Below are 144179 nucleotides of genomic sequence, written 5' to 3' on the forward strand. Positions count from 1 at the left end.
AGATTGACATCAGTGGACCTGAGGTGGTGAGAGACAGTGGATAGGTGGAAGAGCTCAGATATTATAAGAGCAGGAATTTTACAATTTGCCAAAAGCAGTCATGGAAGAAACGGAAAGGAGGACGGCAGCGCTGATGGAAAACTCCTGGGTGATGATGACGAGGGAGTTTGAGGCAATAATTAAGATTGGAGATTTATTGCAAACGAGGGAACTCTCCTTCTGATTTCCTGATTGAAGTTGCTATTCAAAGTCTTCCAGCCAATCTCTGTTTTTTTGGTTTATGTTGTTATGTTAAAGGGACAACGAAGAGTTTTGGAAAGCAAAGTGTTCTCATACTACATTCACCATTTGTTCATTTAGTAGTAGGAAACGCTGGTCGGCTCGCCCAGCATTTCTGCCACTAATAATAATAACGAAATAAGGATAGAGACAAAACAATATATTTATCGAAAATGGACCCATTAACTCACCACGTGTGGGTAGCGTAGATTCATCCACATTAATATGAGACTTTTTTATTGTCATGGAATTTTTTGTTCTGCTGCTGGAGAAACTCCTTGTTGTCCCTTTAACATTCATCAGGCATTCAGAGGAGAAAATGAAACACACAGTAGCATATTGTACTGTACCTTCTGACACTGAACTGGGGCTGTAGTTAATGATCATGACACAAAGTCTTACATTCCAGTTTGTAGATTATTTGAGTCTTGGTGTTATTTCTGTCCAAAGACATTTAGCTTCATTTCCTGGTAAGCAAACGTACTAATATCTACAGTATGAATCACATATAAAGATACTATGATGTGACACCATGTCTGAAACCTCTGATTTGTGGTTCACTATCATTGAGGAATAAAAATATAAGTGTTATTACAATTCATATACTGTTTTGTTTTGTTTTTCTATGAGTGCAAGTCAAGTTGGGTAGCTGTCTGCATGAATTCTGGGAAATGGAGTTAACAGCAGCTGTGGTTGAATTATGAGTGGCATAAAAGGAGAGAGACACAAACTCAATATCCAGATGAAATAACAACATTAACTCCTGGAATGTTTTACCGCCACGTGCTGATGACACCCCACAGTGCAGTGGGGCTCTGCTCAAGGCCATCCATAGAAGCTCTGGCCTTAAACACGTGAAATCATTATGTATCCCAGCCATGTAAACAGCTCAACCTCTGCAGTAATCCACAACAAGTTGCCACCTGCTGTGAAGTGCAAACACACAAAATGTAACCCCTCCAGAGGCTAATGTAAATGAAGGCAGCATAAATAAACGGAATTCTTTGACTCTTTTCAAGCTTGATCAAAGGAAGAGATGAACATTATCTGATGTTAATCCTCCCCGCAGAATTGCACAGTGTCCTGTTATCTTATTTATCTGTGATGTTTCCTTTTTTCCCACAGTTTAGACTGTGGCACGGCCCCCACGGCCCCCACTCACATAAACACACGTCACTTATCATCTGAGGAGGCCACTGATTGAAGCTCAGAGCAGTTTTTTTTCCATCATCCATCTATCTTTCGCATCTGAATATTCAGTTATCTGTTTGTGCGGAAAAAAGACAAAAAAAACAGTGCTCTCAAACCACAGGATATTAAAAACACTATAAAATGAATTTGTGAAGTAATCGCCTACTAATGAAATAAACTGATTTACATAAGAATAACAATATACGTCTATACAGTATAATGACAACAGATAAGAAAGACAATGGGGGGATTAATACAACAGAGGAAATTATCTTCATATCCAGACATACATCTATTAGCCATGATACCACTACACTTACTATATATTATCTGTATTCACAGTATCCTATAAAAGTAAGCTTAAGGATTTAAAGGGATAGTTCAACATTTGGCCCATTGCCATAATCCCTACAGTTTTAGGAGTAGGAAGCTATTTTTAGAACGGCGGAGCAGAGCCGTGAGCTGCTCAGAGCTACGCTGGAGGCTCATCATGGGATTTCTTGGTTTCCCTCATCAAACTCATCAAATACACAATCCAACAACTCCAAAACGCTCTGGTGGACAAGTTGTGACCTGCACATTCACCACGCTATGAGATAATAACAGAACGTTACCAGACAGAGTTGTTTTAGAGGGAAATTCATGCAAAACCACTGATGCACGTTTCTGTTGGGGGCAGTTTTCCGGCAAGCGGTCTTTGCATTTACCTTGGAGACAACTCTGTCTGGTAACGTTCTGTTATTATCTCATAGCGTGGTGAATCTGCAGGTCACAACTTGTCCACCAGAGCGTTTTGGAGTTGTTGGATTGTGTATTTGATGAGTTTGATGAGGGAAACCAAGAAATTCCATGAGCCTCCGTAGCGTAGCTCTGAGCAGCTTGCAGCTCTGCTCCGCCGTTCTAAAAATAGCTTGCACCAACAATTAAAGGTAAAAAACCTACTGCTAAAACTATAGGGATTATGACAATGGGCCAATTTGCCAAAATGTTGAACTATCCCTTTAAATATAATCTATGTTCCAGGACAAACCATTGAAATGTTATCATGTCCAGTTATGATTCTGTTTTACATCTGTGCACAACCATCACAGACAAACCTTTTAAAAAACGTATCATGAATCACACCAGATGGAAAAACCCACAGAGGACGTGTCAGTTTTCTCTGGAATAGTCCTCACTGTCCCCAGAGAGACTGACAGTGATAGCTGACTTTATTCAGAGAGCAGGGAAGCACTTAGAGTCTCCTCACTGCTGCTGCTGCTGTTCCCCAAGGCGTTGTGAGAAGTGACACTGGACATCTCAGTGAAATCAGTTCAAGGTGCTGGTCCTGGACCTGCGGTAAGGTCTGGGAGGCAGAGAGAGGGAGGGTGTCAAAGGTCGCACTTTGATGCAGCCAGAGGTTCGATCGGGTCAGTCCAGGTGTGAGGAGGAGAGGTGATGATGGGGCCAGCTAGGGTTACCTCTGTATCTGTGAGTGCATCAAGAAGTGGGAGCTACAAGCTGGTATGTTTTTGATCTTCTGATCTCACAGGCAGCAGAGGGAGAGGGACAAGCCGGAAGCTTTTAGCCACACGGTGAAAGCAGGAGCAGAGAGCAACCTGACACTGGTTATTATGAACATAGCAGGTCCAAGACACAATAACAGCATTTATCTTTTCATAAGAAAAGAAAAAAACAACAACAGTAAGACAGCTCGTAACACAAGAAAAGAACATGATTGGGGTTCATTTGAAGGACAAAATCGCCTTTCAGACCCGAGTATGTGATTCTAGCACGGCTAAGAGCAGATATAGTGTAGAGGAAAAAAAGGGAGTGATTGGGAGTGAGACTCTGCAAATCATGGCAATAAAGACTCTAGGCTCCAATGTTACCCAACTGAGTGACCAATGGACAGATCACAGCAGCTGAGTGGAGGAGGATTAGGATAAAAAAATAAAAAAAACCGATTGGAAAAGGGAGGAGAGAGCAGGAGAGGTGAGTGGAATGACTCCGCGCTCCTACCTTCTCCTGACCTCCGTTCTGCACCGTCAATGAGCAGGAATCCATGGAGGGTGAACGACGCGAGGAGTGGCTGCGCAAAGAGAAACATAAAACATAAAGAAGGGTGAGGCCGTGACAGGAGTGATGAGATATGTTTTGCATGGTTGCAACAAAAAAATGTTTATAGGGGTATTTGTGATCTGATAAATTCTGATTCATCGTGCTGCAGTAGGAGGAGGATGCTGCCTACACACTTCCTGTTTAATCAGAAAAATTCCCCTAAAGTAAGAATGGATCATCAGTGATGACTATAGGACAGAGACATCGCACCATAGAGGTCCAACACGGTCAGGGAAGTCAAGGACTGATTGGTGAAAGAGAGAATGTGGCAGATTGTGATTGGATGAAACAGATGTTGAGAGGTGGGGTGTAGTAGCAGTGGAACTGACTGGTGACTCTGTGGGCTTGCCCAGAGAGAGTGTTCCTCACTCAACTTCCCCTCAAGGCAGGATCAGACTACACGATTTCAGGCAGATTTTCATGCAATTTTGTCAATGGCGACATTTCCAGCTTCAGGCCCGGTTATGAATGTCGGGGGCGATGAACGGACGTGTAGTGTAACAAAACTGACAAACAGGGTTTTTGCGTCTAGGACGCTCTACAACGCCCCAACGTTAAATTGAATTCAATTGCTTCACCTATTCTGACATCTCCTACAACGTGAACCTTGATGTTGACCAATAGAATGACAGAGCGCTCTGACGCATTGTTTACACACAGTGAACATGTGTGCAATGTGTTTGTAAAGTTATCTGAGAGCTTAAAGGTACATTGTGTAGGAATTCCTCCCATCTAGCGTTGTGGTTGTATATCACAAGCAACTCAATCGTATTTTTCATGCTGCATTCACGTGAAATTGGGCAGACGGCAGACGGACGACAGCCGCTGCACGTAACGGCATAAACAAGCCTCTATGTAAACAAGTGGTCCGTCAGCACGAGGCAAAACAATACACGTGACAATATGTTGTCACGGCGATGTGGTATTGTTTACCTGACCCACGTTTTACCGTCTTTCTCTGGACTTCTGTGACTAAAATGACATCTGGTTTGTTACCGACGGCCGTCTGCCCGACTGCAGGTGAATGCAGCATCAGTGTAACGCTCCATTCCTCCTCACTGCGTTACCGCGGTGACTTTTCACAGACGCCACCTCGACCTGAGCCGACAGCTCCGGTGTCTCCGCTGAGATTCCGTGGTTTCCTACCGTCACGCTGCCACTGAACGTAAAAACATGGCGACACATGGCAGCCAGCACCGAGCTTACCCGCTCCATGTAGATATGAATGATATGAACGGCTAATTCAGAGCTGAAAGGAACACTTCACTTTGTTGAAGGGGGGGATTACTGATTAATGAAAAACAGACTTTTTAACCAAATAATTGATTTTCGTGAATAGATAACAGGGGAAGTTACACAATGTCCCTTTAATGCTGTGTTCCCACCAAACGCGATGAATGCGATGTAATCACGCGTCAAATTAAATTGCGTCGCGCTACACGCTCCAGTTTTGACGCTGGTCCAATATGCAAAAAACGCCTCGTCGCGGCATCGCGTCGCGCAACAAGCTCGCCCAAACAACAACATTTCTTCCACCATTTCATTCTCTCGTCGACCATGGCTGAGATAACCACCATCGCTGCACTGTTCCTGTCTGCACTTCCTGTCTGCACTGTTCCCATGAGGATCTGAATAATAAACTAAACTAAACGTTTTTTTTGTTTTTTTTAAACTAAACTAACCTGCCAAGGGAACACCAGTACGTCCATACGTTGGTGACGATCTCAACGCTGATAGGCTGTCGCTGTGCCACTGTGATTGTATAATCAGACATGGTGACAAAAAAACTGTGTAATCTGAACCTGGCCTAAGCTTGTAGGTAAATACCAGGTGGAAACAGGAAATTTAATTCAGTTATCTGATCCAACTTAACATCTTCTGTTTTTTTTTCCTTTATTTTACCTGGCAGATTGCTTGAGATAAAGAAAAAAAATCTTCCATATTTAATGTTCCTTTCCAGACATGTTTCAATTTAAAATCATCTGTGTGATAAACATGTTTTTTTATACATAAAAGGTGAAAAAAGAGAGAAAATCAGAAACGGGCCTATAGTGGCACATCTAGCCCCGCCCACCACCTGGCTGCTGCAGCTGAGAGAGCAGAGAGCATCAAGATGGTTAGAGGAGGAAACATCAGCCACATGTCTGAGCCTCGTTTAGACTCAGAGGAGGAGTCTGTTGAGACCAGAACCAGATCAGAACAGTTAGCATCTTTTATGTGTTCATGTTGTGTGTTATCTGGCAGCAGCTGACACAGTGTCAGCGGTTGTGCAAATACTAACTCTCACTCTGTAGTGACAAAGCTTCAGGTTTGTTTATCACCGCCCCACTGTTCCCACAAGTGAACAGGATCGGTTCCTTATGTTTGCAGCACATAAAACCCTGACTGTTTACATCTGTGTTTATGAGACCGGTTCACTGCAGTTCAAGGTGGTGATTTTTACGTGTCATTAGCTATGTATTTTTTTTCCAATGTGTTTTTTTTTTTTGCTCATAGCTTTGAGCAGGTGTCTGTTTAAACATCAGAGTGCCAGAATGTCCTGTTCTCTAGTCCAAATTGAATCCCCCTCTGGCTTTATACACTGTTATCTACTGACCATTACCAATCATATTACATGGCATTTAAAATGACAAAGCTACACCTACCTAAAAGGGATAAGGATTACACCGAGAAGAGGAGGAAATATTAAAAAGAAAATGTTAAGCCTTCATGTGTGAAAGGCTTTATGACTCCAACTCCAACATTCAGATGAATAGGACACATATGACACCAGTTTCTCACACTGCTCAGGACTCTCCATCATTACTGCTGATCACAGTCAGAACAAATGCCTTCATGTGGCTCACGCTAACTGATCTCACTTCCACCACAGTCAATTCCTAAATTCTATATTGTCCTATAGAACGAATCACCTTGTTGTTTACTTCCGGGTAGAAAACCAGAATGAGAACAATAGTGACTGATCTTATTTTTCATGTCACTATATCACCGTTTAGACTAATCTGGTCTTTGTAAAGTTTATAAAACCAATGATTGGACAAACATTACTATTTATGTGTGCACATTTTTGTAATTAGTCATGGTTATCAGAGATTAGCTGGGCTAACGGTTACTGTTTAACTTTAATAAGTGACTCAATAAACGGTCCATGAAAAAATATTTTCTCCAGCAGATATCTTAGTTACAACATGACTGAGCTAACTGGAGTATTTCATGTCGTGTCCGACAACGGGAGGGTTTTAACAGCTGGCGTCCTGATGTTAGCTTAGCTACCGCCGTGTCCCTGTCAGCTGAGCTACTGATGCTTTCTAGACACTGGGTACATTTACATGGACAGTTTTTCTAAAGCGATCTGTCTGTCATGTATACACTTGAAACAGGTTGATCCCTGGCTGTGTTCGTTCTGCACATGCTCAGGACTTGACATAGGCCTACGTACGCACGCACGCTTGAGCACGTACGAGCCGTGCCTGCCTGGCTGTCACTCAAATGAAAATGTCAGTGTATTGGGAAAATGTCGAGCAAGAAATTTCATAACAGACTGGCGGGTCATGCAGAAGTTCTGTTTCCACTCGGTGTCCGAGAATTCATGCAGAGAGAGGAGGAGGAGGAGGAAGCGGTATGCCGCCGGTGTTGTGCCGAAAAGAGACTGCCACCGGCAACATATTACGCACTCCCAACTCCAAACGCTCTCTCTTCTTTTCCTGCTAAAATTAGGAATATGCCACGCTGCTGTTTAATAGAGAAATATTATAACAGCAAAGACTGCGCTCAACAAACTATATCAATACTGTTGTAACCATAGTAACGCAATCACTCACGGCTGCGGGCACATTCAAAGCGTTTGTTTCGTCGGCGCATGTACACACCCAAGCTGAAATCTTCAAACAGATTGATTTAAACCAAACCTTTCTGAAACCGATTGAAACTGTCCATGTAAACGTACCCACTGTTTCCTCCAAACTGAATAAATATAACACAAAACATACACACACAGAAATAGTAATGTTTCTTCAATCATGTCAGATATGTCTAAACGGTGATAGGGCGTGAAAAATATGATAGGCATATATAGCTATGCTCATTCAAATTACATGCTGGTTTTCTACCCGGAAGTAGTTGTAAACAACACGGCGATTTGGTCTATAAGGAGGGAAACATCTTCTTTCATCTCACATGCAGCTGAATGATGAACACGCCACGCTTTATTTATTCTGTTCTCTCTCTCTCTTTCCTTTAATGCCTTACTGTAGCTCCCGGCTCTCCAGTGCACCTTCACCATGGGTTTTTCCACCAGTTGTGGCAGCAGCAGCAGCAGCAGCGATAATGGTGGTGGTGGTGGTGGTGGTGGTGGTGGATGGGTTTTTGTAAATAAATGGTGACGTCCAGTTGGCTTTATCAGCCCAACAAGTGTTGGCAGGCTGGACGCTCTCCACTTCCACATCACTGAGCTCCTGTAGCAGAAAGACAGATTAGCTATGGCTGAGTCTCTCTCTCTTTCATTCTCATTTGCTCTTTATGTCTCTGCAGTCGCCTCTGCTGCTCTGAAGGAATTTCCCTCAGGGCAACTTGCACAACTATTCCTTCATGAGTGTATATTTGTTACTTTGAATGCCTCCAAACACGTGTATCTGTTTGCATGCCTTGTAGTTCCCTTCAGTTTGCATATTTCATATACGTATTATTGGAGGTCATGCAAGTTTCTGTGTGTGTGTGTGTGTGTGTGTGGGTAGATATTTGCTCACTGGACCAAGGGGTCATCAACATGCATACAACAACTCACTCTCATTGTTTACATGGTAAACAGCAGCATTGACTTTCCTTATCCTTACGTTAGCTAATAATATGGATTTGCATGCTTTAGATTCGCCCTCCGAGTCCATGTTTTCATATGCACTCATTGCGTGGATGGTTGTGTAATTTGTGTGTTACTCCATGTTTATTCTCCTCATATTAACTAACTGTGGCTTTGCTGCAGAAACTTGGATGGGGGTGTTCCGTTGGATGAGCCTCCAGCGCAGGCCTGTTTATGTGAGATGCTCTGTGTGAAAGTGAACGGCATCTGCTCCAACACACTGACACTTTCTGGCGGTGCAGTGGAAAAAAAAAATTGAATAACAACTTAGCCACTCTTTGGAGAGGAGGACACTGTACAGATACACCTCACTGTGCAGATGCTGCTGCTGCTGCTGGAAATCCACCCCAGTCCCTGATACAACGTTCTATTTAATTCAATTCAATTCAAATCATTTTTATCTGCTTAGCAGCAAATCATATAGGCTACTACATTACCGCCTCATGCTTTACACAGGCAAGGTCAAGACCTTACAATATTATAGACAAATACACAACGGTTTCCACAATCAGTGAGCACTCAGTTATAGTGTGGAGGGGAAAAAAAATATATTTTACACATGTTTTCCAGAGAGTGGAGTTCCAGGCTGTTTGACTCTCTTTAAAAGTTTGACTTTTTTTAACCTATTTTGGGAAGATGTAAGTCTTTAATAAAAATCATTGGTCTGTAGAATTGAGTACCACTGACAGGGTAGGAAAGTGAAAAAGCCATCTTAAGAAAAAAAAAAAAGCTATAATGTTGTAAATTAATCCAAATGATGCCAAATGCACTGAAAAATTGGAGATATATAGAGGGTGCTTGGTCGTGTTACCCAAGATAACCTTGTATATCTGTCCCCAAATATTTTAGACCAGTTATCCTAATGACAAACATCAAGAAGCCACTGGAAAGACTGGTCTTCAAAACCAGTTTCCAGACCTTAAAGGGGAACTATGCAAGTCTGGTCGCTTTTTCACTGTTTTGGTCAGAGGCGCTGGTCTTGCAGGGTTTGTTTTCAGCCAAGAAACGCTAGGAGGAAGGCAGAGAGCCTCCATTCTCCCTGGAACAAGTCGTTGTACCATCATGATTACTCTGAAGCTGTTTAACTCAGGTAAAAATCTGGCATAGTTGCTCTTTAAGCACATAGTCTGAAAAATAAAAATAAAAAATAAATAAAAAGAAGAAGAAAAAGAAGAAATAAATCTTTGGAATGACACAAGTCATAAGATGCTGCTAGAGTGTTTCTAAATGATATCAGGAGGAACTGAGTGCTGGGGAGGCAGTGTGGGTGAGATGCTGTATACTGGCCTAATTCCCTCCATTACTGCGTGCAGTAAAACTACCTATGCCGTGATAAAAGTGGGTAAATGCTTCAGTACTCAGTGTATAAATGCAGTATACGGGGCTGGCTGGTATTTCCCAGCGGGCAGATTGGTCAACTTGACCTCTGTTAAAGCTTCCGTTTCTGTCACCAGGAGGCTGACTGAAATAAATTGGCTTTGGTCTCCATGGGGGAGTTTGCTGTTGCTGCAGACCTGAGGCCTTATTGGTAGAGCAGCAGTCTCACTATGGACGCTCTTTGTGTGTACGTATGTGTGTGTGTGTGTGTGTAACCCTGACCCTGGAAAAAAAGGTGTATGTATGAATTGCTGTGACCTGAGAGACTACTGCAGTGTGTAGAAGTGAGTGTGTGAGTCGGTGTTTGTGTAGAACCGTAACCTCGGTGAAAGGAGAGCTCGAGAACTCGAAAATGACCATGACCTGTACAGCAGCGTGTGTGTGTGTGTGTGTGTGCGTGTGTGTGAAGGTACTTGACCTTTAGATATGCAGCGTGGGAGTGTGGAGGATGGTGTTCATCTGGAAGAATAAAAGGATTGATAGAAAAAAGAAGCAAAAAATAAATAAATGAATAAATAATAATTATAGTAGTGTTTGGCGAGCTCATACTGACCTTTGACCTGTAAAATCTAATCATTTCTTGACGCCTCCGAGCAATGATTGAACTGATTGAACCTGCTGAGGTTGATGGATGGAATGTGTTCCACCATATATCTACTGTATGGACAGTCTGTGATCATAAAGACACCATGATAATAACTCAGAGGGATAACCGTCAGTACCCTATAGGATCCATCCTTCGTCTGCAGAAAATACACCTGTACTAGGGATGTGGAGATTCACCGATTCATATCGGTGGTCCGATATAAACGTATGCGATGCGACTGCACCGGTAGATTCAGGGTACATCGGACATAATTTATGGTTGAATTTGCGATGCATCTCTTCTAGCCTTCTACATCGGTAAATTCCATGGTTAAATCGATCATTTCATTTTCCGAGGCAACCTGAATGCACCACCGTGGAAGCCGCCCGTGCGCAGCCTCCTGCCCCTGACAAGTAGCAGCAGCAGCAGCTGTAGTCAGAGCCGCCAAGAAAAGTAAACAGTCCGAGTGAAGCAGCGGGTCAATACTTGGCCGTCAGGGGCTGTAACTAGGAGCAGGGCCGTGGTAGTGGCTCTGGCTATGGGCTCTGGTTGTAGCAGAAGGACTTTGGTTGTAGTGAGCTGGGAAGCGGTGGTAGCCGCGGATGCTAACCGCTAGTTAGCGGTAGCGGTTAGCACCCGGACAGCTAGCAGGGCTAGTACAGTCAAAGATATTCAAACAGCTCTCCTACTCTGCTGCACGGAGCTACACCTGAGCTCTGTGAGCACTGGCTGGAGACTAGAAAACACAGACTCTCCACCCAGAAATGTCCAGTGCACAACAAAACATCTGTGACTTGTCTCTTTTAAGTTGTTTTGTGAGCACTTTGAAAACTTGTGTTTTTAAAGGTGCTATATAAATAAAGTTATTATTATTATTATTATTATATAGCAAAAGACCAAACTGCAGAGGTGCCACCACACAAGACTAGCCCATATGATTAACTGGATTTCATTTCAACCATTTATTTAGTCTAGACTGTACCTTTCAAATATGATTTATTGGTTTGCCCTGTAAAAATTAACCAAATATAGGCTACATCCCTCAAATTGATACAGAGAGTAAAGCAGAATGGTATTGAGGTAATAAACTTGATGTGGGAAGAAACTCTCATATCACAACTGTATCAAACATCATATCGAACCAAATCTCTTTGTAATTAAGTCATATCGTTATCAAATCGCATTTGAATCGCATCGCATCGTGAACAGGAGTGAATCGTATCGCATCGTATCGACGACAGCTTCAGTGTATCGTTAATGTATTGTATCGGTGGCAGCGTATCGAGATGTGTATCGAATCGGCCTCAGTGGTGGAGATATACAACCCTAACCTGTACCCATGAGATGTTGGTCCTACAGCATTGTGATGAGGCAGAGGAGGCTGCACAAGAGTATGCCTGGTTTTTAAAGGGACATTGTGTAACTTCTCCTGTTATCTATTCACGAAAATCGATTATTTGGTCCAGAAGTATGTTTTTTATTAATCAGTAATCACCCCCCCATCAACAAACTGAAGTGTTCCTTTCAGCTCTGAATTAGCCGTTCATATCATTCACATCTACATGGAGCGGGTAAGCTCGGTGCTGGCTGCCATGTGGTGTCTCCATGTTTTTACGTTCAGTGGCAGCGTGACGGTAGGAAACCACGGAAACTCAGCGGAGACACCGGAGCTGTCGGCTCAGGTCGAGGTGGCGTCTGTGAAAAGTCACCGTGGTAACGCAGTGAGGAGGAATGGAGCATTACACTGATGCTGCATTCACCTGCAGTCAGGCAGACGGCCGTCGGTAACAAACCAGATGTCATTTTAGTCACAGAAGTCCAGAGAAAGACGGTAAAACGTGGGTCAGGTAAACAATACCACATCGCCATGACAACATATTGTCACGTGTATTATTTTGCCTCGTGCTGACGGACCACTTGTTTACATAGAGGCTTGTTTATGCCGTTACGTGCAGCGGCTGTCGTCCGTCTGCCGTCTGCCCAATTTCACGTGAATGCAGCATGAAAAACACGATTGAGTTGCTTGTGATATACAACCGCGACGCAATATGGGAGTAATTCCTACAGAATGTACCTTTAAAGGAAATGTAAGATGAAACGGTATTATTGGATGTTACACCCAAAATACTCCAATGAATAAACTAAGTAAACCTCCTTTTTGGTCTGTTTTTTTTCTATTTTTCCTGCTTTGGGCTGTTGAAATATGGCCTAGTACTGTCTGTACCAACTTTTACATCACTCAATTGGCCCTTTTTCATTAGCACTACCCAGCTCAACTCTACTCCACTCAGTCTTTTTTGATTTTCCACTAGGGGTAATACTTGGTACCTGGTACGATTTTTTTGGCAACACCTCTGGGGTTTCAGGTAAGCTGAGCCAAAACTAAATGTGATGTCAACCAACTGAGGGCTACTGACTGGCCAGGGAGTGTCGCCAATGGAAGAGTCATGAGCGAGACGTCCAACACAATAATCAGATCAACTAGTCTTAAAACTCTAATCTCTTTCATGTTTCACATAGTCCAATGGCAGCTGTGTGGAAAACCACACAGTGGTCCATCAGGGAGGTGCAGATGAGTGTGTTTAGAGTTAATTTGAAATTTGTTTATTTGGATAAACCCCTTGAGATGCACCATCTCGTTTTCGAGGGGGTCCAAATTGGAGTTGATGAGAGGATCCAAAAGGGAGAGCTAGACAAAGCCACCGTAACAGTGCTGTGACGGCCCTGCCCACGTTGAGGAGGTATTATGAAGAACTCAGTTGTAATGGAAAATGACCAAAACCGAGTTGAGTGGAGTGGTAGCCTAACTGTGTAGTGGAACAGGACCATATGAAATAGATGTGGAGATATTTTAGTTGATAAGTGGAAACCTTGATACACTTGCGGTGCTAAATTTAAAACTTAAAGGGATACGCCAACATTTTTATTCATGTCTTGCCTCACTCCCGAGTCCATGACCAGCAGATAGACACCATCTTTTCGACTGTGCGTGCAGGAACAAGGGAGATAGAGCCCGTATCGCCCATAATTAGCTTAGCTCAAACACTGGAAGTGCATAGGTAGTGTTAGCCTGCCTGCTACCTGAGCCGAAATCAGCTTTCAGAAGCTGATTTCATTTTAGCTCTAAACTCTATAAATATATCACTTTATCAACATTTCAAACACTTTTAGGCGAGAAAGTGGCCGTTTAGATCAGCAGTGTGTCGTTAATTTGTCTAAATACCAGCTGTTTACAATTTTGTTCGGACAAATTTGGCGCTACTCAAGCTAGCCGTTGTGACCAATGCACTTCTGGTTAGGCTACTTTAACAAAATAAAACACCTGTTGTCCCTTACATACAGAAAACCATGACGATAGAATTTGTGCTTTTGCTTTGAAATAGGAAGCTAACCTACCCTCGATGTAGCTAGCTTGAACCAAAATATAATTAGCTTGAACCCTCTGTTTTGACCAATCTCGTCCCGTTACCGGCATTTGACCGCTCAAGATGCCTTACCAGAGAGTTTTGTCAGCTCTGAGACGAAGATCGGCCCGCCGGTTTCCATTTAGAGTTGCTGAAGAATGTCTCGGATGACTTTAGGTGGAGGCAGGCTAACACTACCGATACACTTCCAGCGTTTGAGCTAAGCTAATTACGGGCGATACGCACTCTCCCTTGTTACTGCACGCACAGTCGAAAGGATGGTGTCTATCTGCTTGTCATGGACTCACAGGACTTGCCATGGAGTGAGGCAAGACACAGAAAAAAATGTTGGCGTATCCCTTTACGTAGTTGCATCATCACTGGGATCCACCACCTAGGCTGCCAATACAACCTAGTCAATATTTGTTGAGACCAAATGGATCCAAGTGGAGGAATAGTCTCTGTACCGACCATCAAAAACAGCTCACAGCTGCAGAAGACATTCATGCTGTGGTTTATGTTTTTTTCTCTATTTCTTTCTCACCAAGACACAGCCATAGACGCTTGGCTCCTTCCTCCAGGAAATACCACCTGCAACAGACAGTAACTGTCCTAACTGGGCCGAGAAACCAAAGAAAACAAAAGCGAGAGAAGAACAAAGAGTGAATGAACCATTGAATCTCTCCATCTTTACTATGGCTCAGTTTCTGACCACATTAAAAAAAAAGAGAGAGCGAGGGAAAAAAAAGGCTAAATCCAAACTAATTAGAGAGATTTACTTGGGAAAAGTTTAACATTAAGTCATACTGCATTATGCATGGAGAAAATGAAAGAGAGCCGTGAAATCCTTAGAGAGCTCTACAAAACTGTACATGCTGAGAGGTTGCTGATCATCCCTGTCATTATTCAGCACTTTAAAGTCAGGATGCCGGGGTACCTTTCAACAGAGACGAGAGAGGCTGGGAGGCTGAGACATGCCGAATGCCAACTGTAGACTTCAGCCATGTGACTGGAATGTAAATGAGGCAAATGTGATTCACCTCATCCTTACCCCATCTGGCATTAGGCTGAGTATGAGAGACAAAGGCTAGAGAAGGAAAAGCAGAATGTGAGTCAGGGTAACGGTTCATGAGAGTGACAGGGAGGGTTTGAGTAATGATTTGTTAGATGCGAGCAGCGGTTTGATCATATCTTTTGTCATGCCTCATTACAATTACCTGTGCTTACGGTACATCTGTATTCGAGGTTTCCATGGTAATCATACTTTGCGTGTGCATATTTATCAGTCCTGCATGGGGCAGATGGCGAAGCTCTGCGGTGCATCTGTCTTGTCATCACATGCTAGACTGTGATGATCAGAGTGTGTATGGAGGAACAGTGTGGGGTCAGCCTCTGCTATCAGTCATAATAAACCAACAAGCAATCCCATTTGTATGTTCACATGGAGGATGTAATGTGACAGACCCCTCTTCTGTCTCCTCTCTCTCTCTGTCATCACCTTCACTGTGTCTAATGGAGCTGAATTCATCATGTACTTGTTGTCATTCATACATGTTTCAGCCTCTATGGGATAAAACCCTCATAAATACTGTGGCGACCAGCAGTCGTCACTAAAGTACTGGGTTGCATAATATTGTTTTTCATTTTGTATTAATGCAAATATGACATGGAAAATATCAACGGAACACATTGAAATAAATATATATATATATATATATATATATATATATATATATATATATATATATATATATATATATATATATATATATATATATATATATATATATATACGTATATTTAGAAACGTGGCTGCTGAAGAACAGATGCTCCACTTCTGACAGGTTCGCTCGGACGGACGCAGAGCTGGGACATGATGCAGTCAGATGCTCTTCACATTTGCAGATGGGAGACATATTTCATCTATCAGTGTAAAAAAACAAAACATTACACACTCAAACCACTACCTCGCTTCTATATGTTGAATGAGAATTATTTAAATGTCACTATCTACTGATTGGATTGGGGGAAATTAAAAGAATAAAGAAAAACAAAATTCCTGAGCTACATTTCTAACGATCAACCTCGTGCTTTCGTGAAGTTGAAGTGAATCCTTAAAGCTTCTAAAGCTTTAAAAGATTTATGCGTTTTCTTTTGTCTCTGGACAGACATGTCTGCAGGACATCGAAAGATATACAATATGTGGGAGCCAGATGTGAGGCCTCGTCTCCACCTGTGACCTCTGCCGAGCAGACATGAGAGGGTTATCAGGTTTGTGCTTGCTGAGCTCATTGTATGGCTTTTAGCTATGTCAGTGGCGTCTCTATGGATGGCAGCATAGGTACAGTATTCCTGTTGGTCAGCTGCCTGCTTGATATGTTGTACATATTTCTATTTCAATTCCTTTTATTTGATGAAGAGGGGCAATGTACATTGATAAACATTTTAAAATAAAATGTAAATGTACTCAATTCTAGCTAACAAGGTAATTTCCATTGACAGTCCCCCTATACTGAAATAGAAACAAGCAGTTTAAAGAAAACACAAGTATAAGTACAGTATTTAAAAACATGGGGCAGGTAACCCCCCTTTTTTCAGAAAGAAAAAAATAAAGAAAGTAATACAATCATAATACATAGGTAAGACAAAAACTTTACAACACAATACAATTGTGGTTCACAGTAGGCACAGGTGTGGTGGGGGTTAAAGTGCTAGAGTTGGGCAATAAAGTGCTGGAGTCAGAAATTTAAAGTGCTAGAGTTAATAATTTAAGTGCTAGAGCTGATGATTAAAGTGCTAGATTTGGATGGCAAAGGAGTAATAAATAAGGAGGAGAGAAAGAAAAAAATATATATACTGTATATTACTGTATACTATATGCTGTATTTATGTATTTGTGTTTTGGTGAAGTCATTTCTGGTGTTTTATTTCCGAAAACTGTAAAAAAAGAAAAAATACCGGTATATATTCCAGTTTGAGTCACTGAACTTTAAAGGGATAGTTCAACATTTTTGAAAATTGGCCCATCGCCATGATCCCCCTAGTAATAGCAGTAGGTTCGTTACCTTTAATTGTTGGTCCAAGCTGCTTTTAGATCGGGGGAGAAGAATACCGAGCGGCGCAGCTACACTACGGAGGCTAATGGAATTTCTTGGTTTTGCTCATCAAACTCAGCAAATACACAACCAAAAAACTCAAAAACGCTGTGGTGGACAAGTTGTGACCTGCACATTTACCACGCTATGAGATAATAGCGGAAAGTTAAGAGAAGTGAAGCAAATACTCGGAACTACTTTCTTCAGTGAACCACTGGTCGGAGGGACACAGTGTGCGCACCTCAGCCAGTGCCGTAGTATACGGACGTATCTGCAGTAAACAGGCGCTTTTGAAATCACTCCGCCGAGCAGCCGTCTAGAGTGTAAAGTCCGACTTTGCCTCTAAAACAACTTCATCTCACAACTTTCCGCTATTATCTCATAGCGTGGTGAATGTGCAGGTCACAACTTGTCCACCACAGCGTTTTTGAGTTTTTTGGTTGTGTATTTGCTGAGTTTGATGAGCAAAACCAAGAAATTCCATTAGCCTCCGTAGTGTAGCTGCGCCGCTCGGTATTCTTCTCCCCCGATCTAAAAGCAGCTTGGACCAACAATTAAAGGTAACGAACCTACTGCTATTACTAGGGGGATCATGGCGATGGGCCAATTTTCAAAAATGTTGAACTATCCCTTTAACATCACAGACTGTAATTGAGAATGTTTTTGAGGTTTTAAAAGTTAACAAATTTTAAATCAGTGATTCGATGTTATGGTATTGTGGTTATTTTTTGCTATAAAATGTGCAGTTTTTACAGTTTGGAACAGAGTGGGATTGAGAATTCAAAAGAGTAGCCATCTGTTGCACCTGAACGAGCCAGAAATACAACACATCAATAGGAATAAGACACAAACTATAACTAGAAATACCATGTTTTCCCCAGTGACTGTTACACCTCAGCTACACATTCCCCACATTATTTTTAACCAGAGAACCTATGGGTGAGAGATTCACCCCTACTGCTTTTATTAGAAATGGGCAGGAAAACAAGGGAGTTGTGTATATGAACCTGGCAGGAGGCATGGAGGGTGGTGTGTGAGCCAAACACACGAGCGTCTTGCTGCTGGTTTGGTTTGATTTGGTTTAGTTTTGGTGAGACTGCTTAATTATCTGCAAGAAAACATGCAGCACATCATCTGTAAGTTGGCTTTTGGGGGGTCAGTTCCATCCCCGTGACAAAGATACTGGACCCGAGATGTTCCTGGGTGTGTATACTTTACTGTATGTGGTCTTAGGATCGGAGTGACTCCACATCACAATAACATGATATATGGGCAGTGGTACAGCCATCTTTATATTTGATTGAAAACCCATTAAAACGGAAATCAAGCAGGGTAATTACCTGTCACACAGAAATGCAGTGAGCTCAGCATCTGTTCAGAGGCCCAGGTCTCTCTGGTTTTATCTCGGCTCGGTTTCACTCTTTCTTTTCACATCTTTGCTGTGTTGTGTTTGTATTGTTGGCACAGGAGGGATGGGCAGCTCTTTCACTGCTAGCTGCTGTTTCACACTCTCAATCGTTGCGTTTCCACTGCAGGAACTTCGGGGTAATTTTACGGTGCTTCGGCCATTGGTGCGTGTCTCCACTGCAGGAACCGCCCCTGAAGGACCATCTCTTGGAACTTTTACGAGAGCCAAACGAGCCCCTGCCTTGGGGTAGGTACTCAGATCAGCCCCGATCTGGGGTTTGAGGTTCACTCTGAGCTGATTGGTCAAACTCAAAGTGGGATGTGACGCCAAGTGAAAGCTTTTGACCCAATCTGTTCCCTTTCTCCTTCCTTCCTTCCTTCCTTCCTGTCATCCTCCCTTCCTCTTTTGATCCAATTGACCTGATCTGTTCCCTCCCTCCATCTTTCTTTCCTTCCTTTTTCCCTTCCTTCTTTCCTCCATTCTTTCCCTTCTTCCTTCCTTCTTCTTCCTTCCTTGGATGAATCTGTTCCCTCCCTCCATCTTTCTTTCCTTCCCTTTTCCCTTCCTTCTTTCCACAATCCTTTTTTCCCTTCCTTCCTTCCTTCCTTCCTTCTTTCCCTTCTTCCTTCCTTCTTTGTCCTTCCTTGAATGAATCTGTTCCCTCTCTCCATCTTTCTTTCCTTCTTTTGTCCCTTCTTCTTTCCACAATATTTTTTCCTCCGTTCCTTCCTTCCCTTCGTTCATACTTCTTCCTTCCTTTTTGACCCAATTGACCGAATCTGTTCCCTCCCTCCATCTATCTTTCCTTCCTTTTCCTTCCTTCCTTCTTTCCATCCGTCCTTCCTGCCTTCCTTTCTTCCTTCTTTCCCTTCGTCCTTCCTTCCTTCCTTCCTTGACCCAGGAGGACAACAGGAGGGAATCCACCAACTGAGCTAAACACCGCCCCAAAACAACATTTTTACAACCATAAACTGTATAGTATTATTAGAAACTGTCTACATTGCCAGAAAAAACAACAACAACAAGAGCAGTAAAAAAAAAAAAATCCGAACGAAAACACGCTCGCTCTCTGTTCTGGTATCTATTACCAGCTGAATCATCTAAGTTAGTTTCCCCGCTCCCCTTTTCATTTGTGGCAACATGTAATGTGCCGCCCACCCTCCTGTGCCACTAAATCACCTCTCCAAGGTCAGACCTTAGCTCTGCTCTCATAATTACCACTGAGGGTAATTAGTTTCCACAGCCCAAGGTCTCTGGTGCCCCTCTGCACACCTTTACTCTGTCACCTGGGCCCTGCCAGGAAAAATGAAGGGCTGCCTATGCTGGGTCGAGCGGGCCCTCATGATCTATAATAACGTCCCCTTTGGAGTGGTGCTGGAGAACAAGGAACATTACCGTGGAACTTAATGATGTCTCTTTCTTTTCCAAAGACAGTATCACAATGTCAACGGTGGGAGAAAAATCATTAGCCTTCACGCAGTTAATGAAAGTCAAAGATTAAGTCAGCCGTTCTTAAGAGACGGATATTATTCAGCCCACAAACTCTGGCCGTCATTAATAAACTTCTCCCATCACTTTCTTTTTTTTTCTTTTTTTTTTATCCCTATCAGCCACATGTGGGCACTTCCAGCGTGTTTTCTCCTTCAGCAACTTTCGGGGGGAAGAGAAAAACTTTTGCAACCTGGCAGCAAGGCCTCGCTACGTACTGTACAGACAGACACACACCACACCAGAGTCCTGCAATGGGTCGGATCCCAGCGGGTACCCCGCAGAAACGGTGTTCAACGGGTGGATAAACTGTCTTGTGTAAATTAACGGGTCGGGCACGGGTGGAACTCACATGAACGCGGGTGGGTACGCGGGTGAATGTGTGTAGGGCTACAGAGAAAAACTCAAGTGCAGCTGTACGCACCAGCGTAGCAAATCATTTTTTTTAAATTATTCGGGAGATTTCCTGATAGTAGCAACCATCTTGATGTAAATAAACAATCTTTGGCCGCTCATGTGACCGCACACAGCTTTCCCATTGGATTTTAGCCTGTCATGGCTTGACTGCTCAGCTTCTGGGTAAGCTACAAACACACCGGTGGGATCAATGTAAAGGCTGAAGTGTCCTGCTTTCATTAAAAAAAGAATTACGTCGCTATCATTCTCCGTTCCGGAAATAGACGCGAAAGAGTACGGCTTTTTTTCTCAGGGGCTATACTACCCCCGTTATTGCTGGTGATGATGGCGATCTCACGGGCAATGGGTCTTAATTTTGACGGGCGGGTCGGATCCGGGTTGAATTAAAAAATTATCGGGTAACGGGCATAAGAACCTACGGGTGGGGCGGGCGCGTGTTTCCAAAATTGGACCCGTCCAGGACTCTGCACCACACACATGCAAGCAACTAGGGTTGTATATCTCCACCACTGAGGCCGATTCGATACGCATCTCGATACGCTGCCACCGATACGATACATTAACGATACACTCAAGCTCCTGTCGGTACGATGCGATACGATTCACTCCTGTTCACGATGCGATGCGATTCAAATGCGATTTGATAACGATATGACTTAATTGCAAAGAGATTCGGTTCGATATGATGTTTGATACAGTTGTGATATGAGAGTTTCTTCCCACATCAAGTTTATTACCTCAATACCATTCTGCTTTACTCTCTGTATCAATTTAAGGCATGTAGCCTATATTTGGTTAATTTTTACAGGGAAAACCTGTCAAATCATATTTGAAAGGTACAGTCTAGAGGAAATAAATGGTGGAAATGAAATCCAGCTTAATCATATGGGCTAGTCTTGTGTGGTGGCACCTCTGCAGTTTGGTCTTTTCCTATATTATAATAATAATAACTTTATTTATATAGCACCTTTAAAAACACAAGTTTACAAAGTGCTTCACAAAACAACTTAAAAGAGACAAGTCACAGATGTTTTGTTGTGCACAGGACATTTCTGGGTGGAGAGTCTGTGTTTTCTCTCCAGCCAGTGCTCACAAAGCTCAGGTGTAGCTCAGTGCAGCAGAGTAGGAGAGCTACTGTACTAGCCCTGCTAGCTGTCCCAGATGCTAACCGCTACCGCTAACTAGCGGTTAGCATCCGTGGCTACCACCGCTTCCCAGCTCACTACAACCAGAGCCACAACCACGGCCCTGCTCCTAGTTACAGCCGGTGACGGCCAAGTATTGACCCACCGCCTCACTCGGACTGTTTACTTCTCTTGGCGGCTCTGACTACAGCTGCTGCTACTGCTGCTGCCTGTCAGGGGCATGGATGGCTGCGCACTAGCCTGGTTGGCACGACTTTCCAATGTTGATACTCAGCATTGGGTCTGGCCAAGACGTTAAGAGAATCCATTTCTCAAAGCGCATCCTTCAAACCTGGTTTACCCGCCCCCCTCAAATGCCTCAGTCTGCTATTGGTCGAAGCCAGAATAGGCGGTGTCGAAGCTTAAACCAATCACACCGCTCTTGTCCGCTGCTCCATGCTGCTGTTTACAATGAGGTTCCGGTCGCTGCTCTACTGCAACACGCCTCTACCCAGAGCCGTTGGAGAGGCTCGACGTTGATTGGCTCTCGAAAAAGAGGGTGGAGTTCCCGAAAATTCGGGAGACAGAAATCCAGTTAATAGCACGGTTGGCCAGACTAGAAGTCAGCAGCGCTTTTGCGAGGCGTGACGTCACTAGTGTGGGCGCGACCAGGCTAGCTGCGCACGGCTTTTGCGGTGGTGCATTCAGGTTGCCTCGGAAAATGAAATGATCGATTTAACCATGGAATTTACCGATGTAGAAGGCTAGAAGAGATGCATCGCAAATTCAACCATAAATTATGTCCGATGTAGCCTGAATCTACCGGTGCAGTCGCATCGCATACGTTTATATCGGACCACCGATATGAATCGGTGAATCTCCACATCCCTACAAGCAACAGAAGCACAGTAACACATCCCAGTGGTTCTGAGCACAAACCTAAACTGTGAGAGTGTGTTAGTTGACAGAATAACAGCACAGGAGAATTCCTCTGCACTCGACACACCGGGATAGAGATAGGTGCATAAATAGAACGGTGCTGACTCGTGTAGAATCCTCACCATCTCCATCATTCTTCTCCCTGGAGTTTAAAGCCTCCACCAGTATGGTGAGGCCCTACATGGGGCAATCACCATCATTGCTAGTGTCTCCCCAGAGAACCCCCGAATGTGTTGACCTCAGGTCTTTTCACTTGTCCTTTCCGCCGCCTCGTTCCTGTCACTCACCTGCTGCTGCGCTGCTCAGTGTTTCATAGCGGCGGGTTCAGCCCATTTCATATTACCTTCATCCCATCTGCCCTGCTCTCACCCCATCACCACAGACACACGCACACACATATATATATTTCTCATACGCAGCTCTCCTCCCTCTAATGTCCACCACCATCTGCGCCTCCTGCCATCAGCTCTAATGTTGCCTCATAAGGAGCCAGTCATATCCACTGCACCAGGCAGAAGGCGATGTTTACCCCGCCTCGTCCTTACCTCTCCTCCCCTCCTCTCCTCCCTCCCTCCACCTTTTCCTCGGTCTCCCACCGTTAATTCGCTTAATGACGGTAGCGTAACCTCGTAAAGAGCGAGTGATTAAGGGGAAAAGTCCCCCCGGAAGGAACAAACTTTGTTTAGGCATTTGGGGGGAGCTTTGCGCCGTATCGACATGCCCTCCCTGCCTCCCTCCCTCCACAACCTCATGGCGGTTTGATGTGGCTGAGAGTGAGACATCGATCGTGACCATCACGGTCCGACTGCCGATCAATGGGCGAGGCACGGTGAACACAGTTCTGCGGAAGCTTTGGCCAAATCCCGTGGACGCTCTAAGGTCAGGTCTGGTTCTGCCAATACATGTTAGTCAGCAACTAGCAGGAGAATCTCCTACTGTATGAGACTAATGCATTAGTCAAGCACACAGCAAATACACACAACCTATAGAAATATACATTTTTACCCCAAAACCACACCCTGGTAAGTCATTACTCTGTGTGACTTTGGCTGTTAGTGCCTCCCCCCAGCACTGCCCTCTTCAAAACGCCAATATCTTCCTAATCAACATCAGGCCGCTACACATATACATACAGTTGGGTATTGATGTGAAGGAAGGTTTTTTTTTTTTTTTTCTTTCCCATGGAAATACTTAGGACATAAGATCAATGGAGCGATTCAAGAGGGCTCTCTTGCATTAGAGTGTGTCTCTCTTTAATTATCTCTGCTGCAAATGGCCCTAATGAGGGGAAGGACTCGTAAATTGAGAGGGGGGAGGAGGGCTTGATGAACCTTGGAGACTCTTGGAGGAGGAGCGCCCCAACTTGCCAAGACCAAAATCCTCATTTTTACATTGGCAGTCAGTCACACCCCATCAGAGAGGACCTGTGCCCCAATCTGTGTGCGTCAATAAAGTTAGTGAGTCAAATGGAGTGGAGGAAAGTGCTTTGCAGCAACTTTCTTGTTTCAGTACAATTATCAGAATACAATTAACTACAAACCATACATCTCATCATACATGATAGAAATGAATAAAGGTCTAAATGACATTTGTGTAATTGTTGGACATTAATAAGTGAAAATTGATTGACATGCATGTATAGCCTGACTCCACCCACCTACTTTCTGCTTAGTTTCCAACAGAGAACAGAGGAAGTGGCTGGGAACTAAGTTGTAGTTCATACATAAAGGTGATGATGGATGTTTGTGAAGCCATTCGTTCTATTGCGGCATCACTGCTGTTGGTGACAGACGTCTACATAGATATACTATACTGTATATATGAGAAGACTTAGATGACTCACCTGACGCTGCTGCCCAATGACACAGCGTCGCCACACAGCCGCCATCTTGGCTCGGTCCGCTCCCTCCTTCAGATCATTATAAGCCTGAAAGAGGGAGCACAAACCTAAGTGTGTTAGTTGACAGAATAACAGCACACGCACTGATTTTCGAACAGTTTGATTTGTTATGAACATCAGAAATGCAGTCTGCATACTTAAAAGGTAGAGTGTGTAATAATTGGAAAGGTTTATTGGCAAAACCTGAATATACTACCCATGAATATACTGTATTTGTATAAGTGTAGTCATGGAAGCATCTTACTGCAGGAACATGCTGCTGCAGCTCTGCAGCTCTCTAATTTTCATTATGAATTAATTTCTGTTTCATTTTTGACAGAAAACATAGCGTGTGACGTGCAGCTCGGGGCGGTTACATGCTCACCACCACGCACGACCACCATTCCGACATACCGCTATTTCAACATGCCATCGTCCCACCATTCCAACAAGGCTTTTGGAATGTGCGTTAGTCAACAGGTGACTCCCTCCTACTTATCTGGACTCTATCTATCTGGCCTGTCTAGCCTCTACTTGCTCTTTTTACTAAACTTAACCAACTCATTAACCCAACCAGTGGGAAAAGCATGCTATTAAAGGAATTGTCAGAAAGGCAGGATGTTTAAAAAAAATTAAAATTCCATCATTCCGACCACAGGAGGCAAGAATTGTCGGAATGATGGGACATTTGATAGAAAATTAAGTGTTGCCATTTAGACAATTAGAGGCCTATGTCGGACTGGTGGGATGTCGAAATGGTGGTAAAAGTAAATAAAAGTGTGTTTTCATGTCTTAGATTGAGTTGATCTTTGCTGGTGTACGTGTCACGTGAGAAACGAGCAGGACGCCAGATCTCCCAGCGGCAGTTTACATAGTCACTGAGATGAAAAACAAGACGTTGTGCAGCTGCTGTGCACATGCCACCCTACCAGTCTGTTCCTGGTTTAACTCCATGCTACACAATAAAAACCAATGTCTCACTACAAAGTGATATTTGCTCTTCTGTGACATAAAGCTTGGCGATGTAATGATAAGTGGTTGGTAAGTTACTGTGATCTGTCGACTTTTCTTCTCTCTGATGTTCTGTTTACTTCCCTTAGTGTCTTGTCCAGCAATAGAATCATTGCAGGTGGAAAACAAAGCTTTCCCAGCCAACAGGCTTATTAACAGTCAGTTAGCAAACTTGTCAGCTCATTAGTTTTAACATTAATGGGACAATAATTTATTCAGAGGACATATTTGTATCATTAACTGTATGTGTGAGTTTGAGATAAATAGAAATAATAAAAGATATGCTTCATTATGGAGTGAAAAGCTACCTGGGATCTTTTCTGTCTCCTCGAATGGATGCATTGATCACAGAGATCATCATTTTAAATTGGATTTGGGATTGTTATGCTCTTCATATCTGAACATAGTTGATTACCCATTCACATCTGAATAATGTAGCTGTGCTTGTTTACATCTCCACTGTACATTCTCCTTCGCAATTGCAAGTGCACATTTTATTTACAGCGAAACAATTTACCCTCAACAAGCACCTGTCATCAAGGATGGAAGTGTGATTGGATTGTGGAGCCATTCAGGTTTTGTCAAACAATCACTAAAGATAAATAATATCTATTATATAATTATTCCCACCACCACATCACTAATAAGATCTTTGACAATATAATGATGTTATCCAGTATCTAACAAGCTTGAATGCTCAGATATGACAGCACCTCTCCACGTAAGACAAAAGCTAAATAAGTCCAAGGTAATAATGATTAGCAGAGCAGTATCCAATCCCATGCAATTGATTACAGTGAGGCTGCCTTTGAACTGCATTAAGGCATCGATTAGCTTCTAATAATGTTAAATACATCAAATGGTACAGACTATTTACAGTTCAGTTGTAAATAAGTGATGTTATTTTATTTTTATATAAATGTTATAGAATTTTTGAATAGTGGAGTTCTTAAGTTTGGCACATTCGATTTTACCCATTTTTTTTTTAAACCAACTTTTCTAAAATAGACCAGAAAGCTGAACCAAATCTTCTTCTTCTTCTTTTTCTTCTTTTGCATCCTCTGAGGAGTGTCCAGAAGGGAGAGTCACATCCTTTTTGGTCTTATGTATGGTCAGTGCCAGAAACTCATGGTTCTGATCTGTTTCCCAGTCAGTGACCCTGGTCTCAACAGACCCCTCCTCTGAGTACAGTATGGATGGGACTGGGGCTCAGCTGCACATTTTAACAAGGGATTGTTTAGAATCCATCACTTCTGGAGCCAGAATCTAGTGGAAATCCAAGGAACTGCAATTGTTGAGACTAAAATGTTGGCTTTGCTCCTCAGCCTGGGAGGTTGCAGCATTGGTCTGGACCACCACATGCTGTTGTGCTTGTTGGACTTCTGTTGTGAGACAAAGTGCTGGTCCAGCAGTGTTAGAAGCAGGAAGCAGTAAGCCAAGACTCCAGAAGCTGCAAGAGCTCGTGCACTGATCAGCATCTGTTCCCTCCACTGCCTCTTTATTCCATCTCCTCCACTTCCATCTGTTTTCATTTGCTGTTTGTTTGCTTCCTCCTGTCCTACTTTCTTTCTTTCTTGATCCCTTTCTTTCTTTCTTGATCTTTTCTCTCTCTTGCAGGCTTTGTTTTTATCTTCCCTTCCACTGCTACAGCCCTTACATCAACGCTCTATGCATTATTTCCCTGGATCCACATTTGAAATCCAACAACAATATTAGCATTTTTTTTTTTAGGTGATAGCATTCATTTATGTCGCCTTAACTTCCATTTTCAGTACAATTAAAGTTTTTTTTTACTATGATCCCATAACTTTAATGGATGTTTTGCAGCCTCCCTGTGAAACAATTGCCCTCCCTTATTCCTGTAAGTCATAGTGATGGTCACAATAGAGTAAGGGTGCTGATGTTTTTTCTTCTGGTATACATTAAGCCTGGGCTGTCCAGTAATATCCCCATGTTGCGTCCTGGAACAAACTCCATAAAATTAAAGCTGGAGGCCATGAAACCACTTCAGCTGATCACAAACCCATGAATGCAAAACCCATATGCGCGGTAGATGCACTGTGAGATTTGGCAAACTGATTGAGTTAGTCTTTGGCTCGTTCTTATGGTGCAGCATCATTTTTTCTCTCTCTCTCTTGACAATACTTAGGATGTGTTCCCCTTTGAAGCCATTATCTCCCAAAACATCAAAGCCTTGTGTTAAACAGAGCCTTGGTCTGCTTCCGCAATACATGTCTTTTGTTGTATATTTCTCCAAACATGTATGACGTCTGGGCTTTTGTCTCTGACATCAGAAAGTGAGAGTTTGATTTCCTCAGAGTCCTTCAGGGACTCATTTATTACCCCACTGTTTGGGGAATTGTTATAATGGGAAATATTTCTCCTTACCTGTCACCTATAAGACATAACAGACAATCAGACATAGAGAGACACAGACAGAGACAGGCGGATGGGTAAATAGATAGATCAATACTTTATTCATCCTCTAAGGGGAATTCAATTATCTAGCAGCTCAGTGTTCACCTCAGTGTCCTTCTCTCATATGTTGACTGGTGGGCTTAAACCTCTGAGAGTCAATGGCCATCTTCTCGGTCTTAATGGTGTTCAGAAGGTCAAGCTCTTGTTGCTCCATTCATGAATATTTATAGTCATAGGAGAAAGAAAGAAAGAAAGAAAGAAAGAAAGAAAGAAAGAAAGAAAGAAAGAAAGAAAGAAAGAAAGAAAGAAAGAAAGAAAGAAAGAAAGAAAATGTTATCAACATTGTCACCTCTGAATCCTTATGGGATATCACAAATTATAAGGAAAAAAACAAACAAAAAAACATCATCCACAATGATGACTTGACTGAAAGACTCAGTGTTTCAAAATATAACACATTATGTTTGACCAATTCTGTCAGGCTGAGGGAGAACCCAGCTAGACTAAAGATGTAGATGAGTATGTAGTAAATATTGAGTAAGGATAGAGTCCCTGTTTGTAGTGGACTTGAGCTGTGTGCCTGACTCGGCTTGTTTGGAGAACCAATACTATGTGTCCCTTGGCAGTATAAGTACTACAGCCTGACCTGCTGGGTAGAGAGGTTAATTACTAGAATAATGTGCAATTATTTATATATTACATTCTTCAAGTAATTTGCACAACTCTGTAACTAATATGCATGCAATGCAAATGTACAGTGTATCCTGTCTAATGCATTAAACAGAGGTTACACACCAACCCTGGCTCCTAGAAATTATATTTCTACACCAATTAACTGCAACAGCAAATATGTTTTGGAGAAATTGTGGTGTATTTCATTAAGACTGATCATACACAATTGCTTTTACAGTATATCTGACCTTAAAGGTCTTATAGAGTATAAAGGCAGATACCTTCATGTTCTTTGATTATAAATCAGATATAGGTTTGTGATAGGATGTAGGCTATGTGTACGGATCAAAGCCTCAGTCAACAGAGAAATACACAACCTGTATTCAGAAACTGAGCCTTAAAACCATCCATCAGTCAAGCAGTCACCAGTCCCATCCCCAAAGCCCCGCCCACCTGGACCCACCATCTGACCTTGCAGTAAACTTGCTATATTTCTGTTGGACCACTTATAAAGCAGTCAGCCAATGAAATGAGAGCCCCAGCCCTATCATCTACCAACCTATTGTTAATTATATCTTCTTATGGATCAGCACTTCAAGCAAAGTAAAGTATGAGACCACCAAAAAGCTTTTGTTACCTAAGCCACAGATGGGACTCTTCTGTCAATCAAAGAATGTCTTCTAATCCATCTTGTGGTTATGTGTCCTAGAAAATATATTTCTTGTAGTTTAGTTCCAGTGAAACATAATTTCTAAGAGACAGAACTGCATGCATTCACACACTTGAAAGGCCCTCCTAATGTTTTCACAGTTACACACAGAGACATTTTGAGACACACACACACATGGCAGCAAAGATTCTGCCTCAAACTCCAATGCGTGCATATAAACACCAGCCTGGATACAGTTGTATGAGTTAGAGGCTGTGAAAAAAAAAAAAAAAAAAAAAAGAGTTTTCAGCTTAGCCAGGGGTATTGTGGCAGGGACGCTGAGGTATTAAGAGGTGGCTAAAGGGTTAATGTTGGAGGCTGAATGAGGCAATCTGCAGCTTTTACATACTGCTGAGGAGAAGAGAGCGGCTTGGCACCATTTCATGGGTCACTTCATCTGCAGAAATTAGATTGGAAGCAGTATTCTGAGCCCCGTGGAGTATCAAGGTGTGTGCACGTGTGTGTGAGCGAGTGTGTGTATACGCGTGCCAGTCTAAAAGGCAACTCAGCAGGGGACAATGTCTGCAAAAAGCAAGCGAGCGACTCAATCATCAGTAACAGCATAAGCACTTCAATTTATCCGTTGACATCCATCAAAATCAGTCCACCCACACAGTGTTGAGTCATCAAAGTAAATCAGCTAGAAAATACTACTAACATTATCAACACCTTTCTTTGCATCTCTTGTGTGTTTTGGAAATGGTGCAAATAAAGGTCAAATAAAGTCAAGTTGGTTTATGTCATATGGCACAAAATCAGAACAGAGGTTAGCTCATAGACAACAGGCCTAAACAGCATTGTCTACTGTACAATATGACAATGCATTCACCCAGTAACAAGCTGCTGCAGCCTTGCTGTTGCAGATACAGATTGTATTCACTCAGAATATCCATTCACATGCAACTATATAGTGGGCGCCATATTCATCTCTTTGCACACTTCATGACAAGTTTGTTAAACGTCATCAAAATTTGTCCCGAAAGACTTGACATTTGTTTAAAGGGATAGTTCAACATTTTGGCAAATTGGCCCATTGCCATAATCCCCATAGTCATAGCAGTAGGTTTGTTACCTTTATTTGTTGGTGCAAGCTACTTTTAGAACGGCGGAGCAGAGCCGCGAGCTGCTCAGAGGTACGCTACGGAGGCTCATGGGATTTCTTGGTTTCCCTCATCAAATACACAATCCAACAACTCCACAACGCTCTGGTGGACAAGTTGTGACCTGCACATTCACCACGCTATGAGATAATAACGAAACTTTACAAAACAGAGTAGAAGTCTCTGCATTTACCTCTAAAACATCTCGCAACGTTCCATTATTATTATCTCATAGCGTCGTGAATGTGCAGGTCACAACTTCTCCACCGGAGTGTTTTGGAGTTGTTGGATTGTGTATTTGATGAGTTTGATGAGGGAAACCAAGAAATCCCATTAGCCTCCGTAGCGTAGCTCTGGGCAGCTCACGGCTCTGCTCCGCCGTTCTAAAAATAGCTTGCACCGACAAATAAAGCTAACAAACCCACTGCTATGACTATAGGAATTATGGCAATGGGCCAATTTGCCAAAATTTTGAACTATTGCTTTAACTAACATCCATCCTTCTTTTAACTGGCTCCTTTCCATGCAAAGGAGCAATGGGTCTCTCATGGATGACTGAACTCCTCACCTTATCTTTAAGAGAGACCCCAGCCACCCTCCTGCGAAAACCCATTCCGGCTACTTGTATCCAAGGTGTCGTTCTTTCAGTCACCACCCATCACTCATTATCAGAGGTGAGGGTAGGAACGACAACTGACCGGTAGCTCGAGAGCTTTGCCTTGTTAACTAACACTAGCCAACAATGTGTTAGCATTTTCCAGTGAAAGAATTTTACAGCTCCCCACTCAAAATAGCATCAAGTTGCAGCTGATATAACAAATAATCCTCTGAAGATTAAACTTCTTGGTTGGAAAAGAGGCCTAAAAGTAGCAGTTTGAATGTGTCATCTGAAAGTTTGATTCCTCATTCCACCAGTCCAAATGTTGAAGTGTCCTTGGCCAAGACATTGGACCTTGGAAGTTCCCTGTGATGTGTCATTGGTGGATTAGTGTGTGGTTTCCATAGAGAAGTGTGTGAATGATGGCTGAATATGGTCTGACCTTTGGTCGATAAGACTGTAGCAAAGTGCTGTAGGCTATAAGTGCATTTCTATGTAAAAACAACAGGAAACAAAGTACAAAGAGTAGGAAGAATATAATACCCCTGTCTCAGATTAGTGTAGATAATAGTTTGTACTGGAACATTCTTCCTGCAAATTATTCCTTTCAGCATCTCTCACACTTACCTAGAAAACCTATTTTCCAGTTACCTGTTTATTTTAAAAGCGAGAGTGTTCTGTTTACTTGAGGTGGAAGTGGAGTCAGCAGCCTCCATCTGCTTTCTCAAGGATAATTGGTGAGTGAGTCATCACTGGTCGGCCATTTTAGGCTAGATGAGAGCTATAAATGCTAGTGCCACACAGAGGGTCTATTCAGTATGAAGTACGAAATTAAAATCTGCTTCATACAGATCACAATATGGGAAAACATCAACAGTGACAGATGGACAGATGATGGACACTGATTAGAAGCGGGGATGTAAATTGCTTGGTGACGAGCTCGGTGTAAGCAGCAACGCTCCACACAAGCCACTGACAAATTTAATGCCTTTGATTTCAAGATTTTGAGCACTCGTTTGTTGTTTTTCTGGGTGCATTTAGTTTTTTCCCTCTTTTTACTTTTTTCCCTCTTTTTACAATCAGCTTTGCCCTATCAGGGGACAAGTCCAAGCCCAGTGCAGCCACAGGATGGGCCAGTGGTGGAGATGAGTTCTGAGACTATGGTCCTGATGTTTGTGTTAACCAAGACAGTAGTGTTGCTATAGTGTTGACTGTCCATGGGGAAGACCAGATGGAGGTGAGAGCAAACTACCTGGTAGCTGCAGGAATGGATGGGAAGCTTGCTGTGAGCCAGTGGGAGTGGGATGCAGGGGCTTCACAGGATAGGCTGACCTGACCTGAGTCATTTATATATATTTTCGGCCCAAATCTGGCCCCATGCTCAAACTGTCAGTCACACACTCTGGAAATGAGCGGCAAACAAGAGAGACATGGTAAAGGGATGATTTAGGGTCTATGGTCATGAACTTTGGGTCATAACCGAAAGATCTCGGATACAAGCGGGCAAAATGGGTTTCCTCCGCAGGGGCAGAGGAAACTCTGGCGGGGTGGGGCGCTCCCTTAGAGATAGGGTGAGGAGCTCTGTCACCTGGAAGGAGCTTGGAGTAGAGCAGCTGCTCCTCCACATCAAGAGATGGTATATGGGACCCCTGCTGGACGCCTCCCTCGGGAGGTGTTCCGGGTGGGCCCCACCGGGACGAGGCCCCTGGGGAAGACCCAGGACACGCTGGAGTGACTATGTCACTCTGCTGGCCTGGGAACAGATCCTCCCAGAAGAGCTGGAGGAGGTGTCCGGGGAGAGGGAAGTCTAGGTGACCCTGCTCATTGCTGCCCCTGCGACCCGGCCAATGATCAGAGAAGGAAGATGGATGGATGGATGGATGGATGGATGATTTAGGCTGCTTTTACACATGCAGGCATTGTTAACATTTTTGTTCTCAGCGTTTCATTTTTTCAGGGTTCCTACACATTGGACATTTCAAAATTCCATAGTTTTTCCAGACCCTAATTTCCAGACTTCTTGGTTAAAAAAATTCAAATAATTTGTGCCATTTGAGTAATTCGATGTGTATTATCAAAATAAATTATGCAATCAATAATTTGTTTGAATTATTCTGAATTTGTATGCCATTATGTCACCAAATAATTTCCAGGAGATTGTAGCTAGAAGAGCGCATACAAAATAATTAACCCAAATAACTTCACACAAGTTACTTTTACCATACGTTTCCAGACCTGTAAATGTATAATATCAAATTCCATACTTCCACACTTGTGTAGGAACCCTGTTTTTACAATTGGGAGTCATGTAAACATGTATAAGTATATGTAAATATATATTGCAGAAAAAATATATACCGCAATTTTAGTTTTTTCCAATACAGTGCAGCCCTACTCTCTACACCGGTTGCTGGGGCCCCATGGGCTGCACAGGAGGACAGCCACTGAAAGCACCTTGGAAGCTATTGAGTATAATCTTCCTGTTGGCTCTGGTTGTGACAAGTGCTTGTGTAGTGCACTACCTGGAGACATTCTGGGGCCTGATCACACCTGGCCTGGTCCACCCAAGTGAGAGTGACTGATGTTAAGATCTAAAACTCCCCATCACCCCAGGTTCATCACCGGCCCTGTGTGTCCAGGTGGTCTATCACAGACCAACACTAATCACTGACAGAAGGGGAAGAAGGAGCCACATGTACTAATTCCATCCCAGTCTCCCAGAATACAACACTGGGTTTGTACTGCTCTGACTCAGCTCCATCTTATGCAAGCTTTTTTTTTTTTTTGCTAATTGCACAAATAAACCAAGCTGGAAAGTAGCAGTTGAGGTGGATTGTGGAGGGAGACGATTAGTGTGCAGGCAGATAAAGGACCTGTTTCAATTCATTCAGTGTAAGTGAGTCAGATACAAGATGTCAGCCAAATGAGGACAAAAAAACAAAAAGAAGCTCCCCCGAACGAGATCACTCAATCCAACCAGTCACATATATCATAATGACTCTCATTTTTGGCCGAGCATAATACCACAGTGTGAAAACCAATGCCAAACTCTGACATTATTGCAACTCTATTAACACTGAATGTGTGCCAAAGTTGCTGTGAAAGAGTGAAATCAAGGGGAAATTGCTTCCTATTTTGAAGAGCACTGATTTTTCTATGATTCTCTCTATTCCTTCATTGTCGCTGCCTTTATTGCAGAATACCATGTAAATAATGAGAGCCTGCATCAGACAGCCACACAGCTGCAGCATCAAATGTTGCTTCAAATTGTTGCTTCCCCTTTTGAATGCTGCTCCACACAGGCCCTTATCACCAGCCCTTTTTCTTCCCCCCCAGTGGAAGCTGTGACACAGCATCAGCCAGAAGTTTGTTGTTGAACATCCATGGACGCCTTCTCACGGCAAGTTTGTCATCTCACTGTCACCGCTGATACACTTCCTCTTATCTCCCACCGCTGAATCTTATGAATCACTAATTATCAGAATGTCCTTCAAACCTCAGACTCCATGCAATATTAACATGAAATTTCCTCCCCATTAAGTCATCGTTATCTCACGGCTGCACACTGGTAATGAGTCTGCTTTGTGGTAAACATGTCAGGGAGTCAAATACACCATGCAATACAGAGATGACTAAGTATCAGCCATGACTGAGACAAGTGGATTTAAGATCATTATCTGGCCCCTCTGTTTGGTTGACATTAAAAAGAGCAAACTCATTCTGCGTTCGCCATGAATCAATTATGGAAGACAATGAGGTGGAGCGGCTCGGAGGTACGGCGGTTAGCGCTGTCGCCTCGGCCCCACGGCTGTCAATGTGAGCGTGTGAGGTTGTTTGTCTCTGTATGTGGCCCTGTGATGGACTGGTGACCTGTCCTGGGCGTCCCACGCCCTCAGCCAACCACTCCACAACCCTGCATAGATACAGCCTGTTGTACAGAGAATGGATGGATGATGTGAGAAGGGGGTAGGGGGTAATCTTGCAGAGAGATCTTCACTCTAATTGCACCTCTTTTTTTTAACCTCATCTCAATGTAGATTGAAATTCAGGCTGGGAACCACCCGTTCATTTTTTTCGTATTTGAAATGTGGTTTACGAAAGCCCAGAGCTGTTTACTGGGCCCCAAAATGTCACATTTTAGATTCACATCTAAAAAGAAATGATTGAAATGGTGGAACAAATAATGTATGACAAATCTATTTCTGACTCCACATTCCATCTCTGGTGTCCTCCACTAAATTAATCTGTAGTTTCTTACACAGACGCTGATGACATCAGCAGGCTTTCATATTTTGATATTCATCCATATCAATTAATCATGCATAAAGTAGTCCCATGCACCAAGAGAAAAGGAAGATGGTGAGAAGAATTGGGGATCTGGGAGGTCACCAAAGTGATGGAATGTCTGAGGTGTGAAGAAAGAAAGGATCTGCTCATGATCCCAAATACAAAAGCTCTTCAGTGAAATACAGTTGAGGTAATGTCATGGCTTGGGCTTGCATGGCTTGTTCTGGGATGGGCTCATTGATCTTCACTACAGTATGTTACACACGATGGCAGCAGCAAAATGAACTCAAGAAACATTTGTCAGCCAATTTTAAAAGAGATGCCAACCGAACTAACCTGGAGATCCTTTATCATGCAGCAAGACAGTGATCCAGAACACACTGCCAAAACAACCAAGGAGTTCATCAGCTTTCAGACTGGCTGAGTCTTCAACCCTATTGAGCATAGATTTTATCTGCTAAAGAGGAGACTGAAGAGAGAAACTCCCAAAAAACAACAACTGAAAAAGCCGGGAAAAGCATCACACAAAGTTAAAATGCAAAAGTCTGGTGATGTCAGTGGGTCAAAGCCTTGATGCAGTTATTGTAAGCAAAGGATTTGCAACTAAATATTAAATATTGTTCACTTTATTAATCTAATTCATTCATTCATTCATTCATTCATGCATTAATTCATTTTATATGTTCATTCCTGGGATTGGACAGGAGCAGGACGAAGAAAACTTATACCTGCTCTTTCTTAAAAAAAAAAAAAAAAAATGCTTACATCAGATGAAATGGGTTGATAATGGCCAAAAATATACAAATCAAAAATCCATAACTATTCTTTTTTTTACATTATTTTTTAATTGTGATTATATATATATAGGCCTACTTTAAATATTTTATTATTATTTATTATTATTCAATTCAAGTGCATCTTGCAGCAAGTTGGAGGTGTCCGCATTCTCTACTATGTACGCATTTCAACAGGTGTGGGAAATAAGCATCACTGACCCGTGCTGAGTGCTGCCACTTCTGCTGTACGTGAGTCTCACCTGTGTGGCAGATCAATAATCACTCACACTCACCTGCTGCCATAGAAACCAGTGTGCTGCGAGATAAGAAAGCCACAGCAAGCGATGAGTCTATCTGCTCACCTAAAGATCTTCTAAGTTGTTTAACACATCATTATGTAAATACCAGGAAATAAAAGCTCTTGTCTTGTATTCTTCTTTTGATGTCAAACCCACATGTTTTCAATGTACAGCAAAAAAAACAGAGGAAATGTCATCGCTCTTCCTTGTTGTGGAGCGGTTCTTCAATGTTTCAACACATATAGGCTCCAATAATGCAAGCATGAACACATGAACAGGACTCCCCACCTCACCCATAAGCCTCAGCGTTCTGTTTGTAAGAGGGAGATTAAATAACAACGTATTTGCAAGGCTAAAAGGGACACAGGGGACTCAGGATGGAGACGCATGCCAGAAACAAAGAAAGAAAAAACAGTCGGCTCAAGAGCTGTGCTCAGCATCAAGCTGCATGTTTCAATGTTTATTCCCCTTCTGTCACTCTCTTTAAGCAATGTTACCATAGTTCATATAATAAATCCCTTTGTGTTGCAGTCTAATCCCACTACTTGCTGGTTACGTCTGTAGGAAGTGTCACATTTCATTGCCAGTGCCTTAACAACAACTGTAAAGTAACATACATTTAAGAGACTGAAAATGGCTAGTGGGAGGGAACAGAGTGTGTGTAGGTGCATGGTGTCTAATCTGTCAAGTCTTGTAGTTCATGTAGTGCATGTTTTTTTTACAAAGTGAGAACAGATTTGTGAAATTTTTAAAACTCTTATCTCAGCCTGACCTGTTTGCTCGGGGCAACACAACTGATGGTTGCAGCTCTTCAGATTCACTCCGTTGCCAGATGCTATTTTTCAGCTGTTGCTAAGTGCATGTCAAGAAAACACAGCACTTCCTGCGGGGATGTTTCACAATCTGAGGTCTCCAGCCAGCTCAAGTGCATAATGTCCCTTTTGTCTTGTTGTATTTTAATGTGAAACATCTTCAAGTAGTGCACTGGAATTTGCCTTTTTTTATTTTTTACAACTGGTCTGTAATTGTTCATGTTTGACATTTAGTTTGTCAGCTATTAAGGAACAAATGTGACTGAGTAATGATTAACAGAATATTGACAGAAGATGATAAGTGCAAGATAGATCATGGTGTGGTCACAGGTTTACTATTTACTCAGGAACCGGTGCAAGTGCAGATGGAAAGCTCCAATTAAACAGACTGACACTGTCATATTTGTGTGTCAATGCATGAAATGAATGGAAGAATGTTTTTGATTGGATTCACTAGCAGCCCAGGCAACCGGCAGCTACCAGACACCTTTATGGTGGGAATGTCTTATCGCATGTTATTCAATGCATGATTGACATTTTTTTTTTTAATTAATCAATGCACCGTAAATGTCAGTGTATGAGGTAAATGTTTTAATTAGCTTTCTTGCTCTGAACTGTCGATATTTTTTCAGCATTGTTCCTGCAGCACTATACGCCAAAGCTGGTGGCGTATATTGCATGGTGGTTGTGGAGAAAATAATAGAGAAAACATAAGAATATAATAAACCTTTACAAAACTTTTAACCACCAACGTCTAATTAGTTCATCCTTGGATCCAAGCAGATATTATTTTGCCTCTTTAAAAGCATCCCCCTCTGGATTTCTTGGGTTCACAAGGCCAGAGTGATGTTTAGTGAGGTCACAGTGATATTTGACCACCAACATGTAATCAGTTCATCCTTGAGTCTAAATGAATATTTGTGCCAAATTTGAAATTCAATTATGATGTTAGTAAACTATTGTTTCCATGGGGATAGGGTGGATGGATGGACAAAAAGAGAACAATTTTCTCTAGCACTGGCTCTGGCTCTGGGTACTGTAGAAGAACTGTATAATAAAATACCATTTTTAAAAATACTATATTTTAGAATCACGAGAACCAGAGGGAAGTCTCAGCAGTGGACTTCTACTTAGGCAGGTATAGCTGACCATTAGAGGTGATTTAAAGGCTTAAAGCCCCAGTATTTAACCTATTTGGCTTTTTATTAGCAAAAATCAAATATTGCTTTCATAAATACGTATTTCACTGAAGTCGAATCATACCTGCATACAAATTATGTAATTTTACTCGCCCAGAGAAAGACGATAAAACGTGAGTCAGGTAAACAATAAGACATCACCATGACAACATATTGTCACGCCTGTATTGTTTTGCCTCGTGCTGGTGGACCATTTGTTTTCATAGACGCTTGTTTATCCTGTTACATGCAGCGTTTGTTGTCTGTCTGACGTCTGCCCGATTTCACGTGAATGCAACATCAAGAATACGTTCCGATATGCAACCGCACCGCTAGATGGGGGGAATTCCTACATATTATATGAGCTACAAGCTCAAATATTGCACCTGATGCAGTCGACTAAGGGTAACTTTCATTCAGCTCAACACTTGATTCAGGTGTGGCCTTATAGGTGGAGGGCCCAGTCTCAGCTTCCTCACACCCTTTGGAGAGAGGGGGAGGTGGCTGGGGGTTTGTCTCTCCTGAGGCCAGACCCGACCCAAGTCATTTGTATATTCTCGGCAGGAACCTGTTGGTCAGGTCGGGTTGGGTTGGGTGAGGCCACCCTGACCGTTGAGAACTCTAAGATGGAATAGAGACGGCTTTTCCGAAAAAGTAGTGAAGACACACTTGAGACAAAAAGAGTTGTTTCAAAGGTAGGCAACACCATCAACTGAGAAACATATGGTGCAGGCACCAGTTTGAACAAGTTTTGGAAATATCAGTGTGATTTTTTTTCACAATATGAATTCACATGTAGAGCCAGAAACAATGTGGGATATCCACAGGGGGTGAGTTTAGGCGCCAAAACGTCTATTTACAACCACAAAAAGCAAACAGGCTATAAGAACCAAACTTGTTCTCGCTTCCTGTTTTCCATTCCACTGTCCAAACACTCCACAACTGGAAAAAAAAAAAAAAAATCACCATGTTCTTTATATAAAACAAAGGCTACATAGAGTTACACTTCACCCACGCTGCATTTTATCCACCCAATACTCAGGACTGCACTCTGCCCATTGTGTGACCTCGGATCAGGACAATACACTGAGCCCTGCAGCCTGTAATTGAAATATTCACCCGTGATTGAATGAAGCAGCACAATCCCATTCAGTTTCACAATCATCAGGTTGCAGGGATAATCAGACCGAGCGTCCAATCAGAAGTCATTGTGCTGCTCGCTATTGTCCAAGCAGTTTTAAGCCAGGGAGGTTAAATGACCCCCAAACTGAGGGCGGGTAGGTGTCACAGCAGAAAAACACAGGTAGAAGTGAAACGTTATCCTTACATAGCACGTGGTCACAGTGTCTGAATATGATTGAATGCTAATGTGACCCTGCTTCTGTGATTTCTCTTCCATTTCCCTCCTTTTAATGGAACAGCTAGACCTTCAGGGCCTTTAGCTGGTTTAGAAAAAAGCTCTGGACTCACAGGTGAAACTTCTCCTGATTGAGTTATGACGACCGTAGTGTAAAAGCAAAGAGGGGTTAAGCCCTGGGAATTCAATCAAGCTGATGAAGACGTCATTCCAGGTTCGACTAGCTCCCATTTGTTTGTGAACTGTTCCCTCTACTCCAGTGGTTCCCGACCTTTTTTTGCTCGTGACCCCATTTTGACATCACAAATTTCTGGCGGCGACGATTGGCCGTCAATCAAGCTGCGCTAGCTCAGATGTTTTTATATACTGCATTTTTTTAACTCGATTTATATTCAAGAAAGTGAAAGTATAGAATACAGTTGTATCATAATTTTAAAAGAATAATAATTAGTTAAAGGGACAACAAGGAGTTTCTATTTGGTTATAAAATAGTGGATGAATCTACGTTACCCACACTTGTTAATGGACCCATTTTCGATACATATATGGTTTTGTCTCTATTGTTATTTTGTTATTATTAGTGGTGGCGGAAATGCTGGTCGAGCCGACCAGCGTTTCTTTACTTTTGGTTTCGTGGCGAGTCATGAGAATAACACCGCCGAATTGCCGTTTATGGTCGGAACTACGACGGTATGTGATCGTCTTCGAACCTCTGACTTTAATTATTGATGAATGAAAACATGAGTCTGTCTTGTGCCGGTCAAAGAATTTCACGGTGCACGCGGAGGATCATAAATGTAGTGTGAAAACGCTTTGCTTTTCCAAAACTCCTCATTGTCCCTTTAAAATATTTGTATCAGTAATTCTTTTTTTAATTGATTACTAGAAATTTCAGGTGACCCCATTTGTATTCCAGGCGACCCCACGTGGGGTCCCGACCCCAAGGTTGAAAAACACCGCTCTACTCTGTCACTTGGCAAAGTGAACTTTTTTTTTTTCTTTACAGCATGTCCCTATAGCCCCTCCCTCCCTTGACATCAACATACATGTTTCTCCTCTGTATCCCAATCCACTTGATTCAAATTTAATTTCCAATGATACAATGCAAAGCCCTGCGCAGAGCTGCTTTCATTCACATCAATTATTGTTTTTACTGTATTCATTTCCTTGGCTCATCAGGAAGTCCTTTCTTCTGTCCTTACACAAGCCCTTTTAGCTTACGCACTTCATCCCATTCAACAGTATTCATTTCCTCCCCGCGCGCCGCGGCCTCACGGCCTGACGAAGCCCAGGCCCATGCCCGCTCCGAGCAGAGCAGCTCCAGAGTCAGCCAGACTCTCTACTCCAAACTCTGGTCTGTGTACAGCTGCACTGTCAGCCTGTGTTTGGGCTTCAAGGCCCCCACGGTTCATGGCTAAGACGCCAAAGCCTGTATTTAACGTAAAGGCGGCGGTTAGCGAGGAGAATTGTTTGCCGGCCTGCTTTGTGTTGTGTCCCGGCGATAACGCGCTCCGACGTGCTAACACGGTCCAGCTGCCATCCCTACGAGGGGAATACAGGCACTGTCTCTGCTGCCGTTTCGCTTCTCTCTTCTCCCCCCGTTCCTTTCATGTCGAGCCGTCTTTCCTAAAATACGGACAACCTGTTCCATGTGAAGTGAGCGTCGCTGCTGCCAGATTTGCTGTTTATAGCTTCAAAAGATAATTTTTTAAGTTGTCTGGGTGCTGTCCTGCATGTTTCCCGGCCGCACAGATTTACTGCACACATGCAGATCCTCTGTGCTATATATTTTAAACTCGGGGGCCGTGCCGTATAGCCTACAAACACTGGCGCATATCATCCCACAGTGAAGCGTGCTGAAACTGCAAAGCGAATTGGGACCCACGGGGGGCAGAGGGGGGGTAAAACCCAGGATCTGGTGTGGACAGCTCTGCTCCACAGTGATACAGTGTGGGACAATGTTGTGATCCAAAGAGGAAGAGAATCTTACTTCAGGAAGTGAATGGGCAGGCTGAACATGAAGCTGTGGACGAGTGATGTTTCCGCTTGTGGAGTCTTTGTGTTTGGAGTGTTTCTTTTTCGACTCTGTGTCAGTGTCTGAGGCCAACGAGGGGAGGGAGGAGGGAGGAGGACGGGTGTGCAGTAATGAGAACGACTCAGTTCCTCTTAATTATCCAATAAAGTCTGCTTTTTACCTCAGCACGCCCACCCAGCTGGTTCAAGAGGAGTCACACACACACACACATTCTCACACATTCTCACACACACACACACACACACACACACACACACACACACACACACACACACACACACACACACACACACTCCTTATCCCTCCTCCTCATCATCTTTTTTTTTTTTTTTTTTTCAGAGTTGCCACCTTTTCCGCTCACACACACATACACACAGCTCTGGAAAAAAATAAGAGACCACTTTCACAAATTTTTCTTAAAAGCATCTCTATATGTATGACAGTCATTCTTTTCTTTTCTTTTTTAAATACCAACACAAACACAACTCATTCTCCTTAATGAGACACTGATGAGGTCATCACCTGAACCACATCTGGTTTTATAGGAAGATTATAAAAACCACTGCTGGGATTAAACATCGACATTATCCCACAAAAACTGATTTATAAACTCTTTTTGCTGTGTTGTTTAGGAATAACTAAAACATGTTTTCTTTGCATTATTATTATTCAAGGTCTGAAAAGACTTATTGAGACCATTTTTTGTTATTTAGACGAGTTTAGTCATTTTCAGCCAATAAAAGCTCTAAATAACTCTAAATGACAATATTTTTATTTCAATTTTGGGAGAAATGTTGTCAGTAGTTTTAAAATTTAATTTTACTTAAACACATACCTAGTAAAACCAAAGAAACGGATCATTTTGGGAGTGGTCTCTTAATCTTTTCCAGAGCTGTACATGGATGCAGTGTGGAGGTGGCGTCTCTGTCTCTGTCTCTGTCTCGGCCTCTCTCTGTGCCTGCGAGGTGTAAATGGTGGGTAATGGTGTGTGTCAGACCTATGTAACAGCCCATTAGGCACGTGGAGTGAGTTAATCTGATCTAACGTCTCTCTTCCCTACTTTTAAAAACCCCACCAGACATCTCTTGGCTTGCTTGCAGGAGGTGGATGGGGTGGCGGAGGGGTTGATGGGGGGGGGGGTACATTCCCAAAGATCCCTGCCTTGACACCCTCCTCGGCCCAAAAACTGCTTCCATATGCCCCGGCTGGAATAACCCCCCACTCTGTACAGTGTTGGTGACTTACATCCTGTGCAGCGTCAGCGTTGCTTCCTTTTTCACTGGGGACGAGGATGGGGATGGGGGGTGGTCACCATGACGACATGACTTGCAGCTTGTCAGGATAATTGGACAGTTTTAAAAATGCTGCCTTTCCACAGATGAGTCACACACACACACACACACACACACACACACACACACACACACACACACACACACACACACACACACGCACACACACACACACACACACACAGCAGTGCCCGTTTGATTCTGAGTCCTGCTGGACCAGCACACATACACACACACACACACATCCTTGTAATGCTACCTTTGTGAGGACGCTCATTGACATAATGTATTACCTAGCCCCTTACCCTAACCTTAACCATCCAAAACAAATGCCTAACCTTAACCTTAACCATTACTCTAAACCTAATTAAAACCTAATTATAACCTAAAGTCTTAACCCTCAAACAGCCCTTGGAAAAAGTGAGGACGGGCCAAAATGTCCTCACTTCCCAAAAATGTCCTCACTCTGTTGGGTAAAAACTTGTTCCGGTCCTCACAACGTAGTAAGTACAAGAACACACACACACACACACACACAAGGCCGTATGCTCACCACACACTGTCTGCCATCACGTAGCGTGGATGTACAGGCTGGAAATCAAACAGGCCAATTCCCAGGCAAAGCTTTGAGGGTCAAGTGCTTTCAGACAGCTGGATTCAGTTTCATTACAACTGGTGTATATTTTTAAAGAAGGGGCCAAGCTCTAGACGGGCTGGTGCAGAGAGATGGAATGTATGTCACAAAAAAACATAAAAGGGCGTAATTATCTCATGTTGGCGATCTCAATACCACTGATCCTGACTCTTATACCTAAACTCATGTGTCGGCTGTAACAGAGTAGTGAAAACAAATGAATAAATGATTTATTTTATTCATAACCCTGTAAAGATCTTTTATAATTGCTGCCATTGTAATTTCAATCATTCATTAAAGCTCCAGTTGGTAAGCTGACGAAAGTGAAGGTAAAATTTTTGGCAAATACGATTGCAGGCTGTAGGTGGAGCCAGAGGAGTTGGATTTTGTCCTAAATTACCCATTTAATGTCCGACTATCAGAATATAGTGACAGTTCCAGCAAATATGACTGAATAATTGTTACCAACTGAAGCTTTCACAGTGATCAAGATGGATGTTAGTGTTCATTTTAGTGGGGCAGATAGCTATAATAAACGTTCATTTCTGGAAATAAGCACCAAAATTGGCACACATACTTAGTTAGCCACCTAAAAATTCAAGATGATGGTCGATTTTCAAGACTTTCATTCATTTTAGCCGAGTCAGACCTAACATGAACCTATAATTTAGCATAATATTAGGATATGGTACAAGGGATCCAGTAAGTAAGTCCATAGATCCAAATTTGGATTCTTCATGAAAAATGTATGATTTGACACCAATATCATTCAAATAAGACAAGTCTATGTGATATTATTGTATCTATCTTTAAAAAATGGCCATCATCTTGAAATTTTAGGTGGCTAACGGGTTTTATTAAGAGAGCAATCCCCAAGGAATATGTGTGACAATTTTGGTGTTTGTTTCCAGAATTAATTATTCTCCTGTAATTTGCAGTTATCTGCCCCACTACAACAAAGACTAATGACTCCTTTCCCACTAAAATTAGCGGGTCGACGCAGGTTTTTTAAACGCGGGTCGACCCGCTGACAATCGGCATTTGGTCCCTTTCCCATTGACCAAAATGAGCCAAGTCTGCCCCCCCCTGCTGAGGGATCAGACAGAGCATAAACCAGTCGCCCCGCTTTCATCTGCGGTCCGAGAAACTCCGTGTCATGCCACAGCCGTCCGCCGCAGAGTGTGAGGTCCGTCCACCGAGGCAGACTGGCTGACCTGGAGCACCAGGACCGCGGAGGAAAGCCAGTCTGCCGCGGCCGTATGACAGACGTCCGCGGCACAACACGTCTTGGTCAGTGTTGTTTGGTCTTTTGTCCCCAGTCTCGAATGAGAGAAGAGCTTTGTTTTCGTATGTGATATGCATGGATGTATTATAATAGATCCATGGTGATATGATACGCGACCGGCGCGATGACGTGGCGTCACGTAACGCTCAATGTCATCACGTAAATTAGCGGGTTGACCCGGGTCTGGCGTTCCCACTGCAAGCCGATCGGAACAGAGCCGATTGAAGGCGATCTTAACCCGCGTCGCTTGCCCGGTCGTTTGAAGCGGGTCGACGCGGCTCAGTGCGCCTTTCCCACTGCCACCAAAAGCCGATTGTTAGCGGGTTTAAATGGGTTTTTGGGCCAGTGGGAAAGGGGTACAACGCTAATGTGGCAGAGGATGCAGTTCCTCCAGTGACTAATGCATAACTGAGGGTGTGACTAGGTCTCCACACAGGCCCCACCGCTTTTTTGACATAGATAGATATAAGAAGACAGGTCTAGATGACTCACCTGATGCTGCTGCCCAGTGGCACAGCCGCCATCTTGGCTCAGTCTCAGATCATTAAGCCTATGGTTCATGTTCTACTATGATAACCAGAACTTGCTCACTTTTTGACCGATTTTCAAATAGTTTGGTTTGTTATGAACGTCAGAAATGCAGTTATGATACTACATACTTAAAATTATGAATAAGTGTATTCATGTACTTTTCTTTGAAAGTAACATTATAGTCACATTATGCAGATAGTTAAAGTAACAGCTATATACGGACACAATTTCACAGAGTTATGAGTTTTTTTCTGCAGATGACTGGATCCACCTTACTGCCCAAGTCAGAGCGCGTGGACTGAACCAAGATGGCCGCCTGTGAGTTACGACTATGCTTGATATGGAGTCAGACACCTCCACCACAACTCACTCTTAGCTTCAAAACCACTCTTGATCTTCATAAAGAGTCTCGTCTAACTATGTGTCGATCTCAATCACTGACTGGAGCTGCAATTGGCTGAGTAGCATCACATGACGAGCGGTGAAGGTTGCAAAAGCTGCGTGGCTTCACCTTCAGCTTCATCATCTATATCCCAAGGGGAAATTAGACAGGAACAGACACATACAATGACACACACCAAGTACAAGGATGGTGAATGACAATAAATGCATGAAATATAACTGATAGAGTGCAAAATAACATGTATGCTTATTGCATGAGTTATGGCCACAGTAGAACTCTACCAGGTGAGGCCTTACTAACTCCTCCCCTGGCTGTAGGGATAAAGGAATCCTTATACCTGTTGCTCTTAACATGGGGGAAGCTAAACCTGGAACCAGAGGGCAAAGTCTGAAACTCAGTGAACAAGGGGTTGTGTGGCATCTGACAGAATAAAGCAGGAACATTGCATCAAAATGTAAGAAGGGCCTTGCACAGCGCTGGCTGTCTGACACACCTGCAGCTCATCAAGCTCAGCAGAAGAGCCCACTCCTCTCCTCCGTCTCCTCCTTCACCAGATTGTTCCTGTCCTCCTCCCGTGCCTCTCTGACTCTTCAGCCTCTGGAATCTCTTGAGAATCAGTTAAGTTTTTGCCCTGAACAACTTTCTGATCTTATTGTTCTTCCTGTCGACTCCAGTATACCGCCACCTGCTCCTGGGTCAGCTGCGCCGATGTAACCTGCTGTGCCCGCGCTCTGTCGCCATAATCAGCCACACCATTGCTCGCTCCTTCTCCCCGCTCTGCCGTTGCCCTGCAGCTTTAATGCAAACCCAGCTCCGCTTCCTGGCTGGAGTCTCCTGCACCGCTGGGCTTTCCCCCCCCCACACACACACTCCAGCCTGCTGTGGTTTGGCCAATAAACCTTTGTTTTCAGTAAGCGGTTGTTTGAGAGTATATGAATCTGCTTTGGGGTCCAAATAGTAATCAAATGTTGAACGTAACACCTGGAACACCACTTCCCCTGCCCTGCCACATCTGGCCTGACGTATTTTCCAATGCACAGCATGATTTCCTGTGTGGGCTACTGTTTTAGAGCACTGAAATTGATTTCTGGTGGGAATAAAAAATGCAGTTTTATTTGAGTGTTAGCTAAAGCTGAAGTTTATGTGTAGATGACACGATCAGACCTGTACATTCACTGATTCTCAAACGTATTTCAGAGGGAAATATCCTCAATGTATTATTGGAAAGAAGGTTGTAACATTTTGTCTTATCGCATATCCTATTCTATTTTGAATTACTTGTCTCATGTCATTGAAGGTCCCTGTCCTTCTATTCCCTGCCCTTCTACCTGCTCCTGGATGTTGTCATCCCTGTGTACACTCCCATGTGTCCTGTTCCACACTGACAGATTCCTCTTGTGTTCTGATATTTGGTATTTATTAATATGTCTTTGGTATTTTACCTCATTGTTGCTTTTTTTTTAAGGTTGCCTTTTATCATCAGGCAGAGGGACTGGCGATGAAAACTTTTTTAGCTAACTCGGGTGCATTTACATCTGTTTTTTACAATGTTTTATTAATGTACATTGTCCCTTGTCAATAAATTAAACTCCCTACCTTGGCGTGACTCTTTGGACCATAAGTAAAGACTTAGCCTTTGTGAACTCAACCTCACCACCAGTGGGTTTCTCATCATCTGAATCTCAGCATCTTGACTTAAGTATTAGCTGATTTTATGTGACAACTTAAAACAACAACAAAAAAAGGCAATAGAATTCAGCTGAATAAACAATTCTTGTTTATTGCAAGTTGAGCCCTGTTTTCATTGTTTTGGCCACTTTTTATTTGTTAGGTTGACATTGCAGGCTACCCACCAAATTAACTCCTGAGAATTTAAACCCATATTGTTGCATGCAGAGCAAAGTTGTGGTTTTTATGGAAGATTCACCACTAACCAGATGTGACAGAGTCAGTAAGGCTCTATGTCCGTGACCAAAGCAAGATGATTCCCCTCAAAACGATCAAGAAGTTTAGTTTAAAACAATGCCTACTTCAAACTTGGTAACATAGCAACATACGGCGGAGGGCAGGTTGTCTGTCATGTATTACTACTAAATGCTGAGTGTAAGCACCTTTTTAAAGGTTGATATTCTCCATTTTTCTCACTGACTCAACAACAGTGGAAAGACCTTGTCTGTGTCACTGAGCCCTGAGCTCATTCATTTGGATTAATACAAATTTGGTGCTCTATTGAGTATTTAGCCCAGTGCAACATTGTGGCTCATTGATGCATTTGTAATAGTTTTTTGAGCCTCTTTGGCACAGAGGTATAATATAAAGCAGGCTGAAAGCACACAACAGGGGGATCAGTTCAGGGTGGCTTGGTGCAGCGGTTCGTATTGTTGTCTCTGGATTGAAACTTGCACGGTCTCTTTATGCCTTCTTGGCTGCTCTGACTCCCCCCACAAAGAAGAAAAAAAAATCTACATGAATAATTGAAGTGATCAATTTTTTAAATTAATGTTTTGCCATGAAAGACGTGTCTCCTGTTACTTTAACTTTTCATGCACTGATTGAGACTCTGATTTAATCTGAGTTTTTAAAGGAAACATGCAGGCAGATGTGATTATACAGAGAAGAAGACAAAAAAAGCAAGGGGGGCATGAAAACAGGGGAGACAGAAAGTGTTCATGGTTCTTCACTGCTCAGCATTTTATCCAGATGCTGCTGCTATATCATGTATTCAGGGGTCTTGGGAATTTGGGTGTTGGAGTTGTGTTTAGTTTCATCTGCAAATGTCAGAATTCCCTGTGCATGTGCGTGTTTGTCCTACTCGTCTCAAGAACCATGCACCCACAGTTTGCATAAATGCATCTATCTCCATACATAACCTTTTACTATATGCAGTCTCTCCCAAAATTATTATCTGGCAGCCGAGTGTTTATTTTCCAGCTTAACTGTGTTGTGTGGGCGTATTCACAGCAAACAAGGTTAATATGATTCTCCCAAGCAATGATGTGGGGACTCAGTACAATAGGTTGGCAGAACAATTTGTGCGTGTTTGATAGTGGTTGGTGAATTGTTTCTGGGGCATTTGGATGGGGGAATAATTGCTTCCAGAGCTCCCTGTGGAGTAATTGCGCTTCCTCCACCCAAAAGCTGTACCTCCGTCTGAGAATCTGCTGGCCAGCACCACTTCAGAGATTCTCGGGCCAGAGGGAACGGCCAAATTATTCTCTCCCAGAGAGAAATGTAGAGAAACAGCAGCAGTAATGGGTGGAGGGACAAGCTTGTGTATATGAGTGTGTGTGTGTGTGTGAAGACATGAGGCCGTGTCCACCTGCGCTACGCCTGCATGTGTGTTCGCGTGTGCATATAGCCTCGGTTAGAGTTAATTAGTGAGCAAGAAAACCACTCATGGTGATTGTGAGAAAATTGCCCTCAGCTGCAGATTCAGACACTTCGTCTCCCCAAAATCAGACAGGGCTCAGATTTCCATTTGAGACGTCCACTTCAGACCACGTCCGAATAATCGGATAGCTCTGTGGGAATGAATCTGCAGCCACTCGTGCACACAAGGGTTGAAGGTTTCTGCTGAAATGAGCACTTCCCACAAATATAACAGGATCATCTGGAAACAGAGTTAAAATGATGTTAATTCTCATCCTCTGATAGTTTGCCCTCTTCTGACCTGACATTAGAACTATGTAGTAATATATCTTGTAGAATAACTCTCTTTAGATTGAATTTATAGCCATTTTTTTAGGTTTGTCTTTTTTTTTTTTTTTTACATAATAATGCTAACCACAGATTGATTGAGTGTTCTGATTTCAAAAGAAGTTTGTGGTATAAAGGTTGTTGCAGTTTATAGTTATATTTCACTGCACAGAGACATCTATGGTTCATGTGGCACAGCATCAGTCCTATGTTATGCCTGACATTATGTTTTTTGGCGTTTTTGCCTTTATTTGATAGAACACAGTAGAGATAGACAGGAAAGGGGGAGGCAGAGAGAGGGGGAACGACACGCAGGAAAGGTCTGCCCGACGCGGACTCGAACCGGGGACGCCCGCGCCGAGGACCGCAGCCTCTACATGGGGCGGCCGCCCCAACCACTGTGCCACGCAATGCCTCACACTTTTATATCTACTTGAGGATGTAGATATGTATTAGATTCAATTTTGGTGGTGGGAGGTCAAAGGTCAAGGTCATGTGATGTCACAAAAACAACACACACACCAATTCTGACAAATTCTTCATCAAATATGTGGATTAAATGAAAAGATTAATGTATGAATGGACAAAGGTCAAAGGTCAACTTCAATGTGACATAACCTGCTGTAAAATGACTTCTGGTCATTCATCAAAACTTTAAAAGAGACAGTGTCCATACTCACTGCAACTTGGCTGGTGGAAGCAAACAATCATGGGGCGGTCTACTGTTACACAAGTTACGTTTATGTTGTTTGTTTTTTATAAGCAAGAGCACATGGATGTTCAGTTTTTAAGATTTGTTAATTGTCCCAGGGTCTTTTCAGCAATTTACAGTTACAGTTACAGTTACAGTTACAGTTCCACCTGTTGAATGCGACCCCTTCCTCTTATGGAACAGGACACATGTTAAACAACCACCATTTGTTTACTTCCTTTTTGACTTAATTCATTTCATTTCCAAGAGATGAATCTGGTTTTGACTTCTTATTTTTTCAGTGAAAGTTAAAAAAAAAACAAGACAATTCATCATCCACAGAATTGGCTACAACTGGTAACTAATAACTTCCCCCAAAATAGCCGGTCTTTGTCTGAATTCATTTCACTATGAAAGTAATAATAAGAAGAAGAACACAACTTAAGTGGAACCATCTTATTGAAGAAGCTATTGGCTTTGAAAAGAAGAAGACCATTTGGAGTGGACAGATTAGGACAGGAGCTGAAACAGAGGGGAATGATAGGGAAGATGGAGTCGGTACACATAAAGGAAGAATAGCCGGAACAATGAGGAAACACTACAATAGAGAGAAAGACAGTGAGGAGTGTCTCTGACTCTGTGGGCATACAGCTGCTAATACAGCTGTTGGGTGAGTTAAGGAGAAAGGTCTGAAAATCATTAGCGCTTTTGTGGGGGTAGGCCAAAACAATAAACAGAAGAGAAGAGAAGTGGTTTCAGCTAACAGGGACATGTCCCTCCCTCCCTGCTGAAATCAGCTGAAATTGATATGACACTTAACACAGCAGCCCATAATGCTGTTTAAAGAGAGAAGGTCTGTGGCAAGGCTGGAGTCATTTTCTGGGAGGAGTGCTGCTCTGTTTGTTTTTTTCTTTAATTAATTTATTCATTCATTCCTTGATAATCAGCAGTTAATCAAATGTGGAATCTGCATCTCTCCTCAGAGGAGCTGAGGATGTTAGTGTCTTTCAGCTGATCAGTACATCTCATCTGAGTTTTAGCCTATTGTTTAGAATCACCAACATGAGAACTAGAGTTCTCAACGGGCTGGCCGGCGGACCGACCCAACCGGATGTGTTGGTTCGGGCTGAAAATATATACAGAAGACTTGGGCCGGGTCGGGCCTTAGGCTTCCTTTCTTTTCTTTTCTTTCCTTTTTTTTTTAAATAAAACAATCTTCTTGCTGGTTATACTGTGTGTTGTTTATTGTAAAATGTGGTGCTGTTCATTTTGGTGATGATTAAGAATGTATATATTGGTTATAGTTTTACTTTTTTTGGGGGGGTCGGGTTCTGGGCAAGAATTGAGTCGGGCCACATCGGGTCCCGGCTTTAAAGGGATAGTAGCATTTTTTTTATAGTGGGGTTGTATGATCTACAAATAGCCCCTAAGTACTTTAATTGCAGTAGAAGACTCTCTGCACTCCTCCCGTTAGCAACGCCAGCCCATAATAGCCCTGCCCAGAGATTTACAACATACAGTGTTGTGAACAGACACAAAGAAACGGCCTATTTTCGTGGCCTAAAAGAGGTTTTACCTGAAAAAAAAATACACAGTTCCATTGTCCAGGGATACGTAAGTTGGTTAGGTCCAAATAAAAACTGCGTCTTTCCTGCACTTTGAGGGGCTGGGAAAAAAAATATTATAGCGAACAATGGAACTGTGTATTTTTTTTCTCAGGTAAAACCTCTTTTAGGCCGTAAGAATAGGCCGTTTCTTTGGGTCTGTTCACAACACTGTATGCTGTAAATCTCTGGGCAGGGCTATGGGCTGGCGTTGCTAACGGGAGGAGTGCAGAGAGTCTTCTACTGCAATTAAAGTACTTAGGGGCTATTAGATCATACAACCCTACTTTTTAAAAAATGCTACTATCCCTTTAACACCTGAGGGTCGGGTAGGGTTTTAATTTCCAGACCCATTAAGAACTCTAATATGAACCTACATACTAATGTTTTGTGTGTATAGGATTATTCATATTGTACATTATCAAACATGCACACTTACTATGGCTCAATTATAATCCATCCTTTTCCTCTAAAAGTATTAAGTATAGACATCAGACACTTAAAACAAACAATTTTATTATTATTCACGTGTAGCCAAATCACAGCAGTTATCTCTCTGCATACAGAAGGTCCTCTTTACAGTGTCATTCCAATTAAAAGCCAGACACTACAACACAATTAAAAGTCCAACCATATTGATGTCTGACTGGTCTCACGTTGCGTAAAGTAGACCAAGTCTGTACAGAATTCTTTCTGCACATTAATTACTGCATCCTAATTACCCTGTTCATTATTTTGTATTTTATGATTACGGAAAAAGACTGCAGACTTTTTGTTTTAATCATTTGCTATGTCGCACAACAGGATGTGAACAAACAGTTACCTATTACACACAATAGCACATTGTTACCACCTCACCACCTCGCTCGCTGGTCCCGGCTAATCTATAGCACGGCAAAATTGCTTTGCAAAATAGCAACTGGCTCTCTCATTAGTGAATTAATTATATTAAAGTCTGTATCATTACTCTACAAGCTCCTCTCTCTGTAGTTTGCATTAGAGACATTTGCCCATGAAAGTGATTTTCATGTACAAGACAAAAGTATCCTTGTTTTCCCTGAGCCATCTGAAGGTCGCGTAATGAACATGGAACTTTAATATTTCCTATCCCAAAATGTGTGGTGACCAGGGACCTAATTATCCATCACTTTTTCTTTCTTTCTTTTTTTGTATCACTCACATTTTTGTTAATTTTTCTGAGTGCACTTTCTGGAGGACTTACTGTAAAACAGCACATGCACTGTTGGGGTTAACTTGGCTCTTCTGCTTTACAAAGAGTAGCTCCACAACTTTCCTCAACTAAACAAAGAGAAAACTGAGAGAACTGTTTTTGACACCACAGTGCTCAATTTAAATACAAGATTACCACCAATAATAATAGTTATACCATTACACAATCTGAAGAATAGCTAAAAATAATAAGAATATACCTTGTGTTATTGTTTATTATTTTTAGCTATTTATAATCTGTTTTTATTGTCGTCATGTGTGTGACTGGTTCTATGTGAGCAGTTGACCACATTTGAATTTCCCTCGGGATTAATAAAGTATATCTATCTATCTATCTATCTATCTATCTATCTATCTATCTATCTATCTATCTATCTATCTATCTATCTATCTATCTATCTATCTATCTATCTATCTATCTATCTATCTATCTATCTATTATCTCTACCTTGCACAAGGTATGTGATTATTATTTCTTTACTGTGCTTTAATTAATTAAGACCAAGGTGAGGTCATGTTATAAGCCTTTCCGGTTTCAGACCTCACCTGCACATTTCTTTTTCGTATCTTTCTTGCTAGTAAGAGAGATAAGTAAATGTTTTGTTTTATTTTATATGTGCAAATAAATAAAGTCTAAAAAAAAAAGTCTAAAAAGTCTATCTATGACATGCAGCAAAGGGCCGACAGCTGGTGGAATTGAACTGGGGCCACTGTAACAAGGACTGTAGCTTCTGTATATGGGACGTCTGCTCTACTGACTGAGCCATAAACCACCCTGGCATACTGTATGTTCAACAAAATCCCACATTTTTATAATTATTTGATTTTTCAGTGCAGAGGGTTCAGTTCCACGTGCTGATAAGCAGGTGCAACAATGAGCCATTCTTCACTGTTATTACAATAACTTTCTGCAGAGGACAATATGTCAAATGGTTAAAAAAAAAAAGCATGGTATTGTGGCTGTGTAGAAGCGAGCTGTCTTACCTTCACTGAGCTGAGTATCATTGAAGTTCTGATCCTCCAGTGCAGGAAGTCGAGTGAGCAGGACCTCCAGATGGAAAACTATGTTAAAGCAGTATAAATGCAGAGTAAGTGCAGCACACAGGCAGGACGGTGGCGGGATGATGCTATATAGAACAAATGATGAAGACAGACTCAGAGGTAACCAGGCTGCCAGGCCGGCGACAGACAACAAGTGACAAAACACTGGTGGCAGGACGGTAACAAGTCCACTGAATGAACAGCACAAAGGGAAACACACTGAGACAACAGCTTACAACCTGACGGCTGACCGGGGGAGAAGGAGCTGGTAGCAAACAAACAGGAGAGAGGAAGATTTGAACACGTTTTAGTTTGAATAATTAAAGATAGTTCACCCATAATTGAAATTTCACTCATTATCTACTCCCCCTCATGTGGACTAAGGACACACCAAAAAACGCACTACAAAACAAGCTTGAAATATAGAATTATTAATTTTTTTTCGGGACAATTTCGCATTTCGGGGCTTCAATACAAGACGGACATTACATACGAGCAGCATGGAGGTATTTGGATGTTTTTTGGTGTGTCTTTTTGTTACGAAGACAGTTGGTATCCATTTGCAACCGTCATATGGACATGCAGTGCTGCACGGAGCCCCGTTGTAACTCAGAGAAGCCACGGATAACTCTGAAACTTCTCCCTGACATGATAAAAATTAGAAAATAGATAAACAATTTCAATTTTGGGTGAACTATCCCTTTAACAACATTCTGGATTACTGAATCTCCAAACTTAATACCTCAAGAAGGTTGTGAATAAAAAAATAATTCTTTATATTACTGCACTCAGTGAGAAGTGATGGCATGAATATTGTCAGTGAGGCACACACTCGCTGCAATGCCACTTATTGACTGATGGTTATTCTCATGTCCTTTCAGATGTATATTTGTGTGTGGTTTCTATACAAGAGAATAAACAAAGACATAAACAGGGATGAGTCATGTGCAATAATACCAAACACATTAATGCGGCATGAAATACACAATTACTCCAATGATAAGCAACAAATGTATGTTTAAACAGCATAATATCAATACATACCACTAAAGGATCATCAGGGATTATAAAGAAAATGAATAAAGTGACATGACTGTCAGACTATTAAAGAAACTGGCACTATTACTATAAATTAATGACAGAAACGGAAACACATCTCCTCATACATTCATCACAACAACAGAAAAAATAATTCTCATGGATGCACAGGAAAGAAAAACCAGCAAAGCATAGAATAGAACCAGAGTCCAAACTGTCCAGAAGTGCAACAAAGTCCAACTCCTCCGACTTTCTGCTCAGCACAGCCAAACTCAATTAACAGGCAACTGAGTGGAAGCCCTGATTGGTGCAGAGCAGCCTGTCACTGCCTCATCACATCACATCAACACTGGCTGCACAAAGCCTGACAGTGCATACACAGGGTGAATGGGCAAAAGAGGGATGCTGATGCTGAACTAGATGACCCTCTGCACATCTTGTGTTGATGTTGTGTCATGGACTGATTTACCTCCATAGAAGACAGTTTGTTGGTTATTTGTGAGTTTATTATTAGTTTATTAATTTATTATGGATCCCCATTAGTCACTGCCTCAGCAGTCCAAAGTTACAATATATTAAAAAAAAAACCTGAACACCTATAAAGTAGTATATAGTAGACAGTATAGTAGTAGTAGTATAACCTTTTATAGGTTGAATGAGAGAGAAGCTTACATTTGCCGATGCTTTTAATACAGAAAACACTGAGTTCAGTTGTGAATATGTGAGGAGAAAAGAGTGCAGGGAGTTTTAGTGTTTTGGTGATAGAAACATCTGACAGTGAGCTCACAGGAAGAAGTGGATATGTGCTGATCACACCTTTCTCTGTTCAGGAGGTACACGGTAGGTGTGTGACAAAGCTTTGTCCCATTGAAGAACACAATCATCAGAACTGATCAGTTTGTGATCACCAGCATATACTGTCAGCAGCTGGAGAATGGCAACCATCACCACCATACTTCATGTTTAGTCGAGGGTTTATCTTATCTCTTATTCTTATTTAATTTCTTATATTTTAATGATCAGCTTTTACTCCTACTTTTTTATATTACTGTAGTCTTTCTTTTAACTTTTTAACACTACCTCCTGGATTTCCTCTCATTACACACTTTAGTTTAGTGTCATCAATGAATTGTGGGCTGAGGGAAAGGGAAAGGCAGGTGTTTAATGTTATACTGTCTGTCTTTGTGTATAGCAATTTGTGCTACAGTTTCCTTGTATGAAAAGTGCTATTTAATAAAGTTTGATTGATTGATTGATTGATTGATTAATTGATTGATTGATTGATTGATTGATTGTTCAGATTTTTGTGTGATTAGTTGGTGCTTTACCTGATCAGCACATATGGAGATCTGACTGGGAGCGCTGGCGGTGTGTGTGTGTGTTAGGGCTGTCAACGAATATTCTAAATTCAAATGTATATTCGAACATTAAAAAATAACCGAGATTCAAATGTGAAAATTAATATTTGAATATTAAATAAACAGTGGGGGAAAAAACTGAGTGGGGGAAAAAAACGAAAAAAATAAAATAAAATAAAACAGCGGGCGCACTGTTAACGAACGAAAGAAATTTCGAACGTAATTTTGGAGCAATTTTGACAGCCCTAGTGTGTGTGTGTGTGTGTGTGTGTGTGTGTGTGTGTGTGTGATCTCTTTTCACTGGGCCATGAGAAATAAAAAAACTTCAAAATGTCCACTGAAACAATCCCATATTCATTGAAATGATAGTTTTGCTTCAGCAGTTTACCTCTTGGTGAAACCGGCACTTTTCTCCAGCAGTAGAGGTGAATCACTGTGTGCCTACATATAGAAGTGCACCTATGGGTCACACTCTATTACGCTGTAGCCACAGATCAGCTGAGTGAATCAGAAAGTGGCTTAATGCAGTGCACTCTGCCTGTCTCTGTGCCTCTGCAGGTGTTCCTGGTCATCTCCTTTTACCCAGGAGCACAGTGATTATAATCCCCTGCAGGTCCTCTACCATCTACATATAACTAGCCCTCACAACCCCATAAAAGAAAACTCAAACTCAAAAAAAGAAAATAACCTCCAGATTGAATGCGGCTCGTTAATAAAGTCATAGCTCTCGGCCTTTTGCTCACTCTATCCTGCATTCTCCATCTTCGCAGTGTTAAATGTCTTTCATTATTGCTCTCTGTTATCCAAATTAACTTATCCTTCCACATTATTTTGCCAAGAGGAAAATGAGATGTGTCAGCAGAAAGTAAAAATATCATCAGCGAGCCTGTGCTATGACAGATTAATTGGATTATATTTGCATTTAGCCTAGATTAGGTCCTGCATGGGGACCTGGATGGTGACACAGATGGATTAAGTTAGAGTTTGCAACACTGATGGGAAGGGCTCTTAATTGCATGAGGTGAACGCGCTGACACCCCACTGAGCAAAGAGACGTCCAAACGACGTCTTTTCTAAGTCATTTTTGCACGTCTAATTTTGGTCCCCTGAAGGTGCAGACTGTTACTCCAGACGACGTCTTTTTCCGACGTCTAATGAACATCCAGTATTGACGTCCACAGGACCGCCGTGTAAGGGCCATTTGTTGTCCAAATGTGGTCATTATAGACGTCTTTTCTGCGTCAAAATTTAAACCGACATCTACTGAACGTCCACAGGACCGCCGCATGAGGGCTATTTGACGTCCAAATGTGGTCATTTCGACGTCAAATTTTAACTAATTTTAGACATTGTTTTTTTATACTGCTTCTAGGCTCTGTGCATAACTGTAGTCCCATTTCAGAAGGTGTCAGACTGTTCCAGTTCACTTTCCTATAGCTTCATTTGGTTTTCTCAGCAGCAGATTACCTGGAAACGCATGCAAAGGTGTAATGCATTTCCAGTTCAAACCTGCTGCTGAGCCAGATGAAGCTACAGGAAAGTTAACAGGAAACAGATCCTCCACCTCCTGTAAACATATGGGACTACAGTTATACACAGGTTTACCAATAAAACACAATTCAATCCCCATTCATTTATTTCCATCTTTATTTTCTTAATCACTGCCACAAACATGTCATTCTAATAAAGTTATTGGTATCTGTTGAAATCAACACTGCTGGTAAAATACAAATAAATACATAAAGTTACACAGCCCACCTTGCTTCGGTCTGTGGCACAACAACAAATATAACGCAATAAAAATTAAAGTGATAAACTCAATGTGTTTTGAGGAGAATTACAAATCAGAACCAACTACTGCATACTTAACACAGAAAAGACATGTACAAAAGTGATACAAAACTGTGACAAGATTCTCCACAATGGATAATCAGTCCTGGGTGACTGCTGTGCATCCCTCTCCTCCAGCATGTGTCTTTATGGAGTCCTCTGTGGCTGTGTAATCAAAATGTATGGCTCCATCTGCACAAGAAGAAAAAGAAGACAAATAATTAGAAATATGCAAAGACAACCTGCAGCCTGTGTCTCCACTACCAATACTGGATTCATACAAAACCATCTCAGCAAATGTTAAGATATGACATATGGGCTTACCTTGTATTGCTCTATAAACCTTTGTCTTCTCCCTTCATATTAGATGTCACCATCAGGGCATTAGTGAAGAGCCTATAGGGGAAAAAACATTTATAAATAAATGTGAATGATACAGTGCTTTGCAAAAGTATTCATACACCTTGAACTTTTCCTTTACACATTTTGTCATGTAACAACAGCTTTAATGTATTTTACACAACACACTGTGAAACAGAACCCAGGAAGAGTAGCTAGTGGCAGCTTGTGTGTATGACAGAGCCCAGGAGGAGCTAGCACTGTTAGCTGTCCTGGATGCTAGTGAGTGCAAGCAGTGGATGCTATCCGCTAGCCCGATGCTAATTTCCGCTAGCACGATGCTAACTTCCGCTAGCCCGATGCTAACTAGCGGTGGCGGCTAGCATCCGCAACTACCACTCACATCCCCGTTTACCACAACAGTCCTCATAGCTATTCATTACAGCAAATAGACCAGACACCGGGGCCGTGAAGGTGCACGCCGCAGCGCGTCTTGTGTGAACGACACATTAAAATGAGCGCCGGAAAGAAACTGACACTATAAATGCATACAGTAAACATAAAATCAACTAAACCAGCCGAACTTACCTTCCACTTAGTGGAAAACGATGTTGTTGTAACCAAAACGTTATGTTGACCACAGCCTGCTTCTGCAGTAGAGAAGAAACACGCCAGTTGCTTGGTGGATTTCCTCAGCCAATCAGAGTGCCGTTTGCTGGTGCCTCAGCCAATCAGAGTATGATCACATGCTGCCTCAGCCAATCAGAGTGCCTTTGACTAGTTTAAATAATAAAGGCTCTTATCAAAGACTGTTCAGAATTATATTTACTTCTCCCTACTCTTATGAACCATGATCGGGTGAAATTATTTTCTGAAGCCTATAATCTCCCACAAATTTCATTTCAAAATATATAAATTAATTAATTAATTAATTAATTGAAATAAAATGAAATGAAATTGAAAAAAAAAACAGTAGGAAAAACAAAGATGTAAAATAACAAAATATCACATGTACTCAAGAACAACAATGTCTTAAATGAGTTTAAATTGAACATAGAAAAGATGTCTACAATGTCCACATTTGGACGTCATCTGGAGTAACAGTCTGCACCTTCAGGGGACCAAAATTAGACATATAAAAATGACGTAGACAAGACGTTGTTTGGACGTCTCTTATAATGTTTAATCACAAACAATATATATTCGTATTTATTAATCATGTTGATAACAATAATGTTATTTGTCCACTACTACTATTACTAAAACTACTACAATCATTAATCATGTCAATTTCCTGCACCTGTCCTCGACGTCCAAAAAAAGTGATCAAGTCTGACGTCCAAATGTTTAACTGCATATTGACGTCCAAGTGGGGTCATGATTAGACGTCCAAATAGTGGACCTAGTTTGGACGTCGTTTAGGCGTCCAGAATTGGTCTTGGACCGACGGACGCAATATAGACATGATCTGCACGTCCGTCAGACGTCTAATGTTTGGTGGGACGTGGATGACATCCAATTCCAACTATTTCCTGCCCCGTGGTGGTTGGGTTCAGCGCTGGTTTACTTCTGCTTTTCACAGGTGTTTCGGGCGGAAAACTGTTCAACCACTGATCCCAATCTATTCTATAAAGCTGAGATTTGCCTGCAACACTAGACAGTTACAGAATTAGGCTTGTCACGATTCCAGAATTCAGTAGTCAATACCAATACCAGTGGATTTTCACGATCCTCGATACTGATTCGATACCGCTATATAAGCACAAAGAGCCCATGTGCTTCAAACATCAAACATCAAACTTTAAACTTCGGAGTGGTTGTGAATTGTTAAATGACTTGTAAGTCTCTTGTTTTTGACAGATAAGACTACACAAACATATGGATTGATTTCTTGCCCGCTTCATTGAAAACAAATGCACATGGCCGGGAGGAGGGTTAGCAACATGAAAGAGACCAGACATGAAGTAAAGAACAGTGTTCATGGTAAACGTGGCTCAACACAAACAGAAAGTCATGTAGTTGTTACTTGTGTCTTGTGTGAAAATGGTACATTCTTTCATTTTTTTGTGTTCGCACACATTTGTTTTCTCTCTGGTCCAAATGCCGCACCACTGGCAGAGTGTTGTGTGTCCATGACGACTGATGAGAAGAAGTGGTCCGACATGTTTACATGACTCAACCAAACGAGTGGCGTATACGGTAGCCTACACCAGGCAGTTGTCGCCGATGGAAGTCCGGTCCGACTGCTTTTGGACCGAGACCAACCCTTCAGACTCATGCTACTGCCCCCATCAGCTCCAACATTAATCAACATGGCCTGTCGAGGGGAAAGTAGCAGGTATATCTAGTTTAAAAAAAAAAATCTGTTATCCCAGACTTGGCACCAAAGTATCAGATCTCATAACAACCCTATACACAATAGGTGAGAAATAATTCTTTAAATTATGTACAACTTGGCTTTATTCCACTCGGTTTTGTCCTTGTTGGGGTAAGAAATACAAATGGTCAAAATATCAGACAGGTTTCACTGGGCCAGATCAATCCGTTTAATAAAGCCATAAATAAACTAAATAAAATTTGCTCTGCCTCGCTCCACCTACCTCATGGTTAATCCAAAAATGGACAATGGGCATGGAGAGTGTGGGTGGCAGGGACTTTGTTATGTGTCTTTTGTGGCATTCATAAATTAAATTAAATGAACCATAGAGACTGTTTCTGTATCAGACAGTGAACATGTTCATGTCTGCTGTAAATTTGGACATTTTAACATGGGAGTCTATGGAGACTGACTGAGCATGGGAGCAGACCTCTAGTGGTCATTAGAGGAACTTATTTACTTGAGTATTAACAATGTAGAGAGGAGATAATTGTGTTGTGAGCTAAGTGAGGATGAGTCGTGATGCAGCCGACTTATTATTAGATATGGTGAAGTTGTTACAGACATTGCGGAGGACAGATGAACTATGAAAATATGCAGGGTACAGTGCACTGTGTGCTTTCTCTGAGCAGCATCTTAACAGATGTGACCCGACAAAGTCATGACATTCTGATCTCAATTTCTAGATGTACAGCCCATCCACCTACACTAAATATGCCATGTGAGTCCCTGTGTGTATTTTTTCTTCACTAATAATCCTCAACCTCACAGATGGATGTATTAATGATTTGGTTATTTTTAATCAGATACTGTGCCACTGTCACTATGAACCTATGATTATTGATCAAATTAGTAGTAAAAGAAAGTTGTGTGTTGTAGGGGTATAGCCTACCCGAACCCGAATACGTATTTGGAAGTACACAAATAATGCTTTGATCCTGATTAGTTTTGCTGTCCGAAGTTTCTCCTCATTATCTGGGAGCTTTTTTCTCAAGAAAAATAAACATTTGGACCTCTCAAACAGTACCACAGTGACAACGCATGTACAGTAGGGTATAGCTTTAGGCTAAATATTGTAAATTTTGTGTGTTTTTTGTGTGTTTAGTTGATATTTTGTTTGGACAAAAAGAAAGCAAATTTCTCATTTAGGGCTACACACATCTCATGAAGTTTGAAATGTAATGTGAAGTCAATATTTAGCTTCTTTTATCTCACATTTGAGACATTTGGTGAAAATAGAATGACAGATAACAATTTATGCTCAAAAAGCAATTTCAAGAAATTTCATTTTAACTTGTTTTCCACACTTATCTATTAACCTTAATTCATACAGTATATTCCACTGCTTTTGTGAAGTCAAGACTTTCGTATACCCATTTCAAGCACCACAACAGGTTCTTCTCATGACTGTGGACTAATTTATTTCATGTCTTCACCCAGGATTTACTCAATGAAATTTTACTGATTGTTGTGCAAGTTGTGTATCTCAGCGTCAGAGGGGACATAGAGATACACTGCTATGTTAGCGTTATGATCATTATTGATCATTGTTGGGGGGGACGCCTGGGAGTAATCTCGCCTAGAGCACCAAAATGGCTAGAGCCGGCCCTGCCCCATAGTGTGTGTTGGGTGTGCACGGAGCTTTTGCCCCCACCAGTTGTTTCAATTTTGTCAGGCCTAAACTCCGGCCCTGCTCCTGCTCCTGCTCCGCCCGACATCAGTCAACCCCGCTCACTGCTGAAATGTGCAATTTCATGGTGTCCACCAGATGTTAACACTAAATCCAGAAACAGAGCTATCATCCAGTTTGGGCTGCAGCAGGTCAGTGGTGGCTATAGAGTGTCTCCCCCCCATCACAGATGTTCATCATCTCATCAGAATTCCTGTACAGGGTTTAGTGTCATTGTCAGAGGTGGATCGGCTCAGCCCGGCTCGGCTGTGTGTGCCCCACAGGGGAACACAGACCGGGTCACAGCAGTGATCTTACAAAGCATGTGATAGCCACTGCACAGCTGGTGGGAACACATGTAAGGGGGTCCTGCACATATGTTAAGTATTTAACCCATCAAAGAGATTGTAATCCACCAAATTGAGAGGATCACCATTACAAGCGTCCTTTGAACCAACTCTTAATAAAGATAACACACCACCGTGACCTTTCTTTATCGATGGACCTCATCACATCCAGATGAGATAAAATGAGAGCACATCAAACCCATTTTTGTCAAATTACCATTCATCTTCTCTCCTTTTCCCTCCCTACGATTGAAATAATGAGATGGTGTTGTGGGGCTTTGCCAGCTGAATTATTAAGGCTCTCAATAATAGTAGATTAATTTAATCTCCCTCTAAATCTCCTTTAATGCTGGGAAGGTATATCTCCTGCTGGTGTCACAGCCATTGATTATGGAGTTAAATTTGATTATAAGAGCAGAAAATACACAGGAAGAGCAGAGACGACAGTGGCCTAGGCTCTGCCTTCCCTGCCACCGTGCTCAGAACCCGAAACCCCAAAACTGAAAAAGAAAGAAAAACAATCCTAAATAATTGAGGGTAGGCCGAGGAACTGAGGGAAGGCTGAAATAACCAAACGACGCAGGGCTGCAGATGAAGACAAGCTGCGAGAGCACTGGAGCCCATCTGATTTGTGCATGAGAAATGAGATGGAAATTACAGCATGGTACACTGGCTGCCACCATATACAGGACCGCTGCTGCTGCTGCTGTGTGTGTTCCTGTTAGATCTGTGTGCTGCACGGGGATATAAGACGAGCAGTGATGCTGCCAATTCACACACAGACACTGAACTGTTAAAACAAGGGCACTATAGGGCATGGAAATTGGAAGTAAGGAGCTTATTGGTTTCCGTCTGCCGTTTTTACAGTGAATGCAGATGAGGTACTGTATAAATCCAGGCGGCACGGCCATTAAGTAAGTTTTAACTAACTGTTTCCATAGCAGTGTAAGTGTCAGATATACCATTCACAATAATAAAGAACAGAATACTTCCTCAGCTCTCTAAGGAGCGGTTACATTATGCTGATCTAGTCGGCTTCACATGCAAACACACACACACACACACACACACACACACACACACACACACACACACACACACACACACACACACACACACACACACACACACACACACACACACACACACACACACACACACACACACACACACAGACATGGAAGATTCCCACTGCACTCTCCCCATGCTGTGATTGTGATAAACGAGCTACGCTACAAGTCAACAGATACTTGTCTTCAGTTACCATTCTCTTCTCATATTCCTCATTCATTTGGGTTAAATTATGCAGTCCAAAACTGTTTTTTTATTTTTTTTTTATTTTAATAATTTAACAGTGCGGCGCTCAGTGTCTCCAGGGAGCGCTACATTAGATCCAATTTCAGGCCCACGTCAGGCAAATTTAGGGCAGTCATGCAGGCGCACAGGCATGAAGGGCTGCTGGACTGTGGGCACGCATGACAGCATGTCTGTCTATGAGTCAGTTTGCTGGTGCATCTGGAGCCATGACTATCTGCAGTGGCACGAGCTGATTTGTATGTGATCTGATCTTGAACCTCTTTAGCTCACTTTTGAGCATGGTACATCTTTAGTTGCATACAGGTGGAATTATGTTATGGAAATAAGGAAATGTTACAATTATGTGAATGATTGGTAAAGCGTTACTTTTACAGCCTGTAATGTAGAATAATATAGAATTGCAATTCATTTCATTTTATTTTATTTTATTTTATTTTTGTCTTGGTCGTTGGGTCATATATTTCTTATGCAATAACAAGTAGTCCCTCCCCTGACACTGATGAAGGCATTTAGAGGTGAGAAGAGGGAAGTCCGGCTGCTACAGTACAGAAGCATGTTTGAGATTTTTTATTTTTTATTTTCCAAGAAGGCAAGGCTGAAAATAGAACGGTGGCGCGTGTTGCTGTGGGGCGGCATGTCGACACGCGTTAGCCACTGCCGGTGTTGGGTGTTCTTCATAGAGTTAGATAGTCAGGTTGGCTGACTTAATGTGTCGCTCAATTTCAGCTCAGCCATCTTCTCAGGATCTGTGGATCTCTTCAGTGGTTCGACGACAGCATGGGGATGCGGTCTGGTTTCTGACCGGTCCCCCATGTTTCCACACAGGTTGTGACTGTGGATTAGGAGTTTTTTATGATGCTGAAAGACTTGTTCATGCTTTTATCTCCAATCGACTTACAACACAACTGTACTGCATTACTCACTGGGATACCTAAAACGCATCTTGCTCGACTGCAGCTGCTTCAAAATGCAGCTGCTTGAGTTTTAACGAGAAAAAGTAAGTATGATTATATAACACCCCTTCTGAGGTCTTTACATTGGCTCCCTGTCAATTTTAGAATTGATTTTAAAATGTTAACGCTGGTTTTTAAGGTCCTGCATGATCTGGCACCTCAATATCTGTTGGACATGACTGTATCATGCAAACCAGGTAGACACCTTAGGTCATCTGTAACAGGCCGTCTGAGTGTTCCTATAGGGTGGGCATGAAAACTGGTTAGGCTGCCTTTAGCTACTATGCCCCAAAATTGTGGATCAACCTACCCATCCATCTCAAATTTGCCCCAGCATTATTTATTTTTAAAAAGATCTCAAAGCATTCCTTTTTAGCTGTGCCTTTCAGTGGTCTGGTTTATGCTTTTATTGTCTTAACTGCATTTACCCTCCTGAATGCTCTGTGAAGCACATTGTACTAGCAAAATGTGTTATACAAATAAAGTTTTGCTTTTTGCTCGCTTATATTATTCATACACCTCCAATCAAGCTTCACTGACAAGGCTCCAGCTTTCTGTTGATGCCATCAGTCGATTATAAAGCCTATGATTTATTCAATATGGATAATAACAATGCAATTATCTTTGCTATTAGTTCAAGTATTGGTTTGGTTATTCCCCTCCTGGCCAAACAGCCTCGGCCATGTTTCATTAGAGGAACCTTGCAGCGCTTTGTCTGGTTTAATTGGAGGTCTGATGTCATCCATGTGTCAGCGCGTTCTCCCTACGCAATGAAGAGCTCTTCCCATCAGTGTTGGAAACTCTAACTTAATCCATCTGTGTCACCATCCGCAATCAAGAGCCACTCCGTTGTGTAAACCGCAGAGCCACACTGTGCGTGCATGGAAAATGAAGTCCTCTGACTGTGCTGCTGAGTGCCGTTGCTGTCATTTCCCAGGACAAGCGAGAACCAGAGACTTTGTTAACCAGTGTGTCACCTGAACCCACAGATGACTCCACGCTCGCCCGCGGCTTCCTGGGGAGCCATCACAGATGTGGTTGTATTAGAATAAAGCAGCCAACAGCCGGAAGATGAAATAAAAAAAGTCCAAAGAGTGCAGCTCTCCACACATCATCAAACAGTAACCCCCCCCCCACCCCCTGCTGCTGCGTTAATCAACATGTGACAGAACTGAATCATCTACACATCGACAGAACAAGGCTGGGTCAGTTTTTTTTCCAATAGAGTTGCGTGGCGTTTGAAACCTTCCTTCAAATAGCTGGGAGTCGTGTCGGGGCGTGCAGCTTTTCCCCTCGGGCTCGTCTCTGCAGGTTGGAGGCGCTGATTACAAAGCATCATCTCCATCAGATGAAACTTAATTAAGAAGACAATAAGAAGTGATTAGCTCTCCTTCCCACCGATGCTATTATGGTAACATCGATAGCAGGTAGAGAGCATCAGGGAGACTGATCTGATTTAAATGATGAAGTGAGAAGCACTTAGCATTAGCATTAGCTTAGCATCGGGACTGTTGAGACTAATGCAAATGAAAGAGTCAGTGATATGTCAGTTTAGCTAGCCACAGCACAAATGGCCTTTGTATTGGATGCTTGGCCTTCATGTGATGTGTGCTGCCCCTGCAGTTTAAAGGACAATTTCGGGCAACTCTGGGCTGTATTTTCCTAACATTTTAGGTCTAAAAGAAGGAATCTGAAGATTTTCAGTTTACTTAAAATACAGCCTGAGTTGAATTGTCCTTTAACCATAGACTATAAACTATGGAGGTTAGTGCATGTCTTATTTTTGATTGACATTGATAGGTAGATGAGCCCACGTCACTCATACTGTATCTGCAAAATGTCAAGTTTTCCCCAAGAGCTGAAGAGGACGACGGTTGAGGGGGGATGTGGTGCGAAGGGGAAATAAAATATAAAGGAAATGTTGAAAAATAAATATATGGAAATTAAAAAGAACAAGTAAATGTATAGAGGAATTAATACAATGGCAAATAAATTACAAATTAATTAAGAAAGTAATAAAGACCGCACAGCATTTGTTTTGTTTTGTTTTGTTTTGTTTTTCATCCATGGATTCATTCTTGATGTTTCACACCTCAACCAATAAAAAGTAAATGTAGAATTAGGAAAGACATAAAAACCATACTATTAACAATACAACAAATTTCATAGTATTTCTAACTTGGTTTTATTAGACTGCTATTTATGCGGGGAATAAAAACTGTTTTCATAGTGTATTCATAATTTCTGGTATTCATAGGTCAATGTAGGAGACAGCATCTTTTTTTTCTTTCTTTTTTTTAAATACCTGAATTCCTGAAAGAATCTCAGACGCCCCATCCTGAAATGAATCCAGAAGCTGCTGCCTGTGTATCGGGGCTCTTACAGCTTATTGACATAATAGAAGACACTGGCTCTCTGCTGCGTCCAGCATACAGTAGCTCACTGTCAGCAGCAACACAGTAAGATGCCACTGACTTAATAGCCCACAGATCCCATCAGGCGGCGTGAGAATGCGAAGTCCAGATCGTTTACAACGAGGAAGCGTGCCAACGTGGTGAGTTCACAGACTTGACCCAGATCTGACGAGCCACTGTCCTCCTGCTTATTTGGCAGGTCAGAGGTCACAGGCACTCTGAGGCTGTTGGTATTTCTTTCATTAAGTGCCACGCAGCTCCGAGCTAACCTGAGGGAATGCAGCCCTCTTGAGTGGTGAGTCGGCATGTTTGATCAGGGAAGGATCTTCCCTCCCACAGAGGTTAAAGGACAGAGGGGAGAGTAAGAGGCCCGCGGGCTGAAAGCAAAGCATGTGCTGTGATTTCTGCAGCACATGTTGTCAAATTGATGAATATGTTTTGTTGAATTTGTAGCATCTTTGCATAATTGCATGTGTTTTCTGAAGTTGCATTAAGTTGTCCAGGCCAACTTCGTTTTATCTTAAAAACTAAAAAAAACTAAAAACGGGAGGAGACAGAGCATTCTCTGTGGTGGCCCCGACATTGTGGAACAGCCTACCTCTGCATATTAGGACTGCACAAACACTCGAGCACTTTAAATCTCTTTTAAAAACTCATCTCTTTTCCTTGGCATTTTAGTTTTATATGTCTTCACTCTTGTTTTATTGTTTTATTGCATGTCTTATTGTAGCTACATTACCTGTATCCCATCTAGTTTTATTGCCACTAGTTTTGCTTGTGTGTTTTATTGTACAGCACTTTGGACAACCTGGGTTGTATTTCTAAATGTGCTATAAAAATAAATATGTATTGTATTGTATTGTATGTATCTTTAATAGATGTTATTTGACCTGTTCGGCATATTTGATTCAAACACAACGAAACATTCTGCATCTGAAAGTAGAGTTCAGTGACACTGACAGTGTTCAGGCAAGGACATGCATAATATTCCTTTGGGGAAGAGACCATTAATGCATCATGAGAATGGCGTCTGTTTGTTGACACTGTCACACACAAAGTAGAGATCAGACTAAGCTAAAAGATGCTTCAGGTGTGTATTAACCTGTGCATATGTGGCAGACAAAGGCATATGCCATGAACTGCTTGTCATCATTCATTCACTGTCATTCAACATCCATTCATCAATTCATTGAACCTGCATAACTAACCATCTCCATACCATCAAACATGTTGTGGAAAATGTCATGAGAACTGAACAAAAAAATAAAATTCATGAAACATAAAACTAGCTGGGTGTTACACATATGAAGTCACAAACAAAACACAATGTGAAACATATAGATAAAAGTATATACCTCTAGGCCGCATGAACTGAAGAGAGATCAAAGGAAACAATCATGCATGATGTGCATCAAGACAAAATAACTCAACACTACTGTGACAAGAGAACATTTGTTCCCCTATGCAAATATAGATCTTTTTAAACATTTGTTCTTGTTTGTGTGCTTGTTTAATTACATTTATATGAATTAATAAAATATTGACGCTTATCTCTATAACGGATTATAACCATACTTATAATGAGTTATAATGCAGTTATAGCACTGTATAACTATAGTTATAAACACTCAAAATTGATCATAATGCTTTATAACAATAATCATAACTCACTATAAAGCATTTTATCATGACTTATAAGGTCAGGTATTATAATACGTTATAATTGTTAGTAACTCACTGACAATGCCCACATCGATAATGCATAATAAATAGTAATGTGATAATGTGTTATAATTGGCTCATAAACTTGCATATATAACTATGTAAGGGATAATGTATAGTTCGGAGGTTGTTATGGAGAAATAAACCCCGACAGGTTGTATGGAACCCCGACGCGAAGCGGAGGGGTTTCATTCAACATGAAGGGGTTTATTTCTCCATAACAACCGACCAACTATACATTATCCCGCTTATTACACGGTTTACGAGTGAAATAATTAATTTGAAACATAATGTTGACCAAAATACGACTTTCATCGATTTAAAATTGAATTTAGCGAATCTGCAAGACCGGTCACTTCCGCTGTTTTGCCGAGCCTCCTCCCGTTCGTGCATTTGAAGCCTTTGATAATCAATCAGTGGATCGATGGATTACCATACACGTGTTAAAATGTGTGTATTGTGTGTAGTCGTATCTGTCATAAACAAGATATTAACTTTACTGTTTACGGGGTGCGTTTGTGTCGCGGAGCCGCGGTGCCAGCTGCACCGAGACGAGAGGAGAGGAGAGCTGTGACACCGGGTCAGAGGCTCTGATCAGCAGGTTTGGTTTCCAGCCACGATGTGGAAGGAGCCTCCACTCTCCTTGTAACAAGTTACCAGTCATTTATCTAACATCACTATTAGTCCGAAGCTGTTTAATGACGGTAAAAATGAAACACAAGGTAAATATCCTGCATAGTTTCTCTTTTCTGTGCTGCGCTGATCAGAGCGGCGTCCCTAGCAACGGTCTGTTATACTTGACGACGGTCATTATTCAGAAATAACAGACCGCAGAACGCAGCGCTGGACCAATCAGAGAGCAGGATTCAATAGAGCCGTGTAATAAATTACAATACTTGATCTCATAAGCCATTATAAAATGCTCTATGATGTGTTATGCTTATTGTTATGAAGTCTTATGATAATTTACGAGTGTTTATAATGATAGTTATACACGTTTATAAGCCAATTTACAACACATTCTAACTAACTATAACTTTATAATGCGTTATAGAGATAGGTTTCAAGTAAAGTGTTACCAAATAGTCTATATGATAAAACATATTTTATTGTTTAAAATGTAAATTATTTATATTTCTAACTCAAATGATGAAATAAACTTAAACCGTACCTATAATCATGGATTCTGATGGCAGCTACAGCATGGCTGTTTTCTATGTCTGTCTTTATTTACTGTCTATGAGTCTTTCAAACCAGAAATGTTGTTAGTCATAAAAACCAACTCTGATCATCTGCTGTGCACCTCACAAAAAATAACAAGACAGATTTATTAACTGAGAGTGTATTTATGGAATCAAAGCTACAAACGTGCAAATGTTGTTTTTTATAAGTGGATTAATTTATTCTTCAGTTGTGGAGTGGGGTTATAGGCTACTGCAGGGTCACCGTCACACCGTCACATCCACATGAAGAGAGGACCACTATCACCTTTGACCCCACTGTGACTGTTGCTGGTCTCCTGAACCTGTTATTCAGTCCCAGCTCCAACTCCACCTCCCCTGCTCCTTCAGCCCTGTGCCCTCCAGCCAGACCTCGGTCCATATCTAGGCCCCTGTGTGACCGTCCAACCCCTCCAACCCTGCTGCAGGCTGGGCACAGCCACAAAAGCTTGGCAGGACGCTTGGCTAGAGAGGCACAATCTATTAGCTCCCAGCTGATACATGAAGAAAAGGGCGAGAAAAACAGGAGGAAATAAGAAAAGAAAAATGTCACGACCTGGCTGAAAGCTAGGACCACATACGGAGGCAGTACACAGCTTTTAAAGTAATAAGAATAGAGATTTATTCATAAATTAACTGAAGTATTTATAGAGATGAGTTCATCAGGAGTGAGACAACAACTCTTTGCATCCAAACCAAACATACTGAAAAGGAAAGAGGAGAGACACTGAACACTCAGGAAGCATTCACACCAACTCCACTGCCCTATAGGCAAAGTTCAGTATATGTAAAAATGCCAAACTGAGAAAAACAGCTTTTTGTGTTTTTCATTGTCAGGTTTAAGCATCAAATTATGAATAACTACCAAGTCTATAATTGATTAGATAAAGGTGGACTGAATTAAATGTAATTTGTAGTTTGTCTTTCTGACCAATATTGACCGTTTTATGGCAGATGCGGCACTTAGCCTTGGTTTCACAGTGCTTTTTTGGATGGACAGCAAAATAAAAAGCCCAATAACTCTGGAAATTTAAGCAGTACCAATATCAAATTCTACCAGATTGAAGAGAATATGCCACACTTTTGATTGGTCAAAAAAAACAAAAAAAAACAGGCGTAGCCCACCTCTCCTAATGAACCAACCCCATCACACATCAAACAATAGAACACCACAGAAAGTATGTCAGTGGGTCAGAAAAAGAGACGAAAAGAAGAGAGACGAAAAGAAAATATAAAGCATTTTAAAAAAGACAAATCAGTTGAGAGCCACCAGGCCATATAGGCCGGGAGCCAGGTCCACCCCTCAGGATGTTTTTTGCTACCTTTTTTTCACTATTATTTCTTGTTATCCCATACATTGGGCCATCACAAGTTGATAACCTCCACCCCCAGCAAGGGGCCGTTTGGCCCCAGGGGCCAAAAAACCCCCTTTTGGGGAAAAGCTTCTGGCGAAATGATGTAATGGCATATATTAGGGTACAGCAACTGCATACATGGTCAGATAACTCTGAAATTTTGCATGGTGTATCCTGACACATAGGGGAAACTATCAGAATAATATTCTGGGGCTTACTGCCTTTCTATTTTCAAATATCACCCTCAGTTTATCCCAAAAGACAAAAAAATGTGTTTCCGCCTGACAAATTGTCATCAAATGTGATCATTTTCAAGCATTTTATTATACATATCACTGCCTTAGATGGATATGAAAAACTTCCCACATTTGTAAGACTCAATTTAAGCCCAAGATGACCTTTCTATCTAGAAGATTACACCTGCTATGACCAAAGTCTTCCAGTGTCCTACCTCAAAATCAGAGAAAACGGAACTTTCAGCATTAGCATTCCAAATGGGATTAAGCATGATTTCTTGCACATAAACTGTATCTTAAACAAGATTGGAGACTTTAGTTATAGGCTACTACTATACTATCTTAAGTTAATTACATGAAAAGTGAATAATGTTACACCCCCAGGTGGACCAGGGTATCAGGGTACAATATAAAAATAAATGCTAACCGATTTACACACACCAACACACTTACCAACCAACACACTTGAACCAAACAACTAGTCTATGGGCCAGACCAGATTTTGGTACCACTCAGGGGGGCAAAATCTAGTAACATTTTTTGAAAAGGTACATGTCCATAGATTATATTTTGGTATGATAACCCATCCTAAGTGGCAGCTTTATGACAGTTATCAGCTCATAAAGTTATCAACCCCCTGCAATAAATAGGCCTCTAAACGCAGGGGGCATATCTTGTTTTGTGCTCATTTTCAGATCTTTACTCATGTTATGAGGGCATGTTTGGTAGCATTTTAAAGTGTATAATCCTAGCTTTCATTTAGACCTAGTTTTGAGCCTATCTAAAAAAAATATAGAGGTCACATGGTCAAAGGTCAATCTATCTCAACAACTATTTTTCCACTATTTTCGCCTAAACTGTAGTCTTTTTTATAGCACTGTGAAATGTAGGAACAGCACTGACACAAATAACAAAAACTGAAATACTCACAGGACTGTAACAATTCAGGAAATGTATAATCTTCCCATAATTTCCTACTATAAGGGATGATTGTGGCCCTTAAAGTGGAACATGGGCCCAGGCGAGAATTGTCAATAACTGCTTATTCCTCTGTATTTCTCAAAGAGTTTTTAAGTTTTCTATATATCTTTGCCCCAATTATCATCATAATCATGATTATAGTCCAGAGTTAAGGCAACTTCTTCATCCTCCTCCACCCTCTGATTTGTGCATGTTTGCATATTTCTGCATCTACTCCTCCCAATATTTTGCACGTTCTGGCAGAAACGCCCATATTTGCATATTCATTAAGGCAAACACGCTAAATGGATTGCACGTGCAATTTTGACCGTTTGAGTGATGCAATCCTCGGTGCACCCGATTAGTAGATCAGCTTCAGCATGTGTTTGCGCGTGTAATCAAGTTTGCACGCACAAACATGTTTTTATACACACAAACCTTTAGTAGATCCGGCCCATAGTCAGAAGTTAGTGCTTATACAGTAGCTCTGTACACTGAACATAGGAGTGGTTAAGAGCTTTTCACAGTGATTGACCACAAGTCATTGACCATTGGGGGGGCACACAGGGTGGCCAATCAGATTTTAGGTCGGGCAGGTGCCCCTCCATGCCACCATGGCAGACCCGCCCCTGGGTGAGGCAGGGGAAGTCTGGAAGCCTACAGGTCTTTGTATGTGGTTGAAGGGTCTGACGACGCTGAGTCCAGGCCAAATTTACCCCCAGGGGACAGTAAAGTATATAGTATCTTACTATCTATCAACCAGGAGTTGTTGAAGGTCAACCAGTGTGGTTGTGTTGGTTACTGTAGCATGTACAGCAACTCCCAAGCTGATCCCACAAGAGTTCAATGGGCTCTTTGCACAACTCCACTACTTCCTGAACTTAATGCTGCTCCTTCATTTCCTGTCTTACATTATTGGATTCATCCAGGTGTGTCTGACCATTGTGACTCCTCAGACACACCTGGATTAATCAGTTTGTCCAATAATGTAAGACAGGAAATGAAGGAGCAGCATTAAGTTCAGGAAGTAGTGGAGTTGTGCAAAGAGCCCATTGGGTTGAGGTCTGGACGCCAATCAGGTACCAGTCATACACCTGTGACTGACACACACATGGCATCACTTGGAGCTCAGTACAAGAGTGAATACCCACAGGAGGATATTGCAGGGGATTTTGGCGTTTTTGGGGGGCGCTACGCACTCATCCTGACATCCCAACTCTTCTTAAAGAATTAACCTCAACCTGCGTGCTTGATCCCATCCCAACTGTCTCTCCATCATCACTCCTCTCATCACTTCAGTTATCAACACCTCCCTCACCTCAGGCTTTGTCCCTCCTTCAATGAAGCTGTTGTCACCCCCATCCTGAAGAAACCTGGCCTCAGTCCCAACATCATGAACAATTTCAATTTCAAACCCATCTCAGCTAACAAGCTATTTGAACCATTTCAATTTGGATTCCATAGACAACATACAGGCAGCTCTTAAATCACCAATGACATCCTCCTCGCCTCAGACTCCGACCACCTCACCATCCTCATCCTTCTCGACCTCACTGCAGCCTTCGACACCATCAGTCACTCCATCCTCCTCTCCAATCTTTCCTCCACCCTAAACATCACTGGAACTGCACTCTCTTGAATTCCTCCCCAGGTGTCCCAAGGTGTCCCCCAGAGTTCAGGGCTTGGTCCCCTCCTCTTCATCCTGTACTTGCTAACATCACCCATCGTCAAGGTCTCCAGTTTCACTGTTGCGCCAATGACATCCAGCTTTACATTTCTACAAAATCCATCACTACTACCAGCCACACCACTCTCATCTCCTGCCTCAATAATATTAAATCATGGATGCAACACAACTTTCTGAAACTTAACTATGACAAATCAGATATTCTTCATTGATCCCAAATCTCTCACTAAATCTACGGCCAACTTCACCCTTTCCATTGTCAACATCAAAACCTTCACTGGCTTCCTGTTTCTTAACGTACTGTATACAGTTTAAAATCCTTCTTCTCACATTGAAAGCACTCCATAACCTGACCTCCTCGACCCCCACTCTCCTAACAGTGATACTCTTTCGATGCCAACCTCCTGTACTACCCCCCATGACCAAGTGTAGCCAATGTCAATCTGGCCCTCTGCGTTGTGTTTCTCGGTACAGACTGCCCCAGGTGGGGTTCGCATCCTGGTCTCCTGCACGGCAGGCGACGATGCAAACCGTTTTACCGAGAGCTCAATGAGCACTTGGCAGTTGGGTCTGTGGGAGGAAGCCGGAGTACCCGGAGAGAACCCACGCATGCACGGGGAGAACATGCAAACTCCACACAGAAGGGCCGCAGCTGGCCGGCGGGTTCGAACCCAGATCCCTCTTGCTGTGAGGCGACAGTGCTAACCACTGTGCACTACCGTGCCGCTATATAACTCATTTATCAATTATTATTTAAAGAGCTAGGACACTCAAACCTACAAAGCTACATACTTTGGACTGATGATGATGATGATTAGGGTAAAGATGTAAAGAGAGTGCACGAAAATGTGCAAACTGCAAACATGCACAAATCAGAGGGTGGAGGAGGATGAAGAAGTTGCCTTAACTCTGGACTATAATCATGATTATGATGATAATTGGGGCAAAGATATATAGAAAACTTAAAAACTCTTTGAGAAATACAGAGGAATAAGCAGTTATTGACAATTCTCGCCTGGGCCCATGTTCCACTTTAAGGGCCACAATCATCCCTTATAGTAGGAAATTATGGGAAGATTATACATTTCCTGAATTGTTACAGTCCTGTGAGTATTTCAGTTTTTGTTATTTGTGTCAGTGCTGTTCCTACATTTCACAGTGCTATAAAAAAGACTACAGTTTAGGCGAAAATAGTGGAAAAATAGTTGTTGAGATAGATTGACCTTTGACCATGTGACCTCTATATTTTTTTTAGATAGGCTCAAAACTAGGTCTAAATGAAAGCTAGGATTATACACTTTAAAATGCTACCAAACATGCCCTCATAACATGAGTAAAGATCTGAAAATGAGCACAAAACAAGATATGCCCCCTGCGTTTAGAGGCCTATTTATTGCAGGGGGTTGATAACTTTATGAGCTGATAACTGTCATAAAGCTGCCACTTAGGATGGGTTATCATACCAAAATATAATCTATGGACATGTACCTTTTCAAAAAATGTTACTAGATTTTGCCCCCCTGAGTGGTACCAAAATCTGGTCTGGCCCATAGACTAGTTGTTTGGTTCAAGTGTGTTGGTTGGTAAGTGTGTTGGTGTGTGTAAATCGGTTAGCATTTATTTTTATATTGTACCCTGATACCCTGGTCCACCTGGGGGTGTAACATTATTCACTTTTCATGTAATTAACTTAAGATAGTATAGTAGTAGCCTATAACTAAAGTCTCCAATCTTGTTTAAGATACAGTTTATGTGCAAGAAATCATGCTTAATCCCATTTGGAATGCTAATGCTGAAAGTTCCGTTTTCTCTGATTTTGAGGTAGGACACTGGAAGACTTTGGTCATAGCAGGTGTAATCTTCTAGATAGAAAGGTCATCTTGGGCTTAAATTGAGTCTTACAAATGTGGGAAGTTTTTCATATCCATCTAAGGCAGTGATATGTATAATAAAATGCTTGAAAATGATCACATTTGATGACAATTTGTCAGGCGGAAACACATTTTTTTGTCTTTTGGGATAAACTGAGGGTGATATTTGAAAATAGAAAGGCAGTAAGCCCCAGAATATTATTCTGATAGTTTCCCCTATGTGTCAGGATACACCATGCAAAATTTCAGAGTTATCTGACCATGTATGCAGTTGCTGTACCCTAATATATGCCATTACATCATTTCGCCAGAAGCTTTTCCCCAAAAGGGGGTTTTTTGGCCCCTGGGGCCAAACGGCCCCTTGCTGGGGGTGGAGGTTATCAACTTGTGATGGCCCAATGTATGGGATAACAAGAAATAATAGTGAAAAAAAGGTAGCAAAAAACATCCTGAGGGGTGGACCTGGCTCCCGGCCTAATAACAAATCAATTTAGAATGACAAGTCAGATGGGAGTCAGGTGCAGCATCCTCCCTCTCTGCCAGACTGTGACTATCTGAGGAGAGAAGACTCTCTCTTTGAAACTCTGCTCAGCTCCACAAAACTCCAGATTTAAGGGAGAGGTGGTGGGGGGGGGGGGTTGAGGGTGATTAGAAGATGTCTTCTGGCTGAGGTCAAGAACTTTTTTTTTCATCCTTAACTTTCCTCCCACAATTTATTCCACCTGCTGTTACTTTTGCTTCTCATCCCTTCACCACCTCTGCCCCCTCGCTCTGTTCAATATTCTGTGAAATGTGTTGTTTTTTTTTACTCTTTCTGCATTATTTGCACGGCTTGCAGCACCAGCACAATTTTTCAAAGTGATTTCTTTTTCTTTTCTTCTTCCATGACATCCTCTAGAAACATTCCTTTAGCTGTATTATATCATCCTCTGACCTACAGCACCTGCACATTTCCCATGTTTTCTATGACTCGCCCTGACTGTCTGTTCCTTTTCTGAAAATGTTTTTATTTCAGTCCTCTCGCTTCTGTCTGTCCCGTCCTCTCCGGACAGCTGGAGGCATATTGTTTTTGTCTTGTTTATCAGTCTGATTGCTGTGGGCACTGTTTTACAGCTTGACAGAATTGATGTCAATTATTTATCTGGTGATTAAAGGTTAAACTTGAAGGACGCTGTGACCTTGCAAAACATATCAACTTACTGATTTAATTATGTCACAATTAATTTATGACAAAATTAGTGTCTGCTAAAATGAAATTATGACATTTAATAATCAGATGGTTATAATGGGAAACCAGAAAGGGGAGACTTTCTCTATTTTGCTGTTCTTTTCACAATGTTACATGAAGATCCAGTGAAAAACTGGGTAATCTCCGTCAACTGAACTGTGACCATTGTTAAAATCAGTATAGCTTTTGCTATATGAAATCACACACCAGCCTATGAGCATCAGGTAATTGTTTTTCTGATTGGCTGAGTGTTTGTTGTGACATCACAAAGTTACAGGAAGTCCTGACGGCTGGTTTTAAAGGGACAGTTCACGCAAAATTGAAATTTCACTCATTATCTACTCCCCCTCATGTGGACTAAGGGCTGGGAGAAGTTTCAGAGTCCTCCGTGGCTTCTCTGAGTTACAGGGGGTCTCGGCGTAGCAGTGCATGTACATGTAACGGTTGCAAATGGATACCAACTGTCTTCGTAACAAAAAGACACACCAAAAAACATCCAAATACCTATATGCTGCTCGTATGTAATGTCCGTCTTGTATTGAAGCCCTGAAATGCAAAATTGTCCCGAAAAAAATTAAATAAGTCTATATTTCAAGCTTGTTTTGTAGCGGAAGCTTCTCGAAGCTTGGATGTTTTTTGGTGTGTCTTTTTGTTACGAAGACAGTTGGTATCCATTTGCAACCGTTATATGGACATGCACTGCTACGCTGAGACCCCCTGTAACTCAGCAATTTCAATTTTAGGTGAACTATCCCTTTAAGGCTCAGTTTCTGTATACAGGCTCTCTGAAGTTTGATACTGTCACAGTATTAATATAGAAACCTAGAGCTGCTTTATAACAAAGAAAACATGGACCTCTGCCTTTATGCTGCATGGGAACTTTAACTCTGGTGTTTGTAGAAACACTCTCATTCGTGCGCCAACAATGTTCGGTTCTCCAGGTTGTAAACTGCAGGTTTACAGTACATGGAACAAAACATGGTATGTGGGTCTTTGAGGAGACGTGCACTCAACATCCCCCATCCTTCATTTCACTTGTGGTCATTGTGCAGCCTCAGCACAACCTGACACAGCTGCACTTATAAACCTGAACTCTGAATAGAGCCTGTCTAGCCTGACACTCCTTCTTCTTTTAGACGAGCTCTTTCTGAGAACACTCTGTAACAAGGAACCATTAACCCAAGAAGAAGAATCCTCACTGCTAAAGCCTGGAATACAGTATGGAAAGGCCATAATTGATTATCATTCATATCACATCATATTTTTTCCTTTGTAAAAAACTGAAAAAGACTTTAAAAAAAACTCTGATTTGGGGTCTTAACATTTGTACATGCAAACCAACGGGTGACGCCAAACTACTTCTCCCCAAGTGAGTCAGAACTTTCGTCTCTCACACACACACACCGCACACCAGTGACCTCAAAGGTTGGACAAGTTAGCAAATAACAGAGTAGTTATGATACCATACATTATAATTGTTAGTAACTCGCTGACCCGATAATGCATTAGAAATAGTAATAGTGATAATGTGTTATAATTGGCTTATAAACGTACACATATAACTATATTGCAATACTTGGCCTCATAAGCCATTATAAAATGCTCTATGATGTGTTATGCTTATTGTTATAAAGCCTTATGATAATAATAATAATAATAATAATACATTGTTTTTATAACACGCTTTTACAAGTGCTTAGTGATAATTTATGATATGATGATAATTTATGAGTGTTTATAATGATAGTTATACATGTTTATAAGCCAATTTACAACACATATGTTTATAATGCATTATCGATGTAGGCATTGTCAGCGAGTTACTAACAATTATAACGTATTATAATACCTGAACTTATAAGTCATGATAAAATGCTTTATAGTGTGTTATGATTATTGTTATAAAGCATTATGATCATTTATGAGCGTTTATAACTATAGTTATACTGTGCTATAACTGCATTAAGTTTGGTTTTAATGTGTTATAAAGATAGGTGTCAAAGTGTTACCAAAAGTTTTTCTTTTTTTTTTTTTTCCAAAGACGAAAAAGGGGGATCATCTTATATTTGGGGAAATCAGTCGGCTACTTTCTCTAGGTATTTGAAAATATTGGCTGTTGAAATCTAATGTAAATATACATAGGCTATTGCCTTTGCATACACAGAATGTATTATTTCTTCATGAAGGGCAGCTACAGAGTCAGCCTGGAGAAAAATACTTTATTTGAAGTGTGGTGTCAGTAGACCTTCTGCTACACCAGCTCCACCTTCCTCCTCCTTCAGCTCTGCCTGCTTATCTGCAAACCTCTCTTCCAGCTTCACGTACGACACGTCAATCTGTCAGTCCGGCTGAACTTAATCATCCAATCTACTTACTTGGACTCTGAAATGGGGCATGAACAAACAGCCTGATTAGTCCCCAGCATGAGTGGAATGTTTCCTCTATCCCCCCTCCCATAATCCAGCGGGGCAACAAAACGTGCCCCTTCTGATGGGTGACAGCTGAGTGACAGCCAGCTGGAGACGGTACAGTAACGTACCAAAAAAACTTAGGCAAACATGTGCGCTCCTTCACAAAGGCTCATATTATTCAGTCCCGTTTCAGTGCACATGCACACACAGGCTCTTCCAAAGCTGGAGGCAGCCTTCAAATTGAAGAATTATGATTTTAGGCACATTTTTTTGCCCCAAAAACGAGGACAGATGTGATGTGTAATTTTCCCTCATCAGATTTCCACGCTGGCCTCAGCAAATAAGGAGCAATTTGTTACTCTTTAGCCGTCACCACAAAGAGGAAACGTCAACTTGGCCCATCGAAACGAATCCCATCAAATCAAACAGACCTCCAGCCAACCGTTTCAAACTCCCCACGTCCCACTTGGTACCCCTCACCCCAACATCAACTTGGCAATCACTTGTGTAAACCCGCTTAAGATAATTGAATGTTTTTGTTTGACATTCATTCATGTCGTTTCTCAGCTGCCGACAGGAAGCGCTCCTCTTCTCCCATCATGCCCCGGACCGGCTTGATTCTGATTATGAGCGCTGATTATGGCCCGTCGTTAAAAAAAACCTCCTGATCTGTCTTGGAATTATAAGATTGGAAGTAATGATTCTGTCAATGATGGTGATCTCAACATTTCGTTGCAGAGGCTATTAAATGTATGTGAGCAATGTCATCAAGTATTTTATGAGAAGAAGGAGATTCAAGCAGAGCTCAAAGCTCCAAGTTAAGGTCAAAGAATCTCTGATGCACAGTCAGACTGCAATCACTTAACTGCACTCAACAAACAGCTGGAGAGGAAATCAATAAGGGAAAAAACTTTGATTCATCACAATTTGTGTTTTTGTAAGGCAATCTGGAAATATGAGAACGGAGACCAGACCTGGTTTGACTTAAGTTACACATTTAAGAACTCAAACTGCATGACGTGAGACTTGACTTAACATTGAGTCAGGTGACTTGACTGGTGCTGAGTTATTTTAATTGAGTATTTACATTTGTTTTCTTATATCAGTAACATTTTGTTGGTTAGTTGAAACATGATTGGCTGTTTAATGTGATGCCCACACACCTCATTACCTACTGTAATAGAACTGGGCATTACAGTAGAGGTCGATACACAAGGCAGCTCTGATGGGGAGGGGCTTAGTGCAATACTAACCTTTGAACCGGAGGAGGAAATGTACGTAGATTCTACATAGAGATGTTAAAGGTACATTGTGTAGGAATTACTCCCATCTAGCATTGCGGTTGTATATCACAAGCAACTCAATCGTATTTTTCATGCTGCATTCACGTGAAATTGGGCAGACGGCAGACGGAAGACAGCCGCTGCACGTAACGGCATAAACAAGCCTCTATGTAAACAAGTCGTCTGTCAGCACGAGGCAAAACAATACATGTGACAATATGTTGTCATGGTGATGTGGTATTGTTTACCTGACCCATGTTTTACCGGCTTTCTCTGGACTTCTGTGACTAAAATGACATCTGGTTTGTTACCGACGGCCGTCTGCCCGACTGCAGGTGAATGCAACATCAGTGTAAAAACTTACTTTTGAATGAAATAATCGATTTTCGTAAATAGATAACAGGAGAAGTTACACAATGCCCCTTTACATACTAAAATGACATTAGCTGTGTCCCAATTCAGGGGCACGATTATTCAGAGGACTCTCACTCCAGTCGTCCCTTTATGCTGGCCTGCTCTCCCTGCCTCCCTTGCCTACCAGAAGCTTCCTCCTTCAGCTGCTGTTAACATTTCCATGTTTCTCACATTCTCTGTTGTAAACTGTTTTCTTGTCTGTAACAACATCTATTGCACGTCTGCCCGTCCTGGGTGAGGGATCCCTCCTCTGTTGCTCACCCTGAGGTTTCTCCAATTTTTCCCTGGTAAAAGGGTTTTCTATGGAGTTTTTCCTCAGTGGATGTGAGGGTCTAAGGGCAGAGGATGTTGTTATGATGCCATGTAAAGCCCTTTGAGACAAACTGCATGTAAAAACGGGCTATACAAATAAAATTGCCTTGCCTGGCCTTGCCCTTGCCTCTGTCTACATGGTCTACGGAGGCAACGGCTTTGGAAGCGCCTCAGACAGCTGCGTCAGCCGTTGGTACAAGGGACGGTCTAGCCTCCAGAGCATTTCCTGATTGTGCCCGGACACAATCAACGTCCTAACATCTAAAATGTGACTTTTTTACACTTCCAACAAGCATGTTAGGTGGCTAATAATAAACAGCGTGCAAAGATTCTTTGGAAACAGGAGACCACACAGGTGGTGTGTCCTAGAACAGGCAATAGAAGGTTGGATTTTGAGGAGCCTTCGAATTGGAACAGGCCTTGTCTCAACGCTGCAACATAATCAGCCCTGACCCCTTCCGCATCCCTCTTACAACTTTGGTGCAAAATCAAACCGGAATTTCAGATAAAATGTTTGATCTAAAAATGACTTTATTTTTCTTCGCTTAGTTTTCAACTCTCATCTCAGCTTTTAACACAACACAAATTGTTCCAAAGTGTTTCACAGCACAAACACAGAATACAAAACCAGAAACAAAAAGGAGAATCTGAATGATCTTGAAAGCTTATACCAGTGAAGAGTTTGACAGCAGTAATACAAGGCCAAGACCAGGGAGATGGTGAGAAACCAAATTAGGCACAGTTAACAGCTCAGGAGAAAAAGTCAGTTTAAGATCATCAATCAGATGTGTGGGGAGAGAAATTCAAAGTTTAAGACTGCAAGAGTCCACTAGGACTGCATAGTCCCAGTCTTTCTCTTTCAGTTTTATCTTCCAGTAGGAATAGGCAGTTTACCACCATATTGGTCTGTAAATAGTTCCAATTACAAAATCAACACATATTTTTACTTCACATACTGTTTGCATGGTGCAGTTAAAACTCACTAGTCCAATCTAAATCCAAGTACAGCATTAAAATGAATTTCCAGAAAATCTAATGAATCCATATTTCAATACAATGCTGTTATGTGGATATTTGGATTTGGGTATGAAGACAAGCAGCTGGAGTTGTTTATTCTGCAGTCAGGTGTGATGATCAGACTAGAAAACTTCTAAAGGAGAGAGCTCTGGCTTTGTACTTTCTTCTTCATTTGTTATGCAGCTATTTGTGACAGCTGCTTATGGTCAGCTTGTTACTAAGGTCACAGCCATTTATAGAGCGATCTAAAGTTAGAAGAAGCTCCACTCTCACTGTTTCCCAGTTAATTAGAATGGTTTTTCATTTTCTCTGTGCAGTTTTTCTCTGTTGGTTTGGCTCATTTCTTGAAACAGAAGTCATTCTCAAAACAACATGGACAAACCTCCAAACCACTTGACAAATGTTCACAACAGAGTTGTATTTCTCATTCATTTCATCAAATTGCAAATGTCTTTGTACATCTTTGCAAATGATTAGTACAGGTAGCTACAGTTAGCACCATGTCCAAGAGAATAGATCTTATTGATCTAAACTGATTGTTGATTTTCAGTCTAATGGTTGTTCTCTCTAAAACATGTCAGCATCATTTCATTCTATCTATTCATTTCAGTCGTCACATGCACAACAGTCTGTCCAATTGTCAAAATGAGTCAAGAACATAAAACCATGAATACCATATATGTCCTTGTTTTTGTTCATGTGTTTATATTACAGTAGCCTATATTATGCTGTATACATTTTCTTACTGAATGGAAGTTACTTTATGTGCGAATAAAAATGGCTACCTTTCCTTGACAGTATGAGTGCAATGTGTGATGTCAAACCTTACCCTAAAATCCTGTATTTTTAAATTATTTATTTATTTTATTTTTTTCAATTTCATACACAATTGTATTCTGTTAGCCAGACCAAAAAACTAAAACTTGTAGAGTAACTATTGTCAATGAAGGATTGGGCTCAGACTGAGGGATGTTTCAATGGTCCTCTGCCATAGAGACAAAACATCTAAACATTTTGACTCACACAATGCCAAAGGGACGATGCATTTTGGGAGCAATGACTATTTGTATGAGAAGGAAATTTAGTTTTAATTCATGAGTGAACTGTTTTGAGAGAGAGATGCACCTTTGCAAGTGATCTATGGTGTTGTGCTGAACTGTAACACTGTTTTGCCAAATGATCTTAGAGTTTTGAGAATGTAATTTCTGTTTAGAGAAATGAGCCAAACCAACTGAGAAAAACTGTAACATAATATCACATTATATTGTGCTTTGCTTTTGCATCTGATACACCACAACTGTACTGTACTCATGGATGAACGAGGTATTTACAGTCCTGAAATAAGTTTTTTACAACTCACAGTCTGACAGTGATGGGAGGACTAGCCTGGGGAGGAGACATGACTGGGGTTGTCAACTGTCAACTCCTGGAATGGGACCGTCCCCTATTTCCCTTGCATCTGTGTGTGTACTCTAACTGCATGCTCCCGGTACAGTAGTTGTGTGTGTGTGTGTCCTTCAGGCAAACACAGCTGTGGGTGTCAGCTACTTATATCCCCTAATTTTGGTATAAAAGGATTACAAGCAATGTGACAGGAATGTGCATTCACCCCAACACGGCGGTCATCTCCTGTGTGACGCGATTACATCTCCGCTGTGGGAACGCTGCAGTCTAAACTTTCAGATTTTATAGACAATAAATGAAGTCACCAACAGGCAGACATATGTAGACACTCGTTGTGACGCCACATGGCACATAAAAGCTGCAAAACGACACGGTATATCCCCTGAAAGATGATCATAAATGATGAGGTAAACATAATACCGACGACATGACTCCTGCTGCTTTTCAAAATGTTTCCATGAGATGGCTCTTAAAGAGACATTGTGTAACTTCTCCTGTTATCTATTGACGAAGATCAATTATTTGGTTCAAAAGTATGTTTTTCATTAATCAGAAACCCCCCCCATCAACAAACTGAAGTGTTCATATCATTTATATCTACATGGAGCGGGTAAGCTCGGTGCTGGCTGCCATGTGGTGTCGCCATGCTTTTACGTAGGAAACTTCGGAAACTCAGCGGAGACACCGGAGCTGTCGGCTCAGGTGGAGGTGGCGTCTGTGAAAAGTCACCGTGGTAACGCAGTGAGGAGGAATGGAGCGTTACACTGATGCTGCATTCACCTGCAGTCGGGCAGACGGCCGTCGGTAACAAACCAGATGTCATTTTAGTCACAGAAGTCGAGAGAAAGCCGGTAAAACGTGGGTCAGGTAAACAATACCACATCGCCATGACAACATATTGTCATGTGTATTGTTATGCCTCGTGCTGACGGACCACTTGTTTACATAGAGGCTTGTTTATGCCGTTACGTGCAGCGGCTGTCGTCCGTCTGCCGTCTGCCCAATTTCACGTGAATGCAGCATGAAAAATACGATTGAGTTGCTTGCGATATACAACCGCAACGCTAGATGGGAGTAACTCCTACACAATGTAACTTTAACAAACATTCATCAATGGAAACTCTTTGTCAAAATTGAAACAGTAAAACCAGACAGCCTGTTTATTAGATTACTTAACCAGGCTACAAAAACAAAGAGAGAAACAGAAGTAGCAGCAGAAGTGTTAGGGGCGGCGACACTCACAAGACAAGCCGGCAGAAACACAATTAACTGCCATTCAACTCAATAAGGTTTCACAACACAGGTTAAGTATCGGTGTGTGACTTGACTCAACTCCACTAAGTAGGTTATCAACATGAGACTCTAGGCAGCAACAACAACAACAACATCCAGCCGCCTGTTGTCACACTTTTGTCATGGGAAGCAGATGTGATGTCGTCAGTTGCCGGAGCACTTTTCCGCTTTTAATTCTTTTTAATTAAGGTGAGAAATTGAGTGCTAAAAGCAATTTGCAGCTTCAGCCTGTCTCGTCAGATCAGAGCGGTGAAATAGTGCTGCGTCTGCCACCCTCCGACTCACTCCCTGTCTCACCTTCTCCACATCTCTCCACATCCTCTCTCCTACTCTTGGGCGTTGGAAAGACTGCGTAGAAACAATTATTTAAGATATTCAGTGAGGTGTCTCACATTTTAATTAACCCACCCCCCTCCAACCCCACACATACACACCCTCCTCCTTCCGGAGGTAGCAAGAAACCAAGTTTTCCTGCCTTTGTCTCCCGCTAATGAACACAGTATGCTTCCTCTCAGTCTTTGAACAAAGACCAGAGACAGATTACTTATTTCGGCAGCTAACAGAATAGATGGCACTGCTGAGGCGTAACCTTTGATTTAATTGTGCACGACTGTTAATGCCCCGACCGCCATACCCTGACCTCGGCTCAGAGGATTTTATAGTTGTTGCACATCGATCGCTGTAAGTTGGGAGGATTGGAGGAAGGGACAACCCTGTGACTAAAATGCTGTATGTCTCCAACAGATCAATAGACCTCTGCTGTAGCTGAAGCTCAGTAGGTATACTGCATCTCCAACTGTAAAGGCACTATGTGCTAGTTTGCAGTCTTCTCCCTCCAAGAGGGAACGTCTCATTGCAAAAATGTGGGATGTGTGCCATCCAAAATTTTGTCTTGAAACAGAAAATGTTCATCTGGTTATAGAAAGAGGCAAGGGATCACTGAAGTCTGCAGGATTTATCATCTGGAGATGATAAATGTCTGTACTAGGTTTGGTTCTAATCCATCCAGTAGATGTAGAGATATTTCTTTGGATATGAGAAAATGTGGAGGTGCTTAAGAGTAGGATTCACCTTCAGGGCACCATGAATATATGCACAGTAATATTTCCAATAGGTAACATTTGACCAAGCTGGTAAAAATCGACCTGGTCCAGCTGAGTAAAAAAAAAAAAAAAGAATTATCTCATTCAAATCAATCTTCATTGTGATACATCTAATATCCACTCATAAAACCCAGAGATCGATCTTTTACTTCTTGCCTTTTATAGCCTCCAGTGGATTTGTGAAGCTGTAACCACATCAGTCTTACCCGTCAGAGTTGAGCTGATGTATGAAGTCAGAAGACATCCCAAATGTTCCCTATTAAACAATTTTACTTTAATTTTCAAAACATGTGTTATTTGTATTTTTGAAAGCATTGATGAGTTCATATTGCAAAAATATGTTATTTGAAGTCATAAGTGGCAGGATCCTTTTACGCTTCATACTGCTTATGCTCAGTTTCAATAATTGAAACTTTAATTTGGAATGTATGTATAAATTCAACTTAAAATATGCACAGAACTTTGAAGTTATTGAACACATCAAATATTCACAGCATAGCGTGTCATAGTGAGAAAATCCTGAAGAAAAAAAAATGTTGAAACCGAACAACTCAATTTTCTATCCATAAAATAGAGTCTTGATTCTAAGCTTATGAAATGTGGATGATGGAAGAGAAGGTGAGAGGCGGATAAATAAAAAAAAAAGGAGTGGAAATAGGTGAGAAAAAATGAACAGTAAAAACACTTACTGTCAAAGTAACGTTAGCATGAAGACGAATAGAAGAGCAGGGCAATTCTCTATGTGCAAAAACACAACCTGGGTGAGGTGGGTGTTAGAGTTACACCTTTTAAAGGTAAAGATATAAAAAGAATGTGAGGTTGATGCATTTCAGGAAAAGAGTGTGAAATGGAGGCGGGATGAACGTGCAAAGACTCCAGGGAACGTCCCCGACTCCAGCAGCTTGTTGAGCGTCATCTATTTCAAACATCACTACTTGATATGCAACCTGTGGGTATTAAACAGGCCGTTTGAATCATTATTGACCTAAACTGTCGAGAGGATAATTCAAAACACACAATAAAATGTTAACAGCCAGTTGTAAGCTGAGGAAACCCTCCCATGAGAGGTCTAGCTGCTGATCTGTCTGGTGTTTATCCGAGTGGGAAATCAGATACCCCCCATTCTCAGTCATTTACCCTTGACCTGCCAATGAAAGCTGAGCTCATGAGCAGTGTTTTTGCCTGTTTGTCTCTTTGCTCCTTGGTAATAATACAAGCTGAGGGGATAAGCTAAATGGTGGACACTGAGCAGATCGCTCTCCTCCAGGCCACGGGGACATGGCTGTTGTTTATTCAGTGCAGAGTTCAGGTGGTTCATTTATTAGTCCCCGTAGGCACGGCTCTAAATGAACTTTTTTGATCAACAGCCAATGTGGCTGGTAAGTTTCTGAAGTTACCAGCCATTCACAGTGCCCACTAACCTTTTTTCATTGAAAATAAGACTGAGTGTCTCTGGATGCATTTGATCATTTTATTTAAAAATGTATTTAAACAATAAAAAGAACAATAAGTTTCCCCTCTCTATTATGTACATATGAAAGGTCTGTTCTGATCAGTGGTCCTGAAATGTGTGTTTCTCTTCCATAATCAGTCGATGTGAAGGTCTAAGGACAGAGGATGTTGTTATGATGCCATGTGAAGCCCTTTGAGATAAATTGTTTGTAAAAATTGGCTATACTAATAAAATTAATTTGCCTTGCCTTGCCTAATACAGATTCTACATCTCGGTCAGTGGTGGCGTCTTTCCACATGCAGGCTTCCTTCACCCTTCAAAGGGGGCAGAGCTCTGTCTGAAACAGTAGAAGAGACACAGCCGCACCGAATGCATCGCTAATACGTCGGTTTGGGATGAGATCGCGCAATACGCGCATCTACATTGGAAATAATGGGTTTGTGCGCACAAAAGATGATACATCTGAACGGCCCGCTTTAACCAAGGCAGCAGCCAAAGTCACCCAGATGGCCCTCTGTTGATTTAGATAGGCAGGGAAAACCCTGTATAAGACAATTTGTCATTTTATCATTACAGTACTCCTCATCTGATTCCGCAGCCAGTGAGCGTAAATCATTGTGCGGTGTTCATGGGAAATATATTGTACATGGAGACTGACCAGGAACCGAGCTACAGGGAGGGCAGCTCTGAATGATAAGCTATACAGTTACCTTGTTCATCATCAGGCCTACCTGTCCGGAAAGTTTTTAATGATACCCCCCAAAGTGACTTTTAACCCGCATTTGGCAGGTTGGTGGGTGTTAATTTAGAGCCCTGCCTGTAGTACATTTGGTTTACAGTAGTAGCCTAGTACAGAAGAAGATGGCAACCAGTTCAAACATACTTACATACGTCATACAACACAAAAACACCCTCCACAAATAACGTAACAGGTGCAAAGGACATGAGATATAAAGACACAGTAATTGACACTAGTGACGCCGCAACATCTCATTCATGTGGATGAAGGCTGATTGGACAAAACTACTTTTATATCATTTTGTTCTGCATTTAGGAACTGTGAACCTCTGTCCAGAGGGACGGAGCTGAAATTCACTGTGTAAGGGATGGGAATCATCATTTGTAATGGAGTTGGACAATTGCTGTAACTGTTTGGTGCAGGACTCTTCAACGTCCACGGTCTGATGAGGTCAGAGCATCTGCATCTGGCTGACCATTTCCATTTGATCGAGATCCGTACAAATCAAAAACAGATTAAAACCTGCACTTCCTTTAGGGTGGATTCTCCCAGGCTATAGCCTGGTCCACAGGGCAGAGACTCTGAACAGGAAGAAGTATTATATTCTGTCCTGCCCTGGCAAAAAATAAACACGCACACAAAACCACTGATTGCAGCTCATTGAGAATAGGTCCTCTATTATGTGAAACCTCAAAGCATGGTTGGCTTATTATGGGGACAGTGAGCCCTGAGTCCACACTGGCACATGAGGCGTTGCCCTCACATGGAGCCAGGGATGGCTCACATTACCAACAGTGCCGACCAATTAGGACTGCACACAAAAAAGCCTGTTTAAAATAAGTTTCTGCAGAGTTTATGCTCATGTAGGCGTGTCTGTTTGTGTGGTCTGATTAATTACTTCTGATGCAGCCTTTTTGATGTTGTTCTTATCTCTGCGTTGAATGGTAATGAGGAAGCGTGGGCCTGTCAATCATGGCTGGCTGCCACGCTAGAGGAATCTCTGTTGAAGAAGATGTTATGGAGAGACCTTGTACACACTGCTCACGGGGAGGATAAGAAAAAAGAGCACACATACCTACAAGTAGATGAAATAAATACAAACCCACACAGAACACCCACTAAAGTACTTCAAATGATTCCCCTAATGGCCACTCTGTCATCAGAGCCTTGGAAGAATGGTTCATGGAGTGGATGATGTACCTGACCTTCAGCACTGTGCTGAGGAACCTCCAAACCATCGGGAGGTCATTTTTATTTCATCCTGTTTTCCATTGTTACTCAGTTCTCTATTTGTTCCTCTCCCAAGTACATGTCCCCATTATTTACATTGCCATGGGGATGTGTGTATGTGTGTGCGTGTGTACTGTAAAATATAAAAAGCGAGTCCTGGGCAGCCTGCCAAGCATGGATGCAGTGACTTAAGCTAAATGTTCAGGACAAACTTCAAGACACGGATTTGGGGTTGTTGGGGGTCGAGGTCACCCTCTCCTATACCTAAATTAACTGCCATGAAAGTGCCCCCTATTGCAAGGCACTGACCCCAAACTGTTGTTATGCAGATACTCAGTGGGCAACAACATGCAGGCTGGAGTATAGAGGGAGAAGTGAGTGGGTTGTGTTACTGTTCCCTTCGGGATGCAAAGAAGAAAAAAAAAAGGGGAAACAATGGTTTTACAGCTGAATCTAATTTGTGCAAGGGCATTACTGGACACTTTGGAGAAAACGTTTTACTTTGAAAGCACCTAGTTAGGATGATGAGGACCTCAGTTCTCCATTTCTCGTCCTCATTTCATGTCATCTCTCATCACTGTCCACGTCGAATAAAATAATTGCAGTTAACTTTTTATTGCAAAGAAATATGAATATGAAGATGGAAAGATGGGAAGACAATGGACATGCGATTAATGGAGAGGGCTAAGCTAGCACTAGGGCTAGTATGAGTTGCTAGTTTGATTTTATATAATTTACAGTACAAAGAAGCTTTGGTAGCACTATTCATGGCTTCATAACTTCCCTTCTGCAAACAGATTGTATGTGCACATCATTGTTGGTACAACATTCTTCACCTTATGAGGTCATGTCAGCTAACTTTTTTCTTTTCTTCAACCATGACTGTGCAAGAAAGTACCTTGCAGTGGAGTTTGTTCTTCCAGTGTCTGTGTGGGTTCTCTCTTGGTTCTACAGCTTTCTCCCATGGAATATGAGCATGACATGTTAGCCCTCAATAGGCCGACAGCCAATCAGAATTGTCAGCTGGGATTGGCCCAACAAGTAACCAGACACTGTATATTCAAATGGATGGATGGATGGATGGATGGATGGATGGATGGATGGATGGATGGATGGATGGATGGATGGATGGATGGGAGGGATTGGTAGCATCACACATGGACAAGATACATTCCCAAAAGGTGTAGTTGAGATCAAAATGAAGAATGAGAATAAGTTTGGTCTGCCCAAAGAATACTGAGTACCTACTCACAAAAGCACCAATCATGGAATAATATAGTGATATATAGTGAATATAGCAGTCATGGGTTTGAAAGATATGGTCTCTGTTTTCATTTACCCTGAACTGTCTGGCTCTTCATCTGCTCAATACTTATTAACGACTGTGAGAGCAGAGAGGGAGTGAACATGGAACTCATAAACTTCCATGGAGCCAAGGGGAGCTGTAATTCTCTGTGATAATTCTCTGTAGGTCCAGAGCTGGAGGCAACTCATTTAACAATGTCATATTGTTTACAGATTGATTGTAGTGGCTTCTGATATAAGAGATCTGCTGTCGAGGTGTGGAGCGGTTTCAGTTGTTTCAATGAACCTTTGACAAAGCTGGAACAACTATCAGAAAATAATGTCAGAAGTAATACAGCGAAAGCAGCTACAAGCAGTTACAGTACATTTCAATCAGAACTGAATAGATTTTAAGCAACCCAGGGAAGAACAGGCCATTTTAATTAATCAGAGGCAGCAGATGTAGGATAAGAGAAAACACCTCAAGAGTCTGAATGTCATTTAAATATATAAAACTAGAAAAGCCGAAGCAACTGTTCATTTGGACATCTTCATAATTATAGGCAGATGTAGTAAGACTTCATTCTAACCGGCTAAAGATTTTTTTTTAATTGCTAGATGCAAATCAGAGTGTGAATACTCAGCAGATCCTTCAGTGCATAAATAAAGGTTGAATTTCTTATTCTAACCTGAGCTGTTATTTCCTGCTCCTCTGAGACCAATTCATCTCATAGTGAAGTTTGTCCTGCGTGGTTACATAACTGATCCTCGATCAGTCCTTAAAGAACACCTATTTTATGATGATCAGTTCTGCTGCTGGTGGTCGAGGCCATTAGCATGCATTATTAATCTGACATTACTCAAACTAAAATGACTTCCATGGTCATTTGTGAATAATTGTACTTTCTACCTCTGTTCTCAGCAGTGTGCCTGCAGCAGTTGTGATGAAGGGCACCTTGGCAAAACACTGGAGTTCATAGAGATCCCGCAAACACTGTTATTCACTGACCTCTTTATCTCAAAGGGAACACATTCACAACCCTAAACGCTTCAAATTAAACACGGGGGAAGTGAAAAATATGACAATATTTTACACTCTGATCTGTAAGAAGATTGATAGGTGGTTTTAAGTTGTACATTTTATCTTGCAGACTCCTTTCTGGAATTCTAGTGACAACTGGTGGAGAGAAGAGCTCTCTTCTGACTGGCTGACTGGTTTTTGACAGATAGCCTACAATAAAAAGATTTCAGGTAAAACACTCAGGGAAACCAACTACTGCATTATGAGGTGGTGGTGGGCCTGGGTGGGTGGGCCTGTTTTTGCTGACAGTTGGCTTTTAAAGGTGTACAGAAATGGCCGTTTGTCCTGTTTGTCGCGCCGAGTTGTCACGAGCTGCAACACGAGTTTACCCGAGTAAGGAAAACGAATTTGATTGGTCGTTATAGAGCGGGCGGGATATTCAAAGCTTGGGGCGAGACCGAGCTCCCTGTGTGTGTGCGTGTCCCAGACGTTTGAATGACGGATTACGGATCCAATATCAGTGGCTGGTGAATCGTGTACAGGCTGACGTATAATCCATGCGCCTGCATTATCCAATGCGAAAAAAAAAAATACACACTTTCATCCTGGATTTACTCAAAAATAGAATTTTGCACAAAGTTTGGCCTACAACGTCTGATAGATGAGTTATTACACAAATTTTATGACCCAGAGTGGGCTTAAATTCAATTTTCTTTTCTGTACACCTTTAAAGGCATAGCGTCTGGAGGTTTTGCTGCCCCGGATGCTAGCGAGTGCTAGCCGAGGATGCTATCCGCCACGACTAACACCAATTAGCTTGACGCTAACTTCCGGTAGCAGTAGCAGGGGGTCATTCCTATGTTCCCACAGCCCTTTGGTCCCACCATTGGTTGGGTTTAGGCAATGAAGAAAAGAGTTGGTTAGTTTAGTAAAAAGGTAGAGAGAGTCCAGTGGGAACATAGGGCCTAATTTTGAGAAAAATCTTTGAACTGTGAGAACATAAGGCTGTGGGAACATAGGGCTGTGGGAACATAGGCATGGACCCGGTAGCAACTAGCATTCGCCGCTAGCACCAGCTTCCCAGCTTACCACAACAGTCCTTCTACTTGTTACAGCATAACACTGGAGGCCCCCATTGTAGGTGACGGTCGGGTATCGGTCCGCGGCTCCAGCGCTGCACTCAGACTGTATTTCCTTTTCTTTGCGGTCCTGACTAGTTGTAACTGCTCAGTTGAGCCAGAGAAGAGGGGCCCAGTTTGAATTTTTTGTTTACAAACTGCAACGAACAAGCCTCCAGACTCTCCCTTTAATGCTCAGTTCTTCTGAACACAGGCTGTTTGTATTTCCCCATGGACTGAGGCTCTGATACTTTCATAGATATAATATAGAACCTACCCGATTAATGATCGAAGCAGACGTTGACCTTTTACTTTTATAGTGTATGGGACATTTGAAAAAAAAAAAATAAACAAAGAAAGTATCTGTGAAATGAATTTTCACAGGACGGATGTCAGCAGAATCTGGGATTTATATTAAGCATACTGTGACATCTGTTTCATGATACATTGTATCCATTGTCCACCACCGATAAACCAGTCCTCTGTGCATACAGACACACAGACACAGACAGAGATGTGATAGCCATGACAAAACAGCTATGAGCTGAGAGGAACACATTCCCGACTCACTGTGAGTCCTTAGTCCTCCACATGCAACCTTTCACTGAATTAACATTTTTAAAGTGGCTTTTTTCATTTGACACTTTCTCCCTGCACAAACACAGCTCTTGGAGTACTTGTGCAGGTCTGACCTCATTAATATAAGCTGTCGTTTTAATGATGAATGACTGTGGTGCATGCAAAGGGCTAAACAATGAGCATGAATGTTTAGTATTGTAACCACAACAATAAATCCAAACCATGATATTCTGCCCTAGCAGTTTTTGTGCCTAAACTCTTCCACAGCTGTGTATTTGGTAGATCCTATTCACTGATCACTTTAAACTAATTACCTGTGTGTCTCCTGTGTGTATTATGGACTGTTTTATATTAGCCAAGACACATAGATGAGAGGAACAAGTTACCTGTATGATCATTTTCAGTAAACTTATACTTGCTTGCTACTGCCATTAACTGGATACCTGAAATAGCAGCAGAGTGAGTCACAGTCACCACAGAGTTGTTTCTGTCTCAGCACTTTAATGCAATCCCCACAATACATGCCTGAGCTCGTTACCTCCAAGGACAAAGCAGAGAGGGGCTCTGTGGGAAGAAAAACTTTCATTTAAATTACATTAGTTGCAGTGGGGGTGTGAGACAAGAGCAATATTTTCCAAGCAAGTGGCTAAAAGGGTGTAACAAATATGTGTGGTGCAATTAAAATGCCACTCACCGAGTTTAATTGGTTCTAATTATTGCTGTGTGTCACGAGGTCAGCGAGGAGAGAACTCTTTTTCAGAGGCAGGAAGCTCTGTCTGGTTTCTGTTCAAAGTTTGTTTAAAAGAAGCTTACAAAAGAGGATGAGAGGGTAAATAATAGTTCATCTTTCTATAATCCTTCAGGCCTGTGTTACCGACGTGATGGTCCGTACCAAAATGGGTGTGATCTGCTCATTATGACTTAAATAAATAATGAATAGGCTACATAAATGAATAGAATCTGCTATCGGACAATCAGTGTATCCCAAATTTCATCAATACTGCTTCTCGCTACAGTGGTTCTCAATTGGTTTTGGAGCAATTCTGTGATTAAATTCTACATGGGTGTGCTGGAAAACGTCATCCATATCTATGGTCTCATCCATCACTGATTTCACTCCCAAAATTTAGCATGAGTTGTTGCTTTAAAGGGGGGCATGTGTGTTACTGTCGGCTGGGGGCTAAAGACCAATTTTAGACTTCTACTGCCCACTTGATAATTTTGCAGATTAGCAAACAGTAGCAACCCCAGTTCAACAGCACTGATAATAAAGATGGATAATATTACTTGTTCTCATGCATTGCATCCACAGTGAGTTGGAGAGTGATAAAAAAGTTGGAAAATCCCTCACAAAGTTATAGCTGCTCCTAAAAATCACATCATTTGAAAGTATCTGATTAATTAAACCATTATTAATTGAATGGTAGTTTTATATAAAGTTAAAGGTATAATAAGAGATAATAAGGTAGTAATAATAATAAGGTGGAGGAATTCCCCCCATCTAGCGGTGCGGTTGCATATCGGAACATATTCTTGATGTTGCATTCACCTGAAATCGGGCAGATGTCAGACAGACAACAGACGCTGCATGTAACAGGATAAACAAGCGTCTATGTAAACAAGTGGTCCTCCAGCACGAGGCAGAACAATACAGGCCTGACAATATGTTGTCATGGTGATGTCGTATTGTGATGTTGTTTACCTGACCCACGTTTACCTCACCCGTCTTTCTCTCGTCAAGTAAAATGACATCCGCTGAGTTTCTATGGTTACCTACGGTCACGCTGCCACTCAACGTAAAAAATGGCGATGCAACATGGCCGCCTCGGTTCGGTGCGTCGCCCACTTATGTATTTGTAACGACTTGTAACAACTCATTCTAAGGTACGAGAAAGCTTTCATTTGTATGCAGGTGTGATTCCACTTCAGTGAAATACATATTTATGAAAGACATATTTGATTTTTGCTAATAGAAAGCCAAATAAGTTACATACTGGGGCTTTAAAGTTATAAGGTTATGCACACATTCAAATGTCAGAAGGGGATTAACCGTCATGTGATTATGCAACTCTAAACATAAAAATCCAATCAACACATTTTTGCTGTGTGTGCAAACAGCAGCCTGGGGGTGAAGTGTCACCTCAGATACCTCAGACATATAAATAAATCCAGGATGGAGCTTTCAGCTACATCTCTTGGTTTCCCCTTGCCTGTCAAAAAATAAATGGATAGAATGAATGATTTTACAAAAATGTAAAACTGAAAAAAAATATATAAAACAAGTCATGGATAGGTCAGAACATAGTGTGGCTGGACCAACTGTGGTCAAATTAAGATTTAATAACTAATGTGGTCTGGCAATATCCTGTATTAGAGGTGAGGCCTGGGGATATCCTCCTCATACTTCCTGCAGTTCCCAAGCAGCAAGGATCACAGTGACTTGGTAGACTGCCACTCACCACCCACCCTCCAGAGGTGGAAATATCTTTAGTCTCTCAGACAATCTGTCACTCAGTCAGTCGAATATAGGGCTGGTTCCGCTTTTGCGAACCGGTGGATAAATAAAAGTGGTTTTGGTTTTATCATAATCCTGTTAAAGCCCCAGTGTGTAACTTATTTGGCTTTTTATTAGCAAAAATCAAATATTGCTTTCATACGTATTTCACTGAAGTCGAATCACACCCGCATACAAATTAAAGCTTTCTGGTACCTTAGAATGAGTTGCTACAAGTCGTTACAAATACATATGTGGGCGACGTACCGAACCGAGGCGGCCATGTTGCATTGCCATTTTTTACGTTGAGTGGCGGAGCTGTCGGCTCGGGGAGAAAGTTTTCCAGGTAGCGCCTGTTAAAACTGTCACCACTGTGTAGTGTGGGGAAGGACGGAGGCACTGATGTTGCATTCAGGTGCAGTCAGGCAGACGGCCATCGGCAAACCAACCGGACGTCATTTTACTCAACGAGAGAAAGACGGTAAAACGTGGGTCAGGTAAACAATACAACATCACCATGACAACATATTGTCACAACATATTGTCACACCTGTATTGTTTTGACCACTTGTTTACATAGATGCTTGTTTATCCTGTTACATGCAGCGTCAGTTGTGTCAGGCAGACGGCCGTCGGCAAACCAACCGGATGTAATTTTACTCGACAAGAGAAAGACGGGTGAGGTAAACGTGGGTCAGGTAAACGACCATGACAACATATTGTCAGGCCTGTATTGTTTTGCCTCGTGCTGGTGGACCACTTGTTTACATAGACGCTTGTTTATCCTGTTACATTCAGCGTCTGTTGTCTGTCTGACGTCTGCCCAATTTCAGGTGAATGCAACATCAGGAAGACGTTCCGATATGCAACCACAAAAAGTCTCTTTAAAAACTCTAAATTGGATTTACAGTAGAAAAAACATAAAGCTGCCGACCAGCACGGTCACTTATCATCATCAGCATATTCCAGCACCTGCACTGTGCAGGTACAGTACAGTACAGTGTGTACTGTACCTGCATGCCTGGTGGCAGCAGTGAATCCCCAGTAGAGGGTTCTGAAGCAGAGATCACTGACTCTCAGAGGCATGCTCCACTTTTCCACGACGAGCCTCCGTCCACTTCCCTGGGCGCTCCCCTGTGCCAGCGTGCCCCCCCCCCCCCCCCCCCCCCCCCCCTCCGACCCCCCTAGCAATGATTCCGTCAAGCACCTGCTGACGATGGAGACGACGGGAAACACTAACAAAATTTTAAAAACGCACACGCGGCCCCTCCCTCGTGACCACAACAAGGGTTTGTGTTCCTCCGCACTCTCTGTGTAATCAATCACCTTCTCTCAGCCCCCCCCCTCAGGCCCCCACCCGGCCCCCCCGGCCTCAGGCCTCCGGCCAATGCCCCTGCTCTTACTCCACCAGTCTCTACAATTCACCGCTTCTTGGCAAAATATAGAGGGAAAATTTCATGGCTGGTGGCAGCGTTGTGAAAATGTCACTCGGAGGGCTATAAATAAAGAAGTATGGGTTTGATTGTGGAAGCCGTTTCTGACTGGAACTCCTGCTGCATTCTTACCTTCCTTTTTCTTTTCTTTTTTCTTCCTCCTACATAATTCTTCAGACTGGAGTGTGTCCACAATCATTCAGAAATGCTTCATATGCATTCTTATTCACTTTCACCACTCTCTCACACACACACACAGACCATAACCCAAACACCTCCTGAATGTATCAATTTGTCTTTTACTGTTCCGAGGCTATGTACAGTGCTTTCAATCATACTCTCAATCAATACAAGTTTTGACACACTAATAAAACAAAGCAGGCCACTCTGGCGCCGTTCCTTCCCTCTGAAGCTGAGTTCAAATGTTTAGCTGAGGGTTATATATTGCCCTGTGACAGAAGGAGGGGCAGACTTGTTAAAAAAAGTGAGATTTTTATGTAATCTTATAAATTCTTGCTTGGACTTGACAAAGGGACCAGATGATGTCATATCCTCAGGAGAGCCCTCGCACAAAGGCAATGTCAGAGTCCACGCAATCGCCAGATGATGGATTTATGTAAAGAGCCTTTTATGTGTGCAGACTGTGGCAGAGGCATTCAAAGGAACCTGTCAGTGGCCTAAAGGCATGTGGAGGTAGGATTTGGGCTGTTTGAAGAGCTCTGTGCGGTTGCTTACAGTGACACTGCAGCGTGTTTCAATGTCAGATGTAAACCCCAGACAAACAGAGAGTGGAGCTTTGAGATAATAGAGAAAAATTCCCACGTTTGTGAATCAATGAACCTCAGTTATAACTGTAATGGACCAACAATCAATTATACTACTGTAGTTGTCCCCAAAGGGCAGATGGGTAGAAATAAGGGAAGATGAAGAAAACAATTGAAAACATCAATAGTAATGGAATAAGACACTTACTTTCAAGCTTTCAAGTACAATAAGTACCAATATCTTTACTGATGGCTTTTGAGAATGTGATGGTTACATCCAGCATCACCCTGCTGTGCTCCACTAACAGTGGCTAGGTCTTTTAGCCAAACCATGTGCAGTAAACACAGGTAGATGTTCATATAAAGTCTTTGATAATAAATCAGGAGTTTTATATTCATTCAGAGAAAATGTGTGGTGGCCTGGGAAAACCCTTCACATGGTGGGATTTTGACATTTTCATTTTTTGATGTTTCCATAAACTAGAAGTTTTCAGCCATTCATAACTGTTTGAATAACTGGGATAGCCCTTTCAGATCAAAGGTTATGGGCATTTTAATCTATTATGACCAAACTACTGAAAAGTGGCTTTTAACCCTCTAAAGACAAGTGTTTTACAAAACATTAAACAACTTCTGAACCGTTTATGATAGAGAGCTGTAAACTGTATCTGAATCGTGTGGTTTTCTGCTTTCCGAGGGTCCTTGAATGGAGCCTCTATGACAAGAAGGGACCGTATAGGGTGCGTGTAATCACGTGGTACGGGAACAGACGTTAAACCGAGCCTAGCATCAATGCTAAACAGAACGTAGCAAAGTACCAGAATCACACAAAATATCAAAATTGTGGAAATAGTGCTTTTCCACCTATTTTGGCTATTTGCCACAATAGAAAGTCAGCGACTTCCGACGAATTTTCCCAGACTGCCACACAAATATCAAAGCCACAGAGAAATGCACACAGCCTGTATCCAGAAACTGAGCCTAAAAATAAGCTGTCAGGAGTTCTGTAACTTTGTGATGTCACAATAAAAGAGTCACCAGTCTCAGACACAAGCGGGCGTTTACCTGAAACCTGTGATGTTTTTATTTGACAATTCAGAAAGCAGTCAGCCAATCAGACAAGAGGCTCCGCCCCTCCTCTTGTCTGATTGGCCCACTGACTCACTCCAGAAAGAAGCCTGAGAAAGGGTATGTGAGGCTTCACTGAAAGACTCTTGAATGCACTGTCATTGTTTTTAATGATCGACAGAGGAAGAGGAGGTCTTAAAGGTTTAATTTAAATGCTCCTTTAGCCTTCAAACTGGATTTCTTTGATTGACAGAGCTGTGTCCACAGTGTACACACACTTGTGCTGCAAACAGGCTCTTTCAAATGAAGATAATGCTTTTTGTTAGTAATAGAATTCTCATTAATAGAACATTTAAATTCTTAAGTGACAGAAAGGTCACAGTGAAGAAGCATTCAGAGCATCCTCAGCTACCAGGCAGTTCACTTTATCTTTATCTTTAGAGAAAAAGATTCAAGTCTAACTCAACCACATGCAAACACACATCTCTGACCCTGAAGAACTCTGCTCCTCTGTGACCAACAAGATAACCAATGTTTTATATATGCTCAATCCAATTTATAAAGCACACAATCATAACAGAGGTTATCTCAGGACACGATGATTGAGCAGGTCTAGACCACAGTCTACATAGCGTGGAGTCATGGAAGTTTATGGTGGTTTTCTCGTGGTTTGGATTCCTTGGAGTCAGCGGTTCAGCTGTGTTTTTCTCTTCTCCACAACAAACAGAGCAGCTTAATATACCAGGTAAAAACAGTGGATAAATCTGTTTCACCTTCACAGTCAGAGATGCACTGAGGGTAAGGTAATAATATGATGTCAGACTTCAGGAATGGTTGGAAACTGAGATTGCTGCTATTGTTGTGATTGTTTTTCTGTTAACCTATGAACTGGGTCTTCTGCAGGATTTTTACCAGCAGCTGAACTATCCACAGAGGTGCCCTACGCTTTTCTTTATCCTGTTTATCAAGACCCCATTAGCTTCTGCATAGCATCCGCTATTCTACAAACAGATAACATGGTGACAATAGAAGAGTACACAAGACAGCTCTGTAGCTACTTGAGTCTCTCCTTGAGTCCATCATGATATGATTATTAAAATATTGATTATAAAGAACATAACATATAACCAATATAACTTGTGTATATCAAGGAAAATGTCTTAAAGGGATAGTTCACCCAAAATTGAAACTCACCCTCATGTGGACTAAGGGCTGGGAGAAGTTTCAGAGTCCTCCGTGGCTTCTCTGAGTTACAGGGGGTCTCGGCGTAGCAGTGCATGTCCATATAACGGTTGTAAATGGATACCAACTGTCTTCGTGACAAAAAGACACACCAAAAAACATCCAAATACCAAATTGACGAACCGGGAAGAGGAGCTTTGAGAAGCTTCTGCTACAAAACAAGCTTGAAATATAGACTTATTTAATTTTTTTCTGAACAATTTCGCATTTTAATATTGCAATACAAGGACATTACATACGAGCAGCATGGAGGTATTTGGATGTTTTTTGGTGTGTCTTTTTGTTACAAAGACAGTTGGTATCCATTTGCAACCGTTATATCAGTGATCATCAACTGGCGGCCCGCGGGCCGAATCCGGCCCGCCGAACCTTCCAATCCGGCCCGCGACTGAGTTCTAATAGTTTACAAGTATTATATTTCTCGGTCTCTCGTTGTGTGCGCCTGTCAGTCAATGCGCTGGGACACGGAGACACGCAGACGCGCTCAGTGTTTGTGTGTGCCTGTGAGTCCCTGCACTGGGATTAGGAAACGCCTCGGTACCCAAAGCAGCATGCATGAAAGTTTAGAGAGCCGACTGGACTGCAGGGTTTTCCCTGTCTGTCTGCAGAGCCGAGGTGCCTGGGTGATTTTGGCCGCTGCCTTAGTTAAACCGGGTGAGCACGGGCCGTTCAGATGTAGCGTCTTTTGCGCACTCAAACCCATTCAGTGTTATGCACGCCCACAACCCAAAAACGATGCGGTAGCAGCGCGTGTTTGATGCCACTCGGTTGTTTTTTTTTGTGCACGTCCGTGGCGCACAGCTGCACGGACCTGCTTCTCCCTCCGGTGTTCAATTCAATTCAATTCAATTCAAAAAACTTTATTTATCCCCGAGGGGCAATTGTCCCGGTTCCCCCTCGGCCTGTGTCTCTCCTACTGTTTCCCACTGAGCTCTGTCCATGTGTGGAAAAACGTCGCCTCCGAGATGTAGAATGTGTATTATAGAAGAGAAACACTACTGACTACTCAGGGCTACTGACTTGTATCATCAGAACCGATTGTCAGCCTACTTTCATATTTAGGCTGAAAATCACAGGGCAAGTCAGCAGTGTAAAGCTCCAGCATGTGGGAGGATCTGAAAGTCCAGCTGTCAAGATTTTTCATTTTATATCATATCAAACACCAAAGATATGTATAAATGAAAATTATGAGCTTACAGGTAAAATAGAAATAAATTATAGGCAAAAAGGTGAATTTAATTTGAATGTCCGGCCCCCGAGGTGTGGGTTGAGAAAGATTCTGGCCCTTCAACAAATATAGTTGATGACCCCTGCGTTATATGGACATGCACTGCTACGCCAAGACCACCTGTAACTCAGAGAAGCCACGGATAACTCTGAAACTTCTCTCAGCCCTTAGTCCACATGAGGGTGAGTAGATAAGACAATTTTGGGTGAGCTATCCCTTTAATTGATGCATTTTCTTTTTAAATAATGTTCATTTAGTGCTGTTTTAAAAGCAACCTGCAGAATTAAATCAGAATCAGAAACAGTTTGACATAAAAAAAAAAAAGTGACATTAATTTCCTCAGTCCCAATAGACCAGATGTTCATTCACTAAAATCTGCCCAGTTAAAATGCATAGTTATAACCGCGGTATAAAAGGTGCATCTTAAATATGTGGCTTTGACTACAGCTGTCCGACAAACACAACACCTATAATTACAGTGGATATGTTACGTAACACTAAAAATCACAAATTTCCCATTTAAGATAATGTAAACATACAACTCAACAACCTATAGAACAGATTTGTTTACATTTTTAACGTTCAGCTCAAGTGGAACACAAAACTCAGCTTCATTTGTGGATTGGAAGGAGAAATTAAAGGCGGCTGTAGATCTGATCAGCAAATGACAAAGCGGTGACTGCCATCTGGAAATAAATTGGAAATTGGAGATTCAATTGACATTTTGCAAATGAGTTATTTGTCTGCTCAGACAGAAAACAAGCAAAATATGCCTCTCTTTTTGGAGACTATTTTTCATCTTCATGGGATAAATGAAAGGAAGTGAGGGGGAGCAGGCGACAACAGTACCCAGACAGACTCAAACCAGGAACAGCAATTACACCCAAATACCCCAATCTCTCTATTTTAGAAGCTGTTTGTTCCCCCTTCAAAAAAACAACACAGGAGACATAATTTACTGAGCCTTTACTGGAAGCTGTAGCAGAGAAAAAAAATACATGCAATGCAATATAAGTTGGAATTCAGTGTGTGTGTATGTGTGTTATATAAATCCTTTTCTCTGAGTGTCAGTCATTCAGTAATCAGCCGTGGCAGAAATACTCCACCAGATCTAAATCGGAAATTATCAGTAATAGATTAGTCCATACCACTTCTTCATGGCTGTTATCCATGCCAATATAAAGAAATGGAATGCTGAAACACCATATCATTATGTTTCACGCACTGGCCCTATACTTAGCTACTTTATCTTGGTTATCAGGCTTCTCCCGTCTGTCTCATTTCATCCCAGCTGGGACCCAGACACTGACAATACAATTAGCCTTGGTGGCATTTCCCCAGAAGTACATTGATCTGCCAGCCAACATTGTTCCAACGCTGGCCCTCGCTAGTGGTGGTTGGATAGGACAGGCAATTGGCAGATGACTTGATTGGCCAGTAACAGGCAAACCAGGAAGTCTGGGATGAACAGGGTACATCAAAATCTAGTTGGTACAGAGTGTACAGTGGGGTTGTGTGTGTGTGTGTGTGTGTGTGTGTGTGTGTGTGTGTGTGTGTGTGAGAGAGAGAGAGAGAGAGAGAGAGAGAGAGTTAAATGTACTCAGAGAATTATAGCAATTTATGAAATATGCAAATACAGTGAAGTGAACAGACTGATTCCTGACAGAAATGGAAACGTCAGTGTTTTTGTAGCTGTTCATATTTCAATTTCATATGAACAGGAGGGAAAAACTGCCAACTATGGGAAAAATGGTTCAGCAATCCATCCATCCACCCACCCACCCACCCACCCATCCATCCATCCATCCATCCATCCGACCCCATATTACTTCTTCATTCCTTACATGCCATTTACCATTTCCTCATGTCCAGATTCAGGCCTGTGTCAGTGCTCCCCCATATACATCTGCTTTTATGGGAAGTCCACAGTGATTAGAATCAAATATGCACGGCCCAGCTGGCTGTCTGCCCGCGCTCGTAACCTTTGCCCATAACCTCCAAATGACGGCCCTTAAACTGGGCCGTAAACACAGTATTGCTTCTTGGTGTAACCCAGGAAAAGGCAAACAAATGACATAAACATATGCATACATAAAAACAATAAAAAAAATCAGGTTTGTGGTTGTTCTCTGGAGAAACTAAGCAAATTGAGGTGTCATCGAGTTCTAAGTTGCAATTACATGGGTGGAGGGTTGAGGGTGGGGGTGCGGGCTGGGGTTAATGGGCCATCTTGATCTGGACGGACTGTGTCAGGTGCGCTGAGAGCTGGTGACAGGATACAAATCCCATGGTCTGCAAAACACAGCTCTTTAGACTCTCAGAGGGAGTATTCATGGACATATCGCCTTTCATGACACTTTTACAATGTGAGGATACAGATGTCTGGCTGGCAGAGAAGAACAGGGAATCTACAGGGAAGGAGCTAGTGGAGCATAGACGCTCACGTATTCAAGAAACACAGTCAGATTCCAGGTTTGCCTGGACATTCATTTTCTTAAAAATGTACAATTACTGAAGGATAGTTACATATTACTTGATATCTTCATATATGAATATACAATTACTAAATCGGGCTCTAGAGCGGATGAACCATACACACATAAAGGGCACCACTTATCAGTGTGCCTCCCTTAGCAATTGCCTGCTGCCATTAGTGAATTTACTTTAGAGTCATAATGCAGATAAACAGGGTGGATTACAGGTAACAGAACACAGCATGATGAAGTTGTAAACACCTAGCTGCAGTATGACAATATTTTCATTATATTATTATCCATGCTCTATAATGATCAATCTAGGGAATGAGAATGTCAAAATTGAATAATGAAATTAAAGGATAAATTGTAAAAATGTGTTATTTAGAGGCTGCATTCTGCTGCCCTGTGTACTCGCATTATACAGATTTACGCGGCTCTCGGCTGGATCTAATTTCGCCGGAAAGACTTGTAATGACACCAAAGTTATCTGGGTGAGTAAATGATCGTATTTTATGCTAGATTAAGGTCCAGATTGTAAAAAACGCTAATTATCCTTTAACATTATACAGTATATACGTAAATGAATGAATAATACACCTGGCACTTCATGCTGCTTGAACAGCATTAGCTTCTGTTACTGATACACTGTGTTTAAATGCAAAACATGAATTCTCCCAACCGGTGGTTCACTGTGTGGTTTCTGTTCAGGGGCGGGTCTTCCATAGTGGCAAGGGGGGGCACCCGCCCCCTCTGAAATCTGATTGGCCACCCTGTGTGCCCCGCCATCAATTGTTATTGACTTGTGATAATGTCAATCTCTGTGAACAGCTTTTAGAAGCTGCAAAAAGCTATAAGCACTGACTTCTGACTAAGGCTCTTAATCAACTCCCAGTGTTCTGTGTAGAAAATAAAGAAAATTATGTAAGATTGTTATTGTTCTCAATTTCACCATTTCACTAATGATTTATTTTATCATTCTGTATACATTGACTGTTACACAGAACACTGAGATGTTTATTGTAGATAGCTGAGCTCTAACTACTAGATATAAGAGTAGAAGATATTGCTGTTCATTGTGAGAATGTATTATGTTGCTTATTCTGTTTTCTGTTTATAACATAGAGTTGATTATCATCATCTTATTTTTTAGTATACTTTGGAGTTTTTTATTACAAATTACATAAACATATGCATACATAAAAACAATTAAAAGAAATCAGGTTTGTGGTTGTTCTCGGGAGGAAATAAACAAATTGAGGTGTCATCGAGTCAGACTCCTGCCCTCCTCCTTGTGTCCATCCCTACTGAAAGTCCAGCATGTCCATGGAGAGAGCTTCGTCCCCTGTGGTCTTCCAAAGCACTGAGACCCCCCATGTTGAAGCGACTCCCCCAGTTTGGATTATAAATAGTAAAAGAAAAATAAATCAACAGTTTTCAAAGGTTGTCTGGGCATGGAATCTGGATCATGGATCTAATATAACTGAATTAGTTGTTGGATGACGGTTACACAGTGGATCTTGTCTGTTTGCAGCATTGTTTAACAGAATGTGTCGTTCATTTCTATGTACGTTAAAGTCAAGAGCAGCAATTAGCTGGTTGTTCACAGCAGTGAGTGGCTGAAGCTCCACAGAAGTGCAATAAAAATGTAAGTTAAGTGCGTACATATTTCACCATTAAGACCACGGACTAACACAGGAAGCAACAGTATATTCCTCCACACCAGGATGAGGTGAGGCAGCAGAGAGACGGGGCCGGCTGCTGGCTGCCAGCACCATGACAAACTGACTGCAGGAGGAAGAGGAGAAGAAAAGAGGACGTTCATAAATCAAAGTTGATGGGGTTGAGTAAGGAGGGACAACCCCCCCTCCTCCTCCTCTCTGCACTCTCCCACATACTCCCCCACCCACATGGCCTCTGTCCCCTTATATTACTTTAATTGCAGTCGTTTAATAATTCTGAAACTATTTTGCCCTGAGCGTGCACTACTCATAAATCCCCACTTCTGTACACACGCTTAAGCTACACTTAACATTCCTCCATGCTACTTAATCTTTCATCTTTTCATCCATCCCTCCCTGCCTCCTGTCTCCCCCCTCTCCGACCTCCACCCTGTCTCTGTCTGCCTCTCCTCCTTTCAGTCGATCCCCTTTTCAATCCAGCTCCTACCCTCTCTCCCTCTCTCCTGCCCTGTCTGCCCCATCTGTTTTTATTTAATTATCACTTTTATCAGTCTGTCTCTATTTGTTTGTCTCCCCGACTCTTCCTCTCTAACTTTCTGTCCCGATCCCTGCCAAGGAAGGAGTTGCTGTATGGTATATAAGCATTCCTCCTCTTTCTCGAGGTCATTAGTTTTAACCTGAGGGGAGGAAAAAGTGTTTGCACCTTCACATTTTCACCCGGGTGCTTGTGTGCACAATGTGAGAATGTGTGTAGAGTGGCTGAGTGCTCCTGAAGCTGGCGCTGGAATACCTCTGCTGCTCTGTGTGTGTGTGTGTGTGTGTGTGTGTGTGTGTGTGTGTGTGTGTGTGTGTGTGTGTGTGTGTGTGTGTGTGTGTGTGTGTGTGTGTGTGTGTGTGTGTGTGTGTGTGTGTGTGTGTGTGTGGGCTTCAAATATGTGCAAAGGCGAGGCCAGTGATTCCCTGGCCTTCCTCCCCTTCTCCTTAACCACAGGCAGACGGCTGCCATGTTGCTGCTAATGACAGGAGCAGCCAGTGCACGGTCCTGGCCTCCATCACACACACACACACACACACTCACTCACTGACACTGTCTCAGGAAAGTAACATTTGTTGTATGGGAACTAGCAGGTAATCAGTTATTGGCTATCTATCAGAACACAACATTATTATTAGAGAGAGATACAAAAAAAAAATTAACAATATCTGGTTAATATTAGAGGATGCCCACTAAGCAGTGGGGAACAATCAATACTGATCCTGTCTCAGAGTAACCCATTAAAGGGATAGTTCATCCAAAATTGAAATTTCACTCATTATCTACTCACCCTCATGTGGACTAAGGGCTGGGAGAAGTTTCAGAGTCCTCCGTGGCTTCTCTGAGTTACAGGGGGTCTCGGCGTAGCAGTGCATGTCCATATAACGGTTGCAAATGGATACCAACTTGCTTTGTAACAAAAAGACACACCAAAAAACATCCAAATACCTCCATGCTGCTCGTATGTAATGTCCTTCTTGTATTGAAGCCCCGAAATGTGAAATTGTCCCGAAAAAATTAAATAAGTCCATATTTCAAGCTTGTTTGTAGCGGAAGCTCCTCTTCTCAGTTCGTCCAAATTTGACGAACCGGGAAGAGGAGCTTCGAGAAGCTTCCGCTACAAAACAAGCTTGAAATATAGACGTACAATTTCGCATTTCGGGGCTTCAATACAAGACGGACATTACATACGAGCAGCATGGAGGTATTTGGATGTTTTTTGGTGTGTCTTTTTGTTACGAAGACAGTTGGTATCCATTTGCAACTGTTATACTGTATGGACATGCACTGCTACGCCGAGACCCCCTGTAACTCAGGGAAGCCACGGAGGACTCTGACACTTCTCCCAGCCCTTAGTACACATGAGGGTGAGTAGATAATGAGTAAAATTTAAATTTTGGGTGAACTATCCCTTTAATATTGGAGGATGCCCCCTAAGCAGTGGGGGACAATCAATACTGATCCTGTCTCAGAGTAACCTATTAATCTGGAACTCACTGGGAGGTACCACTCAGTTTAATAAGTGTAACCCAGAGGGGAAGCTTCTACAACCACCTGACTGGGAGAGTGCAAAAAAGTTTGCATTGGATCCACGTATCCTCCTCCCAATGCCATAGGTTCAATATGGACTCATCCCAACTACAGCAATGCAGCAAATTTGGCAGGTCACAGTTTTAGTTTAGTTTATTTGCACATTAAAACAATGAGGAAAAAGTTAAACATTGTGCAAGAGAGTTGGAAGCCAAAAAAAAAAAAGGCTTATGTAAATCCCTGTAAATGTAAAAACAACAATGGTTGTCTTCAGAGTCAGAAAAAAAAAATCATTGCATAAAAAACAGCAATTTACAAGCAATGAAGGATAAAGATGAACAAATCCAATAAAGTGCTACAAATATTAGTCATAGATAATGAAATGACTGAAATCCTCTCATTTAGTACAGAATATGATCCACTGTGCATAATGCATGACTGATGAATATAAATTTGTACAACATATGTACAATCTGTGCAAAAAGAAACAATGCAATAATGTGACATCGGCCATTGCTGCTGTAGCAAGTGGTCAGAGCATTCTGCAATTATTTCATCTATGTCTTTCATTGTGCAATCATCTCAGGACACTGTGCAGTACTTTTTTTGTGCAGTAATTTGCAGGCATCTGTGTGGGGTGTGCGTGGAGCTTTAAGGAGGTGATATGGTAATGTGTTGTGTTCAGCAGGAGGTGTTGCTTGTATTCTTAAATGTTGATTGCTTGTCTGTATATTTTTGGCGCCTGGAGTTTCTTGTCTGTCCAAAATGAATTCAAGGGAGACAATAAAGACTCATCTTATCTTATCTTAAAATAAATAAACTGGATGACAGATAAAGTTCTTCACAAAAGATCGTAACTGAGTGTGTATTTTTTCGGACGTTGTGCTGCAAAGACAATGTGCAGTATGTTCCAGATTATGTAGCCTTTTTTGTCTTTTTTGATATTGGTTTAGATATCTCTGTTGATTTCACAAACAGTTTTACTTTTAGGAATGAGCACGTTTTGTTCGTTTAGTTTTTTGTTACTTTGAATGTTGCTTTGATACAATCACTATGTGTTTTTTTTTCTTTCCTTTTTTTTTCTCGAAACCCACAAACATTAAAAAAAGAAAGAAAAAACACTCCAACTATAATAGTGAAATGAAAGATAGAAAAAATTGAAGCACTTGTTGAGAGAAAATTCTGCTGAGAAACCGTTGGCTGGTCACCAACCTTAGGGATGCATCATGAGAAGACAGAGATGCTTTGAGACGTCCAGTGTACTGCAGGCCTGTGTGGCTTGTTGAGGTTAGCCGCCTACTGCTCATTTCATAGCTCTTGCTGCTTATAAAAATCAGCTGGCAGACTTAACGTCGTAGCCGCTGGCAAATCTTGGTCAGACTCTTATGTCGCTGCTTTAGGAGGAAAAAAAGGTTTTTTTGATTGTATTTTTTTGAAGACCTGGTGACATCCTTCCATTCATGTGACACACAATAATTGTTGAAATAGCTTCTGGTGTGAGTTAACAACATGAGCCTGTGCTTTATGTCCATCCTTTGACTCCCAGGTAGTAATTAACCTGTTTAGAGACCTGTGAACCTGCTTATTCATGTAATTAACCAATCAGCCAGTCGTGTGGCAGCACTGCAGTGTATGGAATCATAGACACAGGTCAGGAGCTTAGTTATTGTTCATATCAAACATCACAATGAGAAACTCTGAGACTTTGGTTCTCAGAGTTTCTCAAGCTGCTGATCTCCTGGATTTTAAGGTCAATAAAGAGTTTTATTCAGAATGGAGTGTGATGGGAGAGGTCAGAGGAGAAAAGACAGACTGGACTGTTGAAGACCTGCTCTGATGGATCTGGACAGATTGGAGTCGACACGCAGGCTTTTGAATGTAAACTATGACATAGATGCATTTAAATTATTCTGAAGGAATCTAGACTGAGCTGCATCAGTAAGTAACGCCTGTCATTTCATCCTCACACACATGAGCACACACTCCCGCTTAACCCTCCTGTTGTCCTTCTGGGTCAAATTGACCCAGTCTGTTCCACAATCATTTTTCCATTCCTTACTTCCTTCCTTCCTTCCTCCCATCTTTCCCTTCGCCCATCCTTCTGCTTCCTTCCTTGACCTAATCTGTTCCTTCCCTCCATATTTCTTTCCTTCCTTTTCCCTTCCTTCCGTCCTTCCTTCCTTCGTTCCCTTCATCCTTACTTCTTCTTCCTTAATATTTTGATCTAATTGGCCCAATCTGTTGCATCCCTCCATCTTACTTTCCTTCCTTTTCCCTTCCTTCTTTCCACAGTCCTTTTTCTCTTCCTTCTTTCCTCCCTTCGTGCTTCCTGCCTTCTTCCCCTTCCTCCTTCCTTTTTTCCCTTTGTCCTTCCTTCCTTCTTTCCACAATCCTTTTTCCCTTTCTTTCTTCCTTCCTTCCTCCCTTCGTGCTTCCTGCCTTCTTTCCCTTCGTCCTTCCTTCCTTCTTTTCTTCTTCCCCATCCTCCTTCCGTCTTTCCCTTCATCCTTCCTGCCTTCCTTCCTTCCTTCCTTCCTTCTTTGACCCAGGAGGACGACAGGAGGGTTGACTCACACATGCACACACACCGTCATCTCTGTAAATCCACTACCTCTGAGTTCCAGATGGAGAGGGGCTTTAACATGTTAATGTGGGAATGTCAACTCCATTAAGAAAATCAGTCTGGGTACTGGTACCTCGCTCCACAGAACATGGTGCTGCTGGAGGAGAGCCAAGCTGCTTTTTGATCAGTCTGTGCAGACATGACCAAACATGCATACATTACATTACATAGGAGCCCATTAGGAATACATGCATCTGCAGAGGCAGCAGTGCCTAACAAGCAATTACACAGGGAGGCAGAAAGTTCAAAAACAGGTTGCATGTGTGTGCATGTGTTTGCACTGTGATGTTTGCGTTTCAGCATTTGCATACTGCTGTAAAGGAGAATGACATTAGTACATGGCACAAGTGTAAATGTGTTTGCCTTCTTACTTTGCATGTTTATCAAGATTATTCTGCTTTGTCTTGTAACTTTCTCTTTTTTTAACACAGAGGGCGAAGCAAGTTCAAACAGCCAGTTCCAAATGCTTTGCATAAGGCAAGGCACAAAAGGTACAAAACACAGTGAAGAGGAAAGTATAATTAATTAAATGAGAATAAATTAAAACAACAGACTGAAAGTGAACTTATCTTTAGTGCAGTTACAGAAGGGCAACAATGTTGTATAGTGCAGAACAATTCATTTCAAAAGAGAGAAATGTGGCTAACAATGCTCTAATATTATTGAAATGAAAACTGTGAAGTGAGACACTTATTGAAAATGAAAAGAAAAGTATTAAAATAAAATGTCCTGATCAGTAAAAACCTTCCTTCAAGTGAAATAATTCATGCTTCTTATCCTTGAAGAGCTTTAACACTCACTGTGTGTTTGCCACCGTGTGTTCTCTCATGTAACTGCCACACGGCCTCATGGATTTTAAAGATTTTATAACAAGAGCTACATTGTCTTTGACAAGATGGAGCTTTTTCCAATCATCAGCCTGTAACTAAGCACAGAGGATGAAGTAAGCATACAGGTGAATCTCATAGACAACTTTACATCTTTTTGTCTGTTTACCGGATCCATATTCACAGTATTTCATATCATATTATCCACCCTAACTGTCCTCCTGGTAATCTGACTGTCATTTATAAATGAGTGATTTATTCATTCAAAAAAAGTCCTCTGAACATGTCCAGAAGACTTTTTCCACAAAATACATTTGCTCTCAGTGTTTGGCCATAAGAAACTTTAGTCGTCCTTTATGCCTCTACTGGCCTTTTTGAGGAATGGAAATGTAGAGGACATCAGTGTATTGCATGTTTTTTTTTTTAAGGTATTTTATTTTGAAAGGGTTCAGCAAACAGGATTCACATATCGAGGGCTTAGAACCAAAAGGGCGTAAGTGACATTTGACAAACTTTACAGGAGAGGCAAAACAAAATTTTGACCAGACTTCAATCAACTGTATTCATTAACCTTAAACCACAACATTGCAACTACAGACATGCTTATATGAATGAGTATTTATGTAATAAACTTATGACATATTAACACAATGAACATATTCTTAAACATTTTAAAATCAAAAAAATATGTCAAAAACGTCACATACGCCTTTTTGGCACCAAACATTTCCAAGTCTTCTAGGACTATTGGGCGTATCTGCTGAACAATGCATTGAACTGATTGAATAATTAACACTTGAATAAGTAATTAATTGTCATGTAACTCATTCATTCATTATTTTAAAAGGGTCCTATGTTCCCCGCTGTTGCTGGTCGATGGACTCTCTCTACTTATCTGGACTCTATCTCTCTATCTGGCCTGTCTAGCCTCTACCTGGTCTTTTTACTGTACTAAACTTAACCAACTCCTGTCTTTGTTGCCTAAACCCAACCAATGGGACAATTACACTTCTCACTCAAAGTCACAACTCAACTTCTCACTCAAAAATAGGCAAAAATCTGCAAAGTCACAACTCCACTGCAGGTATGGGACAAAAAATGGCATGTTGCCCTGGTCTTTTTGGGGAAAAGCGGGGAACGTAGGATCCTTTTTCTATGAAAGGGTTCTATGTTGCCCAGTCACACATATAACAGGTACATAGGAGCTGGGGAACATAGGGATGACCCCAGTAAGGCTCTCAAGGCATGATTCTGTCTTACTGTAATCACTCTTGTGAGGGCATACATTCAAAAACAACTCTGACTCATCTTTAACTTCTTTAATATAGGATTCATCAGTTTGTTTCATAATATTCATCAAAATCTTTTCTGCCTCAGCCAGTTCCATGTCTGCAGTTTTCTCAGCCATTTTCAATGCTGTTTAAGGGCAATAACTACACTTACGCCCTTCTGGCTCTGAACCAACATGTGGGTCCGACATGTATTTACATGTATTTTTCAGGGCCAGAAGGGCGTAAGTGCACTTACGCCCTTTTGGCACTAACTGGTTTAGTTATATGACAGTTAAGTCTTTTGGTTTTTGATCAATAACTCTAAATTGATTAGGAATTCATGTGTGTTATTTTTTGCAGCAGAAAGAGCTGATCAAGAGCTTTAATTTGATATATATATCTCCATTTCGCCAAAAATGTCACTTACGCCCTTTTGGTTCTCACCCCTCGATATCAAAGAACCAGATAGCTATACTGTTGGACTAAATTACAACTTACTACTTAGCCTGGTTGAAAGTGGCAACAAGGTGAAGGATTACGGTATATTTATGTTTGTGGTGAAATTTTATGTAAATCAGAGCTAAACACTGGGCTACAAGTTATTTTTTGACAAACTTTTTTTTTCTTTTTAATTTAGCTTCTTGTTGTTGGTCAGATTTTACTGAAAGGAATAAAACACCTCAGACCACCACCAGTAAAGTTTTATCATTTTAAATGAGCACTACAGAAAAGTAGCAAATTTCAAAAACTTGACATAGCGATCTGGTGGAGCAGGTGGTGTTAGCTGATAAGGCAACAATGACTTGATGCTTAGTGATGAATCAGGAAATATCATCACAGTCTTCTGAATGTTTTTAGTCTGTTTGTCTTTTCCCAGGAAACTCCCTCTGCTCTTCCTGTATTCCTAATTGAAGTCTGTTGATGAAGTTGAAGTGCAGGAAGAAGTGATCTGTAATGCACTAACAGTCGTCTCCACCAGGGCTTTACTCTCTGATCAGAACAAATTACAGAGAGATTAAAGACAATCTGGAAACACACTTTGTCATAATGTCGTGTGTAGGTGTGTATACGCCCTGGTGTGTGATGCTGATTGGTACACAGCCTCAGTGTGTAAACAACATCCTTAGACCACAAACTAACTAACCAAAACCTTACTTCCTGCTTCTTCCAGAATAGGTGTTATAAATAGAGACGAGTGTTTTTTTTGTTGTTGACTACACCTCTGCTTCCTTACTGCTGTGAAAATGCAACAACAGAAACAGTTGAGAGGGAAACAAATCTAAATCTAAAATCCGTGTTGAGGTTTTATAGACGAGTTCAGATGTGAGAACCACTTTGGGAAGAAAAAAAGAAGGGAAAGAGGGTGAAAAACAAACAAACCAAAAAAAAAAAAGGGGAAAGGAAAAAAAAAGAAATTTCCTGTGAAACAGTCTCCCCTGTAGTTGATGGTTCGGTCTGTCCATCTTGGCTCTAAGAGCCCAGTCTTGCTGACATCTGTTAAAAAAGCTTCACCTCGCCCCTCGCTGTGAGGAAAAGCACCCGGGCTTGGAGTGCCATTTATCCTAAATGTGTGGTGCCTGCATTAGGCCTTCACCTATGGAGAAAAGTGTCAAGAACGGATGAATAAGTCACAGTACTCTTACTTGAAGCCCCCTCTTCTGCACCTCTGTGTGGAACAGTGCATTTAGTTCACACCTTAAACTAAATACACTTCCACCATTATTCTCTCAACTCTCCCAGATGAAAAGAAAAGAAAAATGGACGTGGGGGCCCAGATGCTGCTGTGAGCCACTGCTCTCTCGCTGTGCTCAAGCATTCATCCATCCAAAGTGCAGGTAAAATGGTTCGTCCGTTCAACACCTGCATCCCAAGGGCTTTTGTCCTTCATATTTTTCACACTTTTTTACTGTAACAGAAAGTACTCCATTAAAGAATTTTGGTATTTTTCATTGTCCATCCCAAAACAGACCTCACTTCTTCCTCCTGCTGGAGCTCTACCATTACATCCAGTAGCTGCAGGTGCTGCTCATAAAGTGCTTTAGCATTGTATTATAAGATCTCACTGATCATTACAGCAGCAACGCTTCGTGCATTTGCTGTCTGACATGCCATTACCTCACTGAACTCTGATCTGAAAGCACAACATATCATTAATGTACAAAAACCATCATGAAGCACTTACAGCAGCACTCGACACTGAAAGGCCCATCACCATGGGCTTTATGGACCTACCAGGCCATGTCCTTTAATAACTGTGTATACGTTGATGTGTGGTATGAATGGATTCCGTCATCATTTGATGATCTTTTAAAAAAAAAATCTTTTATTATCTTCTTTTATTCTAGCCAGTTTTTGTGTATGGATTCCATTGTATGCGCTGTAGAATGACAATAAATCATCTAATCTAATCCACTCTAATGACACTGATGGGAAATTCAACATGCTTTGGACAGGCCAAGCTAATTCCAAAAAATACTTTTATAAGATGAATGTGTGGCTCTGAGTGCTCAATGCATTGTAACATAAATACATATATACTGTACATATATATAATATATATATATTTCTCATGCAAAAATGCAATTACACAAACGAGCTGCAAGTTCAGCCCATGATCCTTTGCGAGTTCTCATCCTTTCCCTCTCTCCCTGACTCTCCATGCTTCCCCTCGCTGTCAGAATTAAGGCAGAAAGTAACTAATAAAAAGTGATGAACCTGCTGGGACACACTAACAAGTCCCAGCCAGGTTCATTAGCGTCTTCTACAGACTCCTCTGTTCTGGTGTGAGTAACTGCAGCATGTGGTGCCAAATCAATGAAGATGTTTTATTATTTTAGTTTCTGGGTTGTGTGTTCTTTTAGCTCGCCTCACGGCCGCCGTACTTTTATCTCTAAAAAACTGCTTTGGTCATAAACTTGGACTGTTGTTTGTCCGTAGTGTGTTTCGCGCTCCAATCAGTGTGAAGGATTCATTTCAGAAAGCATAATGTCTAAGAAGAAAAAAGGTAATAGAATGAAATCAATACTTTCATTAATAAATAATAATTCATGATTTAAAGTAGATTTAATGACAGAAAAGAGAAAAAAACAAATAATGTTTTGATTAAGTTTTGAATTCAACTGATATAAATCTGTTAATCAAGTGTGGGTGAGTCCATCACTGTGTTTGTAGATTTAAGCATTAGTGGTGTCAGGTGAACACTGACGTCTCTATGAATCTATGGGCAATTGGGAAATTGTATCAGTTTGTTTAATGGCTTTAGTGTGATATGGGTCCATGGTCAATTAAATCAAATAATTCTACTTAATATTATAATAACAATATCAATATGCCAAAATGTACTTAAGGGGAGACACTACAGGTGAATAGGGTAAAAAAAAAAAAAAAAAAATCGATACCATGAAACTTCCCAAGTTTATCACTTACATTTAAACAAATAGTTTTGTATTACAGGTTTTGTAAAAATGTTATGTTTGTAATACATATATATGTAAATCAGGCAATATCTGATGAAATATGCACTAATTTGCATATTTTTCCAGAACTGAAATCTGAAAAATGGATAAAGCCCCTTTCAAAATTCTTGTTTTATTTTGTTGACGTATTAGAGTCAGAAGTTTTTACAGAGGGGATTTTGGATATCTCTTTTTATCACTTTGTAAATGAGAAAATACTGTCACCAGCCCTAAAAAATCCAATTTTGCCATGTTTTTAGGAACAAAACGTTGTATAAACCAGGCTTTGAATGATATATCAACAATCCCCTCTGTAAAAACCTTCAGAATACAGACAGGAATAAAACTGGAAGGTTTGGTGTCTGTAAGTGCTGCTGAAGTGGAGATTTCAGGCCCAGAGTCTGAGGAAAAACTAATTGAGAGAAAACAGCCTTTAAAGACTTGTACTGTAAAATTCCATAGATTGTTAATGTAAATCATACTTTTATGATTGGTTGCAGATACAGAGGAAATGACAATATTTGGAGCCTACATCATTGTTGAGGAGAGAGAGCTTTACAATGATACCTGACATGACATGGGTCAGACAACAGGCACAGTACAGTGTGTCACAAATAGCTGTTAACTTTAGGAGAAATCTACTGACGAAATAGACACAATTAAGTAAAATAACCACCTTAATGCGGATGTTCTACCATTTCTTTTGACTTTTCTGAGAGAATACATGTTAAGGAAGAAAAATAGCCCAAAATCTCAAAATTGATCAGTGCATGAAAAAACTGTGTTTTTGCCTGTAGTGTCTCACCTTAGTAGATTTAATGACAGAAAAGAGAAAAAAACAAATAAAGTTTTGATTAAGTTTTGAATTCCTGTGATATACATCTGTTAATAAAATGTGGGCGAGTCCATCACTGTGTTTGTAGATTTAAGCATTAGTGGTGTCAGGTGAACACTGACGTCTCTATGGGCAATTGGGAAATTGTATCAGTTTGTTTAATGGCTTTAGTGCGATATGGGTCCATGGTCAATTAAATCAAATCATTCTACTAAATATTCTAATAACAATATCAATATCAAGTGCCAAAATGTCGTTAAGTGAGGGAGGTGAAAAATGAAATAAGAATAACATGGAATAAGATGAAACCAGAAACAATGGGGGGGGAAAGCACAACAAACACAAAAGAGAATTCCAGGGGTGAGAGAGTGAGATCTGTCCAAATGTTCCCATTTCCTTATCTTGTAATCTATCTGAACTTTTTAAGTGTTTGCACTTGTATCCTTTTCTCTGTGCAGCGCCGAGTCAGTCTGTCAGTCAGGAGAGTGTGTGTCAGCAAAGTGTTGAGAGCCAGGATCCTGTGTTCCTGTCTAACAGATTGGGGGAGTAGATAAAACAGCACCGCTCCCCCCCTGGTTCACACACTCTCTCTCACACACACACAGACACACACACACACACACACACACACACACACAAGATATTTTTGCGGGGCCCGACATTGACATCATGCATTCCCTAAGCCTTTAAACCAAGTGGTATAACCTTCAAACGGCCCTTTAAAATAGTAGGATCCAGCACCGTGGACCCCACAAGCACAGCAGGCTCCTGGCTCTCTGGCCCCCATAAATACAGGAAAAGAAAGAAACAAGCACAAACACACACACACACACACAGACCCCCAGCCCCAGCCCCAGCCCCAGCCCCCCCACCTCCTGTCTCCGTCTCAGAATTTATGCATATGGCAGCATGGAAAAGCGTCCTGTGTGTTTTTTTTTGTCTGCGTATGTGTATTAGTTTCAGGTTCAGTCTCTGTGGGGGTTTCACAGTAAATATTAAGTTCTGTTTGAGCGGAATTATTACTCAGAGACATCATGTAATTAATGAATTCCCCGAGTTTGAATTCTCAGGGGGAAATGAAATTTGCTGAAAACACTTGTGCCTCGGAATAAAAAAATAAAGAGTCAGGATTTAACAAATTGTTACTTTATGATTTAGCAAAGCAAAGCGCTTTGTGGTGGAACTTCCAGCTCTTCAGTGGAACTACAAACCGTGTTAGAACATCAAGAGATAAACAACCACAATGCCTTAATTGTAGAATAAAGGGATTCAATTATTATTAGCAGGGGGCTTCTTACTTTATTAGACTTTAGTAAACTGTTTGTTCTAGTTCAAAATCTCTTATTTCTGCAATTATTAGACATGAAACAAACCATGGGAATGCACTTTTTTTGTCTTGGCAGGAATATCCATCTAACGGCTATAGTGCTGTCCCATAATAGCAAAGCTTCATTTATTGAGACATCGTCATAAATATTTACATAAGCCGGAGAGGGAACACGGATATTTCTCCCACCCCTGCTCTATCCATCCATCCATCCCATCTTGCCCTTTTCCCCCCCACACATCCATCCCTACCGTTCCCCCTGGCAGCTTGGGGAGCAAAAGGTCAGCAGCGTTTTGTATAGGATAGAGAGTAGAGCAGAGTGGAGGGGAGGGGTTATGTATTCTGTTGTGACCTATAGACAATAGCAGTTAAGAGGAGGGAAAAAAAGGCAAAAGCGTATTTCAACTAAATGAAAAAGCATAAAATCCATTAAAAACCCATGAGGATAAGCCCAGCTCCCAGTGTGTGAGTGTGTGAGTGTGTGAGCAGACGCTGATGCTGCGGAGGCCACATCCAACTATTTATGTTCCTGGTGTCTGGGGGCAGTAAAACACCACAGTTGGGCTGAGACTAACCATAACACAAGGTGAGGGGGTAATCAGGCAACACCCAGTCATTTAGAGCCAGTCTACATACAGACATCACAACAACTGTCTTTAATGAGTGTATCCATGTTCTGGGGTCTGTCTAACATTCTTAAAATCAACAAGATTTTAAAACTTTGATGTTCATCAGCTCAGTGTGGTATTTTAAATTGATATGGGAGAGCAACAGATGGTGCAGTCATTACTTTAAGAGACAGAAGACACTGGGACTAAGAATGGTGCAGTTTCTCCAAGATGGTGCTTTGCTAGAGACTAAAACAAAGGTGAACCCTGAGCTTAGATTTGCCAAGCACTTGTTTTATGAGTATTTAAAACTATTTATCGCACTCTCCGCACTTTGTCTTTTTCTCTCTCTTTTTTCTCTTGGATATGTGTGCCAGTGTTCTTACTGTAATGTATGGACTGTGTATACAAGTACAAAGCAGCTGTATTATGCCCAAGACGAATTTCCCTCCCGGGACAAATAAAGTTTATTTGATTTGATTTGAACTCAAATTGAATGCTACCACTCTGTCTGATTGTGCTCCATAAATGACCAGTGGACATTTCCTTTAACTTGTGAGAGAGAAAATCATAAGTCCAGCAAAATGAGGTTTCACTTTAAAGGTATAATACGTAGGAATTCCCCCCATCTATCGGTGCGGTTGCATATCTGAACGTATTCTTGATGTTGCATTCACATGAAATCGGGCAGACGTCAGACAGACAACAGACGCTGCATGTAACAGGATAAACAAGCGTCTATGTAAACAAGTGGTCCGCCAGCACGAGGCAAAACAATACAGGTGTGACAATATGTTGTCATGGTGATGTGGTATTGTTTACCTGACCCACGTTTTACCGTCTTTCTCTGGTGGAGTAAAATGACATTCGGTTGGTTTGCCGACGGCCGTCTGCCTGACTGCACCTGAATGCAACATCAGTGCCTCCGTCCTTCCGTACTTTATTTTTATCTTGCAAGAGGTGGACTGTCATAAAAGTCAGTACGAGAGTGCACACTGAGATTTGGTTACATCAGGTTACATAGGCACAAGAGCGAGAATGAGCCACGTGCTCCTAGGAGACGGCATCAAACATTGTCCAATAACATTATTGCATTCTTGCAAAATAAGTTTGCATAGTACAAGTTTGCACTTAGCGCTCATGACATGTCATTGGACTATTATAAGATCAACTCATATGTAAAGGCAGGAAGAGAGTGGTTGTCTGCAACTGAAGGTTTGTTGTGTTTTTTTCACACCTCAGCATGTTGACATCTGGTTTTGGATATCGAGACAACTGCTTGCTTAAGCGTAATCATCACAAAATAACCGAAACCCAATCGGACACCTGCATATTGCCCTGTACACAGCAGAAAAGTGCAACTTGTGCTTTCTTCAAAGTTCACCTAAAGTTCATGAGCATACATCTTCAAAGTTCAATCAAGGGTCATTAACATAAAAATGTCCATTACACCAGTAAGATCTATTGATGTTGCTTTAAGAGGTGACACATCACACCTGTGGGTCGTCTCCAGTTTCTTCTCTCAATACAATTCAATGCTACTTTTAAATAATTAAAAATATGTTTCAGTATTTTACATAACAAGGACAGTTGTTACCTGCAGCACAACACGTAGTGAGCCCACATTCATCTGTACTGCTCATCCAAACTATCATCATAGGATCAGACTGATACTTTAAGGCCTTGGCTGTACTATTGACATTGACCTGCTGTCACCAGCCGCCCTCAGTATAATCACAGGTGTTGATCAGACTTGTTGCTGGTTGGTCTCTTCTTTAGGACTTTAGCCTCCCAGCTGTAACATAACTGGTTGATCTTCCTTTACCTTGTGAACTGCTCACCTTTTTCTGGTATGTGGCCTAAATCATGATTCATGGATGGTAAAATAAAGTGTATACATAGATAATTCATTTGGCTTACATTCATAGTAGTAGTAGTAGTTTATAATGCCAGTAACTCATTTAGCATTGACTTGCCAAATAGAAAACCTGCATGAAAACTGTTCTGTGTAACTTGTTTATAATTAGTTAACCACATAACATAATTATAAACCATGTATATAGCCTTTATGGATAGTCCAATTGTGAAGTCTTCTCAGAGATGAACTGCAACATATTTGTTTGTAGTCATTATGGTCTGTCCCAAGTCACTGCGTCAGTGTGTCATCAAGATTCAAAATACACTGTCCCTTCATTGATTGCTCCACTGAAGCAGTTCATTTCTTAAGCCTGCTTCGGAGCGCTTGAGGATGTGATATACACAATCACAAGACAAGTGCATGCAACATCACTTCATCCGCTGATTGCTCTCATTCCGGGGGAGTAATTAGCACCTTAAGAGGAAAAGGTAGGTTCAGAGATGCGATCCCCAGGTGATTCTAACGAGTTAATTTATTCTAACCCTGTTGAGATTAAACTAAGAGTTGTCACAGGAGAGGAAGTTCCTTAATGAGCTGATATACATGTACTGTAAAAGCACAGCTACAGCCATATCCACAACCATCATGTGAGGCTTATTGACACAGTTGTCAGCATCTTTACTGCTGCACTTCTACTCTGTGGATCAGACAGCGAGGTTTACAGGACAAACAGGACCAAACTGCTACTTCTCATCAACACCACAGTAAAAAATAAAAATAAAAAAAACACTGTGATGAGCTTAGCACTTATGTCAGTTGATTACAGGGTCAGGTGATGTCATTTTAGCTTAGCTTAGATTATTTTAGGCCAGGCTAGGTTGAGTTAGGTTAGGTTATAGGCCAGGTTGAGTTAGATGAGGTTAGGTTATGTTAGGCTAGGCTAGGTTGAGTTAGGTTAGGTTAGGTTAGGTTATAGGCTAGGCCAGGTTGAGTTAGATGAGGTTAGGTTATGTTAGGCTAGGCCAGGTTGAGTTAGGTTAGGTTAGGCTAGGCCAGGTTGAGTTAGATGAGGTTAGGTTATGTTAGGCTAGGCTGAGTTAGGTTAGGTTAGGCTAGGCCAGGTTGAGTTAGGTTAGGTTAGGTTAGCTTAGGCCAGGTTAGGTTTTTTTCTACCAAAACATGAACTGGGGACGTTTTGTGATGAAACAATGGCATTCATGATATAGCTGCATCAGTGACACAGGTGAAACAGAATCTAACAAACTGAAAATCTGACTGACATTGTGTAAAAGTGGGCACAAAAGTAAGGTTTGTGCACTCTGCAAAGTCCAAGATGTTCCAGTCCTGTCAAGTGTATTCTTTACTGCTATAGGCTACGCCTTTATTTGCTTTTTAATTGAATATGATACAATAATTTTATTTTGAATATAATCATGACACAAGTTCGGCAGAGGCCACTACACAAGTTCCAACTTTTCCTTAAGCTGACTGAGCTGAGCTACTGGGTTCTGAGGTTGAACTTTTCAAGCCAACACTGATAAAGACAAAATATTGAAGAGCAGAGACAGAATGTTCAGTTCCACAACAACTAAGTCAATGTGAAGGATTTGAGGGTTCCAGCTGCATGTATTAATTACCAGCTCCAACAGCCAAAGAAAAAAAAAGAAGCTAGTTTTCTCCTTCAGGGCCTTGGTGGATTAAAACATAATGACAACATGGTCAAATTACTGTTTTAGCTACTGATACATAATAGACGGACCTCAGGCTGCCACACTGCTAAATCTCAGATGGTCATTTACTGGAACACAGTTCACAGAGATAAGGCAATGCTTCAACAAAAAAAAAAGACCATGACCACAATTTCCAAAGGTCAAAGATAGTAGAAATGTCACATACTGCAGCCTCCACTTGTCACTCGATCTAGCCTTTTATTTTCCCAGGATTCAGGTCATGACAGAAAAAAAACATTGACCATGGGACATAATATACAATCCCACTGCTGTTTATCAAGCCTGGTAGAACAAATATCCAGTGCAAATGTAAATGTAAACATCAACAGCGACACAGTGAGCGGATGTCAGGTCTGTGTACTCTGAGCAGAGAGGAATGTGAGCGAGGGAAGCATGTGAAGCGAGTCACGTTTCACTGTCAATAAACCCACAATCACACACAGGTACAGTGGGAGCGCAGAAAGTATCCAGACCCACTCCGGGTTTAAACCCTTATCTTGCAGCTTCATGCTAACATCAATATACTCCATAATGAAGAAATTAAAAGCAGAACTATAGGACATTTTGGCCTTCACCAGAGGAAACTGATGGTCATACATCCTCCAGAAGAAAAACCACCAGTGCAGCTGCTCACTGTTCTGGGCTTTATGACCCCTGGTGAAACCTTCTCCTGTCTGAAACCGTTTTCTAGTTGAATGAAACCACAACTAAGCTTTAACACCGAGATCTACCCATCGCCTGCCCAAAGGTGAGGCCTGGTGGAGGCAGCATACAGTGGAGTGCACAGGTTTGGCCACCCCTGGTCCACATTTCTGTTCATGTGAACAATTAAGCAAGTGGCCTAAAGTTAAACATGAAACACTCTTTTGCAATATTTTAATCAATATCAGTGTATAATTTGAGTTTTCTATAATTTTAGAGTAAAAAGGGGAAACAAAGCGGATGGAAGTTCCGTTGCTTAGGCTGTTTACATCCTTCAAAGCCGCATTTTTTTTCCACAGACAGCGTCAGATGGCGACTCAAACATGCACCCAGAAGTTTATTTACTTCAAGCAAGCCGACATGTTTGTAAAACTGGATCTGATTCAAAGTCTCGCGTGAGACCCAAGTTGACGCTCGGTGTGTTCACGTGCAGTCGGAAGCTCCCGTTTGTGTCATAAACACAGGAATATCAACTCTTGACTTGCTTGAAGTAAATCAACTTCTGGGTGCATGTCTGAGTCGCCATCTGACGCTGTCTGTGGAACAAAAGGTTTACTACTTACTTACTTGTAAACAGCCTAAGCAGCGGAACTTCCATACACTCCCATTCATCTACCGCAACTACCACAAAACAGGAGCAATTCAACTGAAAATCTTCAGATTCCTTCTTTTAGACCTAAACATGTTAGGAAAATACAATCCTGAGTTGAAGCTCTCAGATAACTTTGACCAAGGTATCAGACATTTGCATGGATTTCCAAAGGGGGGCTACTAGGTACTAGCTATGCAGGGTGGCCAAACCTTTGCTGTTGGGCCCTTTTCCTTTTCTGTCATTTTGAAAGTGTAAAATATAAATTAAAATAAAAATCAGGAAAAAAAAAAATATATATATACACATTAAAATGTAAAGGGAATGTGTCATCTGTAACGTTGTGCCTTTCGGTGTGGGTGCCCAATCATACCACTGTAGACCAGTCAGGACGAGGCAAAGTACAGAGAGATCCTTAATGAAGTCCATGTGTGTAGATTGATGCAGAAAGAGGAACTAAACTATTTTAGCAAAAGAGCAATATAAGAAAATGTGAAATATGTGAAGGGTCTAAACACTTTCTGAATGCACCGCACATGGATACAAATGCACGCTACACTGTGCTCTACCTGAAAAATGCATAGCCTCAGCACATACCACAATATGCAACCTGCCCTCAGGCATTCTGGGAGGACGAGATTAACATCTGACTCGGGGGTTTGCGGCGCGCACCCTCAACAATCGCACTCACACATGTATGGGGAGGGTACGTGCAATGCTCAGACACAGCGCGTGAGCTATGGAAAGGTCAGAGTGGCACATCCCTCATCATTCTGTCACAGTCACCTTCATTGAAGGAGTGGGAGCAGGAGGAGGAAAGAGAAGATGTGGTTTAGACCCTGATCCAGATCTATGTCACTACAGTTCTACCATGGAAATCTGCAGGGTTTTGGCAATCAGTGGCGTGAGCATTTCATATACAGGTGCCTATAGATTTATAGACAGCGCTCAGGGATTATTGAAGCAAACAGGATACACCTGGGAGTGCCATAGCAACATCAGCATCCTCTCAGCATTTCCTCTCTTCTCTTCTCCTCTTACCACAGATTTCCCAGACTCCAGAGCTCCATCCCTCTGCACCAACCGCCGCCTGAATCAGCTCCTTTCCTCTGCTCCTAAACCGGCCTACCCTCTGTTTATGAACCAGCCTGCTACCCAGCATTCCCATTACGCTGGCCTGCTCTCCCTGCTTTCCCTGTAAAGTATATGACCCAGCCTGCCCACCAGAAGCTGCCTCCATCAGCTCCTTTTGACTCAACTATCCCATCTTCCATATTATTCCACATTCCATGTTGTAAACTGTTTTCTTGTCTATTGCATGTCTGCCCGTCCTGGATGAGGGATCCCTCCACTGTCCATTATTGGGAGATTTTCCTCAGTCGATGTGAGGGTCTAAGGACAGATTGCCTTTTTCTTGGTCTCTGGTTGGTTGTTAACATTTAACGCTCCGGTCGGTACTTTTCAGAGTAACTCGGAAACCACACAACAAAACTTATTGGGGGAAATTGTTATCAAAAGCTTACTCTTTGGGAAATCTATCGTGGGCTCGGAGCAATTATAACCTTTCGAGAAGATTTTCAATCCAGCCGTTAAGTACAGCGTTTTTTGCGGGAACTTCGTACGGTAAATCCAATGTTATAACTCTGTGATAATGTGATTATTTGTTACGTTTTATGATAAAGACGTGTAAATTATTATTATTATTATTACCGGGCCTCCATTTTGCGGCCTGACGTAAACAATGACGACTTCCGGTTGGTCTCTCGACCAATCAGATGCTCCGATTTCTTCTTCATTTGTTTTGATGACGGTATCCAATCAGGAAAGATCAACGTGAAGTAAGATAGTTGCCCGTATCGAAAACAAAGGAATAATAATCCCCCATGGCCAAAATAAAGAAAAATAAACATTTACACACAACCTTTGCACATGGAAACATAGCCTACACAAGCTTAGCTTCATGCACTGTATGGAATGTGCTAAGTGCACATTCTGAGTGAAAAACGAGTGGGAAAAAAATGTAAGAAGTGAGTTATATAATTATACATACATATATATTCATAATTTATATGCATTTTTGTGTGTGTGTGTCTGTGTGTGCATATTTGCAAAGTAACCATTAGATTTATGTGTGTGTGTGTGCATGTTTTGTTCCTTAGTATTTCATTAGGTCTGCAGAATAAGCAGAGTTTGCAGGGCAGCTGCAGTGCAATGCCTGTGAGCTTTGCGGTGTACTCCCACACACACACACACACACACACACACACACACACACACACACACACACACACACACACACACACACACACACACACACACACACACACACAGCTTGGCCTTCCCAACAGTTTCTTTTGCAGGTCAGGAGCAGTGGGGTGGATGACGGCCGATTCCCTCCTCTGATCCATTACCGTAGCACCTCTGGTGTCATTTGGACGGCGTGTGAGGTATTCAGACTTTGAAGCAGTAGGACCCCTCCCTTTGGCCCAGTCCTGCTCCTTCCTGTCTCTTTCCAGGAGGCAACATTAATGAGCCTACAGGGTGTTGTGCAATATCTGACCAACAGCATCTTAACATCTCAAAACACTTTCACAATAAAAGCCTGGATTCACCCGCTCACACTTTTCATCACGGCTGGTGGAGCTGAGAATCAAATTACAGACCTGCCGATTAGTGGGCTATTGAGTGCAGACTGACACGCAAGAATGGTAATCCATTTCAAATTCACAACCCAATAAAATCCAGCAGATTAATTGATCATCTTAAGCCTCTCTGCTCCATTATCAACTGACTGATAAAATATAGGCCTACAATTAGACAGAAATGATCAAATTATCCATGAATTGATGAAACATGTAAGTTTTGTTCTAATCTTGCTATTGCTGGTGTAGGTAGGCTACACCTGAATTATACAGAGACAATATAGGCCTATTATTGAAAGTTCCATAGCCTACTGTACAGTTTCCAAGTGTTCAGACCTGACATTGCAGCTTTTACTCTGTAAGAATGAGCAGGCCGGAGCAGATGGCCAGTCATCTGCTGACATTTTGAGCTCGGTCACTCTCTTGTGTTTAGAAACATTTAGTCAAGGGGGGTTTATTTTTGACCTTGGGGAAAGGATGTGTGATAAAACACTAGAAACTTGAGCTCCACCAGAGAGTTTTCACACCTTCCAGCCATACAGCTGTCCTCATGATCAAATAGACGTAGCTCAAGTGTCTGATAAGATAATAACACTGTGAAATGTGTGTGAGTGTTAGCATTAACAGCAGTTTACTTACAGGAAACATTGCACCAAACTTGCTAGCTAGCTCATCACTTAGGAATGGCCAATGAACTTATTTGCGTTAATCAGAAGATCAATTTTATCTGCGTTATATAATAAAACTTATGAAGTGATAATAATTGAACATTGAGGTGCTAGCAGGCTAGTTTTGACACAGGATAGCTAACCGTCTTAATGCTAAGCTACACTAACCAGCTACTAGCTGCAGCCTCATGTTTACTGTCTTATTCAACTCCCTGCAAGAAAATGAATAAGCAAATATCCTCAAAATATAGAAATAATTCTTTGAATGCTGATTGTTGATTGTTGTATTTCTGTGCCAAATTTTGTCACAGTTTGTGGTTCCTGAAAGGCAGAAAGCATTCTCATTCTTAATGCTGTTTGGAATGACTTTTTTTTTTTTTTTTTTTTTTTACAACCCAGTAATAGTTGTTCGAGAACACAACAAGAACAAGCCCTTTTCCAGATAAACATGCAGATGTTGGCAGTGATTCACTGATGTGGAAACAGACTAATTAAGTCACAAGTCACAAGTACGTTTTGCTTTTCTTTTCTCTTCACACTCCCACTCCCATTCGGCACTCAGCTTATTATTGTCTCGACAAAATCGGCAGAATCAAATGAAACCTTAAAGGCTTTACTCACACTCTGTGACAGACAACAATTTGTGGGCGCACGGTGAAAAGAGAGGCTTGTTCTGGATCATCATCGCTCCACACAGGGCAGACAATAACAAATGTTCAGCCCAAGGAGGTGGCCCATCATCTGATGATGACCCTTCCTCTTGTATTTCTCTAAATGTGAACAACAAAAGGAAAAAAAACAATGTCCAAGTCAAAGCCAGTGATGTATGATTAGAGTAATTACAAACAAGGAGTAAGACACAGCGGCACACTCGAAGAAAAGATTAGGAAGAGAAGAGAGGATTAAAATGTATAAAACAGCCAGTATTGATCGCCATGCTTTTTCTTTCTTTTTCCTCCGCTGCCCTGCCCATCACTTTCTTTGTCTGTCCAGTAGTGAGAGCGTAATCACAGCTTTCAGTCAGGCACATGTCTGCCAATACAGTACATAGCCAGAGTGGGCAGGTTAATGGAATAGAGGTCAAATTGGCCTCCAATTCAGTAGCATGGCCTCCAAGTTTTTCAAGCAGACACAGATGGATGCACACGTTTTGAAACTCACTCTCAAGTTTCTCTCAATTTGCCCTCCAGCTCTTTGGATGTGATGCATGCAGCTCCTACACTTCTGCTTTGTGTCGCTGTGCGCTGCATGACAAAATGTGATTTTACTGTACAGATACACACATCCTGTAGAGGCTGTCATTCCACTCTAACACAAACAACGTCCTGAATTCCTTTGCAAGTCTATAATCTTTATCTTCTTCTTGAATTGTTGGTCTACCAGAAGGGGAAGAGAGGAAAGAAATCCCATTATTTAACATTCAACACTTTTCCTGCCTCGACGCCCCAGAATATTCAGTCCTTCAGCCAATAAAAACCACTAAAAACACTTGTGAGTTGTTTTTTTTTTTTTTTTAGATCATATCATCCGGACTGATTTGACAGGAATTGCCTCAACCCACAGGAGTTACTGAGCAACTTGCAATGCAATGATGACTTAAACAGCTGATACAGTCAGTATACTGCAGTAACAGCTCAGAAAATGTAGTTCCAAATGCTCTTGTGTTTCAGATACATAGGCCAGATACGGCCATCACACAGACTGGGGTGTCTGGCACCATGTAGTTCCCAGAGTGCCTCCTCTGTTTTAATACAGGATGGAAATAAAGAAACACTGGATCAGCACCAGAGCAGTAATGACATCATACTGCTTAAAGCCATCTCTACCAACTATCTGATCTTGGGGCTTGAAGAAGTCATGAGGTCATCCTGAATTCTGGATCAGCCTGTTGCAGAGGGTGATTGTACAAAGCAAAGGGCATGACAAAGATAATTCACAGTGAGATAAAGCAGTGAAAACATTCAAATTAAGTGTAGGACCAGGAAGAGGAGCTTCCGCTGCAAACAAGCTTGAAATATAGACTTATTTAATTTTTTTCAGAACAATTTCGCATTTCGGGGCTTCAATACAAGACGGACATTACATACGAGCAGCATGGAGGTATTTGGATATTTTTTGGCGTGTCTTTTTGTTACGAAGAAAAGTGGTATCCATTTGCAACCTTCATATGGACATGCAGTGCTGCACGGAGCCCCACTGTAACTCAGAGAAGGCACGGAGGACTCTGAAACTTCTCCCAGCCCTTAGTCGACATGAGGGTGAGTAGATAATGAGTGAAATTTCAATTTTGAGTGAACTATCCCTTTAACTGGGTTAAATTATGGTAATATTTTGAGTATATATCCTGATTAATAATGCAATTATATTTTGACCATATTTGATTTTACACATAGTGTTGTGACATTAATTAATACATATTAATTGTGGTAATCATAATACCATGATCTCTACCTATAATCTTGACATCCCTATGTTTATATCTAGTCCACAATCTAGATATCTAGAGTTGTGGTGATGCTACGGTGAAAGTGGCTATTACACACCGGCCCCAGCACTTAGCTCAGCTTCAGTGGAATGTGAATAAATGAGGGGCGTGTACCTTTTGAGTGACAGGTGGGTGAGCTGATGTTTGCTACAAACCAGCGTGCACTTAAAGCTCAGCTCCACACATGCCCTGCCTCTTCTCATTTTTTGGGGATTAGCTTCGAGCTAGGGGCGGAGTCACACACTGACAATATGCTGACAATAACACTGTTTGTGAGGTCACAGAGGCTGCGTCCGTATTTATTTACAGTCTATGACAGAGTGTGTCTGTTAGACACGTCTATTGTTTTTATTCCTTCTTTTCCTTCTTCTTTTTTTAATGTCTATGGGTTAAGTGAAATCAGACGTTCATAGCAACAAACCCTGCCACAGGGTGTTTAAGTCTGGGCTACAAAGGCTCATGTAAATGGAGCTGTGAGGTCTATCAGTTTCACCCTGGGAGAAGAGCAGCCTGCAGTCAAGGATGTGTGTGGAGTAGTCGGCAAACAGAGTGCTTTTTGTGTGTGTCAGTATGTGGCAGCGTGGGTGAGTTAGTCTCAGAGTGAGCCACAAAGTCACAAAGATAACACGGGGATAATAATGACAGAAAATTGCCGGTGGTGACTTGACTCCCAGTTCCTTCCTGTCCCAGGCAATTACCTCAACCTGCTCTGTTTTCCTCTCCATTCACAAACGTATTGTCAAACAGCATCATCTCAAATGCTCCCTCAGCCCCGGCAGAGAGTGAGAGAGATTTATTGAAATAACATGTAACACCTTGACATTCTTGAGAGAGATGGACGATGGCAGAGTAAGTGAAACGGAGAGGCGCTTATGAGAAAAAAAATGAATATGAGAAAAAAAAAAGGGGGAAAAAAAGCAGGACTGGAGCTCATAATTCATACAGGGGGCTGCAATAGAAAGGAGATTACAGAACAATACATGTTTGATTGTATTTGTCGTTCCTCTCCCTCCTCCCTTTTGCCAGCTCCATTGTTCTTCGGCGGAGATCAGGAGTCTGAACACAGACAGACCACCTACCATCCATTCTGATTCACACAATAAACAACACAGGGCCCATTTCAACGTTCTGACAGTATTCTGGCAACAATATCATCCTTTGTGAGCAGTAAAAGTGCTGTGTGAACAGTCTGGGTGAGCTGTGCTAGCTGGAATGACACTGACAGACACTACTGGGTGTGCGCGCACGAGTCTGTGTGTGTGTGTGTGTGTGTTTGTGTGAAGAATAAAAAGTATCTGCTGCAAAACCATTTTCTTTCTCCAGCAGAAAGTTAAAACTTGATTGGAAACAGAGGTGCCTATTACAGTCAGAGGTAATAATAGGTTGGAGTGATGGCAAACATCACAGAACAAAAAAGTCATCCTAGACAGTGGTGCAGCAGCTATGTGCATATGTGTGTGTGTGGGAGGTGGGAGGGAATTACTCGTGTTGTTTGGGTGCTTATTTACTGCAGAGAGATAGTAGCAGGCATACAAAAAAAAAACTGGAGAGGTGAGGCAGCATTCTGACAGACAGACTGAGTGTGTGACAATCAGCCTGTGTTCTGTCATCTTCACCAGTGTACCCACACCACCACATTTTGCACAGGCTGCGCAATCTGAGAGAGGATCTCCGTGGTGTGAAATTGGCATGTCATGAGGGGATTGTGGGACAAAATGCTTATTTTTTGTTGATGAACTGGAGTTTAGTTCTTATTGTCCAGACAGAACAATGGACTCACACAAAAAAAGAGATCAGTTCATTGTGTCAAGTCCACACTGGGAGTCAGATTAGATTTCTGCCCTGAATATGGCAGTGGCAAAAAAAATCCTACTGAAGCCAAAGTTAAAGAAAACTGTCCAAACTGTTTGTTTTTTTAGTTTTTTTTTATGAGACCTTTGAATTGTAATGCACCCGGATGTGTTTAAAGGGATAGTTCAACATTTAGTCATAGCAGTAGGTTCGTTACCTTTATTTGTCGGTGCAAGCTATTTTTAGAACGGCAGAGCAGAGCCGTGACCTGCTCAGAGCTACGCTACGGAGATTAATGGGATTTCTTGGTTTCCCACATCAAACTAATCAAATACACAATCCAACAACTCCAAAACGCTCTGGTGGACAAGTTGTGATCTGCACATTCACCACGCTATGAGATAATAACAGAACGTTACGAGACAGAGTTGTTTTAGAGGGAAATACAGAGACTGTTTGCTGAAAAACTGTCCCTGAAGGCAACGCGCATCAGCTGTTTTGCATGAATTTACCTCTAAAACGGCTCTGTCTCGTAAACGTTCCGTAATCAAAGGTAATGAACCTACTGCTATGACTATAGCGATTATGGCAATTGGCCAATTTGCCAAAAATGTTGAACTATCCCTTTAAGTCTAACACCAGCACAGCAAACTGCAGCTTCTGAAGTGATCATTACATTCTCAACACAACATCCTTCATGAATATATCCAGCACAGGGCCGCTGCATTTATTGACAGCAAACAGTCAGTCGATAATCTGACATTAAAACTCCATATTTTTCTTCATCCCATGTGTTTTATTTTAAGCGTTGATCCATAAGAAGATACAGTTGCTGTTTTAAGATTCAGAGAGCAACTTGGTGTAGTTATATATCTCTTCTCACAGGTTTCTCTCTGAGTGGGGCGCCGAGTGGGGCAGTGGGTTGAGCAGGCGCCAGTCCTCGCTGCAGTCGGCCCCGGTTTGAATCCCACATGGTGCGGCCCTTTACTGTAAGTCCCTACCCCTCTCTCTGCCTCCCTATTCCCTGTCTCTCAACTATACTATCCAATAAAAGCAACTAAAAAGGGCAAAAATATACTTTAAAGAATGTTTTTTCTCTGAAGTTACAATATCAACAGGCTCGTGGCTTCCTCTCTTCTGATTGGCACACTATTTTCTCATTGATCACTTACAGAATAGCACCTGGTGGGTGGAGCTTGGGGTGTGGCTGAGAGCAGTGACCTCTTTGTTGTGACATCACAAAGTTACAGAGGTACAGCTGGTTGTAAGGCTCAGTTTCTGAATCACAGCATCTAAGGCATTGCTGTATTGGTCCACTGCTATTAATGTGGGGAGAGTTATTAATAATTTAAATTTCATTTGCATTTTAAATTATTAATAATATGACAATGATTTAAATGGTGAGGTAAATTAAATAGTGTCATATACTCTTCATTAGACCTGGATAATTAAGGATCAAAATCATCATTTACATTTCACTAAATTAATCTTGATCAATATTTTTGTTAATGTATTCCCAAATTCAAGTCAAGGTGTCCCTTTTGCAATACTCCCATATGTTACACAGTTAAATTAATGTATTTTCTCAAACTAAAGCTGATATGGATTACATGAGTGTAGACACAGAGCCTCAGGCTGCTGTCCACACTGCTCACAGTTCTGGAGCTCCTAAAACTTTTGGAGCTTTTGCTTAGACATTTAATTTGGAAACTTTTAGACTTTCAGACGACAGGTATGGAGTGATCGAAGGTAGCACCACCAATGTGTTTAATTACCTGGAACACACAGTTTAAAAAATAATAAAGAGCAATGATCCTCAAGGTCATCTTTCATTGATCGAGGTAAAGGTTTGAAATGAATGTGACATTGATCTGATCTCACCCAGCCTGACATTTCATATTAGATTCAGACACTCGCTTTATTCTGCTTTTCCACTTCACTTTGTGATATGTGCTTGTGTCGTGTATGTCTGGGCTGAGCTGTGTCATTTATTTGAGACTTTAAAACTTATGTAGACTTTGTTTTAACTTTTGAATGAATCTTTAAAGTATAAACATAATGTGAGTTCTGGGTTTGGCCATAAAACACTGTGTCAAGCATGTTAAAAAAATGAACAGTATTCTCCGCTGTGGAATGTCGGGGGTGTGACTGCTGAAGGCACTGAAACCACACCTGAAACCACACCTGAAACCACATTTTGGAAACAGTTCTGCGTCCCTGTCAGTTAATTTATGCTGAAAGAAAATTTGACAATCCAGTAACCATACAACCCAACTTGTTGCAGAGCCAGAGGAACCAGCAACTTCATTCCTCAGATGATCGGTTCACCTCCATTCTTCAGTAGGAGCTGTTTTTAAGGGATAGTAGCATTTTTTTAAAGTGGGGTTGTATGATCTACAAATAGCCCCTAAGTACTTTAATTGCAGTAGAAGACTCTCTGCACTCCTCCCGTTAGCAACGCCAGCCCATAGCCCTGCCCAGAGATTTACAACATACATTGTTGTGAACAGACCCAAAGAAACGGCCTATTTTCGTGGCCTAAAAGAGGTTTTACCTGAAAAAAAAAAAAAAAAACACAGTTCCATTGTTCGCTATAATATAATTTTTTCCAGCCCCTCAAAGTGCAGGAAAAACAATGAAACTGTGTATTTTTTTTCACAGACCTCTTTTAGGTTGCGAAAATAGGCTGTTTCTTTGGGTCTGTTCACAACACTGTATGTTGTAAATCTCTGGGCAGGGCTATGGGCTGGTGTTGCTAACAGGAGGAGTGCAGAGAGTCTTCTACTGCAATTAAAGTACTTAGGGGCTATTTGTAGATCATACAACCCCACTTTAAAAGAAATGCTACACCTCCATTCCCATCTCGGCGCCTTAGTAAAAGAGAGTAATCCACTTCTTCCCTCTTCTTGTTGATGTAAATTTTAATATTTAGTGCTGTCACATCCAGGGATAGAATGTATAGTGATAACCTGACCGGCAGTAGGCTACCACCAGGATGAGCAGGGAAATTGCTGCATATATTTCTATCAGGCATCAAAGAGCATCATCAGTTCCCTGTTTTCCAACCTGCCCAAAAATCCTTAACTCAGAAATGATATTTCCACAATTCAGTATCACATACAGTAGTTCAGTCATTCTGGAATATATAAGATGTTGTTCTTTTTTTAACAAAAGTGCAAATTTGCTTTTCAGGAACTTTAAACTTCTTAAATCAGTTCTGACAACCTCATCTGGGATTTCAACCAAACTTCCCGCTCTCACACAGAAGCCAGGAAGTTGTCACTCAGCAAAGGCTTAAGACCGACAATCCACCGGTTTACATCACAGTGTGACCATAAAAGTTGGATACACACTATTTCATCCAATGCACTCCTTTGAAGAGATTTCAAAAAGAGGACTACCAAGGGACTTTGGACATACAAAGAGCAGTGAGGCTACTCACCAACAGGGATTAGACATCCTCTCAACTCACATACACACACACACACACACACAGAGAGAGTTTCATCCACTTACAGCTCATGTATTTCAAGTTTCCTTGGAAACAAATCTCAAAATCAGTTTGTTGTTTCAGCGGCGGCTGGAACTGTTTCATGTGAGTGAGCTGTAGAACCTTCACTCACATCACACAGATGGAAATGTCTGTCACCTTTTGCTGATACAACCTCTACATAGTGTTTTGCTGTTGCTTTGTGGTCAAGTTTAGGTTTCCATAGTCCTTTTCTCTCTTATTTAAAGGGACAGTTCAACATTTTGGAAAATTGGCCCTTTGCCATAATCCCTATGGTCATAGCAGTAGGTTTGTTACCTACTACGGAGGCTAATGGGATTTATTGTTTTCAAACTCATCAAATACATAATCCAACAACTCCAAAACGCTCTGGTGGACAAGTTGTGACCTGCACATTCACCACGCTATGAGATAATAACAGAACGTTACCAGACAGAGTTGTTTTAGAGGTAAATTCATGCAAAATTGCCGATGTGCGTTGCCTTCATGTTCAATTTTTCAGCAAGCAGTCTCTGCATTTCCCTCTAAAACAACTCTGTCTGGTAACGTTCTGTTATTATCTCATAGCGTGGTGAATGTGCAACATTGTTGGATTGTGTATTTGATGTGTTTGATGAGGGAAACCAAGAAATCCCATTAGCCTCCATAGTGTAGCTCTGAGTAGCTCACGGCTCTGCTCCGCTGTTCTAAAAATAGCTTGCACCGACAATTAAAGGTAACAAACCTACTGCGATGACTTTAGGGATTATGGCAATGGGCCAATTTGCCAAAATGTTGAACTATCCCTTTAAAACAAAGGTCATGTAAACAGAGATCTCAATAAAAGGTACGGTTGGAGGAGTACAACTAGATCCATGTGCAGCGGAAGCTTCATAGACCTGGGTGTAAATAGTCCCATCGGTTATCCCCCCAGGTGCAAATAGCATTATCTAGTTCACACAGAAACATGAGTGCAATTAGCATCTGTGAGCGTTTCATGCAGGTGAATAAATCACAGAATATTATGTAACATCAGAAAGTGGCCTGAGGGCTAGCTATACATAGCAACACTATAGAGAAAGTGATTGATAAAACTGGAACAAAATGGTGCCTGCCGTTCACTCTAAACATGGTTCAAAGTCCAATCATCTCTATGTGGACATAACAACTAATTGTGGCACTGTATAAATATTATAATGGCATTTTCTACCTACTGTAACTGAAAAGTGCTTGTAGGTGGTCTGTTTTTCCACATGTGTGTGTGTAAATGAGAATTAGAAGAGAAAAAAAGGAAAAATGTGACAAATGGCTGTGAAATGTGAAGACATGTCAGCCGTCATGTTCTAAAGCAGCTTGGTATTATCTCTAAGACCCTGATTCATCTGCTCTAAGACGTTTCTCAGACGTCTCTGACCTCTGATCTGTTCAGGATGTTTTGTAAACCCTGCGCGGTCCAGGTATGCACACATTCGCCGACACCCGCCCTGTTAATGAACGACGCGTCACCGCAGAAGACAAACAAAGTGTGGGAACGTTGCAATTACGAGCCGCTGTCATTAATAATCTCACTGACAACCCAGATGTTTTTGCCGTCACTCGTGCTGCTTGTGCCTTGTCAAAGCACATTAAAGGGGCATTGTGCTGCGCCACAATACGCGCCATTGTTCTCTCCTTAGCGCTGTCACATGGGGGGCTGTAAACAAAAAGGTTGCATTTCGATCGAGGCCTGTTGCGGTGCTTGCTCAGGTGCTGCTGGGAGCAGGGAAATATGGGCAGCCTTGTCACTAGAATATTGTTAGTCGCTGCCAAAGTGTGACTCAGTTCACAACAGAGAACAATGGAGGACCGGGGCGCTGAATGGAGGGAAGAGTGTGGGTTACTGCTTGTCATTTAGCAGGATTCAGGGTCTGATTTAAACATGTTGTTTACAGTAAGAGCACATTTAGAATGGGTGGGGAGCTACAATCACGACTGTCACAGCCACACTGGAGAAGACTAATGTCACATACAGTTTACCGTTATAGAAACTACAGCTCAGATTCACTTTGACAGGTGTTCTTGACACCTCTGTCCACATATAAACGCAAAAATGCAATAATAATAATAAAAAAAAAACCTGCTGTGCATTGCATGCCACACCAACAGACAGTGATATAATTTTAAGTTTTAAAAACGCATTGACCAATCATAGCGAAACAGAACCAACCTAACCAAAGTGTACTTCTGGTCTGATCTTTGTTTACTGTCATCATACTTTCTATACTTTGGACCTGGAATTTTCTTTTTCAGCTTTTCGATTCTGTTCCAAGACTGGCAACGATGGCTGCACTGACTATAATGTCTTACTGAAGGGTTCTAATTGCACATTGTTACGTCTCTGTTCCTCTATATGGTGGAATAGTAACTTGTACGTTGATGTGTGAACATGTAAAAAGTCCTGTAAGTAAATTTAAAAGCAACACTACTTTGGCCACATCCACCATTGGGCGAACTAACAAGACGATCTCTGCAGTTACAGAAGAGCTACTGGCCCAGAATCTGCTAAGTAAACCAACATGACATGGCAATGTATAAGTTCTGTTCTTATCTCCACATCCACATGTAAATGCAAAAACAAAGTCCTGCTGCCCAGAGGAAGATTTTGAAAATATCTGTTTTTAAGGTTTGAAATATAAGCACTGCCAATGCTAAGAAATGAGATAAACTTCCTGTTTTCAAGGTGGGCGTGGTCATGATTGTTCAAGTCAGTCAATCATATAAAAACAACACAAGATATAGTGTGAATGTGCAGCTGATTTTCTTTTCTTTTTTTCATTTGTGTTTATTTGATAGTGAAATATTTTATAATAAGTACACAAGCAAGCATTAATAAATACTTCATTATTCATTTATAACGCATGAATGCTCATTAGTATGTAGTTTATATATACAGTTAGTGCTTATCAATGATGAGTAAAACATTTTTAATTGTGTTTATAAACCACATGGGTATTCATGTGTTATAAATGATGAATTCAGTATGTAATGCTTAACTAATGCTGAATAGTGAGTACTTGTTATTAAGTGTTACTCGAAATATCTGATCAACCCAGAAAGATCAGTCTAATGAGGATAGAAATAATTATTTGAAAAGAGTACAACAAAAGAGATGCCACATCTGCCATGGATGTGAGGAGGTCTCTGATGAGGCAGCAGGTCTGGACCGGCCCAGGATGGATTCTGGCAGACAGTTCTTATGAGCTGACTGAGGTACTGACATCTCCGTCTCTCAAGCCTCAAGACGGCCTCTAACATAGGCTACCTGAAAAAAAGCCATGGTCCACGTAAAGGACCGCATCAGCATCAGTGTGGGCCCCCATCAGTACTCCTATAAGAAGAAACAGTCCACATCTGAGGCAGTGTCACCTGTCATCCACTCAGACTGCTCCTCCTTCACTTTAATGTCTTCATCCTTCAGACTTTAGTCAACACACTCCTGCTGATTAAACCGTGGGTGCTGGACGTCTTGACCAACAGACCGCAGACAAGTCAACATCTCATCTGGTGACTGTTCAGCCAAACATCAGAGCAGTTGTATTGTGAAATGCAGAAACTGCAGATGACACAGCTGTAGTGGGATTAATTTCCCCACAAAGACAAGTCTGAGTCCAGACAGGAGGCGGTGCCGAGGGGAAGACGGATGAAGTGACTGTCAACCTCCTTAGGGTTAGTAGTCCACCTTAACAACACACACCTCCCACCTTAACTCAGCTGTCCCAAAATATATATAAATTAGGTTTAGGCTTAAAATTAGCTGATGAAATGATAGTTATATGTACATTATGTATCAAAACAGCAGAAAGCTCAAACCAAACATGACGCAGTGGACCGATATAATACATTTAGTGGGATAGATTTGTGTCGCTACATTTCAACAAGTTACTCTAACTTTGTCCACATCCAGCTGTGTCTTCTGATTGACTGACTGACTGTCTGAATGCTAATGTTACTGCAGATAACATCATGCATATTCAGATGCTGGACAACTTCTGGGCACATTGGAAACACTTACAGTCAGTAGATAGATCTGCTGTAGCTGAAGCTGTGTCTGTTTCACTGTTTGGCATTTACAGTATGATGAAAGTTATATTATAAAGTAGATAGATAGATAGATAGATAGATAGATAGATAGATAGATAGATAGATAGATAGATAGATAGATAGATAGATAGATAGATAGATAGATAGATAGATAGATAGATAGATAGATAGATAGATAGATAGATAGATAGATAGATAGAAAAACACACACAATAGAAATCCAAGTTAAATAATAGGTTTGATAAAACATAAATTATGTATGCATATGTATATTTAAAGTAAACTCAAGTCTCCAGCTCCAAAAGTGCCCTGGCCTGACCTGAACCATAAAGTCCCACAGTGTCATGTCTCTGTGCCCCCCCTAGCCCCCCCTGCAGTGGAGTTTTAAAACCAGCTGAAGTCCAAACTTATTTCCAGAGGTCGTGAGATTGACAAACTCACTGCTTCATTAACTGAACCCTCTGCCCCCTGTGGACCCCACGCTGTGTTTTTATCCACCTGTTGTGAGTACAATTTTTTCGTTACATAAAAGAATGTTTCAGAAAGAAACCTTGACTCACTGTTTCCCCCTCTAGCAGACAGCCACATAATAGTATAGAATATACAGTAAATAGTTCAATTTCACTCTAAACTTTTATTTTCTTGGACTCATGTAGCTATAAAACTCTTTAAACTACAGTTCATGTGTTTGGTAAGCGACATGGCAGCACTACTGCAGCAGGGAAACTAGACCAGAACCAACAAAGAGATCTGTGTAGCCAGGTCTTGTGAGTGTTTCACTGAGACAGAGATAGTACGTAGGTCTCAAATGAAGCCCACTTGGTCCCGGTTTGTTTGAAACACAGCAGTTCACTGTCAGAATGTTCAGACGATCTGTAGCTTATGTAAAAAAAAATGGATCTAATATTTATTTGCGTGACTATGGTGTAAAAGAATCAGTGATCATGTTCACTTCTCCCATCAGAGCGAACCGACTCAGACCTGCTGCTGGTTTCCTTTTACAGCTGTCGGCTGGACAAAAGCTGTTTGAAGAATCAGCTCGGCTTATTAAATGACTATGGATGTATGATATATGTGTTTCAATACGTAATATTGAAGAATCACTTATAGGTCTACCTGTGTGACGGCCCAGAGCTTTGCACTTGGGTACTGTAGGCGGCACCAGGCTCCAAGCACTTTACTTTCATGTCATCAATGATATGTCATCAATATTCTAGTTCTGTTTTGATTGAATGAATTTGTGGTTATGGCTTCATTCTGTGTATCTCTCTTCTCTGTTACAGCCTTTTAAGCTGGTTGTTAACAGCTGATCACAAAAAGAAAAAGCAGATTGATAATGAAAATGACATCAGAAAATCGTTGTTGAGGTGGAACAGAATGGTAATTTATATTTATATACTGTATGTTCTGTTCATTTTTATGTAATGTGTCCAATTGCAATGTACAGTACTGTCTGTAAATGATTTGTGTGATTGGTGTGTCTTATGAAGTGTCTTGTATAGCTGTTATTTATATTAGGACTACAGATGTAATTTAGCGATTGCACTTATGTCAACATGTTTGCATTGCTTACAGCTGAGGTGTTGATTAATTGTCCTACTTCAATAAACTCAAATAATACATAAATAAAATATAGTTGTGTTTTAATAAGCATATTTACCTTTTGACTGATCCAGGTAATGCTATTTTTTTCTAGAAATATAATAACAATTATTATTATAATACATTTTATTTATAGGCCTAATGCACTTTACATTTAAACAAGTGCTACAATGCAAACTTAATTAAAAAGAGACACAAGACAGAATTAATTAAAAGAGACAATAATGCATTCAAGAAAAAAAGAAGAAAGAAACCATCGCTCCCTGGAAAGAAAGCAGGAATAAGCCCTGCTAGAACCAGGTAGAGTTTATTTCTCCACCTCTATGCTGGGTTATAATGTGATATTATGATATGAGCAAATGATAGTCATGTGTGTGGAGACATTAGAATATTTAGAAAATAATATTTCACCATTGTTCCGCCTGTATCCACGGTGCCCATAAAACAAAGACGGAGACATTTGCTGTGACCTTGTTGGAAGCCGTCACAAATGCAAATGCATCACACGCAGCGGAAGTGAAATCTGTTGCATCCGTCTGGGAAGTCACGCCACAGGACTCGTCCTTAACAAGTGCAGAAGAGAAAGAGGAGGAATCTGTTCAGCATCTGTGATTACTCAGACCAGCTGAGCCGTCCGCACGTCCGGCCTGCCGGCAGAGACGCAGGGCCCCGACAGACACGGCACTCATTATTATCCTTATCAAAAACCCTGTTGTGATTATGGGGCCGACGCCCCGCAGACGGGCCATCTGTACGTCAGGTGGAAATCGATGGCGTTACAGGTCCTCTGTGAACGCTCCGCGATGCCTTCAAAGGTCCAAAATGCTGCGAGAGTGGAGAGAGATGGAGAGCGATAAACAGCTGTGGTGACAAAGAGAGCCAGATAAAGAGAGAGGGAGGAATAAAGACGTGCATTTACAAGTCAGACACCTAGCATTTAACTTCACTGTTATTCCACCCCTTAGAAAGAGCCAGGGGCCGCCTCTGAGAAAGCTGCTGCACAACGAAGACATGTGGTCAATCACAAGCAATTCTAAGTGGTAGGCTGCTTTAAATGTCCTCTGAGTAGTGTACCATGGAGGGTTTTTTTTTACTGGGCTTTAAGGCTTTTAAGAACACCTTTAAATCTCTTGAAATGTGTACCTGTCATGGTTCGTGTGTCAGTTTGAGCTTCAGTTCATAATAATAATAACTTCATGTATATAGCACCTTTAAAAACACAAGTTTACAAAGTGCTTCGCGAAACAATATAGGAGTGACACGTCACAAGTGCCATAAAACCATAAGAGGTGGACCGCCCACGCAATAAGCCTACAGCAACACAGGCAATACAAGAACCCAACAACTGATAGAAACCAGGAGGGCTCAAACTAGAGTGCAGCATGCAGTTAAAAATAAATGAAATAAATAAAAGGGGGGTATAAAAACAAATAAAACTAGAAAAAGCATTTCCAAGAATGGAAATGGTGTGACTGCTGATAGCAACTGAACGCTGTTGCAGAATTAGCAAATAGTGCAAGCAGTGATCACCATACAAATGTTTGACCAAGGTCGTAATCGAACCCACAACCTCATTGTCATTAGACTTCCACTCTGCCTCTAGGCCACAGTGCACACACAGTTGCAGAGACTGTTGTCTGTTAATGATCTGCACACTGTCAACATCAAGAAAGCTTGAGAGTCAAGCTTGAATGACTTAGAATGAAAATTTCTGTGAATTTCAGGCTGAGAGCAGCAGTTTCAACATGAAGCAAGTTATCAGAAGTCAACAGATGACGACTGGGAAAATAATTCACTATAATTGTTGTTGAGGCAAGATTTGAACCAGCAACCTTCAGGTCTCCAGACCAGCAAGCTAACCACTAGGCTACAGACAGAGACAGTATGTGAGGGGTAAAGAAAACCTTTGATACAATGAGCTTTATACTATGAGGAATCAAAGACTGTCCAATGACAGCTGAATAATTGGAATCAAAAGTCAAGCAATGATGTGAAATGACTAAGGCAGGAATCGAACCCATGACCATATGATCACTAAACCTTTACTCTGCCACTCGGCTACAGAGAGCACACTGCTTTCAAGACTGTTGTCATTCATTGTAATGTGATGATGTGCTGCAAACTGGTATGAGTAATCAAGGAGATAACAAACACCTGTGACCAATTGAAGGCGGGGGAGGAGAGCAGAATTCAACATAACATAACAAGAGTTCTTCCCTTGGATTCGAACCAGGGACCTTAGGGTTGGGAGGCGGCCACCCTAACCCCTACACTACAGTGGAGTTGTCAAGAAGACTGTTGTCTGTTAATGATCTGCACACTGTCAACATCTAAAAAGTTAAATATTTTAAAAAGTATAAAGAGTTAAAAAGAGAAAAGTAATGCCAATAAAGTCCAGAAAAAGCTGCACGTTTTGATATATGAATTGTTGAAATAGCACAAAGTATGAAGGACTAGAAGAAGACCGTAAAAAGGCGGAAGAAAATGGCCAAACAGAAGAACAATAGTGTGACTGCTCAGCAGTCACACTAATGAGATACAATAAAGATGGGATAAAATAGTTAAAACCAAAGAAAGTGTAAAGTAAAGCAAAGAAGTATATTTTCTGCTGGTTCCCTCCTGTGATGACCTCATGTGTCTCACCTGTGTGTGATTTCCCCACTTGTGTCCCGTTGCTGCCATGTGTATTGTGTATTGTGTGTCTGTGTGTAAGTGAGCTGTGTTCCTGCTCTGTGTTTGTCCCCATGTGTCTCTGCTGGCTTT

This window comes from Trachurus trachurus, assembly GCF_905171665.1.
Source record: "Trachurus trachurus genome assembly, chromosome: 21".
NCBI lineage: Eukaryota > Metazoa > Chordata > Actinopteri > Carangiformes > Carangidae > Trachurus > Trachurus trachurus.